The sequence below is a fragment of the Pyrgilauda ruficollis genome, unplaced genomic scaffold (assembly GCF_017590135.1).
Source record: "Pyrgilauda ruficollis isolate IOZ18807 unplaced genomic scaffold, ASM1759013v1 scaffold14, whole genome shotgun sequence".
Classification (NCBI taxonomy): domain Eukaryota; kingdom Metazoa; phylum Chordata; class Aves; order Passeriformes; family Passeridae; genus Pyrgilauda; species Pyrgilauda ruficollis.
Genome location: NW_024512543.1, coordinates 9,648,161 through 9,791,082, shown reverse-complemented (window position 1 = coordinate 9,791,082; position 142,922 = coordinate 9,648,161). Strand labels below are relative to the sequence as shown.

Genomic DNA, 142,922 nt, shown 5'->3' with positions numbered 1-142,922 from the left:
GTTCCTCTCCCATTTTCCAGATGGAAGTTACAAAGGTGACATCCCCTCAGCACTGCCTTGTCCATTACTGGTGTAGTCTGAGCTGCGGTGCCACATCCCTAAGGGTGACTGATTTGGTTTTTTTCCCTCTTTCTCAGCATGACACCACACTTGTGGCACTGCAGATGGCTCTAGATGTCTACAACAAGATCCAAGCACCATACGCCTCATGTCATTTATTTGAACTGTACCAAGAGGATGATGGGTGAGGGCTGCAGTAAAGACATCTGCTGTGATTTCACCTCGAGGGTTAGATACCTAGGCTAGGCTCCACTCCTGGGGCATGCAATCCTGGCTCCTAGTGGAAGACTCATGAGGAAAACTTATCACTATAATAAAGGAAAGGGTGTGCACACTTAGTTTTTGGGAAGGGATGACTTCAACTAGAGGAAAAAAAAAAACACCTTGCTCTGTTTCGTTTTCAGTAACTTCTCTGTGGAGATGTTTTACCGGAATGAGAGTGGGAAGGAACCCTTCCCACTGACAATCCCTGGCTGTCAGCCTAAATGCCCATTGCAGAGATTCTTAGAACTCACAGATCCTGTTGTTCCCCAGGACTGGGAGCAAGAATGCAAGGTGTCAAGCAGCATGCATGACACAGGTGAGCCCAGATTTGACCAGAGTGTGGCAGAAGGGGAAAGTCTGAATGATACCATGCTGACCATTTATTTTCTCCCTTACAGAACTCTTTGTGGGTTTGGCTGTGTGTGGATCCATTCTCCTTCTCCTTATTATTCTCCTCTTGACTGTACTCTTTCGCATACAGTCTCAGCCCCCTGGGTACCGGCACGTTTCCAATGAAGGAGAAGAGCAAGCCTGACAGTTGCTTCAACTCCTTCCCAGGCAGTAGGAAGGAGCTGTGTTGCCCCTAAGGATGATTGGGCACCTTCAGTTACTCAGCATTCTTCAATTTTGGCCTTTACTTCCCAGAACAGAACTGCACTTGATTTCTGGATACTTTCTAAAGGTGACGTCCTTTAGAAATAACCGAGAAAAAGAACTGAGCTACTCTAAGGAAATGCCACCTTAATTTTGAAGCCAATATACTGTGTGGTGCCCTGGTCCTCATACAGCTTACTCAGTCTGCGATTCCCAACATGGCCAGTTTCAATTTTCCTCCTTTAAAGTGACTGTAAACGTTACCACTCACCATGACTGTGGCAGAGAAGCTTGGGCCTGCAGCAGCTGCCACATCCAGCTGCATTTCTCTTCAGGGTCAACCTGCTTTGAGTGCTTTTCCCTCACACCATAGGGCTGCTGATGGTAGAAAGGCTGGACTTGAGCTGGGGGTGCACCTCACCAACAATGCACCAAGAGTCATCTACTGTCCATGCAGAGGGAACTGCTGCAGATGATGGGAGACATGTAAAGTGTTTCTTGAGGTTGCTGTCAAGTAGTTGCTGCTGGCAACTGGCTTTTTTTCCTCTCTTCACACTGTGGGTCAAGAGAGGACTGTACTGAAATCAGGACAAGCCTGAAAACTTAGTTTTCAGTCAATCCTAGGATTTCGCTCAGAGTAGAATCAGAGTAAACCCAAAAAAAACTCTCTCATGAGAGAGAGCAATTCCTGTGACCGAAGAAACTCACACTCCATTTCTTATGCAATGTTGGCTCTAGAAAGGAAAGTCCCTCTAGATAAGAAACTTGGTTTCTGTCTAAAGATCCCAAGTTTAAATTTTACTTCCCACATCTGAACTTCAAGGACCTGTTAAAGGGAGTATCCAGTACTCTAGGTAATCCAGATTTCAACCCAAGGAATATGCTTTACTAGCAGAATGTTCTTATGCTGTAATTAGGAGATGTAGCAGAGCTATTCACCTAAGACTAGATTAAATGCAAAGTTCTATAGTTTTTCTTCCTATCTTCCCTACTGGATGGACAACAAACATTAAGGATCAGAGTTGGCAGGTGAGTGTGGATTCCTTTATTTGACACACTTGGGCATTTTGCCCAAAGTGTGATTCTTTCTCCGGCCTGGCCTCTCTGCATATTGCAGCTGCTGCACAGGCCTTCACACCAAGTGCTCACTACCTGCCTTGTAGTTTTTGGCAGAAAATGAGAGACTGCAGCAGGCACCAGAAGCACAGGCTCTTCACGTGGTGATACTGCACATTCACTTCCTACTTTTACTTCCCTTTCTGGGGCAGTTCCCTTCCCCTCTTGGATGCAGAAGCCAGTTCTTAGGTTACAAACATTTCCTTTTGTTCCCCCTAAGGAGTACCATGGGGACTTTTCTCCACACGGTAATCAGCATCTGCCAGCATGGGAACCCTAAATTAGCAGAAGCAGCTTGCTGTTCTCAGCATCTTCCTCACCTTTTTGTCCTCTGAAGATACAGATTAGGTCTCCTACACAGCAGAACAGTCATAAAGAAAAAGCTACTGCCTGTGAGAACAGGCACAAGAAAGAGGTAATAGAAAGTGCATTTAAGAGGACCTGTTATTTTTAAAGGCACCAAATTTTGCACATACACAGAAAAGTTTTTATGATGATTTAGTCATTTTGACTGTGAATGACTTTCTGTACTTGTTCCAATACATTTCATTATTAAAATCAATTTCGCACTGAACTATACTCTTCTTCTCTAGGAGTTCACAGGGTTAGCACCAGTGTGCTCAGTGTTGGAAAGCAGCATACCCCCCTAAAGGAATTCCCTGTTTCACAATCCCACACATCACACGGGGAGATTTGACATAAACTGGATTTGACTGCAGCAGCTATTCAGGGATACAGCTGATGATGAATGCTGTCCAACTTGGAGGGGTCTGCTGCAGACCCAGTACTACATCTCAGCCCTCCTGTAGAAAACTTCTCCCCTACAAAAGCAGTTCAGTAGTATCCTCAAAGCAGCCACTCTATCAAAGAATTTTAGTTTAGTACAAAATTTTATTGATATTAATATTGCAAAACTACAAACGTGAATGTGGAGAATCTGCACAGGCCTGGAGCCCATCCCATCCCATCAACCTCTGGGACAGCAGCAGCCTTGTAAACAAAGTAGAAAAAGCAAAACTTAACCCTTTAACAACAATCTTGAGATTTGGCTCTGAGCAGGGGTATTTGGAAGAAATCCCTCATTTCTGTTTTATAACACTGTTATCAAACATTCTGAAGCACATAGGTATAGGTGAAAAAAAATGCCTAATCATTGACAAGAAACAGCCTAGAACTCTGAAAATAGAAACTACAGAATCAGTAGGTGCCCAGCGCCATACTGTCCTTGCAATCAATGATAGAGACCTCTGGCATCCTGTTCTTTGTGGTTCAGTTAAACAGCTGCAAGCAAAGAACAGGCTAAGCCTGATGTCTTGACCAACACATTTTCCAAGCTTGCATATGGGAGAGCTTGGTATTTCCTAAGATACCCAAGCTATCCATGAATTCACCCCTGTGAACATTTTATCTTTTCAGGATGTCAGTCCTGTTAGCAAATGGTTTCTCAGCTTGGCTGGGCTAGAACAGGCTGGGGACCCTGTCATGAGCTGCTCCACTGCAGACTACAGGAAATGGGAGCCTCTGACAAGTGATGACAAACAGATATGGTAGGCTGAAAGCAGTAACTTCAGCAAGATCTGGGAACATCTTTGAAGTTTTCCTAGTGCCTCAGAAAACGAGTAGTAACTCCACCTGGAGGAACCAAGTACTGACACAACTTTCTAGAAAGGGAGGCCAAGAGGATCAGGGAAGCAACATCAGATCTGGGGAGGAAGGACGAAGTCTAATTCCCCGTATGGCTTATACTGCCCGTTGCCAACAACTGAGTTTGTATGCTGGGATTCAGAAAGGAACAAAATACTAAAGCAGTTCTCTAGATCCTTCTCTTTTTACTTCCTTCCCTGCAGTTTAGAATCACTGCTTTTTGTTTTCATCTCTTACAGCTCCCCAGACATTAACTTAGCTTTTTAGTTTGCTTGTGCCAGGGTTTGCCTGCCTCTGCCCTCCATGTCTGGATGAACTCCAGCTTCCAATCCCGTGTTCTCTCATGGTTCAATCTCGTTTGTCATGGCTTTCAAGAGATGTTCATGCTTCTTGGCTGCCATCTCCTCCTGGTTCCAGATCAGAATATTAAAGCCTGAAAAGAAAAATTAAATACTGTATATCAGAAACTCTACATCAGTCGTAATACCTTAGGCTGTGCCACTTAAATGCCAGAAATTCAAAAGACTTTTTCTAAGGTATTTCCAAAGTATAAAGGACGCAAAAATAGTTATTGCAGATGCTGTGTCCACATAGCCATGGAAATCTGATCTAACTAAGAAATATACATAATTCCTAGTGTCATCTGTCACAGGTCTAAGACCTAAATCTATAGCCAGCTAACTTAATCCCACACAGCCTGTGAAAAGCTGATTAAACTTGGCTCTGCAGCCTAGGAAATGAGATAAACTAAACAAAGGGAAACAGCACAGCCTACCAGGAAAAGGCTTTCCCCCCTCCATTGTTTTCTTCTACTGCTTCATGGATGGCACGGAGTAACAAGCCAGCCCTTTTCTGGGACTAGAACCCACACATTTAGTGCCCCAGGTTCTCTTTACTTACCCATGCCAGAAGCCAGTGTGTCTCCCATAGGGTTAAATTTATTGAGCTGAAAATGAAAACACAGAGTCTGTAACAGCATCACTGCTTACGTAAGTCATAAGAGCACCACAGCTTATATGACAGCAACAAACCATCTGGAAAAACAAGTGTTCCCTAAGAGTATCACAAAAACCCCACAAAGGCCCATGGACTAGCCCACTTGAGTCAGCAGTTTATGCTGGCAGCCGTATCCCATGACAGCATGAGTCTGTCACAAGTAAACTGGATGTGGATCTGGTCCCTAAGCCGTGCCTCTTTCCCAGAGACAGAGCAGTGTTATTGACAGCCCTTTCAGCTGCAGCACTCGGCTCACCGAGATGATCCCAGAAGCATTTGGATCGTAGAGCTGACAAACCATCTCGCCGGTGTTTCCATCAAACACATCCACAGTGCGCAGCTCGTTCAGCGTGTACCCGGGGAACTTGGGGTCTGGGTAGCGACCTACGACAATGAGGTCATAGCGAGGATGCCACGTTGCCTGATCAGGAAACAGAGTCATGGAGAGCTTAGAGAAAGGGACACAGCTCAGCACTGACACAATCCAGACAACTGACACTGGGAACAACTCTTATTATATCCCACCACAGCCTGAGAACACTGCTCCACTGGGAGTTGCAGCAGTGTAAATATCCACCCACCAGTGTAATATCTTGACCAGAAATCAGACCATTTTTGATTTGCAGATGGCTGCTAGCACCAAGCATGATGCTTCTCTTAGACTTAACTCACCTTAATAGGTGTGAGGTGCTGAAATTGTCTGTGTGGATGTGGAATCAGATGCTGTGGTTTGGTCCAGTCTGAAGATGAGTAAACCCTGATTTCATTGTGCTGATCTGTGCTCAGAAGCTTGGCACCATGTGTTGGGCTGAAGTAAGCTAGGAAAGCGGGACAATAAGGCAAAGTTAAGATCACAATTCTGTGACTGACAAGAAATGTAAGTGTCTCATTTTGCTGACTGAAAATCCATCAATAGTTCTTTAATTAAGATGTTAATATGGCTGTATGTCCCAATAGGTAAGACTTGGACAAGACAGACTACCTGTCTCAAACAAACTCAAAACTCTTACAAAAAGAAAGCTGAAACTTACCGTGCTGGGTTACCTAAGAAGAAAATTTATTCTCATTTCAGAATCACAGGAGGAAACATTGCAAAGAAAAAGACTTGCTCATTCAAGTGGAAAGACAGTGGAATAATGAGATGAACACCTGCAGTTTGGACTTCCATCAACTGGTAAAGTTGCACCCAAGAAACAGAGGTTTGAGTTCCATTTTCTGCTCTTATTAAAGGGATTGCCCCAATAAATTCTGTTTTCTAATCTCAGCCACTGCTGCTTTCAAACTCACTTTTAAGGTACAGTGTCACAGTTTGTATGGCAAGTCTTAAGAAGGTGCTGCAGCTGCCCTAGCCACCTCCCTGCCTCTGGCCACACATTCCCAACAGCTTCCTTGCTTTAATTACCATGCAACTTTGAATCTGAGCAAAACCTAACGCTGCCACCACAATAAAAGCTGAGCCGCGTGGACTCTCTGTAGAAATCCAGTGCAATGGAATATGAAATGAAATCCTTAACTCACCTGCATTGACAGGTTTCTCATGTGGAAGCAGATGAAGAAAGTTTGTTTTGTTTTTGATGTTTCTGAGGTCCCAGATTTTGACCGTCTGATCCACAGATGCTGTGGCAAACATCCACTCACATCGGGAGTTAAACTCTACATGAGTCACTTTCTTCTTGTGCAATTTCAGCTTCCAGACCTGCAGCAAACAGAAAATCATGTAGAAAAAAAAAATCAAGATCTGGAATCAAGAAATGAAATTATAATCTACTAGTGCCAAGTAAAGAGGTCTCCCATTTACAGAGTAACAAATCTTCTACAATACACCAAGAGTGTATTCACTCGAAACAAGAAAGGAAAAGAATGACCTTAGGAAATAATTATTTCATTCTAGAAAAACTCTGATCTGACAGTTTATTACAGCTATAAGAAAAGAAAACACAAGCCCAGGCCTTCAGGGAGGGAAGTACTAGTGACACTGTACTAAGCAAGATCATATCTGAAGACCTTAAGCAGTGCCAGCCTTTCACTAGGAGAACGATTTAAACAAACTGGAACGGGTAGAGAAAATCTGCTGCCCTGATAACAAGATGGAAGGAACTGCTTTGTGTGGAAAATCAAAAAACTTTCCTTTAAGTAAAAAAAGTGAGAGAAGATAATAATTGGCTTCTAGAAACATGTCACCAAAGAAACATGAGGGTAGAACAAATATTTCAATAAACAACAACAACAACTAAACACAAGGCAGCCATGAATAAATTTCTATACAAAGTCAGAAGGTTATCTCTAATCTAAAGGCTGAAGCTGGCCTATCCTCTCTAGAATGGATATCTCCCTACTGCAGAAAAGACTGTCACATTCTTTCAGGGGGAAAAAACCTAAGTCAGCAACTAACACTGAATAAGGACAAGTCACTTGGAGCACTTCTGACTCTGCCCACTACTTTCCACAGCTGCCTCTGGCCACAGATCACTGGGTGGCAAATTTTTACAGATATTACCCTTACATGCAGGAGAGAGGACAGTGCCAGTGTGACAGTACAGCAGGCTCCTGAAGCAGGGCCCACTCCAACTATTCTCTCCTCTTTCGCTCCAGACTCAGAGTCTGCCTCTGCCTGCCCTCTCGTGTCCAACAGCAGGAGTGCAATTTCCATCCCAATATTCACTGCACTACTGCTCCGTGCCTACTCTCAGGTCATGGAAGGGTGCACAGCAAAGCAGTACCTCCTAAATGACTCCCATCAGGGCACTAAGTTTATGGAAGTGTGAAGGTTGTTGGCAGAGGGTGCACACATCTTTAGGTTACCCTATAATTACTCTGGCTAGTAGCAAATACTCTGAAGGAAGGGGCAGCATGTGACAGGTAATAATTTCTTTTTTAGAAATTATTACCATTATACTCAACAAAGTAAAATGTCTACTGGGTAGCAGAGGTGGAAGATTTCTCACCACCTAGACAATAAGTGAACTCATCTCCTGAGCTGCAAGTCACTTGCTCCTGTTTGCAGAATCCCTGTAGAGTAGGAAAGCTCATAAGCCATGAAAATTCCTGTAGAGGAGATGCTGCATGGAGCCATACAAACCTCTTCACCAGAAGTGCTGAGCAGGACCACGTTGCCCACATTATCACCTGTCACCACTGCACGGCAGCTTGCAGAAACGTCCACACTGCAGTACCAGCAACTAGAGTGAAAGACAAAAATCAGTGCTGTCCCTACAAGAAAGTGAAGACAGTGGAGTTCTAGTTCACATCTCCTCCCTGACAAGGGAGACTGCAACAGATTGTAACTGCAATCTCCTGCCTGGCGGTATGGGCCTGAGTATCAGGAAGAAGGACAGCTTATCAGTAATGCTTTGTCTGTGACTGAATGTGAAACACCTTCAAAGTCATTTTGAAGTGCTTATTAGGTGGAGTGTAACACATTGCAACAGTGGAACATAATCAAGGCTGAAGAACCACTTGGTGCCTGAACATGAAAATACCTTGGGAAAGATCAGAACATCCTTGGGACTTCGACAAATGTGGAGAAACAGCTTTCAAATTATATTTTCCACAAAACACTGAAGCAGCAGTAAAGACAGAAGCTTTGGACTGAGAAGTTGCACATTAAACCGTCTCAACTTCATGCTTCAGGAAACAAAACTGAATAGAAACTTAACTTATCAAGACATATGTCTTAATGCCAGCTCTCCCAGAAGAAGGGTGGTGAGAATAAAGCTGGGGTCCTTTGGGAACTTGTTGCAAAAGCTTCACTTGCAAGATACATTATTCTAACAATTCAAGGCCATGGAAATTAACATGGTGAGCCTGAAGTCTGCAAAAGGGCCACGGGGTAAACTCAATAAACTGAAACTCAGATTGTGCAGGAATGTTGCATGGCTTTCCTTATGCTCCCTGAGCTGCCAATGACAACAGACTACTGACAACAATAAAGAGAAGGAAGTTACCCTGCTCTTCTCACCTCACACTTCATAAAGTGAAAAGCTGTCAGTATCTGCAAGATAGGAGATGGCATCACCAGAAAGTAACATGGGAAGATGTGGGCAGCATGCTCAGCTAATGTAAAAGCCTATGTTAAGTGCCCTGTGGCTGCCTAGCAACCAGGACTCTAGCTCCAAGCTCCCCCAGGGGACCAGTTCATACCAAGAGTCTCCTAACACTGGCAGAGATGAAGAAGCAACATAGCATTAACCCCAAGGAACAGAGAATTAACCTTGCAGTGCCCTCTTCTCACCAAACATTATGATGCTCATGGCCACAGTCCAGGGCACGAGAGATCACCTGCACCGCTCTGCCCTCAAGATCCTGCAGACTTAGGGTGCCATCACCTGATGCCACATAAAGCTTCTCTGCCTCATAAGGACTGAACTTGATGTCTCCGAGAGAATCTCCTGGCCCTTTCTGAAATACACACAAAGCCAAGAGACATCAAGGTTAGAGTGAAAGTGAAAATCTTCATTCAACAGTCACCTCCTGGTACACACTGTCAGTTTCTCTAGGTACAAGCACTGCTTTCTGGCAGAGCACATACACAAGAACTCTTTTTTTCTAACCTGTTTCAAATCCAAGCACACACATTCTGAGCCTTCAAAGTTTGGGCTGCAAACCTCATTAGCAGCAAGGACTGCTGCTTCTATTATGGACGTAGGACTAATCTGCAGTGAACTACCTGGCTCAGACCATGCTTAGGAGATCACAAGCAACACCAGCACCATTCTCTGCATGAACCATGTAAAGTCTCATAGCCCAGCACCAAGCTTTTCTTACAGAGGCTACATTGACTAGCTCCCTACAGGCTGCTTCCAGTGCTGTATCTGGTCTTTCTCAAGGTACCAACAAGCAGGAAAAGCCAAGTGCAAATCTTACTTATGCAAACCCTATGGCAGGAATGTTATGTTCTGTGTTATGTTGTATTGTCATTGTTGTTATGTTGTTTTCCTCTAGCTCATCTACTCAGCAAAAGTGGAAACCCTACACAAAGAAGAAAAGAGTGCTACCTGGGAGTCCCCAAACTCTCTGGTACTCATGTGCACTCCATCTGCTGCTCACAGAACAACTACTTAGGTCTCAGGATGCAGTTTATCTCTCCTCTTACCCCACCAGTCATCCCAGCATGACTTGGGTTCACCTTCTGCCCTATTATAAGCTTGCAGGTGAAAGTAATCATGAAAGCTGCACTCAGAAAGAATTAGGTGGGGGAAAGTAAAGTGAAAGCTAACTCAAATTCTCTCACTTACCTTCAAGCACACAACTCAAGTAACTAATTGAAGATCTCAGGCTTCCTCATGAGTCCACAGACAAAAAAACAGTCTTGAGAAGATAATTCTGAGAGCTGCTTCTAGCAATTCATCTCCTCTTTTCACTCACTACTGAAGGAACCCAGACTCTTAATTTTGGTATTTTAGACAAGCACCAGAAGCTTGGTGGGACGAACTGGCATGACCCTAATGGCAGGCACTGCTTGAAGTCAGTGGTCTTTGTGGAGAAGCATGGAGAGAACTATGAACTGTCCTGTAAAAACCACCTGACAACAAGCAGCACTGCTAGCAGATGAAGAGGTTAGACAGTCCCCAGGGCACAGAGCTTTCTGATGTGTTAAGAACAGACAAGTAAGGAAATCCACTGGATCCCCACTCACTCACATAAAACAGGAAGTAAGCAGCATCAAAGAGTCCCTCCCCATTAGTGAAAAGCTCTTTCCTACCCACTACCCCATATTGGGAAGAGGAAGCCCAGCTCTCACATATTAGAGACAAACATATCTCTTTTCTGTTTCTCTTGCTCTCTGTAGTGCTTTCTGCCAGCAGGACACAGAGGCCCAAAGCATTACTGTATTCTTACTCCCAGTCCTCGGTGCTGGTGAAGACCCGGACAGTATGGCCATTAAAATCCTGCAGGGTGGTAGTGCCGGCAACTGACGCAGTGTACAGCTGACTAGGGTTAAAAGGGTTAAACTTCATTGCTGTGATGGCCCCTCCAGCTCCCATCTACAAGGAAGGGGATGAACAAAAGAAAAATCCACTGAGTGATGGGGAAGGAGAAAAGTGTGTTCTCTAAGTCTGCAGGCACTGCTATGTCTTTAACAGTAACAGTGAAACACACCACAGTCCTCTAAGCAGGAAAGACAACCATGTCTCTGACATGACAGTTGTCTAAACCAGGAGCTGCCCTCCTGGAGGACAAATCTGAATTCCTTCAGTCCCCAGGCAAGGTACTCCCTTGCTGTCTGGCACCACACTACTTACAAAAAGAGAAAAGTGACTCTGGAATTTCTGGAGGATAGACCTCTCAATGTGTATCTGTCTTAACTTAGAAGGGTGATAAAAGGTACAGTCTTTGATCCTCAGCTGGAATGGAAATGGCTGAATACAGCAATGAGTGGGTATGCCATACATACACACCATTCATTCTATCTTAGTTTCTCACTTGACATAAAGGTACCTTGTTTCTCCCCAAAGATGTTTCTTCATCTGCCACAATAAAAGATGAGCAGAGAAAGATCGAAACCTAAACCAGACAAACTCTCTCTGCCTACTTGTTTCTGGCATGCCTTGGTTTTGCCAGTTGCTGTATTATTTTTCCACTCAGCACAGACCAAGTGCTGCTTCATTATGAACTTAATCACCATGCCTCAGCTCTCCCCAGTGCTAAAACAGTCTGGGACTTGGGAACAGACATGCTGCTGCATCTCAGTCCCACCCATAACTAGCTACTCTGAAACCCAAGACCCTTATGTGCTTCTCACAACAAACCTCAGTTTCTATCTGTAGTATTTCATAGTACTCCAGTTTTCCCTCCCACCCATTCCTCACATACAGAGGCTTACCCCCTTTATGAAGCAGGTTTTATCAAGTACTTCACAGTCCCAAAGGATGATGTCTCCACCTTTGGAACCGACAGCTAGCGTACTGGGGTGGGTTGGGTGCCATTCCAGACATGTCACTCTCCTGTCAAAGGGACTTGCTCTTCGAAAGAGGCAGTATGAGGAAAGAGAATGCAGAAAAGCCAGCTCCAGTCTCTGTTAAGAAGGTAAAGAAAATCATGACTTTTGCAGGCATCCCTGAGATTCTCTGAATGAGGAATGCCGACAATTTCTAATTGTCATTAATGTTAATATGTTGACACAAAATCTTAACAACAAAGCTTGCCCAGGTGCTTCCCACCTATGGATGTTACAGGAAGAATTAATTTTCAAATGAAAGGCACTTGGCTCTATGAAACAATAAACGTTATGGACTTGAAGACTATGTCTGTGAAGAGGAAAAAAATCAACACTTAACCTGACAAGACTGACAAAGTAGAGTGGATACAAGAACAGTATCACAAAACAGTCAGATCGGCAGGTGAAAGTATCACTGTGCAATAACTCAGCTGGGAGAGTGGACAAGTTTAAATATGATTCAAGGAAATACGGAATTAACAAAGGATAAAAATTGGCAGGGCTGGGTCAACCAAAAGGAAAAGCCATCTCAGCTCTTGCATTTTACAGAATTAAGAAACGTAAGGGTGCACCAGACTTGGAGCCACAAACTGTGTATGTGGGGAACTTTTTAGGCTCCTTAAAGTTCCTCTGCTTGTGTTGAAGTTCTTTTGATGTAGGGAGCTGAGATGTCCAACAGGTCCTGAAGGATACACTCCTCACCTGCCTGAGCTGTGCCTGAATGGAGCCTCCCAGCATTTTCTGGTAGACATAATGAACAATGCTGCATCGCCGCTCCAGCTGAGAGGAGAGGACTCTCTTGTTTCTCATCACAAATCCAGCTCCACTGCAACCTGCCAGTGAGGAAAAGAGTAAAACTTACTGATTAGCAACACCTGTCTTGCTCATTCAGTATAAAAAATATAAGAAAATATCTGCATTTTCTGCTACATCCATGAAAAGCTTCAGCCACAAGATAAAAGCTTCTAAATAATTCTTACACATCTAAGGTGCAGCAGCTTCTGCAATTATGGAGTCCCGTGCATCCCATAGGCCGCCAGAGATTTGTGTATGCTTTCTCTTGTTAAACCTTCCTTCTCTTTCCCACAGATTTATCAAAGATAACAGAAAAGGACTAAAGCAATGCCACAGGCGGGTGGTGCACCTCTTGAACAACATAACATTTCAATGTTTCATACCCAAAACACAATGCTGCTATCCAAAGCACCAGCAACTTGGAAATATGCCATGGGAGGTGGTAAGCCCCTGAATACAGCAAAAGAAGAGTCACATGTGTGATCAGCAGGAACACCTGAAAATTTCCCAAGTATGGCAACATGAGCTCCCACACAGTTCCTGAAAAGCCTGCTGTGAATCAGAACTTTCTGTCTGCTCATGCTGTAGCCCATACAGTCTGCTTACAGCACTGTGAGTTTTATTTTTGATAACAGACCTGCTGACGCCTCACCGCCTGAAAACCTTTCTGTTTGGAGTGATTTTTGCTGAGAGCACAGCTTGTTTCTAAATTTTGTTGACGTTCCAAATTTTTGTCTTCAGGGACCTTTATGTAAAATTAGATCTGTTCAGTCCCATGTCTATGATCTAATCATTCCCACAACAATGGTCTGTAACACCCCAGGCAATCTAAATGTCAAACACATTTCTTAAGAAACACAAATGCTATTTTCATTTAAGGACACTTATTAAAAAAAAACAAACACAGAAGACTGAAAACACGTGTATCATCCTATATGATTAGAACCTAAATTAAATCTTTCTTTAAGGCAATGATGGAAAAAAGCACACTTATTTGTTCACATAGTGAGAACACTTGTCACACTTGTTGAAATATGTACATAAATATTTCTATTCTAGCTCCTTTTTTTCACTGAAGAATTGGTATTCACAGTTCCTTCTTTAGAGGTGACAGAAATTGAGGGGTTTTTTCAGATTCCATTTTACAATGAAGGATCATTTATTAAGAAACAAAGCTTCAGGCCTTTTTAGAATCAGCTGAAAGAAACCCTCTAAAAAGGTGGTTTAATTGTAAGAAACGAAAACTGCCCTATATGGATCAGGAGAAAAAAAAATTCCAAACACATTCAAACTGGAACACAGAATGGGAAAGCTCAAATACAAAGGTCTTCATCTTCTTAAGAAAGGGTTAAGGGAAAAAATATGATTAGCCTCACTTCTCTGAAGTATCTTACAGGAACGGCAGATGCTTACCAAATACAAAAATCAGGTCATGAAGTTACAATAAAATCATGTAGCTACGTTAACTACAGAAGATGTTTTAACTGTCTGCAATTATAGACAGAACTCCTTTCAAACAGAGCATTTTGCCTCCACAGTCACTGTTCACCCTGCTAACCCCCAAGTTTGGACTTACAGACCACACAATGGAAATGTGCAAAATCATACAACCCCTGTATCTCTGACTTTTGAAAAACACTTCAGTAATTTCTGGATCCTTAAGCCAAAATTGTATGGAAAACACAGAGTATCTCCACACAAGGCAGTAACCCTAGTGTTCTCCTAAACCACTGGAATTAAAGGATGGAATTAAAGGTTTTATCTGAGAAAAGAAGGCGGAGGGGAGACCATATTGCTCTCTACAACCACCTGAAAGGAGGCTGTAGCAAGAGGGGAGTTGGTCGCTTCTCCAAAGTAACAAGTGATAGGAAGGAGAAAAGGGTCTCTATTTACACCAGGAGAGGTTTAGACTGGCTATCATGAAAAATTTCTTGACTGAAATAGTTGTCAACCATTGGAACAGGCTGCCCAGGGAAGTGGATGAGTCCCCATTCCTAAAGATATTTTTAAAAATGCGTAAATGTGGCATTTAAGGACATGGTTTAGTAGTGGATTTGGCAGTGCTGTGTTAACAGTTGAATTCTATGATCTTAAAGGTCTTTTTGAACCTAAATGATTCTATGAAGTTACTGTATATAAAGTCTAGAAAACTTCCTCAATAAATGCAAAGCATTAAACTTTCCAGTATATTAGAAATTAATCACAACTCCACATTACATCACAAATCTTTAAGATTTGGTCTTTTTCGTAAGTTAGTCACTACAGGAAAAAAATTCACATGAGGAGAAGTAATTAAAGGAATTCTGTCCTTTATGATCTGAACAGAGGTAGAAAGTATTCCTACTAACTGTAGCAAAAGTTAGAACAGGGGAAGAATGGGGCTCAAATACCAGTTCAAACTGGATGCTGTGGGATACCAGTCTTAAAACTAACAACTGCATTCATAATTGCATGAGAGTAAGAATGTATTACCAAGACTGGTCTGTCTGACACCAAAGCAGAGGTAATACAGGAACTCCATAAAACTTGGCCACCCTCAAATGAGCTGTAACAGCATCTTCAATGCTCCAGGCTTTTATCAAGGGGTACAGAGTCTCATGCACACACACTCACTCGACAAAAACTTGGAGGATGTAATACCCCAACACAAGTCTGCCTATTACTTCAACATCTAACCCCATCTGAACACTCATGTCTGAACATGCTTCTTGGCATTCTTCCTTTTCAACTAGTCAATGCCTGTCATTTGCAGTAATTCTGGTAAGAAAGAATAAGATTCTGAGGAAATGTTACCGATTTTCCCTGAGGGTTTAGATGTTTTCCTCACAAACAACTTCTTCTCTTGTTTCTCATTCCCTCGTTCTCCATAGTCCCGTTTCCTCTTCCCAGCTGATTTTGCCTCTTCTGGCCAATGCTGACATGTCCTCTCACGCTTCTTGTCCTTTGGCTGGTTCACTGGAGCCATTCTGTCTGACCACTGAAAGCAAACAAAGCATGGAAGGTAAGACTGTCATACACTTCTAACCAGAGGACAGAGAGGAAAAGTGGAATGGAACATATCCCAGTTAGTCTGAAGGTAGTGATTAGACCTGTATCCTCTTTCATTGGGATGACACTAGCTTTTTGTTGTTCTCTACTGAAGAATAAAATCACTTACTATTCAATAAAATCTTCTTTGTTCACATATGAAAATTAGCGTATCCTAAAGCACTAGAATATGTTTTGACAGAAGTGCCTCTACCAGACTTTCAAGCCTGAAACCCAAAGATCTGCATAAAGTACATCTGTGAAACCACATAATACCCTAACTGTTTTTCTGGTAGCTCACACTGAGCTCTTTAGATTCAGCTAAGCAAAAGGTCATAATTTTTATGACGATGGCCAGGGCTGACTGGCCTTGCAACAAATGGGCTCAGAAGGTACTTCCTGCATAATGGCCACTTTTCCTCACAACCGCCACCTGGTATTTGGATCGGGCTCCTACACTACCTGGCAACCAGACGGGAACTGCTCTTCTGACGGCGGTGGGATTCAGCCACTCGTGTCCCATGTTATGCCGGCCACAACGCCACCAGGCCCCTGAGGAAAAGCATGGGCCTCCCACGGCCTTCTCTGCCGCCAGCGGGCCGTGCGCCAAACGCGCTCCGCAGCCGCAGCGCCTTCCCGCACAGCATCCCTAGGCTGAGCCTGTGCCCTCGGTGAGCTTGTTTAGAATTCCTGAATGGCCGTCACGGATATCTGCCCACGTTAAATACAGCTCGGCGGGCACGGCGCAGGCTCTTGGCCAGGCTGCGCCCCTCTTCCGGCACGTCCGGGCCCGGCGCGGGGCCGCCCCGCAGCCCCTGGCGCGGCCCGCTGCCCCCGCGGCCTGGGCGGGAAGCCCACCCCGCTCTCACCTGCGCTCCCGCGGCCTCGGCTCTCCCGGCGCCGCCGCGGCCGGCGGCCGGCACTGGCCCCTCCCCCGCGGTTTCATAACCAGGGCGGGAACGGGGGGGCAGCGGCTTCGGTCCTGCCCCTGGAGCGGCACCGAGTTCGCTGGCCTTGGCGGCCCCCGCCAGCCTTCGCCGCAGAGGGGCAGGGGCAGCGCCATCGACAGGGGAAGGCCGGGGGCGGCTCGGCGTGCTTGTCTAGCCCTTGCCCGCCTGCACCGCTCCTACCCCTGCCGGCCTTCCCGGCCATCAGCACGTGCAGCACCTCCGGCTCCCCGGGAGCGAGAGACGGCTGCGAGGGCCAAGCCGGCCTGAAATGCGCGGTCCGTCTTTGCCTCTTGTTTATTTGATGCAGCACGTAAAATCATATGCCCCTCATTTGTTTGCAGAGCATCAAATTGTCCTATTAAAGCTGTTTGGTAAGGTCCCCAAACACGGCAATCAAAAAAACAACCACCCACCATTTCCACAAGAAAATTCACCGGGTGTTAGAACACAACAAGAACAATAGCATCAACGCCATCAACAACAAAAGGCGCTTCAAAAGCTGATAACAAAGTCCTGTCGAGAGCAGCTCAGAGAGTACCAGATCCTACATGACGAAGCTGACAAGAATGGGGAAGGAAGAGCTTTACCATGACAGAGGGAGGTACCAGCACTTCCCTCCGCACCTGCAGAGGCTGCTGTCTGCCGACCACATACCGTGGAGAACCTTATTCCTCATCTTTGGAGCAGTAAGGTCCCTGGCTTCAGGCCTACCAGTAACTATGCTGAGTAATTAAGGTACAGTCATCCACACAGGAGGCTATGAACACTGGTTCTAAAGTAGCTGTACACAGCCATGATTTCTGTAGGGTTTGGTTTCAAGTGCTACTATTTTTTGCGCTGTAAATATAGTTACCTATGGATTTTCTCACATACTAGAAAATGCACGTAAGAACTCCCCAGAAAAAACAACAAATACTCAGTCTCTATGCTCTTTCTCTGAACAGTTGTATTAGTTGCTGTATCAGAATGCCATACACAAAAATGATAATCACTAATACAATCTGGTTTTGGACATACACATCAAACGAATTAGCAGATCTTAAAGTCTCATCAGGCACTTTTGTAATACACAGCATTTGTCTTAGAACTGTACCCATTAGCAAAAAAAACAGTGTAAACAACACATTTCCATCTTGGAGCTATCACTGTTAGCATTTTTTAGAAATTGAATGGAATAGAAAAGAGTAGAAAAGGCTATTACCTATGGAAGGGACCTACAGTGAACATCTAGTCCAACTGCCTGACCACTTCAGGGCTGACCTAGTCAAAGCGTGGTATTAAGGGCATTGTCCAAATGCCTCTTAAAAACTGACAGCCTAGGGCATTCGCCGCCTCTTCAGGAAGATTGTTCCAGTGTTTGACTACCCTCTCTGTAAAGAAATGCTTCCTAATGTCCAGTTTAAGCCTCCCCTGGTGCAGCTTCAAACCACTCCTATGCATCCTATCACTGGATCCCAGGAGAAGAGATCAGCATCTCCCACTCCACTTACCCTTCTCAGGAAGCTGTAAGGAGTCATGAGGTCACGCCTCAGCCTGCTTTTCTCCAACCTAGACAAGCCAAACTCTGGACACAGGTGAGGACTTCAACACCATTCTTAAATTTTGAGTCCCAGAACTGCACACAGTACTCAAGATGACATCACATGCTAAATGGAGTGTTTGTGTCAATGACTAACACCAAGTTTGATTTCTCTCTAGAGAATCATGAGATATTTTTGTAATTGTTATTCACTAAGGGCAAGAACAGCAGACAGTACACAATTAATGCACAGAAAGAATGCCACTGGCTTGATGTCCCATAGCTCAATGTCTGGATGGTACTTTGAGCAAGCAAGAGAAAGACTAATTTGAAAAAATATTTTTTCATGTATTTACAGTCTCTTAAAACTGCAGTATGCAACAAAGTCAGAGGAGTAGAATTCTGCATGGGCAGGATATTAAGCTTTTTTTCATTATGCCTTTTCTCAGATTTACAATTATGTTGAGGCTCTGCCTCAGTTATAGGACATGGTTCCCTCTCACAGAATCAAGTTGTCGCATCACTAGGTCTGGAAAGCTATATTGTAACTAAGATCAGCTTCATCAGTAATACCATTAGGTGTTCTGCCTCCTTGTTTCCAGGATCTTTGTCCAAAGCATGAATAACTTTGGCTGCTTTACCTAAATATACAATTATATACAAATTTATAAATCATATACAAATATATAAATTATATATACTGATGCATATATCATTAGAGTTCCTAGAGTTTGCCATGCAAATGAAAACATGCCTATATTCCATGAAAAAGTAAAACAAAATATAAAACCCTAGAGATGAAGGAGCAAGTGTCATGCTGTTTGACCTCCTTCTCTTCCATGACCATTGCTAAGCTGCCCATACCAGGAAAATGAACAAAAATATCACTATCATTATGACCTCATTTACCTGAGCACCCTATCTTCCCCAAGCCTTGGGGGACAGGATTGCAACAGCCATGCATTTAATACTCTCACCTTGCAACCAGCATTGGTTGTGGCCAAGTCCCACATGGGCAGATCTGTCTTAGACATGCTATCTTAGATGCACATGGGATATTGATACAGAAATCAGCATGCAAACATAACACAGGGCAAACACTGGATATAGACTATTAATGGATGACAGGAGTTTACCTTTTTTGACCTTCATTAATGTACATTAATTTGATAATGGAAATCAAACCCTCAGAACTTAATTGAATTAGGGAATATCTATGCCAAAGAATAGGGTTCGGTTTTGTTTTAGTAAAAGACAAAGTTGTTGCTTATACTCTCAACTGTGATTAACTCTGAGGACAAGATAAGTATCTTTCTTCACTTTTTTAAAGGATACTCATGGTGACACCATAGGCAATGACCTGTCATGGGTGTCTACCTTCCAGGGACCCTATGCTGGTAAAAGTGAACAGAGGATTGGTCGCAGAAGAAATTAAGAGGAATGGTTTCTAATGTCCACTTTCTAACACAGAATTTCACTGTATGTGAAGGGCATCAGCACAGTTATTTTCTGGCTCTTATGAAATTTAGGGCACTTGTAAAAATGCCCAAGTACTGCTCCAGAAAAGTGGAAGATTTATGGCATACTCTTTCCTCTCTTCCTTCTGCAAGGCTCTCAGTCTTTCATTTTTCCACCAATTGAATAAACATCACTACAAACCTACAGCTGGTCCTTGGAATTGTGTCCCAAGTCACTTGGAAGCAGTCAAGAGCAGGCAGCCCAGTAAGGTCTCATAGTGCTCCTTGTACAAGCCCTGCCCCAGGGGAAACTGCACTCGGAGACTTAAAGATGAGGTCCGGATTATTCAGATAGCAGTTTTCAGAGGAATGGAAGAGTGACTGAAAACAGTTAGCAATATCGGGCTGAAAGAGAAATACGGATGTCATGGCAAACTGAGGTGATGCCACCCTCTAGGCCCAGGGAGAGTGACCATGCCATTCTCACAAGCGAGACCACAGTACTTCACTTGGGTGGAAGCCGGCCTTGGGGAACCTCCTGCTCCAACACCAGGGCGGCTCCGGGCCCTGCAGGTCAGCTGGCTAGTACAGCACAAAGATGAACGAACTCACGTACAGGAGCCAAACCCAGGGCTGGGCAGAGTGGGCAGCTCCTCCCAGAGCTGCCTCCCTCCCGCCCCCGCCACGAGGGGGATCCCCGCCAGGCAGACTTCCCCCAGTCCCCTCCTCACGCCACGGCTGCAGGCCCTTCCCAATATGGAGGTAGGGGGGAACGACGACGGCGCTGGCCTCCCGGCACCCTCCTCCAACCCCACCTGCCTGGGCAGAGCCCGCTCCCGTTAATTGGATCAAGGGCCGGGCGGCGGGGGCGGGGAGGCGGGAGCTGTGCCGAAGCTGCCCCGCCGCTGCCATCGGAGCACCCCGAGCCTGGGCCCGCCCCGCGGGAGCTGCTGGAGGCGGGGCGGGACCCCCGAGTCCCGCGGTTGAAATAGGGGGAGGGCTCAACCGGTCCCTCCCCCAGGTGGCCGCTGCCCGCCGAGTGTCCTGTCCTGTCCTGCTGCGCCGCGCCGCCTGCGAGGTAAGCGGCGGGGTCACTGCTGTGGGCTCCGCTCCCCCGGGCCCGGCGCCTTTCGGACCTGGGCCTCGTGGGGTGCCGGGGGTCCTGGCGGCGGAGCCCGTCCTGGTCCCGGCGCCGCCTTCCCGCGGCGGGCAGCGTGTCTCGGGACGCGCTGGCAACTGTGAGGGAAAAGTTTCCTCATGGAAAGGGGGCGGGTGGGGGAGGCGGTACCCGGCTGGGCGCTGGCTGTGGGCAGGAGGGGACTGGGAGGCGACTCGGTGCGGTTTGTCCGGAGGCGCAGCGGAGACCCCCGGTAGGTGCGGGAGCGGCGGCGAGCGGGGCTGGGAAGGGCAGCAGGGCTGCGGTCCCGGCGGGTTGTTCGCGAGGGGCTGGAGAAGCCCTTGCCAAAGTTTCGCTCCCTTTGCGTCCCTAAGCTTCGCCGGGTGCCCCGCCGCCGGCCTCCCGGGGCCGGCCCGCTGCCGCCGCCCCGTCACTGGGGGCTGCTGAGGCTCCCCCTTCCTCCCTCTGGAGCCCGCGCCTCCGCTCCGCCGCGGGGACAGGGGCCTCTTTGTGCCGGATCCGCGCAGAGCAGCTTCCCACTCTGAAACCGGAGCCGCGGGCGCTGGCAGCGCTGTGGAGAGTGGGGATAAAGCGGCTTCCCAGGACCCCCTGGGAAAGGGGCCGCGCCGGGGCCCGTGCTCGCGGGGCTGCAGTCCCTTGCCTCCGGCGTCCTTGTTGCTGGTCTGTGAGCCGGACCCCGGGCAGCTGAATAGAGAAGTTGGGCAGGATGGGACAGTTTTGTCCTTGTTCGTCCTCTTTCTCCCTTCTGGCTGCCGACAGTAGGGAGGGGAGGGCGAGGGATAGGCACCAGGGGTGCTGCCTGTGGCCGTGTCACCGGGCCCCTGCCAGGCTGCTGGGGTTACCGTGTCCTCTCCAGCCTAGGGCAGGAGAAAGCTGATAAACAGGGAGGGTATTAGTGGGCCTGAATATCCAGTGCTTGAGAAGACAGTCTGATTTGTCACTGGGCACGGGAGGAGGGTTCCATGGTCTCTCTGCAAAGCTATCGATAAGTGAAGCTAGCGTGGCCCAAACGCATTAACCTGTTCCACCACTTTCTGTGCCAACTATGTGTTCTTTCCTTGCTTCAGTTCTTCAGGTATGCAAGAAGGCTCAGGGCTTGGTGGGGCAGGCGAGGCTAGCTGACCACCACCAGACACTTGTTCCTGGCCCTAGGAAGTAGTCTGGCCTTTTTGTTCCCTCTTTGACAGTCCTTATAGAACTGGTGCTCCCTATTTCCTGAAACTAGAAATTAATTTCCCTCCCCTTCAAATCAGCTGCTGGTCTAATTTGCACGAAGAAATTTCTGATATGATGGTAATTGATTGCAGTACAGAACCCAAGCAGAGCCTCCCACTCCACCGTGGAACTGAAGTGTCACTAAGCCTTGCAGTGGGTGACTCAAGTCATTCCCGGGAAGGAATGAGAGCAGAATGCACAACTGCAGTGTGTGGGCTAAAATGACAGGGTCCAGATACTCCGTGCTCCAGGTGTGAGCTGGTCTTTGGGTGGAGTCAAAGTGGAGCTTCTCCCCATGAGTTGCGTAACTGAGCACATTCTTTCATGTAAGGATTCACCTTTCCCTGAAGTCCACAATGTGCTTTGTGTGAGATGGAGTCTGCTTTGATAGTGTTTTGTGTAATTAATGGTATTTCTCTAGAAGTTCCCCAAAATATTTACTAGATTGTCCTTTGACTTGCAGCTTGGAACAGAATGAATGTGTGAGCTTGATCAGCTGCCTGCTGCCTTCCCTATTTTGTGCCTGGTCCATTGTATTGCTTTACTGGCTTTTTAAATTTTTTTTGTTTTTTCTGATCTGTGTGTTTGAGCGTCTCTGGCTTGCCTGCACTTGTTCAGGTGAAGACTGTCTTCTTCTCAGGCTGCAAAAAGCAGTAACTTCAGTGTGTCACCTATGTATAGGGCTGAGAACAACTGCCCACCTGGAACTCTATTTTCAAATGTCAACAAGTCAATAGGCTTGTGTGTGGCTGGACTATGCCAAAATGCTGCAGGTCACTGGCAGACTGTAATCAAGTCATAAAAGCGTGAAAATTTTATGGACCCAAATTAATTTCTTCACAGGATAATGACTGGTGCTTTTAGTCATTTTAGGTTTTTGTGAATTTTACAAGACCTAGCCTGAATCTTCTGGGCTTTCCCTGGATGATCATGAATTTCCAACAAAAAGAAAATAAATATGTATCAGAGGATCAATGTATATTTACACACATGCATGCATATATATATATATATATAAAATACAATAATATATATACATATATAATGTGTCTATATATACATACATACTACGATAATGTGATACAATACATATATACAGTAATACAATAATGGGACTTCTTAGGAGATGCAAAGCTGTCAGAATGCCTTTATCACCACAACGGGGTGATGTGAGCTTCTGTCAGAACTCATGCTATCAGCAAGCATGGCAAACACTGTATATTCTTTATTCTGGCCATCTCAAGGGCTGGAGATTATTCAGTTGTTGTTTGAACCATTTGGTCTGTGTCATGGCTAGCATCCAGGGATTGAACTGGGGACCTCAAAAGCTAAAAGTATCTGCTTGTAGCCTTAGTGGAAAAAGCTATACTCTTGATCAGTGAGCATTAATAAACTGCCTCTATTTTTGCCATCAGCTGATCAGTGATCTGTGACTTTGGGCTGCTCTTGAAAGTTCATGGGGAAATGCCTGAACAATATGAGAGCTGTTTAAGCCCTTTAAGGAGCTCTTATCTTTTTAAAACAGACTTTGTGATCAGGCAAGCTGTTTTATCGCTAGTTAGTGTGATGGGTGTAGAGGGTACTCTGTGAGAGGCAACGGTGACAGATAGATTTTAAAAAAGCCTTAATATTCCAGTCTAAGACTTCAGTGGATGGGTCAGAAAACAGTGACTACTGTATCTGGAAGTTTTCATGAAGAATTTAGGATTTTGCTCTTTGAAGAATTACAAAATAACTTGGCATCCTTGAAGCAGTTAAGAAGCTGTTCAAGTGGTAGCTTTTTGCCACTACCCTGTAGCACAGTCATCACTGTAATTTAGCATCAAAATGTACTCTTGACTGTTTGGGCACAAGTTTTTCCAGCAGCACAAAGGAAAATGTTGTGCAAAGAACCTGGTGCATCCTCTGCTGTAATCATCCAGCTTTGTTTTAATGACCAGTACATCAGTCTCCTGTTCCTTCATGCTGAAATGTGGGCTGAAGCTGGGCACTGCTATAAGGCAGTAAATGTGACTGGCATCCAAATCACATTTGAGCCTTCACTGGTTTCTCCTTGCTGTGAATGGGACGATGGGAATGAGCCTTTCAGACTTGGGATAGTTGGAATTTGTAGTGATTGTCACTGGGCACGGTAGTTTGTTGAAAAGGCATGTGAGGGATCTCCATGGTACCGGGGGCCTGGATCCAGAGGCATTAGGTTTGTATGGGATTTTCTGCTCTCTTAATAGGTGACTGTGGTAGGACTCTGCTTATTGCAACTATGTTTTTCCAGGCTAGAGGAGTTAGAATTGCTGCAGGCAACCCATAACTAACAGTGCTGGCAAGCCTTCAGCCTCCTCAGTCCTGTCCCTACTGTGAGCTTGCCCAAGCTGTGTCTCTCCTGTCTGCAGGAAGATACAGTACTTGCCTCCTGCTCTCAGGGACCTAGTTCTTTCAGTCACCTAGAGGTGATTTGTTGTTGGTAGTAACTTCCTGGCATCCCTTAGTACAGTACCCCTGCTGCTGAGCCAAACCTCTCCCACTCCTGAGGGTGTTGAGCCACACCAGCTGCAGTACTGCTGTGCAGAGCTCTGAAGTGGCCTTGCTGCGTTTCCTGACAAGGGCAAGAAGCCTTCATGGAGGATTGAGAGAAGATGTAGCATATTTCACTTCTTGAATGATTACAGGTATTTACTTCTGCTTCTTGAGGTTTTCAGTCAGCTCTGCCTTGGATGAGGACTGGTGAGCTGTGTAACCCATGGGAAACCTTGCTGTTGACTCCAGCAGGCTTCTACTCCAGTGCAAGCAAACAAATAGGGTTTTGAGCTGCTTTAGGAAGCATCGCAGGAAATAAAGCTCACTGGATTGCTTTGTTGTGCTTGTGGTTTTATTTTTTTTAAAGCCTTCCAGTGTTCTTTCCTCACATGTTAGGTTGAATCCTGAGTAGCAGAAACTGAAATCATTCCTTTGGGCAGTGGACTGAGAAAGCAAATGACATTCCAGTGATGCTCAACATTAAAATCTATCCTGTCACGTGTGCACTTTGGGCTGACTGCCCTGTTTGCCTGTGTTCTCCTAAAGTATTTTGAATAAAATTTAGGCTATGAAGTGTTAATAGTTCTGTTTTTCAGCCTGAGATCCAAAAACTTATTTTAAGAGGCACTACTGATACTAAGGAGCAGATTCTGTGCAGATACTATGAAAGCAGATAAAAGTTGCTCCATGACATGCAGGGCAATGAACTTTAAGAAGAATGTGTGAAGTATCTGTGGCCTTTCAGTAGAATTTCAGCCTTTCAGTACTTAAAAGGAGCTTATATAGAGAGAGAGAGCAACTTCTTGCATGGGCAGATGGTGATCAGACAACGGGGAATGCTTTTAAATTAGAGGAGAGATTTAGATTAGATGTTATGAAGAAATTCTTTAAGTAAAGGGTTGCTAGAACAGGTTGCCCAGAGAAGTTGTGGATGTCCCATCCCTGGTAGTGTTCAAGGCCAGTTTGGATGGAGTTTTGAACAACCTGGTCTAATGGGTGGCTTCCAAGCCCATGGAGATGGCCATGGAACTAGATGATCTTTGTGGTCCCTTCCAACCCAAACCCTTCTATGATTCAATGAAGTATGAATCAGGCCAGTTCCTAATGGCTTTCCTATTTCAACCTTGTTACCTGTGTGTATCTCTGGGAAATCTATCAGAAAGGTGTATGAATATGTTTAGAAGTGGAATACCTCCAAAGTGGCTGATCTGCCGAACTGTTCTTGAACCAGGAGATGCTACAAAGGGAATATAAGTTCTCTCCAGTCCACAGAGCAAATTATGCTTTCTTTTCACACCTGGTCCCATAAAAAAAGTTGCAAAATGATTCTGTGTAAAAGCTAATCTACAGTCCTTCCATTTCACATGGTATTGAAATCTGCCTTAAAGTTGCAGTTGTTTTTATGCTGTTTAGATATTCCTGCAGAATAAACCTAGTTCTGGTAACAAAAGGTGAAAAAAGAGCCTTGCTGTCAAAGTGGAGGAACTGGTCACACCTGGAACAGAAGCAATGGGTGTGATGCTTTAACCTCATTCTTCTTTACCATGAGAGATGCCCTAGCATCAGTTTTATCTTATTCAGCTCTCAAGTCAAGGAGTTGGTTGCACTCCCTTCTACTGACTGTTTGGGACTTGAAACTCTACAGGGAACTGGATGAACTTCAGAAATGCCTTGAGGATGATCTTTAATGTTTTTGTCTCCATTATATGAATATTTGGAAGGAAAGTATTCACATAATAAGCAGCTTTAGTAAATCACCTTTTACCATGTAAAACCAGAAACCTATTTGATGCAACCATAGATAAAGAAATGCAGTACTTTAAAATAATTTGCCGTATGATTGTCATACACTGGATCTGAAGGATAAATTTCTTCCAACTCTTATCTCCCATTCCCCTTTCTCAAAAAGCAGCCAGTGGAAAAGATAATTGTTGTAAAGGAAACCTAGAAGCTGCAGAACTGCAGATGAGTTAAAAAGTCACTGTGGCTTCCAAGTGGGAGAAGGGAGCAGAGAAGGCTGGAGACTTCTGACTGCTGTGAAGTCTAATGAAGCAAGAAAGCACCAGAAGCACAGTGTCAGAATGGAGCTAACTGGCTTGTGGCTCCCACAAAGTTTGATTACAGTGAGTGCAGTCTGCTTCCTTAAGACTTCCTAATGCATTCATGTAAACTTGATCCCTGCTCTTGGCATTGCAAGGTGATTCAATCACAGGAGAATATTCCAGTGGCAGGAACTTACTGGAGTTTGCTCCCCTACCCACAACCACAGGAAACGCTCCTGATCACCACTTCCCATTATTTGTGTCTTCTTGATTCAGGGTTAGATGAGTCCAGGGCATTTTATTCTGTTTGGATCAGTGTTGTTCATGTAAAGATCCAAACAAATCAAACTCCTTACTCCAAACCTAGCTGGAGAGGACAGACTCGTCCAACCTGCTGCTACAATAACTTACCTTTACAATGTGCCAGGCAACTGTGTTACAGAATGGACTATTGATCTTACCAGTTAATAAGTGCAGAAAAGAACATTACCAGGTAAGATGTAGATTAAATCCTAGAAAATGTTTGCATTTAATGTGAATTGATACTGTTGAGGAGGGATATACTAGCTTTGACTAGAGCTTTAAACACCTGTTTATCAGTGATTTAGGAAGAAAGAACTTTCAGTCATTTGGGGTCCCATCTGATGAAAAGAGAAGTGCATGGGTTTGGTGTTTGCTTGCAGAGGCTGATGCAGCTGGGCAGGAAGTACCCTGGAAAATATCCAGCATAGAAGCAACCAAGTGAAGAGGCTAGGGAGTGGGAGAGTAGCAATTTCAGGTTCTCCATATCTGCCTGGGTTAAAACCTTGCCCTGAGACAGTGGTAAGACAGGGAGTGTGAGAGCTGGAAAGTGGGCATGCTGTGACTAAGGAGTGAAACAGGAATTATGCTGTTAACAGGTCTAAGAAAGCAGCTAGAGTAGTGCTGTTTCTGGTAACTTGTATGTGTGGCTTCTTACTAAGCTCTCAGCTGCAGCTGCTAAACACATAGACACAACATACATGTTTAAATTATTCCAACAACCATTTGGAATAAAAATGAACATAGCCTATCATGCTGTTTGAGTATGGTACGCAATGGTTTGGTGCTGGCTTTTTCCTTCAGCTCTGTATTTGAGATGATAATTTTTTTTTTAATTAAAAAAACAACTGGGAAAAAAAACTTAACACATCTTGATGGCTCACTACATTCCTTCATTAACATTGTCTCATACTGTCATGTTAACCAAAATAGATCTGTGTTCCTGTAATATTAAAGATCCACTATGTCATATTGGAAATACAAGCAGATATTTTTCCTTTTCTTGGTAAAACAGTTTCTGTCTGGTAAAGCTATGTCAGCCAGGAATCTTAACCCCTAGATCAGCAGCAGTGTATTAGTAGAAGCCTGTCCTGTAGCTTTGGCTGCTGACAGGGAATAGCTAATAGTAGAAAGGATTGAGTTCTGCATGAACCCTTTGAAAACAGCTTGGGGTGGCACATGGAGAATGCCATCAGTACATTAACTTGATCTGAATATGAAGACTAAGCTAAAGAAGCTGTGGTCTGGACTCAGGGGGTCAGCCCTTCAATCTTGTCTGTGTTTTAGTACTTTGGTATAATCATTGAGAATTTTGCTAGTGGACAGCCACATGATCTCTAGAGAATCATGGGCTGGGAGATGGGCTTCTGTTACAGGCTTGTGCAGAGCTGAAGTGACCTCTGTGTGTAGTTACTGTTCTGCCTGGTGTCTCTCTGACCTTTCCCTGGCTGGAGAAATGAGCTGAAATCTTGCTTGAAACTGTATTAGACAGCTCTGGCAGGCTTCAGTCCTTAGGGAGAAGCTGGGAAACACTGCCTTAGTCCCTTTCCCAGTCAGGTGACTGCTGAGGGCGTGACACTGCAATAAGATAAATACCTCTAAGGGAAGTTTTGGGGGATCTTTGTGTTACTTGGCATTCTTTCTAGCAGTAGACAAGAACTGTCTCCTCTTCAGAAAGGTGAGTATGCCTATAAATACCAGAATTCCTTCATAAAGGCAGTGGAGAGGACATTACTGGACATCATCCCAGTTACTGCTGCAGAGCTACTGGATGTGCAGTTCCAGAGCTGAGGAGTCTGGAAAGGACACCCTGTCCCATGCCCCATTTCATTCTCTCTGTTGGGGACCTTCCTAGCTCTGCTGTACCAACAGCAATTGAGTTTGTTACACTGCTGGAGTGATGTGGAACTTCCTGGCTTGAGCTCTCTAGTTTCATTCTGACAAGTTAAAAAGAAAAAAAAAGGGGGGATTTCATGCTTGTCATTCTGTAAGGGAAGGGAGGCTGCCATCTTTTTGTGTAATTGGATTGTTCAGATTGAAACGTTTATCTGCAACCTATACTAGAGTGCCAGTGTTTTTGGAGGGAAAAGAATGCCTTGATCACTGAGTGCTCTACAGAAAAATGACCAGGGAATCAAACAAATTGGTTGCAGAAAGAATCAAAGTCCTGCTTTCTGGTGGTAGTTGTCTTGAGGTGGAAATTAGTTAGTATCAACCTATTACTGATTACAAGTTTTGCTTATCTTGGCTTTAGCACCTATATAGAAACTGATCCACAATAAAAATGTGTCTTCACCAAAGCCTCACTTACTAGATAAATGTAACTCAATTTGTTCCTACATGTGTCTGTATCCAGCATTTGCTGCTGTAGTTGGGAAAGGGAAGAGGAGTTGGGCAGAAACCCTTGTCTGGTGCAATTTACAAGTTTTTTTGTGTGTGGATGAATTCCTGCAGGGCTGCAGCCCTGTGAGCCTTTGTAGAGTTCAGAGGTTTGATTTTGGGTAACTTAGGAAAACAGTTGCTCATAAGCATTCTCAGGAGGCAGTCAAGCAATGCATAGAAGAGGTGCCTTGGGCATTTGGAGGCTGGAAGTACTGGAATGTGGTATAGATGGAAGAGAATTTCTGTGGTTTACCTGCCTGAGGGAAAGCTTTCAATGGACAAGAGCTATTATTACTTTTGGATCTAGAAGTTTTCTTTGTGGATGAGGACCCTGTTGCACAGATGCTGTGAAAGCATGAAGCAACAAGGCACACCCTACAATGCGTAGTGGGTTTCACATGTTTTTGAAAGGGAATGTTTTAGCCTAACACCTTGGTCTGAGGGCAGGGCTCTGTGGTCTCAGACACATCCCTGACTGGATCACAAGTGAGCATAACAACATAGCTTAAAGGTAGAAACAGCTCTATCACAATGAGCCCTCAGGTATTTTCCTGAGTGGATCAGTGAGACAGTCATGAGCCATTCCATCTTTCTGCAGCTAAAGAGCAAGAAGCATTTTTTGATAACTTAATAGGGAGCTGATAGCAGGTGTGGCCTAATAATTATGTTGGCTCCTAAGTGAGAGCAGGTATGTGGGAGAAGAAGGGAGGTATCTTTTCTAACACAGCAAGCAGAAATAGTTGTAGCTGTCATTTGCATGGTTCAGTTTGCCTGATGTTGCTGGTTGTAGTGGTGTCTGTGATGCCTTTATCCCTAATCCTCTGCAGGTGTGAAATGAACAGCAGTGTAATCACTCTTTCCCTCTTCTTCAGAGACCTCCTCTTGCAGGAGCTGCTGTGAGGTCTTAAGTAACTCTTAACTGTGAGAGCTGATAAATAAAGGTGGGAAGGTACACATGAACATTCCTTTGCCTTGCAAATATGATGTGCTAGATAGCCTCCTCTTAGCAGAGGTGGCAGTGGCATCAGGAGTCTTGTATGTGGTACTGGCCCACATAAAACTCTAGTTGATCCAATATAACTCCAGCTACGTTGCTCATACTGTACAGGCTCTGCCAGCCCTCCTGAATCATTTGGTGGCTTTTGCTAAATCAGGCTGTCCATGAGGTATCCCTGTCATCTTTACTTTGCTGTAAAACAACGTCCAGGCTTTGGCACATATATTTACTTTTCCCGTCAAACTTGTGTTTTCCCTGGTCTCAAACACTGAGTGGCTCACACCATGTGGTATTTCAGGAATAGACTGGCATGAAGGGGTGGACTGGCAATCTACTTGCTCATTCAGGGCTCACTCAGGGTGACAGCAGCAGCTGTTCTTTTCAGCCCCTCTGTGCAGTACTAAGTACCTTCCCTATGTCTGCATGCAGATCCAGTTTGATCTGCTGACTGACATGGGCTCATGAAGTATGTAAAGTCCAGAAAAAACCCAGCAGGAAAGGGTCATTCTTGTTCTTTGACTTTTTGCTTCTACCAAGCTGGATTTTTCTAGATTTTTATAAAGGCTGTACAACTGCTATGGAAATACCTACTCAACTGACTGCCTACTCAGGTCAGGGAAATTAGCCTGCAGAAATACTATACCACTTCATTGTATTTTCCCCCCAGCTGTTGTGCTGATGACTACAGTAAAGCCTTAAGCTGTGGCATACATGAAATCACAGGTGCTGAAAAATCATATGAATTCAAAAGCAGGTTGAAGAAATTAATGGAAGAGAAATCTGTTGAGTGCTCTTTCATAGGTGGCACATCCAGCTCAGGGAAGTTCCTGTCAGCAAGTGGTTAGAGGCTTGGAGAGCATGCAGGGAGGCATCATGTATTCTTGCTCTGTAGTCAAAGTGAGGGAAGGTATCTCCTTTTGGCTGCTGACTAGAAAGGCTATGAGGCCATAATAAACCTTAGTCTGATCCAGCACAGCTACTATTATATTTAGAGCCTGTTAGTGATAGTAAATCTGGTTATTTGAGTTGATGACTCCTGAGAAAGCAAGCAGATGTGACTCAAAATCTAACATGGAAACTGCAGAAAGAATGGATTCAGGGTTTGGGATGTTTGCTTAGCCTGACTGTCCCTCAAATGAACAAGCATATACTGCCATACAACAGCTTTCCACATTTACCCCTCAAATTCTAGTACCGTGTAGTCAGCCTAAATTGGACACTAGAGATGGAAGACATGTTTGTGATTCATTGCTTCCTGATAAAGTGGGGATGGGGGAGTAGCGTGGAAAAAGTGACACAGCATTCATGTGCCATGTATCATTGATCTATGTCTTCATCAGGAGAAAGAAAGAAAGGATGGGTTTGAAATACATTTTTACATACCTTCACAAAGTTTTTTTTAATCATAGCAATTTCAGGAATGTTTAGTCTGGTTTTATCGGGGACTACTCAGAAGCCTTAACCTTTTATCCAGTGACCTGGACAATTCAGAGTCACAACTCTTCCCCCTCAACCTCTTGCCTTCCCCTTCTTCACCAAAAGTCATTGGTTTGCAATAACCTAGTCTGCTTTTCTTTCCTTCCGTTTCCCTACCTTCTTTCATTTCTTCTCAAAAATGGTCTTACCATCTGGCTAAAAATCCCACTTCCATATTTTGCAGTTTCTACTCTCAGCTGCCCCAATCTTCCAGCCTCAGCTGAGTGCATATTGGTGGGATTTTTTTTGCTTGTCTGTAGTTGAGGGGGTTTTGTTATTTTTGTATGGGTTTGTTTTTTTATTTTTTAAATACAAGAACTTTTTAGATTGAGGTAAATCCCCAGGGATATAAATGTGAGATAAACAAAAATGTCTTGTTCTGCCCTGGCTTTTCTTAGCCTTTGCAGACCTTTTACTTCTCTTTGCTCTGTGGAAAGCTGATCACCATTACCTGTACCATATAGCAAAATAAAGTATTTCTGAGAATGTGATAGGAACAACTTACTGGAAGCAAGGAACAAAAAAGCTCCCCTGCTAGATGGCCACATCCTACCAGTGCAGTGCTAGGTGCTCTTGTACTAAAGGGACTGTAGACCAGAATATGCATTCTGGTGAGTTTTGGTGGCTTTTTCTTTTTTTCTTTATGTAGAGTTATCAAGTTCTTTGACTTGTGTACAAATCTTCATCTTTAGTTAAAAGAGACTGGAGAAGGTATGTGTGTGTCCTTCTCTCTTTCTCCCAAAGGCCACTATGTGTAAAAGTATATGCAGCAAGAGCATGAAGGCGCTGGGGTTTGCTAAACTGGACACTGTCCAGTGAGGGGGACCAGGCCCCATGTGGGGTGCCTGGGTGCTTATTTTAGGCCTTTCTGGCCCAAGCCATTCCCTGTGCTCAGCTGTTGTGATGCTACCTTTCCTGCACAGTGCTGTCAGCCACCCCAGTGTTTCTATTTTAACTCTCTCTGGGGTTAGATCTTGTGACACAAGGATTTGGCATCTCTCCTACGTGCTGGAACATGGCATCTCGGGAGGCACAGTGGGTGCAGCTGCTATATCAGAGGGTGCCCCTCCTAAGTAGCTGGTAGAAAAGGGACAGCCCTTTGTGTGCATCAGAACAGGCATCATCCCTGCAAAGGAGTGTCTGACCGTGTCCATCTCTGTCTCCTCCAGTCTTTTTTCAGAGTCTGAAGAGCTTGAGATTCACTTGCCAGCTTCCCAGTGCTCTCCCTGCGGCATCTCACTTTCAGCTTTCAGGTATGTAGTTACTGGGGCCAGGAGTAGAGTTGCATGCCCTGGAGGCTGTAAGATGGTTTGCAGTCAGATGACAAATGGTGAGGAGGGAGGACAGGGACAGCTGGTGGCATGGTGGAGAAATTAATTTTTCAAGGTTTGTGTACCTGAATGTCATACCCATTTAACAACTCGCTTCAGTGACTGGAATTCAGCATTTCCAGCCTTCTGAAGAAGGCCAGAGGAACAGCACTAATGTACTTCTGACACTCCATGGGATGACACTGGGCAAACATAGCCAAATGTCAGAAATTCCTGAAGTCTGGGTTGGGGCGCTTCACTGTACAGCTCATGCCACCAAGAAGGATTTGCATGAGGTGGGAGATGTGGACTCTTGACCTGATCTTCTTCTCTGCTGTGTGCTCTGTGGGCTGGCAGAATGAGCAGATACCTCTCTGGGGTGTGAGGAAAGCTTTTTATAACCAGGAATGTGCAAGAGGAGAAGTGGCAGCAAAGGCCATGCATGCTGCATTAACCTGGGCTTGTCTGAAAAGAACTGGGTTTGTCAGCAAGTGACTGGGCTTGGGTCCTGTTACTCCTTCTCTCATTCTTGCACAAGAACAACCCTGAACCTCTCCCCAGGGAATTCATGGCTTAGTACCACATCAGGAGCAAACTGGCAGTGCTGGCTAGCACAAGGGAATGGGCAAAACTTCTGGACAGCAGAGAATGAGAGGAGCCTTTTACCTTCCAGCCTAGATTTGGAGCCTAATGCAGTGAGTGTAGTGAAAAGAGTAGCAGTGCAGGAATGTTTCTAGGGAAGCAGTGCTGCTGGGTAACAGGCATATGTGCTGCACTGCCGTTTGGCTGGGTATGTCCCAGCACATTTCTGTACTTCTGCTCAAGTCCAGTTCAGCTGGTGGGCAGCTTATAGGGCTCCTCCCCATTCAAGACATGCCTGCCTGCTGACTGCTCAGCCTTGTTTTCCCCAGTCAGTTGTTGTAATCCTGTAATCCTGAGTCATACTGGGAAGCTGGAGTCATCGCCATTGACACAAGACTTTATTTAAAGTCTTTCAAGGCAGATTTTAAATAGCTTTAGCTACCTCTGTTTCTCTTACCCTCTCGAGGGCTTTGGTTAAGAACAGAATCTCTGCAGAAGTATTTGGTGCTGCTGAAGAGTGTTGGATTCATAGCATGTCTGATATCTGCACAGCCAAGGTTTGGCAAGATTGTCTTCTACAACATTTTTTCCTAATGTGTTACTGGCCTGCCAAGGAGGCCTCTTGTCTGCAGGGAGGGAGAAGGCCAGTTCAGCCCTGGGCATCTCTGCTGGACCTTGCCATCTGCAGCTAGAGGGGCACTGATGACAGTACTTGACTGCAGAGCAGCAAGTTGGGCTCCTCCAGCTCCAAGAGTAATGGAGAATTATGCTGTCTGCAAAGGCTCAGCCAGTGCTATGATGGAAATCACTTTTCTCTCTTCTCAGGTTAACTGAAATCTGCAAACATTCTCTGCTGCAAGAAAAAGAGGGTGATGTCATCAGAAGATGATGCTGGTGGGGAGGCTCCTGGGGGCAGTTTCTGGGAGGTAAGAAAGGATAATTGGAGTGTGAGGGAGGTAGGAGTGTCATCTTACCACCCACTGGTGGAATTGGGTTGAGTTCCAGGTCTGTGGTGACATGTTGCCCTTGAGGAGTGGAAGGGAGGAGCTGTGGGAAGGTTCAGTGTCATGCTGTGTGTTACTGCAGGGAGTAGTGAGTCTTCCGTAGATACTGTGGAATGAGAGTTCCTTGTTCAGCTGACATTGATCTGAGCTGTGAGAGAAGCAAGCAAAGCATCTCAGCTTCTTCCCTCCAGTACTGTGTCTGCCCGAGACTGCCAGAGGAGGGTGTGAACCCAGATGCTGCCTTCAGAAGGGCCCATGTTCCCTCCCTGTGCAATGATGGACCTGCTCTTGTGTGTACTGTAGGAATGTGAAAGTCAGTACGGTATAAGCAATGCTGTGTGACATTTCAGGCTGGAAACTACAAGCGGACAGTGAAACGTGTGGATGATGGCTACCGGCTCTGCAATGACCTTATCTCCTGCTTCCAGGAGCGAGCCAAGATAGAGAAGAACTATGCCCAGCAGCTAACAGAATGGTCCCGTAAGTGGAGGACCAATGTGGAGAGAGGTAAAGTTGGCATATCAGACTGGGAACAGGAAGCAATCATTGCACTCCCCTCTTTGTGTGCTATCTCTTCCTGAGGTGACACTGTTTCCTTGAGGAACAGGCTTCCCCTCCCCAGGATGGGGGTAACTTTCTTGTGTGTCTATTTTGTGTATTTGCCTGTTTTTGTAGTGAGTCTTCTGATTCACTTGGAGATGTGTTCTCTTCGCATGTGCATGGTTATTTAAAAAAAAAATCTTTGTGCTTAGTTTGGCAAGTCCTTGGGCAGTCCATGTCTTATCTCAAGCTGGAGATACCCCCCCTTTAAGAACGGCTTAGTGTCTTCTCCTCCAGTCTGAGAATAACTACTAATGCTGTGATTTAGTGGCAGTGTGCTCAAACTGATAGTGTCTCACAAAGTGACTGGAAACAATGGGACAGATGTCCCAAAGGACCTGCTGGTCTCTGGAACAGAAGCCTAGCCTTAGTCACGAATTAATGTTGCTCTCTGCTGTGAAGCCTAAGCCAGATTTGGGAAGAGAATTTCCTATAGAAACCTTCTCCTAGCAGGCACCGTCTGGGACAGTTGAAGCTGCCCAAAGAAATGCCCATCTCACCCAGCTCTAGCAGCCAGTCAAGATGCTGCCTGGTGGAGCTGTGGAGACCAGTCAGTGCTGACTTGTTTGATGGGGTAGAGTTAGGGAAGTGACTCCATACTGGTAGATGTATGTAAGAGGAAAAGAATCTGTATTCCCTTCAGTGGGCAGTAGGTAAAAGAGCCTCTCCGGTGCTTGTTCCTGTAGGTCCACAGTATGGTACTCTGGAAAAGGCCTGGCATGCCTTCCTGACAGCTGCAGACAAACTGAGTGAAATTCACTTGGCTGTCCGGAACCACCTGGCTGGTGAAGATTCTGATAAAATCAAGGCCTGGCAGAAGGAGGCCTACCACAAGCAGATGATTGGAGGCTTCAAGGAAACAAAGGACGCAGAGGATGGTTTCCGAAAGGCCCAGAAACCCTGGGTGAAGAAGATGAAAGATGTAAGCAAAGTGTGAATGGGGAAAGAGAGATAAGGGTAGTTGAGCTGGCTGCATGATTTCAAGAGCCACTGGCAAACAAACTAGGTTAACCAGAGTAGCAGAGAATTCCCAGAGAGGCATGGATCTCTTGAGGATCTCATGTTCTTGTGGTTTTATCCCATATCTTGTGTTTTTTCCCATATGGGAAGACTTTGGTAACAGGTTTTGTATTCCTGCACAGCAGGTGAGCACTGAAAAAGAGATCATTTGAAGCTTCCCACTGAAGCATTGTTTACTAAATGCTGAACTGGCATTCCTGTTACATTGCTGCAGACTCTAAGAAATGCTAACATGCCTCCTCTGAGTATCGGAGGATTGTTGTGGGCAGGATCACAGCTTTTTCTGCATCCCTTCTCCTGCAGGTGGAGACTTCTAAGAAAAACTATCATGCAGCCCGTAAGGAGGAGAAAACAGCCCATACAAGGGAGAACCATGCCAAGGCAGACTCGTCTGTCTCACAGGAGCAGATGCGCAAGTTGCAGGAGCGCGTAGAGAAGTGCACTCAAGAGGCTGAGAAGGTGTGTGTGTGTGTGTGTTGTATGGATGGGGGTCACAAGGATACTCCTTTCAAGGAAAAAGCATTGGTGGTAATGTTCCTCAGTGAAATGACTCAGCTGAAGCCTGTAAGAAGATGTGAATTCCCATCATCTGAAGTTTTAGTGAGCTAGACTTCAGTAACTAAGATCTTGGTGCTTGGAGTTAGGCAAGATCCTAATTTATAAATAAATTTAAAATAAGAAAGGAAAAAAGTGTAGGGTGCAGGGAGTGGAACCTGTAGAGCTGAAGACTTGGCTACCAAAAATAGGTAATTTGTCTGTCCACAACAGGGAAAGTGTGGAAGGTCCTGTATGAAAGAGAGTAGTAAGGAAGAACAGGAAACTTGCAAGAATATTAGGAGAGCAGTGGACTGAGACATCAGCTGTGGGATTTCTTTGGTGTATTTGTTCAACAGTGCAGGGGGGAAAAAACTTACCAGTCCCAAGCCAGAGTAGGGAGGGTTGTTAATTGTTTGCCATCAGGGCAACACATCTCACCATTGCTGTGTTCCTACTACAGTGCAAGGATCAGTATGAGAAGATGTTGGAAGAATTGAATCGCTACAATCCCCGCTACATGGAGGACATGGAGCAAGTGTTTGAGGGCTGTCAGGAGGCAGAGCGCAAGCGATTGTGCTTCTTTAAAGAGATGCTTCTGAATCTGCACCAGCATCTCAACCTCTCCACCAGTGAAAGGTACTGGCCCTGATGCAGAGGGCAATTCTGCCAGCCTGGAGCGCATAGGCTCTGGTGAGGGGTGCCAATTCTGGTGTCTCTGGAAGCTGCTTGCATCAGCCAGATCTCACTTATTCCCCTTTCAGGTGTATATGAGAACTGGCATTTGGTCTCTTCAGAGTGACCAGTGTTGGGGGTCTATGATTGTAGGCAGTGCCAGGCTCCCCAGAGGGGATTTTCTGCCTTTGAATCCTTCCTTTTTCACTACTCTCCAGTATGGTCCTGTATGTGCACTTCTATCCTATGAAAAGCCTCATATTGCTATATGAAATCCCAGGCTAAGGAATGTAGTAGCTCTGTTGCTTTCTAGTATTGATGGTTATTCCACCTATTTTGCCCTTAGTAGAGAGACCTTTTGTGAAGTAATGCCTGTAAGCCCACGAGTTGACCTAAGCAGGGGTTACACAGGGGTAATAGGCGCAGCCAAAAATCTTCTGTGCCCCTTTTATGGTAGAGACAACAAATCTGAGCCACCTCCCTGTCCACGTGCAAGAATGTGCCGAGTTATTTCAGTGCTCACTTAATGAGCTGTGCTGGCACTTGTTAGGCACTGCCACACCAAACAAGCCTGTCCCGTTTGCCAGGCTACTCTCCAGTAAGGGAGGCTGTGTTTTCCTGGGGCTGAATAGGTGCTGCTCTAGCATTCTTAATCCTGTGGGATTGAGGATGCTATGTAATTGTGCATGAGGTTAAGCTCTTCCTTCCTACTTGGCTTTTGGGAGACTGCTGAGGGATTTGATTACTGCTGGTTCTGTCTGTTCTGGTTGTAGCTTTCATGCATTGTATCGGGATCTCCACCAAGTCATCATGGCTGCAGACAACCAGGAGGACCTGAAGTGGTGGCGCAACACTCATGGACCGGGCATGGCGATGAATTGGCCTCAGTTTGAGGTGGGGTAGCATTCTAGGGTGTGTTAATGCTATTTCCAAACTATTAACTGCTCAGCTGAAACTGGCCATTACTAGTCTGGTCCTGGAAAGACCATGTCTTTGCTCAGCAGGCTCGGGATGTTGGCATCTTCTGAAATTGTTGTGTTGCAAGCTGTCTGCTGCACAAAGGGGCACACATAGGCTGCCAAGCTATACTCCAGCCAGCCAGCTGCAAGGTCAGAGAAGAGGAGGTGGTGCTCAGGGCTGTGGGACAGCTTTCTGTGATTATTTTCTCACAGCCTCTCTTGTTGCACCTTGGGATTCTACAGAAATGAGCCTGCTATACCAGCAAGGCTATTGAGCTGACCACTTCAGCTGCTACTGAAGTACAACCTGGTCTTCTGTTGTTCTGTGTTGGGCAGAAAAGATGGACAGAGCGTTTCTGAGTGGCTTTGATGGTATTACTGGTTTTCCCTGGACAGGAATGGTCCCTTGAAACACAGAGGCAAATCACCAAGAAGGAGAAGAGTGGCAAGATGGCTGATGATGTCACACTGACCAGCATTTTGCCTACACGAGATGGTGTTGTCTCACAGACCCCTCTGCAGACAAGGTAAAGGCTGAAGTCTGGGATACATCATGTTAGGAAAAGTACAGTCCTGCCTAGGGTCATGAATGAGTTGGATTAATAAGAGTAATCTCTTCCTTAATTTCCTGTCTCTTGCCCATGGCCTTACCTGTGGCACTCTGGAAAAGGCCATGCAGAAAATTCTGTTTAGGATAGCTGTTTGGTTTTGAGTTTGTTTTGTTGGTTTTTTTGGGGTTTTTTTGTCTAGCACATTCTGCTTCACAAAGTGCTTTCCTGGTAAAGAGCCTTCTAGTGACAAGATTTAGCCCAGTCTGACTATTGCTGTCTAATTCTGGCATGCATTTCCCCAGTTCTTCTCCCAGACAGGGTGAGAAAAGTTGGGGGTTGTGTGGTTTCTTAAATGAAGGTAACAAATTCTTACTGCTTTTCCCTGGTATGGTGCTGAGCAGCACCTGACAAGTTTGCTTCCCTTGCCAGGAGGCAAGCCTGGAGAATAGGGAGAAGCAGAACAGACTCATTCTACTGTTACAGTAGCTGTCCTGCTTTAAAAGGTAGATGCTGGCCAAAGTGAACTGAGCAGAGAAAAATGGGGATCTAGAGATTTTTCAAGGCCACTACTGTATTTCACAGTCAATTGGATTCAAGGGCCCTATTTACCAATCTACAGGTTTTCCTATCAAGAGGAGCAGAACAGCCTCTTCTATGACACCCTGAAGGCACCAACCCATGTGAAGTTAGTATGGAACATAGCCTTTGCAGGGCTTTTTGGGTTCCAGGTGTCTGTCCTCTGCTGCTCTTCCCCTCTGCTCTTGTCCCTGACTTGGAAAACATAATTCCAGACATCTCTTCAGGATGCAAAACACAGCTTTTCCTCTCTGTCTTATTCTTGGCTGGAATAACTCTGGATGCAGATGGGCTCTGCAGTTAGGACTGGCCTTCCTTGTATGAGAAGGTCTGTTGGAGTAGGAGGAGGTCATGAAGTGTGTGTGTATAAAAATACTTAAGACAGTGAGTTATCCTCCTGGCCCTCAGGGTTCCAATGCTAGGGTGCTTTCAACAAAATCTAGTATCCCCTGGGATCTCTCTTCCGTGTTCACCCTTGCTTGACTTCTGGGGCCTCTTGCACCCTGTCCTATAGCAGAGCAGTCTCAGGGGGAGTCAGGGTGGTGCATGATTCAGGAGGAGGTTGGTGAAAGATCAGTCTATTAACAACCATCTTGTCCCCTCTCACCTTCCACGCACACAGCGGAGGGAAGGAAGACATTTCGGAGTGGTCAGATGAGGACACTCCCAAGAAGTGCCTGGATGCCAACGGGCATGAGGAAGACCTAAAGGTACCAGGTGTACGGGTACGAGCACTCTATGATTACACAGGACAGGAGGCTGACGAGCTGAGCTTTAAAGCAGGTACAGAAGCACTAATCTCTTACTAACCTTCCACTGTCCTCACTTGGGCTCACTGAATGATTGAAACACTCTGTAAGAATTGGATGTCCACTTGAAAACTGACCTTTATTCTTCCCTTGATCTGACCACTGCCAGCTCCTTCGAGGTGGATGACACAGTGGGAAATTCAGTTTTTTCTAGACCAAAAGGTAGTGATGCTGCATGGCAAGAGACTGTCTAGGCCTTGGTCAGAGTGCAGGGAGAGCAGACCCCTGCCTCTTCTTAGGGCTTTTATTCTGAATTGTGTCTTGAACCTTTAGGTGTTTCTCCCTTGCACTATTGATATAAAAATTACATGGGTGTTCTGGATTGTCCTTTCAAATAATGTGAAGATAGATATTTTGGGAGAAGCTCACCTGACTGACATGTACTACCGAAGGCAGAGGTCAGCTGGCAAAAAGCAGCTATGCAAACTGTTGCTCAAAAGGGGTATCTCAAGAGTGGAGATCCTGGCTTGTGGCAGAGGACTGAGCACTGGAGCAAACAGACGTGTCCCCTTTTCTTCCTTTAGTTAAATTTAAGTTTGCATGTGCCCTCCTCTCATCTTCAAGTGGACATTGTGATCTTGGGAGTGTCTCTATCTTGCTTGTTTTGAGTTTTACATGGTATCTCTGTGCTATAGCTCTCCAAAACACACCCACTGGAAGTCACTGAAGTCCTTCAGTAGCAGGGCCTTGTGCCTGAGGCCAATATCTGTGCTGCAGTGTTACCATACAAGTAAACTTCCTAACACTAACTTGCTTTAAAATATCCTGCAATGTGGGTGCTCTAGACTTGACTTTGTTCTTTCTTTCCACTCAGCAGATGAAATGCGGTATGACTTGTTAGCTGTAGTCATCTCCTTTTTGAATCTGCTCTGAGCAACACATACCATTAAGGCTTCAGCTTAACAGCAGTGACTTTCTGAGCCTCTGCCAATGTGGGATGTGCCTATTGATACAGTCAGACCTCCCTCTCTGGCAGAAGTATGACCTTCTACTGGTCGAGGAGGGGATCTTTCTGCCCCTTCCCAAAGTAGATGTGGGAATGTTAAAAGTCTTTACTGGACATAGTATGAGAAATCAGTTGATCTCATGCCTTACTGGCCAAACCAGACACTCCATCATGGAATAGGCATTTTGGATCCTAACAGCCAGAGCTTAGCAGCTTCTTGTATTTCCTTCCCACTTGCCTATCAGAGGAGCCACTAAGAAAAAAGTGTCACAGATCTGTCTGATCACCTTGGTTTGTAAGAATGTTCCTTAGGGAGAGAAAAGCAGGCAGAACTACAGGGCACAAAAGATTTCTGATACTGAATAGAAGAAGCAACGGTCTGTTTAAGTTCCTTGGCTGAGGTGATAGTACTGAGTATAAATACTGAAGAGATCAGTGATTCTGGCTTTGATTAAACTGCATTATGATAAGGGTGTTGATAAGAGGAGAAGAGTGTCATGATTGAGACTAATAGTCTTGTTTTTTATCAAGTCATCCTAGGTGGGTAAAATGCCACGCTACCTTTCTCAAGGCTGCCTCCTAATGACTGTTCTTACTTTTAGGTGAAGAACTAATGAAGATTAGTGAGGAAGATGAGCAGGGCTGGTGCAAGGGCCGACTTCTCACTGGTCAAGTTGGACTGTATCCTGCTAATTACGTTGAGAAGGTTGGATCATGATTGCTGCTGCCCCACCAGTGCCTCACAGCCATACCAGCATCTCCTGCAGAGGTCATTGGGTCACTCCTGGCCCCAACCCACCTTTGCAGTATATCCAGCAGCTTCTGGACTTTAAAGGCACATATTCCATGTAACTAATGCTTCATTTTAAACATCTAGATCTGTAGGGATTTTCTAAAAAATAAACAAGGATGAATAAAGACTTTTCTGGGCACTACAGTAGTGTAGGAGTGCGGAAAGAAACAGATCCTTTTGACTTGTACTCAGTGAAAGGAGGTAAGTGTTTTCAGGGAGCTCTATAAAAAAGAGAAAGCATACTTCCTTGACTTCAGTGCACATGCATCCATAGTACATTGGGTGTTGAGGTCTGCCCTGCCTCCAGGCTTCCAGTTCAATGAATTTTTCATATGCAGGGTAATAGGGAACTTCTACTATTGTTTCCCCTTTTTAGCTCCATCAAACTGACTGGCAGAAAGCTCTTTATTCTCCCGTGTATTTTATAAGTTTTCAGTATCCCTCACTGGCAAGCTTGTTGGCTTCCCTGATACGGCAGCTGGTAAAAGTTACACAGCTACAACCTGAACACCCCTTTTCACTGCCCTCATTTTTATTGGGATAACCCCAGGAATGCAAGTATAGCTGAGGCACAGGAGAAAGAAGCTTCTGTCTTGCATGGTGTGGCTGTTCAGGCTAATGAGTTCTGAACAGACCTGTTGTGCAGCAAGTTGGAGTTGATTGAATGCTCCCTGAGCTAAAATGGACTTTCACACATGCTGAAGGCTGGTTTTAACAAAATGACAGCCATGTTCCAGTGCTGTTTTGCTTAGGATTCCTAAATTCACTTGTGTATGTTGGGGATTTTAATGCATCTAGATTATTTTGGCTACACCTCTGTCCAAGAGTACTTAGTGCACAGCAGAGATCCTCTTTTTTTCCTTTTCAGTATCTTCTTGACTTACACAGGGCAATAAGTGCACTCCCTGCTTTGCCAAAGACCCCTGCACTGTGATGAGGGTTGCACTGTGGAAGTTGCCTGCTGGCTAGCACAAATTACTTATAGAGGGGTAACCCCCCTTTTTGTCCTGAATTGCTGCAAGTGCACTTATGCCCAGTTGTTAAGTGCCATTCAGCAGGGAGGATGTATCCAACATCTTTATCACCTGTCCTCATGCCTTTGAAAGCCTGTGAGGCTGCTGGGAAGACCTGGCATCCTGATCCTAGTGCTCTGCGTATTCCAACATAGGGACTGATTAGCCCAAGAGCTTGAGGGAACAAAAAACTGGAAAAGCTCCCATTGCCAGAGGAAAAAAGGCAAACAAGCAGTTGCTTAAAAACAGCTTACTTAGTACATCTGCTTGAAACTGCTGTTGAAATCATTCTGAGTTTGTAGTAACCTTCTGTAGTGACATTCTTACTCTGGCCTAGCAAGTGTGAGTGACCTGGCTCAGTCAGACTCACAAAACTCAGTCAAGCCTCCACCAACCACTTGGGGTGAACTGCTTCAGAGCTGCTTGGAAAAAGGGTGCTACACACATAGGAAAGGCTGAAGTCATGGGGGAAGATTGGGATTAAATGGCCAGTATTGTGTTAACAGCAGCTAGTAAACCAAAATGTAGACTGAAACAGAGGAGGGAGTAGACATACTCAAACACTGTTAATTTATGAAGATCAAAGTATCACAAATATCTCACTGCAACAGAAATTAACCTTTTACAGCATACTGGATGCCTTGAAAGGTAGTCTGCCATGGACAAAGAGATGGGAGACTAATGTTATTTAGTGCTTTTGTGAGACCACAGAAACAGTTGGAAGGTTTTGCTTTAAATACCCCTATCAATGTACTTCATGAATGGGGAAGAGGGGTGCAAACCAAAAGAAAAAGGCTAAAGCATTTTGCTCAGAGTCTATTATGTCATTTCTCAATAAAAGAGAAAGTATTTCCAAAAGGCAATTAAATATCTAAGCAACAGACATTAAAAATGCCTGGATTTAGCTAGGAATTTAATTAGCATTCTAGGTTCAGTATCTGAAAATGCCCCTAAGATTATGCCGTGTAATTAGAGGTGTTGGTGTATAAGCACTTGGACTTATTTAAAGATCAGTCTGCTTTCAGTTCTGTGTCCCAGGTAAAAATATAATTAGTGTTGTACAGTAATTGCAAGTGTTCCCTTGCTGACCCACAATGGAATGATTTGTTGCTCCTTTGTCCTAGCACACATGAATGTGAAGAGAGCCGTGCCTGTCAGGCTTCTGAGAGAACTGAGATTAAAACAGCGCAAAAATTACCTGAGATGTCCTATAAACAATATTGAAGTTTCCCTGATTAACCTGCATATTTCAAACCCTAATGATAGACTTTCATGTAAGGTCAAAAAATGGAAGAATGGAGCTACAGAGGATGACATGGAAAATTGACTTTCAACTCCTATTTGAGTTCTAGTCTGGCTGTAATTAGGGATGGAGGTAGGTGTGGCCATAACATGCTAAAGGACAGAAATGTCCAGTGAACAGAACCTCTGGTTACAGTACAAACAACCTGAAATTCCACAGGACAAAGTCTGAACAGACTTGTTTGTCCTAGGAAAACATGACCACCTGATTATAGTGGGCTGCTTGAAGGTTTCCAGAATTTGTGACATACTGTGCCTTATGTGAACAAGTTCTCTAAGGACTGTTTGCACATCAGAAATTCCTGCCAAGAGTTGAAGTAATGGACAGCAGACAATACATTGAGAATGAAAAATTGTTTGGCTGGGCTATACCTCAGAAACACGCATGGCACTTAGTCCTGGCTACCCAAAACCATTTGGATTAGTAAAAGAGCCTGTGTAGTAAAGATCTAGCTGGAAGGAAGGAAGAAAAAACAACCCCACACCAACCCACATCTAATGATCTTGTATTAAAGTAATAGCTCTGCCTGGATACTTGGTTTTCCACAGAAGCAAATGAGGTTTTGTTAACCACAAAGGTTCTAGTTGAAACTTCCATGCCATGCCAAAAGTTTTGCGTGTGAACAGAGACATGTACACAGAAACTAATTGCTGTGCCTGAATTCCAGAAGGCCAGTGAAGCCTGTTCTTCTCCCATGGTTTTTGTAAAAAAAATACAAATGCACCTCTGTGCCTGATGGGCAACACAGTGAATAATTATCTAGTCATATTTTATTTTTTAATAAAGCCATTCCTTGTGGAAAGCCCATACACCTGTGGTTAGCAGATAATTCATTTGGTTTTGCTATCTTCCTGGAAAAGAATTTTGGAACTATCATGCAAAGCTTGGATTTCCTGTTGATGAATTTTGTAGGAAGAGGAAGTTAAAGATTATCTATGACAGATCACACCCATTTCCCCAAAGTAGCAGCTGAGCTTGCCTAACTTCAATAATGGTTTTGCCCTGTAGGCAAAATCTGGGTCACAGAGCCCACGGGCCAGCCGTGCTGTGGGATGGCAGCTGAGTTGTGGTTAGCCTCTAGCTCTGGGTGACACTCCCACAGCCCTGCCTGGAGCTTGGGGCCATTGCTGCTTCAGTTTACTTTCCATCCCACTTCCCATCCCCTGTGTCCTTGTGGCTGTTTTGCTTGGCACTAAGCACTGAGGCAGGTGCAAGTGTGTGGCAATCCTGCAAAGAGACCCGTCGGTGCTGTTAAAAACTGTCCTACTGCTCCTTCTCTGTTTGCAGGTCCAGCCCAAGGCCACAGCTGTGAGGCTGTGCAGCTCAGCTCTGTCATCCCCCGCCTGCAGGCTCTGTGTGAACTGGAGCTGCCTTGGTTGCATTTGTGAGCTGCTGGCATTATGCTTAGGGACACAGGCTGCTGAAATCCCTTCTGCTTGTGAAGAAAGCTGATGTTGCAGTCAAAATGGGCTTGAACGCTCCACTTAGACCCCTAGGTGATAATTTCTAGGGTAACTGCACTGAGACCAGCTGCTGACAGATCATGGGGCTGAACGTTAGACAAAGCCAATGCCACAAACCCCATCTTGACCCATGGAAATGTGTTTGGGAAATACCCACTGCAGGCTGGCAGCAAAGGCTGTGCAAAATAAACAATAGTAAGGTAGCATGATACAAGGCAAAGTGTCTTCAAAGGCACCTTGCACCAAAACCAAAAAAGGAGAACAAAAAACTTGTAACCATGTGATGAAGCACTGCCCAGGGCCACGCTACAAGGAGCTGACAAACTCAGGGCTGCGAGGGAGTGAGACTTTACGAAGCTATCTAGGTTCTTAGCAGATCAAAGAGGATTAATATGAGATGATGAACAAATCCTTGCTGAAAGGGAGGGGAAGGGGGTGGTGGGTGAAGTAGATTCTGTAACTGGAAGAAACTGGTTAGTTATCTTTAGAACATCTCGACTAAGCAACATGGCTCCAGTGAACTTCTACAAACGAAATTTCAGGCCAAATCACCTCAGCTGCTTTCACCACATCAATTTTTTGGCCATGTCCTCCTGTTTTTCATCATTCAGTAACCCTGTTTTCTGGTTTGTTAGTCTCTCAGCTTAAGACAATTACAGCTGCAGCTTGAGACACCTCAACAGGCAGTGTAGTGCTACTCAACACTTCTTCCCCTTTAGTGAGGGAGTCCATAAGCTCTCCTCTTCAGTTTCAGCACTTTCACTGGGTCCTAATTACACATCCTGTGGTCCCTTCCTCCCTGCATTTCCTTTCTGTCCAAGCAGTTGGAAGTCTTCTTCCAGGTCCTCCACTCTCCCCCTTGGACTTCACTACCTCCTTCCTGAGTCTATTGCTCCTGCTTCCAGCAGGAGGCTGACACCCAAACACAGTCACAGACCCCAGCTGTAACCACAGTAGCCCTTTTTCTCAAATTCTCTTCAGGGCTTCATCACAGCTGCCAGGCAGTTCCTAAGGAATGCTGTGTCCACAATTCTATGGATGTTTGTTTCACCAGTGGCTCTGCATTCCCTCTACACATTGCAGCCCCCTATGGAGTTGAAGTACTGCTACCTACTCCTCCTGCACCCAAATCCTTCAGTCCTAGTGACCTGTTAGACAGTGGTGATTCTGCTCTGAGAATCCTTTGTTTTCAAAAGAGCTTTCTCATTTTGCCTTGCTTATTACCTTGTCTTCTGGTCAGCTTTGCCTGCCTTTCTTTCATGGGTCACTATCTTGTGCTTAAGGCACACTCCCAATGCTCGTAGGGGCTGCAGACAACTAATTCCTGTACTAGAGGGATTCAGTTTATTTAGAAAACTCCTGAGTGGGTGATCTGCAGGGAAGAGAGATTACACACCTACTGGAAAATTTGGAAGAGTCATGTCTGATGGGTGGACAGCCCTGCTGGTTCTGACCTCAGGCAAGTGCCCCTGAAAGAAGGGAGTTCAGGATCTACTCATTTCTCACTTTTTCACCTTGCTTCTATGTGGTGTGATGTGTATGTCTTCCCTCACTTGAGTGATTGTCCCCTGCCAAACAGCCTGCTTCCAGCAGGGACACCTCTAACATCTCCAAACAGACCATCACAGCAAGATCTAAAATTAGTCCTCAGATCCAGGAAACACCAGACCACATCAGTTGGCATACCCCTACTTTGGGGTATATCTAAAGCTTCCCAGGTCCAAACCACCTGCCAGGCCAGAGGTAATATTACCAGACATTTGCAAATCAACATTTAATTGTAATATTGGAAATGGAGTAACAAAACCCTGAAGATACACATGTATATACATACAGACATTCACTTAACAACTACTCAGAAGCAGCACACTCCTGCCCTGGCTCTATACTCCCATCAGCCTTTCCATCAAACTGCAGCAGTTTTGTCTGGCAGCCCAGCAAGGCTGTCTGGCACAGCTGAAAGGGACAGTCCTCTCTTCTCCTAGCCTAGACTTCCTAGCCCTTGCCTTACTTATTCAGCGCTTGCACAAGCCCAAGATGAGCTCAGCAATGCAATGAGAAGTGCTGTTTGAGCACGGCTCGGGACACAACTCAGCCCACAGCTGCCACTTCCCAGAGTGGGTGCAAGTGACAGCACGTGCTGCAACACAACCCCAAATCAGAACAAGCCATCCATGACTACACTTCTCAGTGTTACCCATCTGTTGTGTTCCTTAAGTTGTGTTCCTTCAACCTTTGCTGGCTTTTCTCCAAACCTCAACATTTGCAAGACTGCAGTAAAATTGTGTAAATTGTAAACTTTATTCACTGTACACATACTGTATTAGCTCCTTATCTTAGATCTTGCTGGAAGCACTGCATGGAGCCAGTGAGTGACATGACTGCCTGTCTTGGTGCTATACTTTTTCCTAGGAAGGCAGCTACTAATTACACCCAGTCCAGCACACTGGCAGCCTGGTCAGCCACAACCCTCAGCCAGCTGCTTCCCTTGCATCAATCCAAGTGAATACATGGCAGGGCACTTTGCTGACTTGACAGAAACCTAACCTAATCCAAGGATAAGTTTTCCATATGATCCCTGAAATCACAGATAATTAGGAGCATCCTCTTACTGTCCCTTTTAGCTGGGAAGGAGCACACCTGCTGAGAACCTGTCCCTTGTTGTAGTGAGAAGGAGAATGCTTTCTACTCAATTTTCCTCTCCTCCATTCATGGCTATGTTTGCTCCTTCCACTACTGAAAATAGCCAGGCTGCCCTGAAATACTGAGCAGAGATTTCTCCCAGAGTTACTGGCTATCCACAAGGGAAATCATGTAGATTGGTTAGTGTCTGTGAACTGCTTAGTAAGAGAGGAGGAAAAAAAATTTTAAAAAACCATTTTTGTTAGGAATTGCTGCTTTGCCCAAGGCATCATTGTAGATTTCTGGTACCCCACCACTCAACACTGAGCCATGAGAAACTACATCTCCCTGTTACTTATTGGGTAGTTTACTGAATTTGCCAGCTCCTTTCCCAAAACTTCTCATTCAGCAAGTGTGAGAGGCCAATGGGTCTGAATAGGAGAGGAAGACTCAGCCACCTCATGTCTCTCCTGCACAGTCCTATCACCCATGTTCTTTGCTGGGCAGTGAGAAAAGAGCAAGGTCCCCTTTTCCCTCTACCACCCTGCTTTTGGACAGACTCACAGAGAAGCACTTTTACCTTTGGCTCAGATCTGAAAGTGCAGGGCATGTTTTATCCCCATCACAGCACTTTCCTCCTGAATCTCTCCAGCTCTTTCACAGTAACCTCATGCCCTCAGATAACCAGACTTCTGCATTGAAAATGTGTCCCTGGTGGTATGGCAGACTCCCAAGATCATGCCTGGCCATCATCATTTGCTTTCCTTTGCTGTCTTGGATAATGCTGGGAACTATCTTTTATTGGCAAATGTAGATAACAGAGGGTGATCTCTGATTAGAAGGCTACATCAGGGTCTGGTGTCACAGCAGTCAGGAGGAAAGAGGTAGATGTCAGTTGGGATGTAGATGGATAGGGAAGCTGAGAGCCAAAGAGCAGGCTGCCAGCTTGGCGCTCAGAAATTCAGCACTAAAGCACATGAGATGCAAAAGAAACAGATGCAGGAAATAGCAAGAACAGTGCAGTGACAGCACTCATTCACAGGGAACAGTCAGCAGCAGGAGGTCTTTCCTGTACTAACAAAGGCAACAAAAAACTGATTATTTCTCAGAGCAGCAGCATGCTCTCCCTGCTGTTTTTATGCAAAACTGATGGACAGGATCAGCAGCCTTGCCAGGATCTGGAGCAACCAGCATGGGTTTGAAGACCTGCAAGGGACCATGCTGAGGTAGAGAAGCTGAAGCAACCCTGCTTTAGCAAGCATTCCGAGGACACAATGCAGTGAACAGAAACCCTGCTTCCTCCATGGAGGAGAGGAGCTGGCACTGTAGCTCCCCATGTCTCCTAGCACAGACCACCAGAGACAAAGTGTGACACTGACCTACTGGCCTCTGAGGCTGCCTTGGCCCCTCCTGAGCATGTGCCATTTCTCCCTGTCATGATTTAACCCTTCATCCAAGCATTACACAGCTCACTCCACCCACCCCACACCACCCACTGGGATGTGGAAGGGAATTGGAAAAAGATAAAATTGGTGGGTGGAGATAAGAACAGTTTAATAAATGAAATAAAGTAACATATAATAATAATAGGAAAAAAGGAATTAAACCCAAGAAGAACAAGTGATGCACAATACAATTGCTCACTGCCTGCTGACTGATGCCCATCCCATTCTCAAACACAAGAAAGAAACAAGCAGAAAAGGGGAGCAGCACCACATAACTGATGATGACAGGGCAGGAGCAAACAGCTCAGGCTGAGGCAACTCCAGCCAACATGAACACAAACACTCCCAATGCACTCTCATCATCTGAACTTCCTCCTCTACACAAGATGCAGCTTACACAAGCTGGTACCAGAGACTCCCTCTCCTGCCCTTCTGTAGCTTCACCTGTCAGGGCCCTGAATGCACTAACAGACCTTCACTGTCCAAAGCAGCCTCACCTGTAGCTCTGCCCAAAGCCCCCTGCCCATGGGGCTTGGGGAGGGTGTGTTTGCATTTAAGCTCAGCCCAGGGTTCCCAGGCCCTGTCTGAGCTATGTTAGAGGAGTGCTCTCTGGCTGTGCTTTGTTGATCTTTACCTGTAGGCTGGTTCATCAGCCTGACCTCAGGTTTGCCTTGCCTTATCACCACAAACACACCTGGCAACCACTGGGCCTGATCCTGACCCAGTCTGACTGCAAGCAACCTCATCACCATGAGCTTGTCCAGCTATCTCAGTTCTGGGTCAAATCCAGATGCTATGCCAGGCCTGCCCGGCTCTCTGTGGTCAGGTACTGTGGGAATGCGCCATGCCCCATGAGGGCCCTGGCTGCTGGCCTCAGGAACAGCCCCTCACAGCTCTCCTTGTCCTAGTGTGCAGCCAGCCCTTACTGCACCCTGACATCAGCTCTCCTGGTATGACTGCCAGGACAGCTGCACCATGAATGGCATCAGGGAACTCAACCTGTTTAAAAATAGCTGTGAGGAAAATGCCATCAGTTACTTTTACCTGCATTGCTTCCCCAGCACATGTGTGTGTGTAATCCCAGAAATTTCATATAGGCACAATTAAGGTAATCGAATAAAAGCAACAGAAACCAGGGAGTACTGAAGACTGCTGCCAAGAAGTCTGTCAGGCTAGATCAGGCTTCACTATCCAGCTCAGAAACTCATCTCACAGCAGCTTCAATCAGATGTGTCAGCCAGAAGCCTCTCATCTTACTGCATGTGCCTACCATATCAGGTCTCACTGTGATCATACAGTTGGAGCTTTGCTGATTCCCAGAACACCAGACCCTGCAGGGTTTTTCTGCAGGGCTTTTTTTTTCCCCCTTGAAAACTCTGTTGCTCCTGATTGCATCTCTATGACCCAATACTTTATGAATCTTCCTAAGACCATGGCTCCTAGGTTCCCATTGCAAGGGATTCTATTGTCTACCTTAACATCTGTGGAAATGAGTGAAGAAAGTTTAAACTGAAAATTGTCTTGTCCAGATATTAGTACATTTAAGAGTTTCTTTTAGTGACAAGATGGTGCTGCAGAACAACCTCTTTTCAGAGGTAAGGAAATCCCAATGCATTCCATCTCTGTAGTACCATGCTACTGATTGCCTTTTGTTGTTGTTCTCATCCTCCTTAAGTGTTTTTTTGTTTTGTTTTGTTTTTGGTTTTGGTGGGTTTTTTTGTTTTTGTTTTGTTTGTTTGGTTTGTTTTAATTTGGCTAAAGCATGAAGTGGACTATATGCCATTGACTTCTAGTTCACAGCACAACCATATTTTTCTATTTTTCTTGCATTGTAACTGAATGACTTTCTAGCCAATACCCCACTGTTTCTAGGTAGGTAACAAAGCAGTATTAAGGGTCCTGACATAATTTTTGCTCTGAAATAACAACTTCCCTACCTTGATTACTGCCTCATGATGCCATGATGGCTTGATTACTGCACAGTCAAGTAATAGCTTCTTGAGAGGTCTCCCCTGATTAAATCGGGGCTATGAAGATGGAGAAGAGTCTGAAGGGGAAGCCATACCAGGTGTGGATGAAGTCACTTGGTCTTCCAGCCTGGAGGAAACTGAAGAGACCTCATCCCTGATCATGGTCTTCAATACCCTCACGAGGGAAAGCATAGGGGCAGGTACTGATCTCTTCTCTTTAATGACCAATCAGCCTAGGGTTGTCAGTGGAGATTTAGGTTTGATATTAGAGAAGAGTTCATCACCCAGAGGGTGTTTGGGCACTGGAACAGGCTGCCCAGGGAAGCGGTCACAGCACAAGCTTGGCAGAGCTCAAGAAATGTTATGACAGTGTTCTCAGGCACATGGCGTGACTCTTAGAGATATCCTGTGCAGGGCCAAGAGCTGGACTCGATGATCTATGTGGGTGCCTTCCAACTCAGGGCATTCTGTGGTTCTGTAAATCATTTCCAAACCACCGATCGTTTGTGCCGGTGTACCAGGCCGGGCGCCCTGAGGCCGGCTGCTGGAGCCTGTAAACGCTGCTCTGAGCTTTTTCCCCGGTAGCAGATGGCCCAGGGCAGGCACTGTCCCGTTGCTATTCTAAAGCTCCCTTCTGTCGGTCCGGCCCGCAGCGGCCCCAAAAGCACAGCCCTGCGGCACAGCCAGCAGGGCTCCCCAGCAGCGCTGGCTCTGAGGGAAGCGCTCCGAGCTCACGGGGGTCCCGGGCGTGCAACGTCCGATGTGCGCAGGGCGATGCCGTGACCCCCACGAGGCGTCCGGCCGACAGCCGGCGCAGCGGCCGCGGTGACCCGGATCTAACGCTGCCCCACATCCCGGCACCGGAGGGAAAGAGGGACCTGGCTCGCTTCTCGCCCTCCACACCCACGGACGCGGCGGGGGGGCCGGCCCAGCGCGACTCTACAGCGGCCGCGGCGCCGATTGGGCCCGGCCGGCTGCCGTCCCCGCGGGGGTGTCTGGGAAGGAGAGATCATGGCGGCGGAGCCGAGCAAGACGGAGATTCAGACCCTCTTCAAGCGGCTTCGGGCAGCGCCGGCCAACAAGGTAGCGGGGAGCGGCCGGGGTCCGCCGGACTGTCCGTGCCGGGCTGTCGCTCCGCGGCCGCGGCCTGCGCTCCGACTGGGCCCCGGTGGGCCCCGGGCCGCGCAGCGGCGGCTGTTGGGGCGGCCGGGCAGGGGCCCTTGGGGAGCGCCTGGGCAGAGCGGCGGGGCCGCCGAGCTGTGGCAGGGCGTGACGGAGCGGCAGAGCCGTCGCTTCAACCTGGCTGTCCCTCTGCCTTCGCTTTAGTCGTGCTTCGACTGCGGCGCCAAGAACCCGAGCTGGGCCAGTATCACCTACGGGGTCTTCCTGTGCATCGACTGCTCCGGCGTGCACCGGTCCCTGGGCGTACACCTCAGCTTCATCAGGTGCGTGGGGAGCGCGGTGCCGCCGGCAGGCCTGGGGCAGCCAGCCCGCCTTGGGTGCGAGCGCGCAGGGACTGGGAGGGAAGGCTCACCGCCGAGCCATCACCTCGGGGTTGATGAGGCTTGCTCGCAGGAGGGTCCGGGCCACTCAGCACTTCCAGAATGGAGTTTCCAAAGCACCTCAGGTGGAATGTCGACATGTTACTTTCGCTAACCTTGCAGAAACGCTATCTAGACTTGGCATTGTAGGAAGAGACGAGAGTGTGGTGTGTGAATCTTGCCAGTAAGGCAGCAGTGTGGTGTACGTAATTTTTTGTAATGCTGAGCAAGGCAAAAAGAGGAATATTGTTCAGTCTTTTTGGTATCAGCCTAATGGGGAAGATGGTGTTGGCTTTTCAGCCTACTTCTTGTTTTCAGTACTTGTGAAAATTAGCATTTTAAGTTAAGAGAACTGTGACCTTTACTTGCTACGAGAGAAATTGAGTAACTGGTATGAGACACTCTGTGTCCCTTAGCTTTACTTGGATGTATTCTCAGTTGCTTTGTCACGTGTTTTGGCCTAACCTGTGGGACGGGCTGAATATGAGTCTCTCATGTTGTGGCGAGATCACATGTAGAACGAAAGTTCTTGGCTGTGCTGTCCTAGCTCAAGCTCCGCCCTCCAAACAAGCAGTACAAGGGAGAGATCCTCAAAATTTGGATAAAAGCTGGTATTTTTCCTCACTTTAAAAGTTGAAATTAATTTTTTAGAGGGGCAAAGAAATTCCCAACATATTCTTTCCACCTTTGCCTCCTACACTGTGGAACAGTAGTGAGATATCTCAGCATTTTAGGCCAGAGCTTGGTTTTGCATTTGGTTTGCCTGGTCTTTATTAATAGAAATTATTGGTTCTCATACAGGTCCACAGAGTTGGATTCTAACTGGAACTGGTTCCAGCTGAGATGTATGCAAGTGGGCAGTAATGCCAACGCGGTGAGGAGCCTCTGTAGGCATTTTGCTTGCTTTCCCTCTTGCTAATCCACATCCTCTCTTTCTTGGTTTTTTTTTTTTTTTTCCTTTGTGTGGCTTTCTTGGTACCAGTCTGACCTGAATGTGTAATAAATGGGGGAATTTGTCAAGTGTGCTTGGAAGTCAGACTGTGACCTTTGCATGTATTGTTTTCTGATGTTCAGGTCTCTCTTTTTTTGCACCTCATTTAAATGAGAGGCATAGCCTTCTTAAATGATAGAAGTTAATAACACTGATCAGTTTGAAAGCTCATGCTCAGCTTTGTGACTCAGAATCATCTCTCTGTAGAGAAGGCGGATGATTTTCATAGGCCCCTGGAGTGAGACTTCTCTAGAAAGCTGATCAGTGAATGGTTGGCTTATGCTGTGTTCTCAGCTTTTCATCCTCTGTCTCTGGGAAGTTTTCTTTTTCTGTTTAGTTTGTCTAGTGCTTGCTTGAGTATGATCTAGCAGTCAGGAGACTGAATATTCCTCTCTTTTCAGACTGCTTTCTTCCGCCAGCATGGCTGCACCACCACAGATGCCAATGCTAAATATAACAGTCGAGCTGCCCAGATGTACAGGGAGAAGATCCGGCAGCTGGCAAGTGCTGCCATGGCCAAGTATGGCACTGAGGTAAGTCTGAGAGCTCTGCAGTGCTAGATGGATAGTGCTGGATGCTGAGTCTTGTAGGGTGCCTTCTTTTTTCCTTCTCCTCTCTTTAGTTGCTTATAGATGGACTGAGTGGAGCCCCTGGGCACTCCCCTGAGAAGAGTGATGCTGATTTCTTCATGGAGCACACACAGGTGAGAAGAGCTGCCTAAACCAGGCAGCCTTAATAGCTCTCCAATAGCCAGATGTTCAGCCAGGAGCAGTCCCACTTGGCTTAGAAGGACTCTGAATTGTATAATTAATTGGTAGGAATGTGGAGGAAGTCACATTCAGTCATCTGCCTGGGACACAGTCACAGGTCTGAACAGTCCCTGTAATATCCATGTCCTTTGTTTTTGAAACCATCTTTAGCTTCAAGAACTCAAAGCTAAAACCTGTGCCCTGGAAGATGCTTTGTGTGCTGTGTTAATGCTTAGTTTCTTTGTACAGTTAAAGCAAGGACTAGCTATTACTTTGAACTTCTGGTTTAGAAGAAACTTTTCAGTGCATAGACCCTGCTAAACTGGATTTGGGCAACTGCACCATGCCAGGCAGACTTTCTCAGGTAATGCAAGAATTGGCTGTATGGCAAATAGAGACAGTGGAAGTGGAGATTAATTTTTTCCAGGAAAACTCATTCACACTTTCTCCCAGATTTAAACTAATTTTCTTTCACCTGGGAAGTCCTCACATTAGCGAGCTTGTCAAATGATTCTGTCATTCCTCCTGGCCTTACATTCAGCTTAGCTTCCTTTTTATTTTTTTCATTTTTGTCCCTGCTAAGGGAATGTGGATTTGTCCATGTGTTATGTTCAAGGAAGGCATAGTCTGAAGTTTGGAATAAGTTTCCTTTGGCCTAAAATTGAATACAGATCACTACCTGTAGTAAATTCAGGATTGTTTGGTTCATTCATCTTCTGGAAATAACTGGAATTAGTATCTCCTTGCAGTCTTCCAGTACCTGGGATGTAGCAGATGCCAGCCAGAATCCTGCACAGTCTTCTCCAGAGATGGAAAAAGCAGCAAAGTCATCAGAAGGTAGTGAAGTTTCGAGTTCTTACTGAATAATTTTTCCAAGAACCTGCCTTCATTTCCAGGAGAATACAGTTCTGTACCACTGTTGGAAGGGCTGAACTTATCCTTTGGTTCAGGCCTGAAGGAGTGGAAGTTCTGCACACTCTTATGATGTTTAGTTAAATTAGTGGAGACTTCTAAAAACACTGTTCAGTTTGGCTCAGTTCTTCACTTTTCCTGAAATGTACACAAAACTGTTTTGGGGATTAGCTGCCCCATTTTCCTGCTTTCAGACATTATTTGTCTAAACAGTCTTCTCTACCCCTTGAATTTGGTGGGTCTGAAAATGACATAGGACAGAAAAATTTCTAGGGTGAAGGACAAGGAAACCAAGAACCTGGGGGCACAACTGTAATTTGAAACAGCTTTGTATATTTCCCTGCAGAGTGTTTACTTTCTTGTACTGTGTTAAGAGAATAACACAGAAGGAATAATTTGCAGAAGGAATAATTTGCTCTGTGGAGACATAAAGTTGTTTGCTTGGGAAATTGCATATTTCAAGCTGTAACTGGATTTATTTGTGGGGGCAGAGGAGCTAGGAGAGATGTAGTGGAAGTGTGAACATGCTGAAAAGAAGAGGGTTGAGAATCAATCTGCTGAGTGTTCTTTTCTGGTTTTCTGCCCGCAGATCCCAGCCAAGGTCCATCTATTGACTTGTTGAGCACATCTCCTAAGGCTCCTCTAGGTAAGACTCTTCAATCTCAGATCAGTCTTGCTCTTATACCTACTGCTTAGGAGTAAGCTCAGTGAGGCTGGAAGCAATGAGCCAGTTTCAAGAATGTCTAAACAAGCTTATCTCCCTGTTGAGCCAGTACTTAGGATGTTCCTGAAACCCAAAACCAAGTCACAGTTTTCTGGAGGTTTCCTCCTCGTTTGGATAATTGAGTTCAAAGCTGTTGCTCTCCCAAAAGCATGTTTTCCTGGTTTTGAGATTTGGACAAAACTTGGCACTTGCATATCTAGAACTTGGGTGATCAGGGCCACGTGTCTGGTTTTTTTTGTTTGTTTGTTTGTTTCCCCACAACCTTTGGAGGCAAATGAATTTTTAGCTTTCAGAATAATAGGGATTTCTGTCTGATTCTCCCGTGCCATTACTGTCCCGGCTGCACACAGAACATCTAGCTGGAGCTTCTTCCCTTACTGAGAGCATGCTCCTAGCCCACAGTGGGTTCATTCTGGGTGGAAAGCCTGTGTCCTCAAGTGTCTGTTCATTCCCCATGTTTTACGTCTCTTCCTCAGACATGTCCATGTATCTGTCAACACAAGGGGCCGCTCCTGCTGGAGGTAACTGGCTAACAGCTGGCCTGCGCTGGCTGCTTGTGACAGCTCTGCTTGCCCCTCCTGAGATTCTGCCTTCAGTTCTAACTTTAGCTTCCTGTGCTTAGAGGGAGAGAACAAGACAAAGCTTATATTGTTGTATTAAGATCTAAACCAGATATGTTGTATCTGTAAAGAGACCATATTAACGTTTCTGTTAAATGTTTCCTGAAATATAAAAATCTCCAAACATAAACCCAAACAACCTCGAATCAAGTGTTAGGAACAGCGAGCGGAAAACAGTTTCAGATAGTGTGAATATTTTGAATCCCCTTTTTTAAAAAGACTTGTCATAAGATTAGAAAAAAGAAAATGTCTCAAGAATAATTTATGGGCTAACAAAAGTCATGTGGCTGTAGAAAGTCAGGAGACACACACACATGCAAAAGAAAAGCCCAAAAAGGGCAGTAAAAGATTTTGGATTTAGCTATAGGAAGCTGAAAAATGTTTTGGGTAGTCCCTCTCTGCTTTGTTCTTAGACTTTTCCCCAGACATCTGCTGCTTGGCTGGCCCTTGTCTGGTTTTACAAGTGTGGCATGCCCTCAAGAGGGACAAGTGCAAGGTGTTGGGGGACCTGTTGCTTTTATAGCTTGCTGCACTTTAGGTCCATTTGTTTTTGTATGTTCACGTAAACACAACTTCAGAGTTCTTGCTGCTTTGTCCTTAAGGCATTGATGAGGCTCGGACCTTCACATGCCTCTGAAGCTGCATTTTCTTGAATTTGTGTATGGGATAAACCTAGTCTTTCTCTAACTACCCTGATACCTGCTGCATAACACTCAGAGGAGTTATTCACAGTTCTTAAATCAATTATAAGTTGCTCCAGAAATGGACATGCTTCTTTAGGCTACCATTCTTCAGCTGTGGAGCTTCTACGTGCATCTTTCTTGCCTGGGTGAAATTACCCACCCAGGCTTTTGATGTGAGGATGCATGGTGTGCCCTGGACGCTACTGCAGCTGGACTGTGGTGGATGTTCATGTGGGTTGCTGTCTAATTTTTGCCTCTTAAATTGATTCCCTTCTGCTTATTTGCTGCTTCCCTCCTTTTGCAGAACTTAAATCCTCCCTCATTGGAAAGAAGAAGCCAGGAGCGGCCAAGAAAGGGGTATGTCTTAGCTCTATTATGGAGGGAAGGTGTTGCATTTCTGCTGTCCTTTCCCAGATTCTTGCTTTCTGCTTAACAAAGCTGTAGAGATCTGCTTTGGGGAAAGGAGACCTTAAGCAGCCTGTATATTATTGCAAAAAAAACCTATCATTACTGGTTGTGGTCTGAAGCATATGTGGTTGATCTCTTAAGTGTTGGCCACTGATGGATTAACTCTTGGATGTTCTTCCATACTGTGTTGCATACTCTTTTGGGTCTGTAGGCTGTGACTACACAGGGAAACTGAAGGCCTCATTGGTGAAGCAAGAAGTAGGATTCAGGTTTTCTTCTACCATGAACAATCTAGGATGAAGAATTCACAGGATTTTGTTCTTGTTTTTAAGCTGGGTGCAAAAAAAGGTCTTGGAGCCCAGAAGGTCAGCAGCCAGAGCTTCAGTGAGATTGAGCGGCAAGCCCAGGTGGCAGAACAGCTGAGGGAGCAGCAGGCAGTGGAGTCCAGGAAACAAGCTGAGGAGTCCATGTAAGTGCCCTGTTTGGATGAGTACCTTGCACACCTAATGCAGAAGTAGTGTGAGGTTAATGCTGTTCACCCTGGGACCACCAAATGTGACTACAGAACATACTGCATGAGAGGAAGAGCAGTAGCTATATGCCACTATGGCCCTTGCAGCAGGGCACAAGTTATACTGCTGTATTTTATGCAAATTAGCATTCCTGGAAGAGTGTAGGGAGCAGATACTTCTGTATTGTGTTTTTCTATTCACCTTTGGACATGACTAGAAAAGCCAAAAGCTGAACTGGATGAATCATTCTGGGTGCAGAGGTGGCAAGAAGATAGACACTGTGATGCTTACAGTAAGGAAATAATGGTTAGCCAAAGAAGAATTGAATCCCAGTGGAGGAGATGGCAAAACAAGCAATAGCTTTTGTGCAAGGATTTTTGGCAGAGCTGTTGTGAAAGTGGCTGTTTTGAAGGCTGGTTGGGGTTACTTAATCACTTGTTCTTCTACCACATGGGCAGCGAGGGAGGGTAATGTGCTGGCACTCACCATGGCTCTTTCCCTCAGAGTCACCTCAATGCGACTGGCTTATCAGGAACTGCAGCTTGATCGGAAGAAGGAAGAGAAGAAACTCCAGAACCTTGAAGGGAAGAAACGAGAACAAGCAGAGAGGCTGGGCATGGGATTGGTGTCCAGAAGGTACTTGGCTGTAGTTGGCATAGTATATACAGGTGTCTTGGAAGTACCCTGCTCTGGAGAAGTTTCTTGAAGTCAGTAGTTTGCTCTTGTATTAGATAAGGAGATGAGTTAAAGTGCTCATATGCTGTTCTCTGACTGAAAATGCTTCAGGCCCCGGAAAGAATAGGGACTCAGTTCAAAGGTTCTAGTTCTCATTTGAGCTGTTCCACAGATATGTGTGGCCTGTCAGTGTCTAGCACTAGAGCCCAGCTGCTTGATAGGTGTCCCCCTGCAGAATCCTTCCTTTACAAAGGTAGCTCAAGACTTCTGAAGGAGCATAGATAAGTGATGAAGAGGGCTGACTTCCCCCAACTCTCCCTCAAAACTTGTGTCACCTGCCCTGCCCGTGAAAGCCAGATTCAGTTTTGAGGCAGACTGGTTGTAGGGACTGGATGCTGTCAGACCCATCAGCGCTGACTCTGCCTGTTTGTTGTGCTAGTTCTGTTTCACACTCGGTGATGTCTGAGATGCAAGTAATTGAGCAAGAGACACCGCTGGTAGCAAAATCTTCCCGCTCCCAATTGGACTTGTTGGAAGATGGTGGAAGCTTCACATCTGGACCCCCCAAGTAAGACTTAGCTTTAGTGTAGTTTTTGCTTATTCCTGAATTTTATGTCTGGTGTAAATTACCTACTTTTGGTACCTAGGTACAAATACAGTCCCTTCTCATTCGAAGACGCATTTGGCTCACGATGGGAAACGGACTCTTCATGGGGCGTGGACAGAGAGGAGGAACCGGAGGTGACTGTTTCCAGCATTCGGCCGGTTTCAGAGAGGTAAAGTGCTTGCCACTGCTAGTGTACCTTGTGCCCTTGCGTAGGGGACAGAGGATAAGTGTGGGAGCTGTGGCATAGATGCTGCTGTAGCAGGAGCCTTGTGCTGCAGAAAATTACTTGCACAGGCACAGACAAGCCCAAGAAAAAGGGCCTCGAGTGAAAGGGCCTTGGATACTTCTTTGCCTTTCATGTCTCTAAGTTTATACAGCCTTTGTGGTCACTGAGTGCTGACTGTCCTGAGATGGGGAGAGGAGAGCTGCAATTCAACTAACACTTAAGGATGACCTACTTGCCTTTGATTAGATGGGGTCTGAGACAGAAGTCTTGATTCTTTACTGTGTTGGGGAGCTTAATCTGAGATGTCTCCTTGTTTCCTCAGACCCACCAGTAGGCGGGAGATGGAGAACAGGCCATCCATGGTGGAATCCAATGAAGCTCGGCAGAAGTTTGCTGGGGCTAAAGCCATCTCTTCAGATATGTTTTTTGGGCGAGAGGCAGATGCTGAGGTAGATGCATTCTGCAGTGCTTACACTGGTACAGCTCTGGCTTTACCTCCTCCTGTTTGCTCAGGGCCTGCTTTGTTCCCTTCCTATATAACCTTTTTGTTTTGTTTTCTGCTGCAGTATGAAGCCAGATCCCGACTGCAGCAGCTCTCAGGCAGCAGCGCCATCAGCTCTGCAGACCTGTTTGGAGAGGCTGACAATGTGCACTCAGGTTTGTTAGCACTCACTGGGTTGAGGAAGGGGGCAGCTTTGGAAGACCTAAACTGGAGGGGATGAGGGTGCTTTCTGGAGCTTAGGGACTCTGGGCTAACTCATCCTGGTTCTTGTAGGTGGTGTGTCTATTGGAAATGTCCTGCCTGCAGCTGACATTGCACAATTCAAGCAAGGAGTGAAATCAGTTGCTGGCAAGATGGCTGTCCTGGCCAATGGGGTGATGAACTCCCTTCAGGTGAGTTACATTATGGCAACTTGAGAAAGACTGTTGTTATGTTCAGGGACTTTCACCATAACCTGGCTTTCATTGGAATTATCACTATCTACCCAAATTATGTGGCAAGTCCCTGTCTTTTGTAGCTGTTGACTGCAGTACAATAGCTGAGCAATTGCAGGGGGCCAGTGAACTCTACGTGGCCAGCCTTACCCTCCTGCTGCACAGGACACTTTGTCATGTCAGATACACCTTCTCCCACAAATTCCAGGCAGAATTTTAGAAGTCAAGGTCATTTTACCTTCTGCCTTTGTACAGTGTCCTGTCTAGATAAATTCACACTGCATTAAAATACCAGACCTCCCAGTTTCTTGTTATCTGTCTCTGGATTTTGCAAAAAGGTGTTGTAGCAAGGTGTCTCTGTCTGTTTCCTCCTTAGGATCGTTATGGTTCATATTGATGACCCAGGGACTGCAAGGGGAAGCCAGCAAGAGGCACTGATGCCACCTTTGCCTGGAGTAAACTCCACAGGATTGTCTTATTTGTCTGGGTTGGGTGGGGAGGGGAGAAGGTAAGCGGAGGGGGTCAGGACATGGCTGTGCCCAGGATGCTTTCTGAATATCTCTGGATTCCACTCTATTAAAATTCAGTGTGCCCTCATACCCACTGCTATCTACTAGCCAGTGGAGACAGGCCTTCTTACAGGGTTAACCTCATTGATGTAAAAGATATGACAGGAACTCCTGGGCTGCCCTCATCAGTGCTCCTGTCCTTCTTTGGCCCATACCTTAGCTCACCAAGTAACAGAGAAAAGGGGAATGCTATTTTTCTGAACATCATGTGACATGACTGTTTTTTGTTCTGATCACTGCTCCCAATCCATGGTGCTGTGGAGTCCTCTGTATTTGCAGGGTTTGCCTTTTACCGTGATCTAGTCCTTTTTACTGTCTTCTAAACCAACATATATGAATGCGGGAGAAAAAAAAATCAAATCAAAGATTATTTTTTTAGCTTCTAACTACATCATCAGCAAAAATGGCCCAGGTAAAGAAGTAAAGAAATTCACTGGATCCCTGGTTTATTTTGTTGCCCAGGTTTGGATCAGATCAAAGTACTGAGCCTCTGACTTAACCATGAGGTGCAGCTGTGAGGACTTCTAGTCCTGTTCAGCTTAGTCTCTGGTTTTAACAAGAGTGCTTTTCTCTTCCTTGGACTGTGGTGGTGAGGACTAGGTAGTAAGAAGAAGGGTGGGAAAGGGCTATTTGCACACTGTTAGCAAAGGAGAGGCTGGGGCTGTTTGTTCTGGAGCCTTCTGCCTGCAACTGGGAAGAGGCTTGCATGGGTTTCACCTCTCTTGACCAGTTGAGGGGCTGCGGCAGCTACTCAGCTGCTCTGTGCTGATGTTTCACTTTGGTGGGGCACGAGGGGGGAAAAGTCGGGTCTTGTTCTTCTTTGTCTCTGTGCTCTGACGCAGTTGTGTCAATGTCACAATATCCACAGCAGGCTGGGGCTGCAGGGAGCAGTGGTGTGGCTGCCTCGGCTGCAGGGTGGTGGCGGTCCAGGCACTCAGGGGTGGGGCCGGCACCTTCCCCTGCTGAGGGGAGGGGTTCCTGGGGCCCTGGAAGATGCCGGGGCCCTGCACTGGTCCTGCCCACCAGATACCGCCCCCTGAGGAGTGGCTGGGGCAGCGGCAGCCCAGAAGACCCGAGAACCCAGATGCAGCAGAGGCCTGACACAGCATGCTTTATTGCCAGGCTGTCACAGCCACTCACCAAGCTGGGAGAGAATGCACAGATAATAAATAATTTAACTTACAATAAATAAATAACCCTGCTGGCACCCTACTACAAGCTTTGGGTTACCAGCTCCTGGTGGCCCGTGCTGTAGCACTTTATGACCAGGAGGAGCGAGGAGGCTCCAAAAAAGCATGAGAAACTGAAGGTTCCCCTGAAATAACTAGTCCATGCAAGCTGGGGCACAGGAGCTGGGCTAGACAAAGCCTTTGGGTCTGTGGAGACTTAAACTGCTGAGTTGGTTGCCATTAATGCAGTGTGATGCTACTTATTTTTGTAGTTTTAAGGGCTACACTGCTGCTCCAACAATACCAATATTTACAAAAAACCCCAGCTTGATCTCATTTGATGACTGCTTCCGTTTCCCCCTAGCCCCAGTAGGTGCTCTATATTCTTGCAAGCCATATGACCTGTAGCCAAGGAATTTAACAACCCTATCCCTCTTTTCCAAATCTTCTGACATTCACTTTTCTAAATTACCATAATATGCTGTTGGAGGGATGGGGAGACCTCACAGAAGGGCACTTAGTACAGCAGCGAAGCCAGACAGCACCATGCAGTACTTACTGCAATCTAGCTTATTTGCTGCATTTGCTTTGGCAAGTCTTGGACACATGGAGGAGAAAGCACAAAGCAGAGACTGGTTGCATGGCAATATCTAAGCTTCCCTTTTTTAGGAACTTTAGGAATTTCCTTACCTTTGATCATATGCAGATGCAGCTTTACTGGGAATAATAATGGAACACAAGTGCAGAGCTGCTGCTGGCGATTTAACCACTCAGTTATCTGGGCCAAATCTGAGCAGAGCTACACAACAAATCACTGGCAAGCAGCCTGTACTAGCGCTCCTGCCGCTTCAGCACCTGCTGAACTGGAACTGGGAGGGAGCCCCGGTGAGAGCGTACCCGGCTGGTTCCAAGCGGTGGCAGAGCTGGTGGCCGCTGGCTTGTCTTGCCTGCCAGCAGAGGGAAGCATAACTGTAGCTGTAAATAGCTTCTGCAGAGGCGCTATTCCTGCACGGATTTGTTAGCTAAGAGCTAAGAAAAAGGCAAGTTGTTGCTGGGAAAAGATGGGTGAACCCAGCACTGGGGATTAGCACAGCCACACACACACTGCTGATGTAGACAGAACCCACTGTTAGAGCAGATGCTCTGGGAGGAGGTGCTGTTCCTCCAGTGGGTTCTGGAGAAGCCCAAGATGGGAATGGTCCCCACCCTCACAACCTTCAGTTTTCAGAGGAGTCTGTCTCTTCATTGGAGCCTTCACTCTCAGCATCCATTTTTCGACGATGATGTAGAGGTTTCCAAGGTGAGTTAATCCTGGGTGAGTTACGAACGGGCATATTTGCTGTGTCTGCACTGGAGCTGGCAGGACCAGAGACAGAAAGCCCCGAAACCTGCGCTACCCTGAAAGAGAAAAGAAATATGCTAGGCAGCATGTTGCAGAAACTTCTACTGCAGCACTCTTGGAGTGCTGTGGGAGAAAGACTTGAAACTAGCATAGGGATGGAAAGATGTTCATGGCCTAGAGGGGGAACACATTGTATCTCCCAGACTCACTTTTTGAGTTGAATTGAATCTTCTATTTAAACATATCTTCTGGGCTGATCTCGTTCCTTCCAACACTCCTACTTTTCACCATCCAAACAAAATTTCCCTGTTCGTTAGAGATTGCTGCTTCCTCTAGATCCCTATTTGAGTCACACTCTTCCCCTCTGCTTCTGAAGACTTTTGTAAGGATTTTGTTAACTGCACTGAGGCACCACAAAGAAAGAAGCTCTTCCTTTTCAGGTTGCTCCTTTAGCTCCTCTATTGTTTTGTAGTAGAGCAGAGGAATAGGACAGTACTTTATTCCACTCTTCTTTAGCATGCTACCTTTAATGTGTTGATTTACCTCCTAGTTTAGGCAATTCCACTTACAATTTCTCAATTTCCTCATCCATGGCAGGGTCCAGAAACAAGTCTCCTTTATCTGGAAGAGCCCCTGGGAAACAAAAAAAACAACCAATGAAAGCATTAGAGTTAGGCTATTCATTCTTCAAGAGAAGTGTTCAAGCTATAGCAGCATCCAAAATCTGGCCTGCAAGACAGAAAACACTTTTCCCTATACCTCTTAGAGAGATGGACACAATGTTGAGGATCATAGACACATAAAGAATGATGATCTATTTTCTGTGTCTTTCATACATGCTATAGCTGAGCTCAGACTAAATTGGAGGCAGCTTCAGTAGCCCCACTACAGCCCTGAGGATTGGCAGTTTTCATTCACTGTACAAAATTAGAGAACTGACTGTCAGGGAGATGGAAGTCTGTCAACTTTGGGCCTCTGTTCATTGCCCAGTATAGTCACCAGTACCAGATGTAATATATGTGGTGTTGTCAGTGCCACAGCCTGAAACATGCACTATACCACCTAGGGTTATTTATGTTTTTGTGCCACCTGCCTTTCTTGTGGTGTATTGATCTTGGGGATCAAAACATTCCACAGATTTAAGGCTTTTGCTTTCCTTGCAACTCGGGAAAGTCAGGCCTGACTCTTGCACATTGCCTACAGGAGTTAAATGTGGATGAACTGTGCTCCAGCATTGCTTGCTGTCTGGGTGTGAGCATGAAAGTCTGGGCCAGTGCTTGGGTACCCTCTCAGTGTAAGATCAACATGCTCCTTTTCACTTTAGAAACCCTACTCCAGATGAAGGACATGATGTAGTTCAGGACTGGAACAGCTGATTGATAATCCTTGCTCTTCTCAGAAAACACTGTCCTTAGCAGAGCCAGAAAGGAAGATGGGGCTCTTAGGAAAGCCCTCTTTCCTAATTCTTTAATAAACTCCTGGTATAGGGGTCATGGGAGAGTGTGATCACCCAGCACAGAAATAACAGAGAACAGCACAAAGATTGTCTACCAGAGCCTGATAGAGAGTACCACTGCACACCAGGACAAAAAACCTATTTGATAATCTATACCAACAGTACAGTGAGGAATGCTCTTTCTAAGGTTTTTCAGGAGACCTGGATGCTACACTCAATACCTTTGGGAAGGGGCTTTGAATTCCTTGTGGGAACACAAGTATGTTTGCTGGCTCTGTAACCTTGCTCTTGCAGGAGAGGCTGGAGAGCCCTGTCCCACAGAGGCAGGCTGGCAGCAGTCATCAAAAATGTAGCAATGAGTTCCTGAAAACTAGAGTAAGTTTAGACCAGAACCAATTCCCCCATTTATTTGGGTTCTGGTCTACTCCTCCTGTAAATGAGGAGGAAAGTCTGGCACTGCAAAACAGTGTCAGTAGATTCACAGAAGTGTCCCAGTCTGCTTCTTTTTGTGTACTCAATTAAAAGAATAAACAACTAAAGCTTAACTTATTTCTGTAGTTGCAGAGTCTACAGGAAAATCTTTAGGGCACCAGATTTACTTGGAAGAGTTGATAAATGGCACTTGAAGAATTCACAAATCAACATTGACATTGGAGATACACTGCAAATTCCAGTCTGCCTGGCACACTCAATGGCACTGTCCCAGCCTGAACAAGCTGCTTTAATTCTATCCCCATCCCTCAAGAGGAGCTGCTGGCTTTGTGAGACCAAAACCTCCTTTGCCTGAAACTGCTCTCGCTGAAGGGTTTGGGGGAGCTTGTGATCCCCTACAGACCAAAGACTATTGAAATCACCCTTCAGGAGAGATTAAAAGACACCAGGAAAAGAATCCTCCTTTCCTTGCCAAAAATGCTAGCACCTGTCAGACTTGTGGTTGCTGCCCCTCCTCTGAGAGAGGCCTCAGCAGGAGGCTGGAAGAGGGCCAGAGGACAGGCCTACATTAATGGAAACAAAAACCCACTCACTTTGTAGATGGCACAATGGAAGCTGTGGGCAGGATTTTTTTTTTTCTTTTCATCTGTTTGCTTTATGCTTGACTAGAAGTAGATTTCATAGGGCAAAGGAAAAAAAAGATTTTGCTTGCTGCCATCCAGGCATCACCTTCCTCCCAGTGAATACACTGCTTTCTAAGCCTGTTTTCAGAGGGGATTGCAGGGGTGTATTCATGCACCTTTGATACATAATCTGCCCTGCCCCAGAGGAACATTTGCAGCTTAAATGGTTTGCTGTAAGAAGGGGCTCAGCCAGGGAAGACACACTTTTACTGTACTATGACACACACCTGTGCAAAAGAAGGAGCCCTCAGGCAAGGTACACCTTTTCACTGAGTTTTGTCTTTGCAATTAGGGACTGGCAGATACTCAGACCCAGAAGAGGAAGAGGACGCTTACCCAAAGACAGAGACAGTGATCTACTCTTAATGGCCAAGTGATTTGCTGAATGGAGATGAGTGTTTGGGAACACCCCCACACACAGCCCTCCCTCCCTGCTCCTGCCATTTAAATTTATCTCCTGGATACCATCTTGTCAAACAAAAAAGCCATTTCTGTTCATCTTTGTAGGAGGAGGAAGAGCACAAGCAAGGCATATGGGGGAAATACGAAACTGTGGGTGAATTATGGATGGATTACATACTGTCCTTAGCCAATGTAACACTGCTTCCCTGCTCCAAACCAGCACAACATAGACACAAGCAGTGAGATACTGGGTGCTAAGCCCTGTGGTTCCCACAGCAGCGTGGTACAGATTTTTGTAGCAGTTTATGTTTTATGATCAGATTTTCAGCAGGCCACAGATAGCTACTAGCAAGATCACACCACCTTGAGGGAAGTTGGGGAAGAGCTGGGAAGCACTGGGCTTTCAGCCTTTCAGCCAAGGAGACAGCAGAGGTTTTCCATTAGGTGTACCTTCTTTCCTTACAGATAAGAGCAGCCATTTAAAATCTGCATGAGCACAAAGGGCTAAAACATAGGATGACACCTCAACTCAGTAAGCCTTGAGGAAGCTCCACAGCTTCAGGCAGACAGTAAGGCACAGTGTTATTTTTAAAGTTAATCCATCAACAAAAAAAAAAAAACTTCACCTCACTCTCTTCCTGACAGTGTAAAATGTGCATTATAAATACAAATGAAATTCCACAGAAATACAGAATGACTGAAAATCAAGAGCTGTGTCATTTAGAGAAGTCTTACCTAGGGCTCGATTGATGCCCTGATCCTTTGCAAGAGCCATAAGGAATCCATAGAAGGTCATTCTCTGCACACTGCTCAGCATTTCCTTCACAAGAGCAGAAGGTGGACAGCTAGGAAAAGAGAAACAGAGATCATCTTGTCTTCTAAATTATAACCTTTTTTTCTAAGACTCAGCTTAAGATTGAGAAATAAACCCTTTCACCTGTTCTAACACTGTAAGGTTGCCCTGACTCAGTTTAAAATGAAGAGCCACACACTTGCTTATTGAGCACTGGATCTGCTCCCCATTTGCTAAGCAAGATCTTTGAGTTGGGGGACATTCCTAGGAGCAGTCTTACTTGTCTCCATTCCAAGGACAGTAAGAAAAGCCTAGATTCACTCAGAGGCATACACATTCCAACTCTTAGCATGTTTTTTCCTCTGGGAAAAATCCTCTGGGAAATGCTTGCTTTAAAAAGTCAATAAAATTTCATAGAAGTGTTAAGTTTGGAAAACTAAGACCACTGAGTCCATTGGTTAATGAAGCACTGCTGTGTTCACCACTAAACCATGTTCCTAACTGCCACATCTACACATTTTTGAACACTTTCAGTAATGCTGTTATCACATTATTATCAGTGATGGTCATCCAAGGAGCAAGAAAACCTCTCCAATGATAGCCTAAATGTGTCAGAGAACACTATTTAGGTGAGGACTAAATTAGCATATCCCCTTCTTCTACACTCATCTTAACCCCTGGTCCTGAGTTCTAAGCAGTATCTTCATGGTGATGCTTGCTCTTGACCAATACTCCTTGAAGGATTTAATGCAAAATCAAACTGCCTCATCAAGAGGAAGTGTTGAACGGTCAGTGGTGTAGTGGTACCCCTGGGAGATGTGGGGGTGGGCTAGTAATCTCTCAGGCAGCAGTGGTTACCAAAGCCTGAGTATTGACCTACTGCATGAAAGGTTGGGAATGGCTCCCCTCATAGTGCTGTGCAAAGCCTGGCCTACCAGATGGTCCCACAGTACTCTTCCCATCTGAAGTTCTCAGGACATACAGGGACTGTAGAGCTTTTGTTGTTTAAAAGAACAAAAAAAACCCATCAACTCCATGCTTAGATATCTATAGCACTGGACAGCAGTTCAGCAGTAATTTTGTGGATCACAAATCTGGATTTTGAAACCCAAAGTAGAAATCAGGTGGAATTTGTTATGAGTTATTGTCCTGAGTTATTTTGTGTTTCTAGACCATGACCTTCTAGGAGGGCGAAGTTTCTTGCAGATAGTGAAAATATGATCAAAGTGTCTGTCAAAGCTATACAGTAAAGTCTGGAGTTGCTCCATCCTCTGCTGAACTAGCTAGTTTTGTGCCTGGATCTGTAGCTGGAAACCAGCTCCAACATAGGCTTGGGTACAGATGACTGTGTGAACTCACCTAGGTACTAAGGCTTCATACTCCATCCACCCAGAGGGCTCTTTCAACTCCCAAGTATGCAACTGCACTTGTTTATCCCCTCTAGCAAACTCATGATGGATCTCTCCTTGATGAAAGTGTCAATGCAGAAATGAGATGGAGAGCAGAGACCCAAATCCATCTATTACTTGAATCAGTTCAAACCCTACATTTCTTTGGCCCATGAAATTGTTTCTCTCATTCAGTTAAAGCTGTTCAGCTATGATGTTTCCCTTTGTGCTTCTTCAGTGAGAGCCATGTGGGAATATCAGCTTGTTCAAAGGCCTCTCTTTCTTCACAGCTCCAACCTTACCAAGGGTCTCCAGAGACAGAGACCTTAAATTTGTATTTTAGACTCCATTCATACCTGTATTTTGATCTGTCACACAAGGACTCCAGGCACTGGTAGAAGAGAGATGCCTCTACTCCTTCGAGTGGGTTGCAGTCATTTGGGGGCTGGCGCTGCCGATGTTGCCCAGAGGATGATGTTGGCACAATCACAGTATTTGGATTCTTACCAGCCAGCAGATCTTGATAAATGGCAGCCACACTTTCCAGGAACTCTAAAAGAACAGAAAGCTGTTTAAAACTCAGCGCTGTAACCAGCAAAGCATCCTCCTCACCTACCAGACTGTGGCTTAAAGCGTTGTTCTGTGTTGTACATAGCACTAACTGAAAATAAACACAACTCTACAGCATCCTGCATGTTCAGAACAGATATTATGTATGCCCATACAGTCATTTCCATAGAAGTTGCTATCTTCTTCTTATTAGGATGATTATGAGATGTCACTCACTCTGTTGAGAAGATTCATCTCAAGGGAGCAAAGGCTAGCTAGCACACTATAAAACAGTGAAGCATGAAAGCTAATGTAAAACATAAAAATAGTTTGTGAAGTCTAAAATGTTTTCTTTCTCCACCTCTTGCCACTGATTTAGAACTCATCCAAGTTGGGAGCAAACTACATTGAACTGCAATAGGAGAAAAGGGAGCATGTTAATTAGGGCTCCAGGCTGTATATCAGCTTGCCTCCATACTGCTCCAAAGTAAATATAACACAGGATCTAGAAGAAGGGCCAGGGCAGGTCAGGGCTAGAGTTGGCAGAAAGCCTCTCCCCAGGCTCCTCATACTACCCACTGTTTACTGCAGGAGTCTAATTTTAAACAAGTTTGTTTATGGATGTGGTCAGCAGTTTACAAATCTAGATTCCATTTGGAGTGGTTTGCATGTGTGTGGGTTGGTGGGAGAGTGTATGACAGGCTGCGTGTGTGCACTGTGCCTGGGTGAACAGGACAGGGATGGGATCTCTCAGAGTGTGTACACAAGAATGAGCCTGCCAGGACTCCAGTGGCATTTAGGTTCCAAGTGAATGGAAGTGCAATGCTGTGCATGTGGTGGGTGGAGAGGAAAGTCAGGATGTCAGCAGGCCCTGAGGCTGTGCTGAGGTTCTGCAGCTCCATGGAAATATTTGTTATATCAGAGAAAACTTTCCAAACACATTTTCTGTCCCTGAATAAAGGCATTACAAGCCTGGTTCTGCCCAATTCAAAATCACCATTTTGAACTGTTTTTTTAGAATAACGCGTAATGGAAAAAGTTGTGATATGTACAGCAGAGTTACAAGGGAGGTATATACAGAGAAGTATTGAGAAAAAGAGATTTCTGTATTAGGGATAGCAGCAGACTCGTAACTGCTAGAAAGATGGGAACTCACAGGTTGGATCAGATCAGAAGGCCACCCAAGTTTACTCTGACCACAGACTATGCTCGCAACAGCTTCTAGCCAGTGTTTCTGTGTATCCAAACATGGCCCGTTTTGCCTGGTCGAGGCCAATTGTGAGCTACGTCCATCAGAGGGAGCCATTTCAGTGTGAGCGACAGAAATCCATGAGCTTTATGTTAGAAGGTGCTGTGTGCCAGGAGATGAGAAAGTGGCACGCTAGCCAGTGCTTGGGAGCATATCTAATATCTATTCAACCTCTTTCTGTCCTGAATGAGATTCTCATTCCTCAATCACAATTTAGAGGGGCTAGGGTGACAGGACAATGTATTTTAAAGCAGTCTCCCCATAGAGGACAAGCACCTGAATGCTCATCCAAGTTTCTCCACCTTGTCTCCTGAAGTTTAAAAATACCTGGGGATTTTACAGATGTATATGTGTGGGTGAGCATGAGGAAATACACACACACAAACCAATATTATTTGATTTGTACTTTTCCTGCCAAGAATTTCAGGAGTATCCTATCTAGTTAAAACTCAGACTGAGAAAGTGGGATAGAATACAATAAATGACCAACAATATGAAGACTGTTCATATGAATTATCTGTTCCTTTTGCTTTCCAACTAGGGGGTCTCAAATCAAACAAAAGAGGTGGTTCTTCACAGGACAGGTGCCAAACCTGTGCAATTCTTCGCCAAAAGTTATGGAGGTTACACGTATGTGATTTCAAGGGGAGGCTAGAGAAGTTCTTGGGAGTGGAGTCCACTGAGGGTTCCTAAACCCATGGGAATCATACCCAGTTCAGAAACTCTCTGAGCTGGAACCAGCTCATAGTTGAGCAAATATTAAGGGGAAGAATTATATCAATTTGTCCAGCTGCTTTTCCTTTAAAGGCACCAGCTGGTGGACTTTTCCTATGCTGTATCCAGCAGGATTGAATAATTTCCTTAAAGAAAGGGAAAAAATATTCCTAGTAAAAGCTAATTGTTAGCTGTTAACATAGTCTAGATAAAGCTGGAAATTCATGTCTCAAGGCCAAGACAAATAAATTCATCAGACAGCAGTTGCGGGTGTGTCGTTATTCACAACAATTTGGAATCTCCTCATTAAATCTCCTAATATCTTGACATCTGTGATACTTTTCATCAGTAGAGTCCATTAGCTATATATTTTCTGTGAAAAAAACATATCCTTTCAAGTTTCAAAAAGTGCAAAGATTGGGAAGCTGTAAAGTTGTAATGCTACAAGTGGGAGAAGTCAACAGCTTCCCGGAATTTACCTGAGTAGTAGAACTGGATCTGGAAAGCAAAGAGGAAATCAGAAAAAGACATCAGGCAGTCCATTGCATCATCCATCAGCACAATCCTATGATAAGATGAGAGAAACAGTTTAGCATTTACAAAAAAACTAAAGTCTGTAACCAGGAACCCCAGACCTTGAGAAAGGGCAGCTAAGGAACTATGGGCAACTGAGGATTGCTAGTGGCCCAGTATAAGAAGTTGGAGAGAGAAATGGGAACACCCATTGCTGCATGGATGCGGATGCCCTAATATCAACTGAAGGCAGCTTAAGAACCTGAAGCAAGGCGAAGATCCTGAATGTCAGTCACACACTTCAGCTACAGTGTGAACAGGGCAGTGTGACATTCACAGCCTGGTTGACATGATGGAACAAACACTGGTACAAAAACTGCGAGGCTGGTTCACATGGTTATACAGAATTGTAGAATATTCTGAGTTAGAAGAGATCAACAAGGATCATCAAAGTCCAGCTTCTGACAAAATATGACTACAGACAGGACAATTACACAAGTAGTAACTGGTGTAAGCAGAATGAGACTCATGCTATTCCTCTGCATATCAGACTTCATCAAACTGGCACATATTTCAGATTCATAAAGGTCACAACAATTGCAACTCACTATCTATACTCAAACTCTACTTGATTACAGAGGAAATAACATTGCACCAACATTCAGCTTCCTAACTGCACTTTGTGAACATCCTATCCTCCTTTCCCAATGAAAGAATCTGTCTCTTTTCATATTAGGTCTGTTATTTGACTATCAAGTCAAATTTCATGGCAATTGAAGACTTCTTGGGCCAGGGTCAGTCTTCTTTGTCCCTGCTAAGTTGTAGGTGCATGTAGGGAGCTACATGCATCCCTATTTTGAAGCATATTTCTTAAATATGGAAAATACCAGCCACAGGCCATAAACATGAAATATAAGTGATAGCGAAGTCCAGCTCTTCCTTTCAGGGAAAACATGTGCGGATTTCAGGGCAAAAATGAAAACAAAAACAATACTCTGGTCACTGCCACCACTACTTAAGGATAAAAAGGTCAGTCTCTGAAGTGGGAAAATCAAACTCATCTAATCAATGACAGCTTAGACTGTAAAACAGAAGAAAATACTCTAATTTGATGGGAAAAAACCCAGAGTATTAAGGTAATGCTAAAGAAAGGCAATTGGTATTTCTTTTCAACTGCATCTAGGTCTACTTAACCTGTATAGTCAGCATCTGGCATGCTGTGCCATATGGGGATTGTCAGCTCATTACAGCCAAAGTATGGGTCATCCAATAGCACCCTTTTCAACACAGGGCCAGATACAATCTGCACACCAACTCATGCAACATCAATTGTCTCAACACATTGCTGGAGAAATACTGTTCTGTCTCATGCAAAAGACTTCAGGGAGCTGTGTGGGAGGCTGACCTAGAAGAACATAGGATCTTGCAAGACTTCCCTGCCACTCAGACCAGTTCTGTTCACTGTGGCAAAATCAAACATGTAGAGCAGCTTGAATTAATTATCTCAAAGAAGAAAGACTGGGGCTAAGAGGGTCCCCAGGAGAAAAGCCAGTATTTAAAACAAAACCCTTTGAAGATGTCAAAGTGCTTCTGATTTATTTATTACATTCCAGAAGCCTCCTCTCCTCCTGTCTAAAGAAGCAGTAGCTTCAGTTCTTAATTCTCACTAATAAGCATGTTACTGAGATTGTCAGTGGCCACATCAAGGAAATGGCTTTGAAGCTGGCAGGCAGAGCATCTTCATCTCAGGCAAAACTGCTCAGCCACTGGCATTTCCAACCACTATTTAAGCACTGGAAATGCAATTGGCCACATCACTGATGAGCTGCACTCCCTCCTTTGAAATGATGGTCTGTCTCCCTGATACCTTCAAAGCACCAAAGCTTTCGTCTCAAAGACACAGGAAAACAACAGTGGGGAGTGGTTTTACATATTTGTTATGCAGAGAGACAATATTACATCACCTTCCTAACAAGAAACCCATTTCACTTGTTAAATCTAAAACTCTGGTCAACGGCAGTACTCTGCAGCAACAAGTTCCAGCCTCTTACTTAGAGGAGAGCATGAGAAAGTATGCAGAAGTATGAGAATTTGCTGGACAGTTTTTTGCTGTTAAAGACAGCAAGGAGCCTCTGAGGAAGCCTGAACAGCACATATGTGATGGAGGAGCATCTAAATAGAAGCAGGTGCACTCTGGTGCTGGGTTACTGACTCTACTTGGCCCAGGGGTTTGCCCGCCAGAAATGTTGAGAAGTCTTTAAATCCAATACAATCATTTATGAGGAGACTGACTGCAGCTGGCAATTTCCGCACATAGCCAGCTGACTAAGCACTCAAAGAAGCTGAGAGAGCATCATATGCAACATATCTGCACCTCTTTCTTGAAATATCTGGCAAGAAGGAAAACTAGCTATGGACTGTAACCTAGACAGCAGGACCAAAATTGAGGACAAAATCTGAAAGTATGAACTGAAACTCAAAAGAATTCATCAGGTATCTCATAAGGTATCTCATATTTCAAGGGATATTTTTTTGTTGTCCAAATTAGACTTTAAATCCTGAGGCCACAGATGTATTTAAGAAGTTAGTAGATGGCACTCAGTGAATAATGAAAATCAAGGAGGAACTTTGGAAAGGACTGAAAAAAAATGCCTACACTTGAGGCATTCTGGTAGACAGTATGGTGGTTTTTCAGGGTTCAAGTGGATTTGGTTGGCAGGAAAGCCTTACTATTGTGCCAGTGGGGACACTTTATGGTCTCCTGATTGTGGTTAAAATCTCAGAAATCCAGACTAGACAGGATGTTCCCAGGACAAACTCTAGACCAGGCAAGTTGCAAAGACTTTTACCATTTTCTGCTACCATTGAAGACACAATCTGTCTTAAAGCCAGGCTGGCTCAAACGAGTTTTCAGAGACTTGGTTTATTTACTGAGACATGGAGGCAAAAATAAGCGAAACATACAAAACAATCTGCACTCTTAGGCAATCTTTTAACACAAGTACTGAATTGCAAGCCCTAGTTCCATTAGTACTGATCAGTGCAACATGAGCTCACATACAAAATAAAACACATAGCATAGGAGCTGTGAACTACTGGTCTGTCACTACTCAAATGTGGGCAGCGAGTTCCTTGTGTTTCTTTTAAAATAGAAAAATCAGTGCTCAGGTACAGATCTTAAAATCATGGCATCAAACCAGAAAATAATTCCTTAATTTTCTGTCCTGCAATTTCAAGACTCAGAAAGCCAAAAGGTGTCTCTGAAGATCAAAGGTATCTCTGTAGATTAAAGTCTTTAATCTGCTAATGGCCATAACCATTTGAAAAAAAAAAATCCAAGAAATCTCACAGACACAGATATCCTAGTTCATTTTTTGGGTATGACTTCTGCAGCAGGAACAGGAAAATAGAGCTCTCTGATGTCACGTGAATAAAACCTATATTGTTGTAGCCTCCATTCTAATGTTCTGACATATCCTGATCTTAGTCCCACTGTTTGTTATCAGAGCATAGCAACAGCTCCTGCATGAATGGACTGCACTGTGCTGTGAGATCATCTCAGTCATGCAGCACTGAGGCTATAGCTCTGACTGCCCTGTTCCCTACAGTACCAATGCAGGTCCTGGTTGTAACACTGAATGTAATGGCTACTCCTGCTGCTACTTCATTTAATTATTTTCTGAAAAAAATTAGCAGCAAAACCGTTGGGGGCCTGCAGACTGAAGAAGGAACAATGTTTCTAGGTTTGCATGTGACACCCATGTTTTGCAAACACTAGGTCAACTGGTGCTGTAAGAAAGTCTGCAGAGCTCACCCTTCTAAGAGGCAGAGAGCAAGGAGGACAATGGGAAGTGTAGACCAGAAAAAGGACAAGAGTGTGAGCAACAGTCGTAAGCAAAGAGAAAAATGGTTTAGAAATATGACAAGTTTTATTAAAATTGTTCAATTAGATTAGCTTGTTACAGAGCTAGCAATGCGCAAGTAAATCTCTAGCCAGCCAAAAGTAGGAGTGAGGTCACCCCCACCTGAGCCTCTGACAGAGATCTCATATCTCTCCAACACCTGCTCCCAAAGCCAGCTTGTCTGTCTCTACAACACATGCACAACAGTGCAGCAGGCCCCTGAATGGGGCCTCTAGTTTACAGCAGCCTTGTGGACTAAATTCCTTGACACAAACATCACAACATGTGTAGATATGCTGAAGTCTCCTTCATTGCATGCACCATCACAAATTCCTGCTCAGTTCAGCTGGAGCCCCATGAAATACACACCAGCACATGGGACTGGTGCTTGTGTACCTCCATGAAAGGAAGTGGCAGATAGATCTCTGCTACAGGGCTAGTGTTCTTTCTTAGTCTGGCACTGGGGGACAAGCAACTGAACAGATGTGTGTACCTTATTACATTTTCCATATCAGATGGTTAATAATCAGCTGCCTGGGCTGGACTGGAATCAGCAAGCACAATCAGTAAAATACTCCATATCACATTATCAATGCCCTGAGCCAATTATCTGCTTTTTGCCTTGTCTAGATTAAAATAAAATTTCAAACACATTAGCTGCCATGTTCTTACCAAACATACTTTAAAACACTGGCAATCTTTCAGAGGTTAGTGTGTTTTAAATGTGATCAGCCATAGAAGCTGGGTCAAGGGGGAACACATTTTAGAATGGTAAACAGTATTTGGAATTGAGTTTAAAAAACATGTCAGTTAAAAACATATTGGCTAACATTCTTTTATCTGCAACTCATCTAAACATAGAGCCAACAGCAGCATTCTGCATTGATATTTCAGTCTTTGTATATCTTAAATATATACTCTTTCCCACTGCTAGAGAAACGCCCTGTTCTTAACCTCAGAAGATGGAGACTCTTTTCCCCAAAACCTTAAAATCCCTGTTCCTACCTTTACCCACAGGTCTAGTTCCTAAGTCCAAGCATGTAGGACTAATCTTGCCTTTAAAGAGAGAATAAGGACCCACCTTGCTGCTTTCTGAGTGAGTTCCATTGGGAAGTCAGGGCAGAGCAACTGCAGCAGGCAGTGGTATTCCTGTGCTGTCAGCAAATCTGCAGGAAAAGAGAGGTGAGAACATTGTAATTCTTTTATAGACTGTTCCCTCCCCTTGCTTCCTCTCTAGGAAAAAAGTCTCATATTCCCTTTACTCCCAGTTCATTAGTCTGAGTATTAAAGACAATATAACTGTTCCCTAGACTTTCAGAGCTGGGCTCTTTAGATGGAGTTTCCAGCACCATCTGAAAGAGGCCTGATGAAGGGGAAATCCTATTATACAGGCTCCTGCAGAGAAACTGGTAACAGGTAGTGAGTGATCCAGTGTGAAAAAGGGGTAACCAAAACAGGGCAGTTTCAAGTGAGAACACAGTTTGGTTTGACTTGAATATAACCATGTGGAAAAAGGAATAATTTCAAAGTTGCTTAAATTTGCTGAAATTCACTGGCATAGTGACATTCCCCACAATACACTTGAAAATCATCCACAGAACATCTGGCAGCAGTAACAAAGGCAAACAAGGTTTTTGGGTTGTGTATGGAAGGCTGCAGAGTATAAACCACAGACGTTATTACTTTGGCATTCAGTAAGGCAGCTGGATGGTCTCTTTTGGAATAATGTGTACAAATCTGGTCACTGTATTATAGGAAGCATAGAACAAAGATCCAAAAAACACAAGAAAACCAATCAAATGATTCATGTTTTAGAGAGCAGCTTTGTGAAAGACTGGTCAAGAAAGAACTCTGTGGCTCAGCAGAAGGAGTCTAAAAGAGGTGACTCTTAGGGAAGCTTAGGGATCCCAAGGGAATGGAAACATCCTGATGTCAAAAAGCCCTACATGATTGCATGTTCACAGTCCAAAAGGCTGTGGACTGGAGTTAAGAAGAAGACTAGCTGAACAGCAGCAATTTTGCAGTACTTCTATATAGAGAAGAATGCAAAGTATGGAAGAAAGAGCCAGAGGTGGAAATAGAGCCAAGCAGTAGTCAGGGAGGGGATCTCAAGGGCACTGGCAGCGGGACTGAGGTACAGAGCATAAGTTCTTTTGCCACAAACACATTAGCCTTTATTAGGCTCTTATCCAAATAATTAACCTTGTTTCAGATGACAGCCACAACTTAGAATCACAGAATCAGCAAGGTCCAACCATTAGCCAACACTGCCAAGGCCACCATTGAACCACACCCCTAAGCATCACATCTACATGTTTTTTGAACACTTCCAAGGATGGTGATTCCATCACTTCCCTCGGGGGGAAGCGGGGTGGGGGGAGGCATTGCAATGCTTGAACACACTTTCAGGGAAGAAATTTTTCCTAATATCCAATCTAAACTTTTCCTGGTGCAACTGGAGGCTGTTTTCTCTAACTGCGTAACTTGGAAGGAGAGACTGACCCCCATCTCCCTACAACCTCTTTTCAGGTAAATGTAGAGAGCAGTAATGTTTCCCCTGAGCCTCCTTTTCTCCAGGCTAAACAACCCCAGCTCCCTCAGCTATTTCTCCTAAGACTCGTGCTCCAGAGCCTTCACCAGCTCCATTGCCCTTCTCTGGACTCCAGCACCTCAATGTCTTTCTTGTAGTGAGGGACCCAAAACTGGATGCAGAGTTCAAGGTGTGGCCTCACCACTGCTGAGCACAGGGGGACAATCGCTGCCCAGGTCCTGCTGGCCACACTACTGCTGATACAGGCCAGGATGCCATTGGCCTTCTTGGCCACCTGGGCTGCCATTCAGAAAGACTTCCACAGGTTGAAGAGATGGGCAGAGAGGAACCAACTGAAATTTAACAAAGGCAAGTGGAGGGTCCTGCACCTGGGAAAGAACAACCCTGTGCACCAGCACAAGCTGAGGGCTGATCTGCTGGAAAGCAACTCTGTGGAGAAGGACCTGGGGGTCCTGATGGACAACAAGCTGTCCCTGAGCCAGCAGTGCCCTTGTGGCCAAGAAGGCCAATGGTATCCTGGGGAAGAGCATTGCCAGCAGGTCCAGGGAGGTGGTCCTGCCCCTCTACTCAGCCCTGGTGAGGCCACATGAGAAGCACTGTGTCCAGTTCTGAGATCCTCAGGACAAGAGAGACATGGAGCTCCTGAAGCAGGTCCAGTGGAGTGTTACAAATGTTATTAAGGGTCTGCAGAATATCTCTTACAAGCACAGGCTGAGTGACTTGGGCCTGCTCACCTTGAGAAGAGACAACTGAGAGGGAACCTCATCAATGTCTATCAGTATCTGAACGGAGGGTGTCAAGAGGATGGAGCCAGGCTCTTTTTGATGGTGCCAAGCAATAGGACCAGAAGCAATAGGCGGAAACAGATGCATAGGAATTTCCACATGGATATGAGGAAGAACTTCTTTACTGTGGGAGTGACCATACACTAGGTTGTCTAACAAGGTTGAGGAGTCTCTCTCACTGGAGATACTCAAGAACCATCTGGATGTAATTCTGTGTCATGTGCTCTAGGATGAACTTGATAGAGCAGGAAGGAAGGTTGGACCAAATGACCCACTGTGGTCAGTTACCCATTCTGTGATTCTGTGATTTTCCACAGGCCCAGCACAGGAAGCAGGTTACAAGAAAACAGAGAACTTGGGCATATCATTGAAACAGATACTTTCTCACAAGTGAACAGATAGTATGGACCTCTTACTCTTCAAGGATTTCTAAATCTAGCTTTGAATAATGCTGGGCAATAAATTTCTGATCTTTGCTAAAAAGTCTAGATGTTGGTCTGAAGGAATCACACCAATTGGAAACTTTATGCAATACTCAATTTCCATTTTTTATTTGCTTAAATTAAAATTCCTATTTATGCATCCTTACACCTTTTGCTTGTTATTATTTTTTCTTTCATTTGTCAACAGACCATCATAATAACCATTTCTTCATACTGTATCTTATTCAATCTACTTAACAGATAACTACATTTATCTAAAGTTAAATCTGTTCACCTTACCCTCTACTTCTTTCCCTACTTAGCCCAGTTACATCTGTTCCTCTGCCTTGATCCCTTTTAGATTTCCACAGTGTGGTGTCCAGCAATATACAAAGCATCCTTCCTGCATTCAGAACAGACAGGCTCTAGGAGGATAATCTGCCTGCTTTAATCAGCTATAACCTTTTTCAATAATTTAGGTTTTTAGTCTCTTTTCTCCTGAAGGTAAAGGAGTTTGAGGTTGGTTTTTTTTTGTTGTTTGTTTTTTTTTGTTTTGGTTTGGGTTTTTTTGTTTGTTTGTTTTTGGTTTTTTTTTTTTTTTAAGAATGAGGTTTCCAAAGAAAGTTGCACTTTTTTCTCAGTCCCTGTCTGATTGATAGACAAAAGCAGCTTGAGAAGGTAACTGGGTCCTAAGAGAGCATTAGTTTTGAGGCATAAATAGAGATCTCTCACTTGGCAGAAATAACATAGTCCAAAAACTTATAATAATTCATGCTGTCTTTTTCTTCTCTGTCTTCTTACCAAACCACAGCATCATCCTTTCACCTCTACCATAAAACAACAAAACAATGTAGAATAAAAGCAGAAGTCTGATCAGAAAGAATTTGGGAAAGGGTGGCAGAGATCCACTCCAAACCAGCACATTAGAGAATTAAGTTTGTTGTCAGTAAAAGTGGAATTAATTACAGTTTCAATCTTTGGGCAAATGGTCCATTTAGACTAGAAACTGCCCATAAAGTTGAAGTGGTGCAGAGAAGTTCCTGCTCTAAAGAAACACTTTGTTTCTAATGCCTGGGGAAATAGCACCAAATTATTCAGTGAAGCACACAGGGAGACTTTTTTAGGCTGTAACACAACTCAGCCTGTAGACACCCCAGGCGCCTGACCAACAAATCATACCAATTTTTCAGACTATAGTTGGGTACCTTTTATACAGGAAGTGGGATCACCACAGACCTTAGGAGGTATCTTCAGTTTGCTGTGATCACTGTTTTGCTACGCCCTACAGCAAGGTCAGTGAAGACCATGCAGAAAATTACATTTGCCCATGTACCACATTGTCTGCCAAGAGCTGCTGGGAATAAACAAGGGCAGTTTTGGTGCATGACCACGTTGCTCCTTCCTGTCTCCAGGCCACAGCTGAGTAAATAGAGTTCAATGTTGCATGATGAAGAAAGAAAGAAAAGAATGAAGGTACCAGTCAGAATGAGTGAAAACTGGAATCCACAACTGCCACTTTGGTTGCTACCACAAATTACTGCATCTCAAGTTCCAGTAACAAATGAAGCAAATCATGGAGTGTTTAAATCTGACCCCACAGCACAGGGCAGTGAGATATACACACTCTACCATGCCCTTGCAGTGGAACAAACTTGCTCATAACCATACGCGTAAGGATGGAGGTTGCAGTCTCCATGTTAATCACGTTCATTTACAGCTGAACTAACACTTCACTCTTCTACTAAAAAAGAGCCAATAACAAATTCCAAAGTCATTTTAAAACAACAGGTCACTAAGAAGGAGCTTAACAGGAAGTATTTGACCATTCAGCATAATTCTTGCCTAGCTTGTACTGCTACTGAGACCATGCCACTAGCAAAATCCCCTTTTCTACAGATTGGATTGTACTGTGAGCAGTTTATTGTCTTGTAATGCCTGAGGCAGACTGTTTTTCATGTTGCAGAGATATAGAGGAGAAAGAATTTTGTCCATGTGGTACAGTCTAAGGAGGTACCATTTTCTGGATAAAAATGGTCTACCTTGAGAAACATGGAGGCAGCTGCTTTGTACTGCCCTGGCTTTTAAAGCACATATTAAAGCTGTTTCTGGTTTGTATGTGGCTTACAGATGGCACACAACCTGGAGTGATGCAAACTCCAGGAATACTAAATGATATGTTAATGCTGCTGTCAGTGTTGTGTGTGAAGTGTAGACACACCTGAATTATCTTAAAATCGGTTATCTTCCATAGTGACAGCAGCCTAGACATAGATGCCTGTGGCTCAGTGAAGGCTGTAAAATCTACCCAGGAAGCCAATAAATATTTAGGACTTAGCCTGAATTGCAGTCATTGCTGCTGTATCTAGGCTGCTTTCAACACAAGAAGTAGCTATCTACAACGTTGTCACAACATTGTGACAGCTATAAAAATGCCCAAAGCAGTAGGAGAATACTTACTGCAGCTGGTGTATGAAATCTGTCCCAAAAAGTCACATTATTAGCTTCCCAGAAACACAAGGATTGCCTTGATGAATATACATTAAAGTTCCCTATTCCCACAATTTTTTATGTACAACCAGTACCCAAGCAGACTGGAGCCGTGAGCAATGTAGCTGTCCCCTTTGAATTATGGTAGGACACACAATTTCCACAGGTTGTTTTTCTACCACAGTCATGAAGTCATTCTAGAGTCATAAAGGCATAGAGCAGTAAATCAGTCTCCTGCAAATACAACAGAGAACAGCCTAATTTATTTTTTTTTTCCAAAGAGTTGGAAGACTCTTTGCTGGCCTTTAGTTTTTTAGTGTTTCTGGTGTAAGTACCACATATTTAGGATTCTCTCTATATCCATGAAGGATTGCAACCTTGTAGAAAACAACGAAAAACCCAAAAGCCCCCCAAAATAAAAGTCTACGTGTTCTCATGCTGCCTACAAGAACTACAATTTTACAAAAAAGTGAACATAAACATGAGCATTGATAATACTGCAACTTCACAAGTATCATCTGGCTAGTAGGCTAAACCTGCACATGCCTTGTTCACAGGATACCTATGGCCTTATTTCCTCCATGCTAATAACAATCAAAAAGCCAAGAATTCTAAGGAAATTAATCCTTGGATAGGACTGAGCATATTCTTGTAAGACATGCACAGCAGGATTCATTTTGCTCTTGAAGTGTATGGACAGTTTCTACAATCATTAAATCATAGTCCAAAGAGTGTAGGAAAATCAGAAGAAAACTGAGAGAGACCCACTTGTTACTTCTAAGCAATAGGAAAATGCTCTAAAAGCCAAAGATTGATGCCAGGTTAGATAAAAAACAATTTATTTTTTTAAAGGAAGATTTTCTAGTGAATAGTTTAAAGAGGAAAATGGTAAAATTTGTACCATGGATCAACATAAAAACCTGTTCCTTACATGGAGTCTTGGGCATAAGTAGCTTTTAATACTGTGGCTTTAGGCCAAGGTCTGGCTCAATCTCATTATATACTAGCATATATTATTTCTATATTCTCTACATTTTATAAATTACTAGCATGTATTTTCTTATTTTAACAACTGGATGCATTAACTCTGTCTTCCTGATGATGAAGTTCAACACGCACCTAAGCCAACTAAACTTTTACTCCTGCTGAAAGGGACAGGCATCACTTGCTGGTGGCCACATGGCTCTGAACCACCCCTCATACCAGCTCTGCCACTCAGCAGGACTCTTGCTGAGAAAATTCAACTTTTCTCCTGGGCTAGTGAATTGCATTGGCTCTCAGAAATATGTGATGAAAGCTCATGCACAGCAAGCTGTGGAACAGCACAGCCAGGTGCAGGGAAGAGGGAAGGAGGTGCATAAGGGCAGCAGATTCACTCCTCCTCAGCAGAGAAAAACTGCTAGATAGGCTTAAGTAGTTCCCTGCTTAAGACGTGTTAATCCTTAAAGTTCAAGATGTATGCAAGGCAATGTCCTAAGATTAGTGATGCTCCTAATCAAAAGCAGATTCAGCTTTACCTGCTGTACTTGCACCCTGCCTGCTGTGATGGTTTCTGAACACTCTGGTATCAGACACATTTAAGACAGAACTTTTTGCATCCTTACTAAACAAGCAGGCAGATGAATTCAGCTTACTCAGACCTACTCTTTCCACTGATACTGTTTAGGTCCTCCCATATGGGATCCCATATGGGTGCTCAGGAAAACATCCCAGAAGCCTTTGTGTCTGACATGACATGACAGCAGAAGCAGGCAGGGTAACTGAAGAATGCACAGAATAACTACAGTTTGGCTCAGATAGAAAGGTACCTTCAGCAACTGGCTGCACCCTGGATTGCCTCTCCTAATCTGTGAGAATATGAGCAAAATCCTGCCAGACATGAGGGAAGAGAGCTGCTGCATGTGAGCAATCTTCACAAACAAGATGTTTTGCACTCTACAAAAGGCACATGACTGCAAACAGCAGACTTAGGTGACTCCTGTTGACAACAGATAAAAACAGCCAGTTTATGATGTGAAAAAACAAAGAATGAAAGAGATTTAGTGAGATTTGCCTGGAACAACCTATGTCTGACTCAGGACGAGTATAGTGGAGAGCTAAGCAGACTGACCTAAAAAGATTTGTTGGGGGAGTGCTGCAAGAGAGAACAAGGAAGAGGATTAGCATTGTGATTGAGCAGAAAGCCAGTTTTGAAGTACTTGGGTAAGAAGGAAAAGACTCAGCTGCAGCTGATATGAAGAATGAAGTCACTTGTACTGGAGGTAGCCCAGACAGTTCATATGAACAGAGAAATGGGTCCATTATGGGCAGAGCTTGTAGCGCCCTACTTTGAGCAAGCTAAAGGTTTTTAAAAGAGTTAAATCTTCTAGATGGTGTGATTGATTTCCTGAACTTTGATCTTGAGCCCTTTTATCAATAAACCACTCACCAGATTAACAAAAACAGAAAATGAATTTATACAGAACTGCTCCAATTCTATCCCCAGAATCCAGATTCTTTCTGTTTTTACAAATGTTAATCATCCTCTAGTCTCTTTCAAATGCCCCATAATTACCCTTTAGTATGAAGTGTTTCATGTGGCAGCATTACTTCAGCTTTGAGTGACTGCTACTCAGGGCACCATGAGCTGTGCCAAAGGTACAGTCCAAGGCTATCATTTGGCGTGCTTATGTGGCTAACATGGCACATCCACAAACTGAAAAATTCAAACTTTCATTAGAAACATAGAGAAAGTTTTCAGCCCTCATGGTTGTAGAAAAAACATTCCAATACTCAAAGAGTTTAACTGGTACAGTGTGATGTTCCTGAACCCACAAAAGATCTGAAACTTGACTGAAGTTTGATCTTTTCCCTTTAGGAACCTAAACACTATACCTAATCCAACACTAAAGACAATGTTAACTCTTTAATTTCTTGTTCTAAGTCTAGAGTGGGACTTTGAATGTAGTTTGGGCTTAAAGAATTCAGAGTTCCTAAAGTGCAAGAACAGCAAACAATAAGAAAGGAGAAGCAGCCACAACTTCTGGCAATATTTCCAGAAGCAGAAAAAGAAGATAGAAGATGACAAACAAAAGAGTCTGGTTTAAATTTTCCAGTACATAGTTGCATACAGGAACCAGATGGTGACTTAAATGGACACCCAATTTTCTCCATGCAATGTTCTTTAACATTTACAAAGATAAATCTATGCATATTCCAAAGCACATATAATCCTAAAGATATGTTCAGCTCATTGAGTATGATCTCTGATGACATTTAGCTTTCTCTAAAGGATACAGGCCTAGTTTTGTGGACTACAATATGAGAATGTATCATGTTGCAAAGGCATAGCAAACCCAGACCAAAACAACACAAGACAGATAAATGGCTTTTAAGACAGCTAAACTAGAAAACTAGAAGTAAGGTACCATTTAGAGTGAAAGTAACTTATAACTGAAATGCCATAACATTTGACATTTTTTGTATGTGTCCACTAAGAAATTATTTTTTCCTTCCACTTTAATGTTACTAAAGACATAACTAGCAGATCTCCCCAGCTATAGGCGATTTAGCCTGCTTTTATCTTGTTCAACAGCTGACTTTTCCTCACTTTGAGCAGTTTTCAGTCACTTGTGTAGAAAATAATCAATCCAATGCCAGAGCTAATTGGTCTTGTAAACAATAAGGAGAAAACACTCCTGTTGAAGTTCTGGCCATCTGGGGGGCAGACTGCTCAACCACTTGAAACAGGACCCACAGCACTCTTAATAGTGAAGTACAGGAATGCCAGCAACACTTCACTGAAAGGGACCATCAACATTTCCCCAAGCTCTTAAACAACAGCAGTAATCTTTAGACAAGATGTGGATCAGCCTCTACTCAAGAAAACAAGTTGTCATTAAGCTTAAGATCTTCAAAACAACTGAAGAATTCATGGCTACACATCACGAGATGGGCAGAGTAAATGGGCAGGTGGTATGCAGCTGTATTTCATTCAATGCAGGACCTTACATATCCTCCCTCGGATGTGTACTAGGACTAGTGACAATATGGCCAGTCTTCAATTAGTGTTTGGTATTTCCTTTCTGCTTTAGAAATACAGTTAGCTGGCAGACAGCTCATCTGTGTCATGCACACAGGGTCAGGGAGCCGAAGAAAGCTATGACATTGACCTAAAAGAAAGAGGAGGCAGAGTTTGTGTGTCCAAGGAGGACACACAATGAACTGTGGAAATGCTGAAGATTGCTGTAGCAATGTAAGATCAAAGATTTCCTTGATTTCCAGCTTCTTTCTAGACAACTTTTCCAGGAAACATCAGTGAAAGGTTCCAATGAACCAGTTCTGGTAGAATCAGGTATTTTCAAATATGTGTTCATATGGTACAAGGTGGCAGGTAAAAGCACGAGGTGCAACAGTCAACAATTTTCTCAGAACAATGAATAAAATAGAAATGTTTTGGACTTTCCTCTTTTAGTGACTTCTTTGGAAGAAGCATTCAAAGAACAGCACAGCTGCTACAAGCACCCAATGGAAGAGAGACAAATAATTTGTATCATGACTAGGGATAGCCTTGTGTGTCTTCCTGACCCTGCTCCACATCAACTCTTAGCTAATCCACTGCAAAGTTTTGAACAGTTAACTGCACCTGCACCAAGAGTTGTCATCACAGGAGGCACTCTGACACTGCTTCTCTGATACACATCCATCATGAGCCCAGCCATGAAGGAGACAAGTTCAGGCATGAGAAGAATGGAGCACTCCACATACCACCAAGGGTGACACTAGTGTGCAACTACACAAAGCAGTCACCTCACTGTGGTTGAAACTCAAGAACCTGGTTGTGATCCACTAAGCACTGAGGGATCTAGAACATCTTTCTCTGTGCACTTGTGTTCACCTGGAACCATATGACTACCTGAGATAAACATGCTTCTTCCAAGAATTGAAAGCCACCAGCAGGTCTGGCCATTCTTTGACTTTACTGCCCAGTATATTTACTAGAGGTTTACACACAGGCTATGCAGTATAATCCCAAGTACCCAGACTGTGGGCTAGTTTTCTCCAATTTACTTTCACAAATTACAGTGCCTAAAACAACAGTCTGAAAGGAAAGGGCATTGTTTTTAGGAGCCTCCAAGTCAATAGCTGAAGTCTCTATTCATAAAAATAAGTACGGTATCTGGACCTATGCTTAGGCAGTGTTGTTCAGTCATGTAAAATGCTCTTAAACACACCAATGTTGAGTCTCTTTTATGAGTGTGAAAACTTAAAAAGAAAATGAACCTCAAACAAAGCACATCTATAAGACAACGGGCTGGAGAAAGGTAATCTGGTTAATGACAAGACTGAAGAAGTCATCATTAGTTATTTAGAAGGAAATGCAGTGGAGCATGTAAACTTCACAGAGAATACTTGGAGCCCATTACAATATCAATGAGCTAGATTAATGATTGTAAATGACCACCACTACAGAACTGGTCTGAATACAGAACAGAATGAATGCACTAAGAGAAACCTGAAACAAGGCATCCAACTGCCCCTTTTAAGGGTATGCTTTTGGCTAAGATTCTGTAATGTCCCTTGATTTTAACTCTTACAATACTCTAGTGAGCTATGTGTCAAAAAAAAGTTGGTATTTTTAAGATTGAAAAGAGAGAGAATGTTAGTTTTCTCTGTATTTCACATGGAGAAATATTTTTAGTTAATAAAAATTTAACATAAATATTAATTTCTAAAAAAATCAAACCAATAATTTTCTTTTTTTAATGTTTCTTTAAGAAAGTTCTAAACTTTTCCATTAATCCTGAAAGTTTGTTATGGACATAATGCATCTTTGTCAAAGTTTAACTTAAATGCCACCTATTTTACAGCTAAATAAACTTCCTTGGACCATGTACCATGAACCACAAGTTAAGAATATTTTGCTGGAAGAAAGTTCAGGAAAATGTCCTAAATATTCAAGCATTATGCCCTAACACTGATGCTATGCATATATTATGGTAATCAGAGAAGTGTAAGAAACTAGACAAAAGAGCAAGTTGTTGCAGAAAGAGAAAAGGACACTTTCTTCTTGTTGTACAGTGCTTTCTAGAGGGGAATAAAAGGCCATCTACTGGAAGACAAGTGTAGAGAGGAATCCATACTGTAATCCTGGCTTGTTAAAACTGAAAACAGAATTCGGTTGTGTAATCTTTTTCAGCCTCATAACGAGGTCAGACTCTTCAAGATCTTTGTAAGGATCTTTCTAGCAGGAGCAATAAAAAGGAATATCACTTAACTGATTAGTTGTGGGATGATAACTTAGCATAGTGAGCAAATGATTTTTACTAGATATGATATGCAAGTGATTTCTCCTAAAGGAAGCATGATCAATTTTCTGTAGAATCTTGGATGGATTGCTGGTGTGATGCAGGCTACTAAGAAGACAGCAACAAAAAAAAAAAAAAAAAGAGAAACAAAACACCATCTCTAAAAGATGTAGGACTGACCTTATTTGGAACAGAAGATGGCAGGAGTACTAAAACCCCACAGTTACTGCTGACTAACCCATTAATAGCAACAGTCAGTGAGATGGGCCATCCACAGTGAGTAACACAGTATTAACCTCTACTAGCAGCTGGGACCTCAGCTACATTGCTCTAACACAACTGTACTCTTTGTGGTTTCACTTACATTTTTTTCATCTGCCATGCAACAATATCCTGACTGTTCAGCAAAAAAACCATCATGGAAATGCAAGTATGGTAAACCCTCAGAGGAGGAGTGAGATGAAAGCTGCTCTTTAAGCATCTCCAGCCACTGAAGACTTAGAACACACATGTTCCTTTTATTTCCTGCAATATCTGCCCTTTTTTTCCCATTCGATCTTAAGACTTATGGAGCAAGTCTGAAAATCAGATGGCACAAATTGTACAGCAATATAGCTGTAAGAAGCACTTAAATAGAATGTATTTCAGCATGTGTTCTTGACTCAAAGGAAATGTGCTGCATCTTTCAAAGCAAAGCTTGAAAGCTGAGGTCCTATTCGCTCCCTGCAATTAGAAATATTTCTTAATACTGCCCTGATGGGAAAAAAATTGCTTCCTGGTGTTTCTGGCAAAAGAACTCTATCTCAATTCACTGCATCAGATGTAGCTGTATTTTAGTAGTACTTCATGTGAAGTGGATGGTAAAAAGGGGGATTCTATACTAATGTATTAAATCATACTCGTCTCACTTTCATGCCACTTTTAAAGGTAACATCCATCCTTTCAGTTGTCTTTCACGTGAGTTATCTTCTGTCTGGATCTGTTTCAGCCTTTGCTGTGCCAAGTCTCTGCCTACATGCAGTACTAAGGACTCAAAAACTAGTAGTGCTGGCTCTTAAGAGATTCAAGATTAAATGAAATTATTAACACATAGTGGATCCAAAAGGAAAGCAAAAAATACCCCATCTCTAAGAATCCTTAGAGATGTTCAGCAGACAAATACAAGAGACAGTTCCTCAGTTATTAGAAAAATAAAGTGACTATTTGGATTGGAGAACATGGGTCCATGTGCCAAAACAAGACTTAACTGATCCTGGAATTGGAAACAGGAAGAATAGAGGCCTTTAGGATTCCTGCTTGTAGGCAACAAACAATGATGAAGTTCAAGATTTCTAAATTATCTCTACTAAATGGGATATGTTTGGAAAGTCACTTTGCATGACATGTTTATCAAGGGAAAAAACAAATCTTCTCACTATTTACTTTTGTGCTTTCCTTTTAGGAGGATGTTTTCTGGGGTTTGGTAAAGAACAAACAGATGAGTGCCACAGAGGGAAATAGACTGAGAGCCTTTATGTGTACATCTCATTTTCACTTGCAGCTTTGTATACACAGCTGTGACCAGAACAGACTTTTGCTGAATGAGGGACACACAGTTCTGCAGCCACTGCCACAGCAAAAGGAAAATGATCATTACTTGCTTTGCAGTTAAGGTTTGAAATAACAAATCCATTAATTATTTGGAAATTTAACTAGCTTTTCTTTGAGTTCCTTTTCTTTTTGAACTGCTGTATCACTCTAAAGTCTTTCCATTAATACAATGTGGAGTTGAAAGCTTCTAGAGTTAGACAGATTAGATTCTAATTTCAATGTCTGAGTAAAAAATGTTAACTATTCTAGATATTAAAAAGGAAGCACTGAAAATACTTTCTATTATACCATTTAGGAAACAAAAAGAAAACCATCCAACTGCTAGAAGTGTCTTTATATGTCCTGCTATAGCAGGAATATGTGGAGATGCAGGAGCAAATTTGTTGCTGCAGTAATGTGCCTTCAGACACAAAATAGGAATAGGAACAGAAGAGTTTTGACTAGATGAAGTAAGTATAACATATTCTTCTTCTTTTCAGTATTTTAGTATTTCTAAGTGTGAATACTACTGGTCACCAACACAAGATTAATGATAATGATATACCACCAAACAGTGATGTCTGATTAGAAAATGTTCAAAAGCTGTAAGGAAAAAAAAAAAGAATTAAGGAGTAAATTTAAGCAGTCAAAATAGTATCTAGAATATTTAAGCAGAAAGAGAAAAAGTATTTATGATATTTGTCACAGATGAAACACATAGCTGCACATAGGATATTTGGGATCTAGTCACATTTTCTCCCCTACGTAGGAACACAGGAGAAGAACGTAGTGGTCTAATTATTCATGTTTAGGCATTTTATAACAGGTTAAAAGTTAATATGTAACATTATAAATAGGGATCTGCAATTCTTTTACAAACTTGGCTATCATGGCCTACCAGCATTGAAGGGAATAGAAAACATGGCATGAATGAGCAATGTAGAGAATTGAAAAGTTATAAAAGGACCAAAACTGATACTATTCCCAGTGTCTATAGCAGTTACAAGACACTAGTACATTCACATGTTTTAGCTAGAAAAGCCACATCACTTTTCTATGCAGAGGTAGAAAACAAACAAACCAATCCCAAAAAAAACCAAAGTACTGGCACTCTCAACTCCTCAAAAAGCTAGAAATCCCTTGGAGTAAGAAAATGGCTACCTGACAGGGAAAACCCAGTGATCTGCGATACAAATATTAACTAACACAGCAAAGTGAAATAAGAAAGTGGTGGAGAAATTCTACATGATCCTCAGGTGGAAGATGACAGTGTACCTTATAAACAAGTCTACATAATGTTCGATTTCAACACTGTTCTCTAGGGAGACTTGGAGAACCTAGCACTGGTATCTCAAAGAGAACGTACATTTCAGTCACACCAGCTAGAGGATTCTGATTTAGGAAAAGGGACTGCAGAATCAGGAATGCAGCAGACAACACGAAAAATCATAATTGCTTCATCCTGCATCAGGTCTGACACTGAAGAAGAATACCTGGTATTACACAAGGAAAGGTCAGAGGTCCAGCCAGTCTGGTAACTGTGACACTGCTCATTTCCCACTGTGCACCCGGCCATACCTGTGTGTTGCACACAGTAGAAGCCTTGCCATTTCATAAGACGATGGATGCAGTGCTGTCTTGCTCTGAACATTAGCTAGAGCTGAAGTAGAGCAATAAGGCAAAGAAACTTGTTTTCTCCTATTTACTTAAGAGAGGCACAATTGCCTTCTCTACTCTTAAACTATGTCCCCCAGACTTTTGACTTTGAAAACAGGAGGCCTTGGGTCAGGAGAGATTCTGCTGTCACAGAATGAAAAAGGAATTAGAGTACCTAATGTGTTCAGAAACCCAGAGATACACTGCTGCCTGTTCAGTATAGAACATCCACAGGACAGAGTCATACATTTAAGTCAGCTACCCAACATTAGCTAGATCCTTCCATTATGGGTCTGGACTCAAAATGCTGAAAATTTTCTTCATTAATGTGGCTGGGTAGATTATTGCTGAAAGCCTAAATTAAGCATTATTGCTAACAGAACGGATGAGAAACAAATTAACTGAATAATCAATGAAGAGATTTAAAAGCACAGCAAAGCAGACAGTCACTAGTGTTCTGAAAAAAAAAAAAAAACAACTCTGTTATTAAACTGGTTAGTATTTAAATTTTTAAAATTTAAGGACATACATGTTTCTATTTCTAGGGTTTTCCTTGTCTGTTCCAAGATCATCCTGTGAAATTGGAAATTGGAACCCAACATTAGCTGTACAGAAGGAAGGTCTTTAAGTGATAGTACATGATACCACATTTAACAGTGTTCCTGTGCCAATCTGCATAATGAGTGGGGGATGAAAAGCAATAGTTTTTCTTCATGTACAGCTCAGTGAGGACAGTTCCAAGCCTGCCACACAAAACTGCTTTAATAATGCAATCCAGTGCCTTTGATTTGAGGAACATGCAAAAGAATAAACAACCTATTAATCTAAATTTTCTCATTTGCCTGAAAGTACAAAGCAGCAATGAACAAACCTCTTGGCTACATTAAGTGTACTGAAATGCAAAACTGCTTCTTTTCTCACCCTACAGTTACTCAGGAAAAAGAAGGGTAGAGAAGAGGGGAAGAAGAGAATAGGCAAGGGAAGCAGAAATGGTTTTAATATAAACTGCTCAGTTAAAACACAGGGCACAACAAATTCTGAAGGAGGGCTTTCAAGTATTGCCACACAAAGACACTTTAATACAAGTGGACATGTTCAGAAGATGAGTGCTAGAGATAGCACTACTTAGTAAAGAGAAAGAATCCTCAGGCTAACCAGCTCTGAATTGAGCTGGTACTGTTAAGACTAAGGAACCACTGGTAATAGCCTGAACAATGTTTTCAGCGGTTTTGTTTGTTTTGGGAAGCTTCAATACAAAATACAGGTGAACACCTTGATTAATGTTAGTCTCCTGACTGTCTGCAATGGTGTGTTTTGCTCTGTTATTCTAATGCACTTCCAGTCAGCAGAGGTGCTTTCATTATCCATCCACTAATTTTAACATCTGAAACAGAATTATTCTAGAAACACTGTCAGTGACTCAGTCTGAGTCTGCTGTGCTCAAGCACTCTGAGTGTGGTTGGAGGATATGTTTAGGCACTTGGCTAAGCAGTTTTGGCAAACATTCTTGGTTCCCCTAGAGCCTTTTTCACAGTTTGAGAAGGGCAGAGATATATTAAAGTTGCTTGTCAAAGCAACTTCATTACATCTATGGTCTGAATAAAACATGCACAGTTTTGTTCAAACTCTTTTCTGTATGTATAGCAAATTATAATATACATCAGAAAGTTAAGAAAAAGAATAAAGCTACTTCATTGGCTGTAGTACCAGTGAGCTTTTGGAAAAAATAGAAAAAATATTCTGACAACTTTGGGATGAACAGAAGAACAATAAACTGAAAAAATGCCAGGACCTATACCATAGAGGAGTTAATATCTGTATATCTGTCAGGTAGGCATCCATAATACTTTTTACATGGAAAATTCAGGAAAACACTAGAAATACCTGCAACCAGGATGTTTTCAGGAAAATGTTATATGAGCCAATAAATGAGTCATCTTTGTGCTTTGACTCCCACTCTTCCACATGCAGTTAAAGCCAGACAAGACAAATTCAACAAGCTGTTGATAGCTTATGCTACAATTGTAAACAAGAGCTCTGAAGTTATATATAAATTGTTTTCTGAGGAAGAGAAGTTCAATGGTGTTAAGAGCAGGTCTGGCCTAGCAGGCCCTTTATAACACCATCAGACAAAGCTGTAATATAAACATAGATTTTATACAGGGTCTTCTACTGCAAAGGGAAGTCTTATTCTCCTTTACATTTCATTCCCATCCTCTCCATTATTCCAGCACAGCTGCCTATACATCCTCATTACAATCAGGACAAATACTAATTAAACTGAAATTTCTTTTTTACAGGTTATTTTTTGTTTTGATCAGCTCTGTGCTGTCCTCACCACACAGCCAACTGCACCCCCACAAAGAAAGGTAAGAAAATCAGTAGAGAGGAAGGCAAGGACTACTCCTTCTCTCACCAGTGCCAAACTAACAGTCTTTATCTGGCCACTGACTCAGTTGTCTTCCTTGGGCAGAAGCAGTTTCCTTGCAAGTCACCTGGCAGCACAGCTGGCCACAGGACTGCCAGGTAAACTCTTTTCTCCACTGTCTGAAAGCAATGCATCACCTTCCTCAGAATGCAATCCACAAAATGCCCCTGTCACCAAAGCACATAAGAGAGTGACAGACAATGCTTTATAAATTATAGTATATTGACTGAAATCCATAAACATGACTGAAATCCATAATATTCCTGCTAAAAAAAAAAAAAAAAGTCAGTGCCAGTGCAAAAGCAGGAAATTAATCTCCTGGAGAGTAAGCTTAACTATCTCCTACATCACACAATTCTAAATCATTAAGGAAATAGCTTATGGTTATTAAAGCTAGAGCATTAAAGGGATAAATCATTCTGAATTTATCTACTGAAACATCTCTTACAAGAGTAAAATCTCAAACTAAAGTTAGTGAATAAGTGTCAGGTGCCTCCAATTATATCCTCCAGTAGCCACCATGCAAAGAAATGTAAGGTCATTTAATTAAGGACAAATAAATCTTTAACCAGTCACTTTAGCACTCAGCAGTGGTGTATGAGCCTCTATTTTGTAGCATCAGAGACTGCATTTATTTAAGAACACTGGAACATCCCTTGCTCTGGGCAATAAAGTCATTAGTGCAGCTAGTTCCACCCCCTCTTATGCGTTTATGTATTTGACTTGGAAAGGTGCATCTTCTTCAAAAGTGCTATGTTTGCCTTAAGGTATTCCAGACAAGTTAATTTTCTTTACTAGTAATGGGAGTACATATCCTTTTGAAGTTTTGGAGTTTGTTGGTTTGGGTGGATTTTTCTTCAAGAGTTACTCATGACTATCAAGTGGTTGAAAGTGTGATAATTAATTTTGAAATTACCAGATTAGATTTCTCTGCAAAGAGTGGGTTATTAATAGCTAAAGAGTTCAAAATTCTGAAAATCCACCCACAGTTGAATTGACATGCCAACATAAGGCTTATTTTGCCTTTGTTGTCAGCTTCTATCATTTAGAAGACTTACTATTCAGCTTTTTAAATGGCAAACATCACTACAGCAAACCACTCTGACTTGAGTAAACTGAAAAACCTGCTTTAGGATCTTCACAGTTTAAAAAAAATCTATCTTTCCACTCAATAGAATAAAATAAGGATGAGCAGAGATAAATCCATTTACAGAAACTAACCCTTTTAGAAACTTTATGGCATTGCCTAAGCACTGAATTTTTCATCTTATGTTACAAATTCCTGTATCTGAAACTGAAATTTTCCCCTGTTTACTCCTTCAGGTGTTTTGGAAGTCATGCAAATAATAGAACAAGGTTTTGTCCAAGCTGTTACCTGATTTTATGCACAAGTTATAAAATGAACGAAGAAGAAACACCTGCTATGGAATTTGTTCAGCACATGGAATACATGCCAGTACATGGAGTAAGAAGGCTGTTAGTATTCATCAATTATTTCAGTAATATAACTATCTGTTTATCTAAAAAAAAAAAAAAATAAAAGAAAAAAAAAAGAAAAAAACTCAAGGAAAAGCCCTTTGAAGACATGACAGTAATACAACATTGTAAATGTCAAAAAATGCTAAAATCAGGAATGTGCAGAAAACTACCTCAAGTCTGTATAAATTATATCAACACTTCCTCTATTATGCAAACACTATTTTGAAGCCTTATTCTATTACAGATTTTCTCCTAGTTTCTTTGTAATATTTATTATTCTTACATACTTCATACCAATTGCATTGTCACAGTGCTGCCAAACATCTTCATTGACACATTTTTGTATTATACTTTACTTGGACGAAATATCACACATTTCCTTGTGAGGGGAAGAGGAGAGACAGGCACTGATCTCTGTGCTGACCAGAGACAGGATCCATGAGAATGGCCTAAAGTTTTGTTAGGGGAGGTTTAAGTTGGATATTAGGAAAAGGTTCTTCACCCAGAGGGTGGTTGGGCAGTGGCACAGGCTCTCAGGGAAGTGGTCACAGCACCAGCCTGACAGAGTTCTAGAGTTGTTTGGGCACATGGCGTGACTCTGGGGCTGATCCTGCGCAGGGCCAGGATTTGGGCTCAATGATCCTTATGTGTCCCTTGCAACTCCACATATTCTGTGATATATTCCTTTTCAAAAGGTGCACAACCTACTCAAGATGAAATTCAGATAGTGGGAGAGATAAGTTCTCTGCCAAACATTGACAATATTTTAACTACCTTTCTGATATATTACAAGTCAAAGATTCAAGTAAAATTCTTCTAATATTAGCATAAATATCTTTCATAGATTCCTAAGCAGTATAAAAATAAATAAACCCATGTAAAAAAAAAAATATAAAGCATCTGACAGCAGAAAATAATATTGAGAAGCCAGAAATTTATAGAAAACTGGGAAGAGAAACAAAATGAAACTGGTAAAAAAAAGTCAGGGGAAAAAAGAGAGAGATAATGATATGCATATCAGGAGAAAACTGTAGTAATGATAGTCCTCTTGACATTTTGCTATATGGGGGGAAAAAAAGTAGTGTTCAAAAAAGCATGTGCTGTATTTAATCTGATACATATCATCCTTCTTTTTCTGCAGAATCCAAAACATTTTCCATTCCAGTGATAATTTGCGAGGATGTCAGTAGTGGAGTGGTACTTAACATATTAAAAAATTAAAAGCAGATGTTCATAATTTCAGTGAGAATTTTCAAGAGGGCTGGCTGACAAGCTCTCAGCACTACTGAGAAGTGATTTTCAAAGCCTGAAACACCTGGGAAAATTTACAGGACTAGAAAAAAGCTAAAGTTACTTCAGCACTTAAAAATTCTAAGACTGGGGTTTACTCTGAGTGAAGGGCTTACCCAACAAGAGCACACAGTACACTGATGAGAGCAAGGATGGGGTCAAAATAACACTTGAAGTACTGCCACCAGTTGAGATAACTTGGGCATCTGTACCACGGCCACCCTGATAGCACTTCCAAACAAAATAGTCAAACAGGAAATACTGCATTTTATCAGTAAATAACTGATAGCTATCAAATATGAAGAAGGGTTTCTTGGTGAATTAAGCAATCTTTTCAAAGGGAACACAAGTCTAAGTGTAAAAAAGCATCAAAAACCAGTTAGGTTTCCTGAGATATTACCCTTCATACAAACAGCGCTGTGATTAAAAATTTTGAATTACTCAAAACAACAGCTAACTACATTAACTGTTACATCTCTAAATAAGGAATCACTACTTAGAAGATGTACTTCTCTTGGGATCCCCAAGAATACCTCCTCAGTTCTATATTTTAAAGCAGTTTTTCAATTAATGGCCTAGAAGAGAAAAATAATTAAGTGTAACATTTGTGAGCCATATACAAACTGAGGAAACTAAACATTTTAAAGGAGTGAGTAGTAACATGGTGAAACCTCATGGGCATAGTCAGCTCACATGAAGCTTAGAGCCTCATACATGAAACACTCTATACAGAAGCAAAGCATGCGGAGGGCTCCACCTGCATACATAGTTAACAACAAAGACAGGTGAAAATGGTGGTCACCAGAAATGCTCAGAAAAATGCAATTAGGAGAATAATATGGTCCTGAGATGAGTAAACACAGCAATGTCAAGTAGAGAGACTCAGTTACCAGGACTTGACCAATCTGTAATATCTACAACTTTGGAATGATGGTTGAATTGAAAAGGAGTCAGAAGTGCTACGGGAATGATCACGTGCTTACAAAACATGCCTCACAGAGAGAGGCTCAAGATGATAATTTACTTAGCTTGTCAAAAGCAAGAATAAGGAATTGACTTTAACATATGATTAAAACACTTAAAACCCCTTAATTTTCATAAAGTAAAAAAAAAAAAAAAAAAAAAAGAATCAGGTAAAGATAATCACACTATTAAAAGACTGCCACAAGTTGAGATTGCAGTAGTGTACTCAGGAATCTGCTTTTACAGGCACCCAAAGAGATGTTTCAGTTCAAAATCAAGTAAGTCAGTAAATTCTGACCTCCAACAAAACACACAAGTTACCAATAAACCTTCCTCCCCTATCAGGACAGTTTCTCACTTGGCCCTCCTATCTTCACAAGCAACTGTCCTCTCAGCAGCAGCAGTGTGGGGTGAGCACAAGGCCACCCTACTGCATGTCTGCAGAACAACTACACATGGCTCAGCCTGCCTGAGGAAGGTGTCTGAGAGCAGGCAGTTTGCAGGAGCCCTCCTTCCCATGAAAACCCAGTACTTCATGGGCACCGGGCTGCAGGCCAGCCTAATTGCTCTGGCAGCACCGGCAGCTGACTGCTTCCTCCTGCTATTTTTCCCAGGGGCCCTTCGGCCCCTTCAGGCTCACATGACTTAATCAAACCTGAATGCCCTTCTGGAAGATATGCAAATTATTTTTCAGTCAGACAAAAGTGTTTTGGCTCAATACTGGTGTTACTAAGTGAAGTTTAATGATGTGCTATACAGGTCAAACTTCATGGCCTAATGGCACTTTCTGGCTATAAACGCAACTAGTGTATTACTCTCTAAAGGAGGTTTTAGAGCAAAATATTAATACATTCAGTACATTAGCTAATTAGACTAGGCTAACGATCAATACAAAGCAATGTAATCTGTATTCTAAGGTCAGGTTTTCAATGATGGGATTTTTGCACTCAGGAACTGTTGGCAGTTTGAGTTCAGCCATGGGTGCAGAGTACCACACTCTGCACTCCACCTCCCTGTGACCTCGCACTGGCGCATTTCAATGTGCTGTGCTGGGAGAAAACTAACTCAAGCAGCAGAAGTACTGAATAGTTTGCTGCCAGTTTAGCATGCTGAGACAGATCAGCACAAGATGGAACAAGTGCTGGAGCTGCCATGAGAAGGATGCAAGGAGGCAGTACCTCACTAGCCAGCAATTAGACCAGGTTATGCTGACATGGTACTGCAGATTTAATTAAGGCATTAGTAAAGTCTCAGATGCATTCAATTCTGAGAAGACAACATCTTCAGTTTCCAATTTATCTTAGGCATATGACCAGAATAGGTCACTTTTTCCTGTCTAGCTCTTACCACAAGAAACTGAATCACTAGGCTATCTTAAATGCTGAGCCTTTTCCCAGTGCAAAGTAGAATAAACCAACTATAAATGTTTCATAGCCACATGAAGCATGGTGGTTTGGTTTGAAAGCCATTTTTAAAAATGACTGTGAAGAAAGAATCATTACCTTGGAAGCAATGTAATTTAAGTACAATTTCTAAAAGAACAGGTTAACTTGCAAGTATTCCTGGGCAACCTATTTGCACTGTGGGGTGGAACATACAGTCCTGTGTATTTCCTTTATTTATATTAAAGATACAGCGTGGGATCATAACATGCATTACTGACAACACTTAACTGAATATTGGACAACTCCACAGGACACACACATGTACTTTCTTGGTTCTCTTTCACTTGGTAACATCAACTGAATAAAACCAAGGTTGCTAGAGGTAATGCTAAGATAAGGATAGCGTCAGTGTTCTTCTTACAATAAGGCAGCTGGGATAAAGTGCCAAGCATTTAACTGGGTACAGGAATAAGTTCTTTATAAACAATAATGGTATCTCTACCTTATCCAGTCAGCAGCATGTCCTTGTACACATTACTAGAATTAATACTACACAGAACTCAAAATAATTTGTTGTTTATTTACAATCACCCTTCTCACATGCTAATGAGTGACACCAGCTCTTCAGAGGGAGAATTTGCTTTTCTTGCTAATCCATCTTTGGCAGACTCTGCCCTCAAAATAGAAGATTTCAGGGAGGGACTGAAGCAAATGAGAGGGAATGCACAGGAGGATAGTATGATATGAAAAGAATGCTTGCAATTTTATGTGGAGAAAACCCAGCTGCCAGTTTTTCAGATGTTTGAACTCAGACACAGATACTCTGCTGTTTCATCAACAAAAGGCATACACTTTGATACTCAGTGGCCAGGGAACAGGTGCTCCTCTGTGCCCTAACCTTCTTATGCACTTCTAATCAAAATGGCTACATTAACAAATAATGCAATACATCATGCTTCATCCCGCTCCCTAAACACATCTCTATTACAACACCATCGCCTCCATATTAGACAAAGCCTATACAGACAACATACTTACTGGGCAGCTTCTTCAAACTCACCTGTGACTCAGGTAAAACACTGTGAAATTGGGACTTTTCAACAAGCAAAAATTTAAAATCCTTTGGAACTTTGAAACTCCTTCAAATCCAGTGAATTAATTTGCATTTCTTTTATTGTCTTGCAAGCTCCTGTCATGGTGTTTGTGGCCCTTTCCAAATCACTTGATGCTACTTGGAAGGAAGGGAATTGCATGCAGTAGTTTCATCAAAATTTGTCTATTCAGTGAATCTAAAGCCTGCAACAATGTGCATGTACAAAGCAATTGAACTATCACAATGTTTATTGGTTCCTAGATATCTTCTGACTCTCAGGCATAGAAGTCACATGCTAAAATGTAGAAAATAACCAAGGGATATTTTGTAGAGGTACCATCCAGACCAGGCTAAAACTACAGAATACAGTATCCCTCCAGGTTCTCACTTGTACCTTAATTTAACTAGAAAAAAATTATATAGTTACACATGCAGAAATGGGAGAACAAATTCTGCAACAATTTTCAAATATATTACCTCTAGCAGAATTTGAAGTAGTTCGCTTAAAGCTGAAATTGAATTCTATGAAAAGTCATCAAATTGATTCCCAGATCATCCCACTGAGATAAACCAGTATCAAGATTTCAGAGAAATCCAGTTATGAAAGTGATCTGAGTTAAAAATAAGCTTTAAAAAATGCAGTGTAAGTAGGGAAATGATAGAAGAACACTGTACTGAGTGTATCTGGAGAATTCCCCTGTTAGCAAAGGGAAAATACATTCTTGTGCAGAAAAATTAGCAGCCTACATGCTGCTCTGCCTGCATTCAAGTCCCAAGAAGTTCTGCATTGCACTTCCAATTACATCAGATGGGAATCAGTCTCAGAGGCTTAATTGAAGGTATGTTCTGTGGGATGTTTTCATTAACAATTCTTTCTCAGTGTGGTTACTTTTGCTTATTTACCTTTGTTTCTCCTCAAAATCATCACAGAAGACAAATAAAATGCTATTTTTTCTTTAAGGCTCAAGGATAATTGTGGCAGTCATATTTTCGGAAAAATCCCTGCGGCCAGGATTTCTCTCCTGGGAAGCTGAGAAGCCTCAGAGAAAAAGGAAAACAATATTATCTCATTTGCTTCTCCTGTGTTTTGGTGCTTTGGAATGTGATTGGAGATTGTTTATGCAACAGGTGATTGTTTCATTGGTTTCATGTGAATTATTTTGACTTATTGGCCAATCAGGGTCAAGCTGTGTTGGACTCTGGAAAGAGAGTCACAAGTTTTTTTACTATCTTTTAGCTTTCTGTATCCTTTTTATATTCTTTGGTATAGTATTCTTTAATGTAATATAGATCATAAAATAATAAATTAGCCTTCTAAGAACATGGAGGCAGGTTCATCATTCCTTCATCTGGGAACCCTGAAAATACAATAGATAATAATATCTGTCAAATCTGCATTTACCTTGAAACCATTTTAAGTTCAAAGTGATCTGAACAAGGTTCTTGAAGAACAGAAAAGTCACTTCTGGATACCTCAATAACTGAAAACTGCAGTATTTTGAAGAAAACTTTCTTCAAATCATCTCTTCTGCAGAGGTACAATCTATTTTATTTTTTTTTCCTGTATTTATTTATTTTTGCTTGTATTTCCTCAAAAAGCTACTATAGTCTGAAAACAAGATTTTAGAATAACTTCTGGCTATAACTTGAACAATCATGTTCTAGGTTGTGATAAATATGTTTGATGACACAGTTAACTCCTTAAGGATTCAGGCTCCTCTACAATGACCACCACACTCCAGTTTCAAAATGAACACTACTGTGTAACTTTAGGAATTACATAAATTCCTTTCGCTATGGTGCATGTAAAAGATCTTAAAAGACAAATAATTTTTTAAGGTGAGTTAACTTAGTAGCAAGCAAATATCCATTGTTTTGAGGCTGTTTAAAATATTAGATTAACTTAACACTTAAGTTTCTTCTAAAAATACCTTAGAGCCATTGTTTACAACTGACATAACAGTGAGGTCTCTGCCCTACAGAGTAGTCATAAGTGAGTGAAAAGTAAAATTCTTCTCTACCTGTATCTCCATTACATAAAAAATGCTCACAAAAAGAAAAGGTTATTAAGACACATTTGCTTGTATGATGACTCTTTCCTAATCTGAATTTTTACTTTTTTTATATGTTCAGTTTGTACCAATTAGAAACAAACAAGTATCCACAAATTAAGTATGGGATGTATTTGACCACACTTAATTTTTTATTCAACATTTACTGAATGCTCAAACACAGAGCAAGAAAAGGCAAAGGAGCAAATGTTAACAATTGGGCTAAGAAGAATGGTACACCTCAAACTCTTCTGAAACTGTTCCAGGTCTTAAAGATTTCAAGATGATTCTGTACATTGTGTGTGACAATCCTGTGCAACCAAACCACAACAAACAGAGCCGCCGCTTTCATATTTACTCTCTGCAGGTTTGGTTAGTTTTCAAATGACTAGATATAACTCTTGAAATCCAGTTCTATCTATCACAAAGCCTTTCCTGCCTTCCTCCAGAACTGATTTTAATATCATCCTAAGAATGGTTAAAAGGCAGGAAAATTCCCATAGGAAAAAACTTTGAGTCTGAACTGGGGGAGGGGGTGCAGAAAGAAGAGAAGAAAGACTGATACTAAAGGCTTTTTTATGTTAAAGTTTTTACATTTCAAATGCTTAGAATGTTTTACTCACTCTTTTTTCTGTATTCAAAAAAGAATTACATTATTTTAATGGAAAGAAGCTGCAAGTTTGCATGCATTTGTCTAACATTAGCTAATTATCACTAACAAGAAAGTAAAAGTTTTAAAGGCCTTGATTCTGTCCAATTTAATCTATACAGATAGCTAAATACTCTCAGTTTTACCAATTCAGCCAACACTTGTATGTCCAAAGATTAATTAATCCAACAGGTGTAACTCCAGGCTATAAATAGAAAAATGAAGGTACAGTAAGATTAAGGGATTTACCAAAGATACAGATTAACAGGATTAGGATGCAGGAGTTGCCAGTTTGAATTTCCTTGCTTATCCCATATTTGCTCCAGCAATCTAAGTACAACAAGGACAGCAGAGAGCAGAGGAAAATGCTGATGTCTTCTACTTGGCACCAAGAAAAAAAAGTTAAAACCCCTATTCAGTATCAGCTGTCTAACTAGGAATTGCCTTTACATACATCCAAAGCATGCCTATTATCAGAAATAATGTTTTGAGTACACAAGAACTAACTAAATTCATTTTAAATCAGCATAAGACCTTGCAAAACAAAGCTCCAGGCTCTATGTGTGTATAGGGATGTTCCAGATACATCCCTGTGGATGTTCCATTTTTCTAACAGAGAAAGACAAAAGAAATAACAAACAAAGTTTTCAGTAGCTGTATTATTTCTTTAAAAACCGCTTCCCTTAGTAACCCTGCATCTGTGTATTGGATTAGTGTGGCAAGGTTTTGGTAGTGCATGAAGATGCAGGGAGGGTTTGTGTGAGAAGTTTTAAGAAGCTTCACCCCCAGGTGTGACAGAGCCAATGCCAGCTCGAACCAAGATCAACATGGCCAAGGCTGTGACTTGTGGTAGTGCCTCTGGGATAACATATTTAAGAAGGGGTAAAAAACACCAAACTGCAGAGCTGCAGCTGGAGAGAGAAGTGAGACTGTGTGAGAGAAACAGCTCTCACACAAAGGTCAGTGCACAAGGAGGGGCAGGAAGTGCTCCAGACACTGGAGCAGAAATACCCCTGTAGCTCTGGTGGGCATGGAGGTACGGAAATCCAAAGTGAGGTTGAGCCTAGGAAGAAAGGAGGGTTTGCTAGAAGGTGTTTTTAAGATCTGGTTTTCTCTTTATCCTCCTCTTGATTTCATTGGTAATAAATTCAATTAATTTTCACAAATTGTGTCAGTTTTGCCCGTGACAGTAACTGGTGAATGATCTCTCCCCATGGTCATCTTGACCTGAAAGCCTTTAGTTATATGTTTCTCTTGATTCTTCAGCCAAGGAGGGGAAGTGAGAAAGCAGTCTTGGTGGGTACATAGCATCCAGTTAAGGTCAACCCAACACAATCTGCTAAAGCTAGCAATATTTACTTACCAAGAAACAGATAAAAAGCACTTTACTAGACTTTTTTTCTTTAATATTAGTTCTGCAAGATATCTTATCTGGTGTTCAAAGGAAATACTTAGAGATTACAAATTCAATTTCAGCAACCGTTGATTTGTTTCTTAACTCTACTAGTCTAGTAGGATTTAATACAGTATTCACTTCCCTTTGCTTTGCTTAGGGGATACTTTAGATACAAAAGCTGGGGAAGATTTATAAGGGACAAAAACCAGAATGGAATAAAAACTTTTCTAAAATGTATTCATGAACTTTATTCATGATTCTTTATTTAAGAATATAGAGTGCCAGAATAAATGAACACAGCATCATTAGAAAGGCACATTTTGTCAAGGGTTTAATGTACTGATCTAGAAAACAGAAAATGTTTGAAATGCAGAGTGAAATGCAATTTTTATGTTGCCTCTCCTCAAACTTCAAACTTAGAGCCTCAATGAAAAGGCTGTTCTACTAAACTCCTAGTGTAAACAACAGGAGAAGGATAGTGACCAGAAGCCCATCTGAACTATTCAAAATTACCCTATGGATCAGACTGACTGCCAAAGAAATGTATTAGATTTCAAGTTTGGGCATCAAACTTATATACTCACAGGACAAGACGTGATGGACACAGCCTGCAACAAGAGACAAGCTCCAGCAGGTATCCTTTAGTTTTGGCTTTAGCTACAACATGCACATACTCAACTTTCCCATGGAGCAGCCTCTTCAGAGCAAATGCCAAAATCCCACTTTGCTGGGTTTGAGACCCAGAGTTCAGCTTTTAAGCCTGTTTTTCCAGATAATAGCAAGATATGACATAGGCAGATCAGGTTCTAAGCTTTGTTGTTTTACTCTTTAAATGAAAGAACTCAGAAGATGGCCTTTCACAGAACAGATGTGTTTAAGAAATCTTTCACTAGACACTGTGCGCGACTTGCCTAGTAGACTGGACCTAAGGGGAAAGAACTGTCTGCTATTTTATAAGGTGGTCGGTCCCTTGAAGGACAACATGCTTGAACAAGACTCTACTAGCTAGTACTTTGAAGCTAAGCAAAAACAACAAAAGACTGCAACCTCTGTATAAAAGGGAAATAGTTTGAATTTACAATAAGGGAAGATGAATAAAGAATATACTTCAGCATATAAAGTAGTTTCTATTTTGAGCTTCTTCAAAAAGGATAATCTCTTGCCAATTTTACTTTAGAAGCCAGCAACTTCTGTACACCAGGATTGGTTTTCTAAGTGATATAGTTACCAGCTAAGCACCAGACTGCTTATGAGCCAAGCCACTTTCAGACAGGTATTGCACACACATGAAATAACCCTCCCCTCCTGAAGAGCAAAGAATTGTCAGGAAAATAATACTGAGCATGTGGTTCTACAACAGAGATGATGAACTCAATGGCCTGTGTTAATTAAATAGATTTCTATCTTGCTCTAAAGACTTTGTTGAAAAAAGCATGTAGCAAAGGGGGCTGTAACATCAAACTTGAAAACAACTACAAATACATCCTCCATCATCCCACACGGCTCATGTACAGTGATCTACTATTCTGAGTAAGACGAGTACTCTCAAAACATTTGGAAAACAAAAAAAGATGAAAGATTCTTACAATTTATGCAATGTTGCTTCATACTAACATATGTGTGTTTTCCTACTTGTTTCACAGTAAAGCAGTCATGTATCTGTAAAAAATACAACTTTAGTATATAAAATTGAAGTAATATATCAAAAGGCCAAACATCTTGAACTCTGACTATGCAAACTTCAGCTAATTACTTCATTTCCCTGTCTCACTTTCTGGAAGTGTTAAGTGAAAATAGTATTGTGAAGAATTTTGGGAAGCTTCAGTCCTTAATGTCTGAAAAATACCTGGAGATCCTTAGAGAGTAGGTACAGAAATGTGTTATGGATAATCATCATTCTGAAATTAAGACATCACATTTGAGGTCCTGTCCATCACAGAAGAAAGCCATTATGCACTTCTCAGCACCTTAAGGACAATTACACTTGCTCAGTCATTTAAAGGGTTTGATAAGAGAAGTTTCCAATCAAAGTAGACAGAAAAAATTAAATTATTTCAGGAATAAGCTGCAGTATTAACTGCTGTTTATCCTAATCATGTTAACTAGCATTTGCTTTGCATGGTAACTTTTCACAGCACACCTATCCTTCTGCCTCTGCCCGCAGAATGAAGAAATACCTAATAGCAGCATGGGGAATGGGGATGAGAAAGAGGAAATAAAGAAAAAGCTTTGTTTCTGATATCAGATAGCGATGAAGAGACAACTCCACACAAAAAGAACTGACAGCTTCACTTCTCTTCAGAAAATGTTGAAGTTATTCTGGTAATTATATAAGGGGAATTTGACCAAAGAGTAGATGAGCACTTTGCAATACCTTAACTCCAGCAGAAAGAGTAGGAACAAAAGCAGTAACAGATAAGCAGATACCATAGCTGGAAGGAAACAAATATTTGACAAATAGATTATCAAAACAGAGATAAATAATAAAAAAAAAAAAAAAAAAAAAGAGCAGGTAAAGAGCTGACTAGAGAAGGGGATGAAGATAGTTCTCAATGAGTTTGTCCTACAACACAAAGGAATTAAAGAGGAAGAGTTAAAATTCTATTCAGGACAATATTGCCTTTCCTGACATCTCTCCCTACCCTCTATGAAAATGGACACTAGTAATGCTTTGAAACCTCACATATTTGCATTTCCAACAGAAAAAAAATTCTTTTCAAATGTTCAGTTTCCTTTAGGTTTATTGTGCACTCCATGTACGCTCCAGCCCCCCTTGATGCTATGGTTTCTTCTACTGAGAAACACCAGGTTACTGCATTACAAATGTTACCCAAGTTCTACTGGAGAATCTGTACAAATTAATTAAATTAGCTGATGTAAATTTTGACTATTTCTGGGTCTGAACCTTAATGCAGGAAAACCTCAGAGAAGACAGGATTTGACAAGTATCTATGTGAGCACTAGAATTAGCAATGCTTTTATCCTATGGATTTTTGGGTTTTGGCTAACTGACATTGCAGTCTAGGAAAGTGTGAACTTCTGTGTAAGCTTTTCCTGTGCCTGAAGCATTTCTAAGGTGTTTTTCTTTATACCTGAAAAACCATTTTATAAAAGTTTCAGAAATGTATCTGCCTGGCAATTAGAAGGACCAGAGCCCTGGATTTCAGGAGAACAGACTTCAATGACTTCAGAGATCTCTTTGGAAGAATCCTATGGGATATGGCTCTAAGAGAAAAAGGGGTCAAGAAGTGATGGATATTTAAGTATGTCTTCATCAAAGATAAAGAAAGCTCCACTTTTCCAACAGAAGTTATGAGATTCATGCTTAGTAGGATCACAGAATGCAAATCACTCTCAGATCAGCTTATGAAGGAAGGTATCACAGACTGCACATTACCACAGACATGTCCTCTGACAAATTCAAAATGGATCAAGCTTAACTTATAAATATTACTGACTACATTTCATAACTCATTTGCAGATTACAGGTTTTCCATAGTAATACTTATCCCCATTCCACAGAGTAGTAGTAGCATATCAAAGTACTAATCATGCATGCAGATCACTTCCACTGATACTCATCTAGGATCCTTGAAAGAGGCATAACAAAGTGTAAGCCAACAATCCTTTTCATCATATACAACAACTTTATACCTGATCATACTCATTTAAACCAGACTTCAAGATGTTTACTGAGGTAAGGCAACTTTAAAAGGATGCAAGAATTTCTGTACTTAATTCAACATCACACTTTAGTCAAACATGGACATACTGAATGGAACCACGGCCTGCAAACAAAGTGCAAAGTAGAGACTTCCCTGAAAGGTTTAAAGTTTCTAGGGTCGAATTATCTTGCCTAACAAGAAAAGGCTTACTGGAAGAGTTCAGTAATATCGTTACAGAAACAGAAATTCAGTCAGTCCTTTTAACAACACAAGGGAAAATCAGTTCCTCAAAAGAAATAAATGGCATTCTCAAGCTTATTTTATCAAAATAACTGAATATAAAGCTTTTGAGAGTATAACAGATTAAGCAGAAGAACAGGGGGCCAGAAACTGTAGTTGTGCAAATTCCCAAAGAACAAACAGAAAAAAAACTTCTAGATATAGGTCAGATCTGCTCAATCCAGTGAGAGATACATATTGTAGAGTCAGGAGCACACTGTAAAAATCAGCTGAGTTAATTTAGGAAAGCTAGGAAGTGAATATGTGGTGATGGAAACTATAAATAATAAGATCATGAAAGAGAAAAGCTGAAGAAGAACCCAGGATGATAGAGACACAAAATTATTTGTTCAGAGATTTTTTGTGCAGCTAGACAAAAAGGTAGCTATCTCTTCATTTAAAATGATAACTCCTAGTACCAAGGCTAAGTCAAAGACTTAATTACATGTGTGAAGGAGAGTCCTTACTCTTCTGTTCATGCTGAACACACATTCCTCCTTCACAGTCTTCTTCCTCAGATTGCATCTACACTGCTCACAGCAGCTCAACACAGAGATGCTAGAGCTTATTCCACAGAAATGAGCACAGACATACCATAACAACACTCCCCTTATGTCCGCTGATCTGCTGAGACAGATTAACTAGGCTCAGGCTGCTGTCAGAGCAAAACAGCTCTGCAACTTCCAGGTCCTAAGCTAGTATCTTGAGATAGTGTGGAATTGTACCATATGCAAATACAAACCCCAAGCTTAGTTTTCTATGTAAAGGTTGCATTACACAGCACAGACACACACCTGAAGCCAATAGCATGGGCAGAAGTATGCTTTAGAGTTCACAGAGAAGGGATGAAGATAATGCGTTCCTCAGTTTAGGCACTTTCACCTCTCAGGGCAGACTAAGAGCCAACAGTGGGCTGAAAGCAGATGTGGAGACTTCACAGAGACCCTTCTCATAAAACCTTTTTGCAGAAAGTCACAGTATAAGGAATGGAGATGAAACAAGATTTTCATCTACTTTCTCTACCTCTTGCTGAAGAACACATCAGCAATAGTATGAAACATACTAATTAATGAAACTAAGGCTTCATAGACATTCTACTAGATGATCGCCTAGGCATATGAAGTGTGCAGATCATCTTTCAAGAGATGTCACAAGTGAGAGAAGAGAAAGACCAAGTTTATTTAATATAAGAAACATGGAGCATTCAGAATCCCAGGTCAGATCAAACAATCTAGAACCAGTTTTGTTCCAGGGAACTTCCCCACAATTTGTAATACTAACTCTTCAAGACTACATTGGAATCTAAAAAAGTCTTAATTAAAAAAATCCATTTCAGTTAGTTTGAATAGGAATGCTGTCATAGGGGTGGGAAACTTGCCAGAAGACTGCAAAGCAAATAGTAATAATAATTACCAGTTGAATTTTGGATAATTGCTTAGCAGAATGCAACAATCACTGCTTATTTAAATGTTTTTCTCAACTGGGACAAAAAGTAAAGAACACATTAATTTAATTTGCCAATGACACAACCAGTGAAGAAGTGTCAAAAGACACAAAATTGCCAGAAAACATTAGAAAACAAACAGAAACATTTACTAGTTAAAAAAAAAAATCTAGAGAGATATACATGTGGTATACAAAATTGAAAAAAACATTTGAACATTAAGAAGAGCTGATGTCTGCTCAGAGACAGTTGAAAAGGAAATATAATACTGGGGTGAAAAATAAACCCCAAACCAGATTAGACAAGAAGGATTTTCAGTGTACTACATTTCATTTCACAAACTGCCTTGACAGAATGGCATGAACTGAATTCAGGGAGAGAGTAGCTGAAGACTCCATCACTGACCCACTTCTACAAATGATTACTGCAAAGCATTTTAGATCTATGCAATGCAGACGTTTTAACGTACAATGGCTTGTAGACATATCTCACCATCTCTAAAATGTAATCCTCTACTTATTTTCCCCCAGCGTCAGAAATCCTTTGTCCTGATACTCCAGAGTCATGAGTGCTTCCAGGCAGAGCTACATTGATAAATCATAAATAGCAACAGCTGTAACCATAGCGCAAAGGAACTATGATGTGAGTAAGGTTAGAGATCAATCATTTCAGCCAAGGCTATTTCCCTGCAGAATGAATTTCCAGAAAACACAGCTAACTTATCTTTAGGATGTGCTGTGAGACCTCACTGATTCATAAAAGATTTCCTACAATAACATGGTATAAAAATCTGATTTGGTTGTAGTAACAAAAAGGAAAGGAAAAAAGATTCTGATATTTACTGTGATCATCACTGTATTGTTCTAAACATCTCACTTAGGAGAGATTGGCTAAGCAAAAAATGGAGATAGTCTAAAAGCTTACAAAGATGGGAGTAAAAAAGGCAGGGTAATTTAATATAAAGAATAACATACGGAAGCATTAGAATGACACTAGTGAAGGAAGGGATTTTGTAACCTCAGGAAAGTAATCTTGTCAGCAAAAATGCATTAAAATAGCATCTTCCAAAACTGAGCTAGGAGAACAGTGGTCCATTTAGCTCTTCTCCATCTCCAAGTTACAGGAATTATATAGATAAGACATTTATTTAATTTTTGCAAGGAATCTAGCCTTCCTGGCAAACTCAAGTAGAATTAGTCATAGAGGCTTACCACCCTTCTCATTTCATGACATAGCTTGTGTGCTTGGTTGTGGTCAACCTCCCTTTCCACAAGCTCCAGAGACAGCTAGGCTTCCAATTTCCTAACTCAAGTGTGCAGAAGCAAAGAGGTAGCCATCACACCATGTGATGAATGCGAAAGAAACCTGATCTTTTTATAAGATTTTATTTCAATATCAATAGTAACAGTACCTTTTGTCAGAAGGGGAGGCAAGTGTCTGCAAAAAGGATTCTCAAGCAATATAGCCTAACATACTTTCTGCAGGAGTTTTACATTTCAGTGCTAAATCTAAGGTATCAAACAACAGCTATTTTTGCTGGAAGCAGTTCTAAACTGCGAGTGGGGGGAGGTGCAGAGAAAGAAAAAGGAGAAAAGCTGTTGAAAAGCACCAAAGAAAGCTGGGGCTCTAGAAAAGAAGTGCCAATGGTTCTGACTGAGCTTTCTGTTCACTTCTCAGTACATCAGGCCTGGAACAAGTTTCTCAGTGCAAAATTTCTCTAATTGGCTGGAAAGCATTTAAGGAAAAATCTTTTTAATTAAAAACAGAGAACCAACAAGACATGAAAGCAATGGGGGTTGGGAGAGGCATATGTTGACCTTATGAGGCTTCACAGCAGAACTCTGCAGGGGCCGTTTAAACTGAGAAAGCACAGTTTTAATTAAAGAGTCCTGAGGAACAGACAATTCAAAAGAGCAGGTCAGATAGATTCCAAGAGGTCAATTTAAGCACAAGCAGAGGGAAAACAAGACTTCTGGCCATTCTGCCTTCCTCTGGGAGAAATCTGTTGCTAACTGATCATTATGCTTCAACAAACAGAAGCTGTCCTGTAACCACCTCTGTGAGTGTTGCATATCATTGGTACAAGTTAAAAACAGGGCACAAAGGGATATAGTGAATGGGGTAACAGACTCACTGGTGACCTCTCACTAGTGGGGTTCCACAGGCCTCCATCTTATGCCCAGTTCTCAACATCTTCATAAATGACCTAGATGTGGGACTCAAAGGAATACTAAGTAAGTTTGTCAACGACAGTAAACTGGGTGGAGTCGTTTTCTCAAGGGCAGAAAGGCCCTGCAGAGAGACTCCAACAAATCAGAGGGCTGGGCATTCACCAACCATATGAAGTTTAACAAGGACAGGTGCCTGATTCTGCACCTGGGATGGGGCAACCCTGGATATGTGGACAGAATGGGGAACAAGAGGCTGGAGGGCAGTGCCACAGGAAAGGGACATGGGGGTCCTGGTTTATGAGTCCAGCAGATTATGAGTCAGCAGTGCCCTGGCAGCCAGGAAGGCCAAGCGTGTCCTGGGGTGCTGGACAGACTGGGGAACAAGAGGCTGGAGGGCACTGCCACAGGAAAGGGACATGGGGGTCCTGGTTGACAGCGGATTATGAGTCAGCAGTGCCCTGGCAGCCAGGAAGGCCAAGTATCAGCAGCACCAGCTGGGCAAGGAAAGGGATTGTCCTGCTCTGCTCTGCACTGGGGCAGCCTTACTTCGAGTTCTGGGGAGAGTTTTGGGTGCCACAATATAAGAAAGACATGAAATTATTATAGATTGTTCAAAGGAGGGCTACAACAATGGTGAAGGGTCTGGAGGGAAAGTCAGTTGAGGAGTTGCTGAGGTCACTTGCTCTGTTCAGCCTGGAGAAGACACTGAGGGGAAACCTCATTGTGGTCTTCAGCATCCTCACAAGGGGAAGGAGAGGGGTAAGCACTGATCTCTTCTCTCTCATGACCAGAGACAAGAGTCGAGGAAGACATGAGGAAGACATGAAGCTGAGTCAGGGGAAGCTTAGGCTGGATATCAGGAAAAGGGTTCTTCAGCCAGAGGGTGGTTGGGCACTGGAACAGGCTCCCCAGGGAAGCAGTAACAGCAGCAGCCTGACAGAGTTTAAGAAGCATCTGAAAAACGCTCTGAGGCACATGGTGTGATTCTTGGGGTTGTCTTGTGCAGGGCTAGGAACATGGATTCAGCGATCATGATGGGTCCCTTCCAACTCAGCATATACTATGATGCTATCACAAGAAATTCTGTGAAGTTTTTTTCACCAAGAAACCTCAGTTTCTTGACATTGGATCACATTCATCTGTTTCCTTCTAGTCCTGGTATCATATTCCCAATGCGTGGAATCCCAGATATGCTTATGCATACTTGAAAATAGAACTCTGCAACTTACTAAGCTTCTAAAACTGCTGGAAAATCCTGTAAAATGGATCCAGCATATCACCAAAAAGAAATCCTCTTAAGAAAAAATAAACAAACAAACAGCCCCCCCCCCCAACAAACTTTTCTTTACTTTTCGAAGTGTCACTATCACATTTATTGAATCTAGTAAATTTCCCTTATTATTCAGAGACAAAAGAAAAAATAAATCTAGTCTCCAAACAAAAGGATTTTAAAAAGTCAAGGTAACCGGAACACATCAAGTAACAGAGCTAACATAGTAGAAAAATAACATAAAATCTGCTATATTTCTCCATGAAGAGCTATTTCTCAGTAATTCAAAAGGATAAGGAATTATGCAGAAAAGTAACATCTACAGCAATTTCCCAAGAGAAACAGTAATGTTAGTGCATTTCAGTTATTGTATACATGGTACTGCACACACACAGATTGTTACATTTAAGCACTGGTTGTGTCAGACGGATTTCTCTGTTATTGGCCATTGGAGAACTCATGGCTCGATGCATCTGCTTGGGTGTATGACATGCACATTCCAAGGCATGGACAAGACTGACAGAGAAAGCAGTAAATTTCCCTGCATCAAGGAGGAACAGCTACCAGCCAGATTAAGCAATCACTTACTTATTTGTGAGATTTTGTCTACTTTTCTAAAATCCCAATTACACACTCAGAAGTGAAAAGATGGGGGGTTTTGTGAGTTTGTATAAGCTTGGAAATCACATCATCTTACATCTTTAATATTCTCCCTTGCTTCCCTCCAGCCAGGGTACAAGCTTTGATGTAAGTTATTTATTAGGTGGACTTATGAGGATACTCGTAGGGTTGGTATTTATGTAGTTTATCAGGGATACCCTTCACAGATGGAGAAAATTAAGAAAAAGCCACCACCCACTCCTAAAACATGAAATTCAAATCTGGAATGAAATGTAAAGTAATTGAGAGAGGGGAAAACAACAGTAAACACTTTTATGATAAAGGAATAAATAAAACCAAGAACAACCTAGAAGACATGGAAGTTAGTGAATGTACTACTTCTGACAAAGGAAGACAAAAAATGCTTTCATAGTTCTTCACAGACATAAATCAACAACAAAGAATGGAGCAATCCCTGCACAGAAGTAAACCCAGAGAGAAAACTGGGGCAGATAAGAATCATGCTGTAGAAAACAAAGGGTATATTTTCATCCTCTTCTGCACACAGAAATTCTATTGACATAAAGTGGCCATTTGATGAATAACACTTCATACACCTCAGACAGGGCATCAAATGCATAAATTCCAGTTCAGGTCTCAAAAGCAGTATTCCTATGTTAGCCCAAGCTATATTGCTGCTTATTTCAGAAACAGCAGGTTGTTTGTCCCATGCTCTGTTGCATAGCATATAACCATAAGCAGAATTTCTTACCAGCACTCCATAACTCACTTACCTCCTTGTGGTGGTTTGACCCTAACCAGGTGCCCACCAAAACTGCTCTGTCACTCTCCCCCCTCAACTGGACAATCAAAAGAAAATATAATGAAATGCTCACGGGGCAAGAGTAGGACAGGGAGACATCACTGACCAGTTACTATCGCAGGCAAAATAGACTCAACTTGGGGAAATGAAATTGTATTTATTACCAATTAAATCAGAGTAGGATAGTAAGAAATAAAATCAAATCTTAAACCTTCCACTCAGCTCTCCCTTTTTTCTGGCTCACCTCACCTTCCCTCCACCAAGTGACACAGGGAGACCAGGAAGTTTGTCACACATTGTCTCTGCCATTCCTATCTCCTTGCTCTCTTTTCCAGCTCCAATAAGGCATTCCACAGACACTCCTCCACAACTTCTGCAGCATAATACCCTCCCAAGGGCTGCAGCTCATCACAAACTGCTCAAAGTAGGTCCCTTCCATGGGGTACAGTCCTGCAGGAATGCACTGCACCAGCTTGAGTCCCCCATGGAGTCACAAGTCCTGCCAGCAAAGCTGCTCCAGCATGGGTTCCTCTCTCCGTGGGTCCACAGGAGTGGACCTTCCAGGAGTCTGCTTCAGCATAGGTTTCCCATGAAAACACAGCTAAGAAAAAACATCTAGGTCTACTCTATGCCTGAGTGTGGTAATGACCATATTTCACACACCACATTGCACAGGTTCAGCTTCTCAGTAAATGAGTTTAATTCTTAAGTGGCCATGAATGTTATAAGTTCCTCTACACACAGGTATAGCAAAAAAAAATTCCATAGCAAGCAAAACTGAAATCAAAAATATCAAGATTCTAGTCTATAATTATGACTAGAGAACCACAGAAATTGGACTACATGGGTCAAAATATTGACAGTAATTTATCCAAAGTGATGCATTTCTGTCTCTGATTAGTGTAAAAAGAAAATGTATGTAGATGTATAAATATACAGTTAAACGTAATATTTACTCAGACTAAAAAGTGAAGCTAGTGGACTTCAAAGTTAGAAAAATACACACTGAACTCCTTTGAGGCCACAACCAGAGCTTAGCAACATTCATCTGAGCTTTTGTTCCTGTGCTTGTTACCCTTTCTCTTCAAAGTACCTTGGTGATTACACTTTCTTTTATGGCCTTTTCCATACTCACATAAAACTACTAAAAGTTAAAGAGAAAGGAGATATTACAAAGTTAAAACTTGTCCATTCTTTTCAACAAATCCAGGTGCCCTTCATCTGGCTGAGGTTGGTGCTGGGTAAATGAAGCCTGATGAAAACTTGCACTGGAAGTATCACAGTAGACACTTTGCATCAGAGAGCTTCTTCTCAATTTTTCAATATGGTTTACCACTAACAGCTGCAGTTCTGGTGGATGACTTCTTCACTATTATCTCTAACTCCTCTATAGAAATATGTTTGAGGAGTCTACATTTTACTTTTCCTGACTATGACCTGATCTCAAAACAGGTGTGTCCTTACTGCATACTCTTAAATTAGTATCATATAATTTGCCTCAAATCTTTAAAATATCGTCCCTGAACTAAAGTAAATTATTTATAACATAACAAAGTAACTCTCACTGGGAAGAAGGTGTTCCAGATAGCATAGTCAGTTACTTCAGCAGCTTACTACAAATTTTGTCATGTTTAACTATGATTGCTTAATTGCCAAAGATCTAGATGGCATACGTCAAAAAAGTCTTTATTCACGGTCTGGCAAACTCTGTTCATCAAAAGCAGAAGTGTTGCAAAGCTTAGCCAGAAGGCAAGGTTTTATCTATATATTTAAGAGCTGGTTCTAGTCTTTCCTGCAAGAAGAAATGAGTCTGAACAGCTTTAAAAAAATGAGGCTTATAGTAAAAAAAAAACACCCACCAACATTCATATTTGTACAGCAACTTTCAGTGTATTTGCTTAAAATACTAAATTAAAAAGTAAAACAAAACATAATTTTAGTTGCATGTAGTTACAGGAGTTTATTTTGAACTCTGGCCAGTTCTGTAATACCTAATATACCAAGTGCAATATAAGAATAGCTAGACATGATAGCACAGTGCTGAGCATTTATTTTGGCCCTGGAGCTTTTTCCTTGTGGGTAGGGCTGGGGAAGAGGTCACACAGCTGTCAGTGGTCCCTCTTCCACAGCCATCAGGATTCTGCAGCATCACCTAGCTACAGCAGGACTATTCAGGCACCGCTCAGGTGGCAGTGTTAACTGCCCCACACCACTATGAACCAGCCTCCTGCAGGCTCCTAGTGAAAGCACTCAGGAGCCCAGCTGGCTGAGAATCTCAGCATCCCCTTCCCTTATGCTCCACACCCAATATTCTAACCTTCTAGAATTATGGTCCCAGCCACCAACATCCAGCACATATTTTTTCCTATCCATCTCAATGTGCAGGCCCACAGGGTGCTCCCTCTGATCTATTGTTGCTTAACATGCTGTTCTGTAACAGAATGGCAACAAGGTGCTTCTACACTGCTATATTCTGGGAGCCATTTTTAACTGTTCCACAGGGAAATTTGACGTTGTATCCCCATTATTAATGTTAGGATATTAGAACGCAATGTGAAGGGTCAGTATTTGTAGTGCATTAATAGCCCTGCTAACGATTTTCACGTCAAGGTAACAGGACAGCAGCAGATGCTGGAATACTTGCCTCCATTTTTCCCCACGGTTCGGAAACACCTCCAGAAGGTCCGAAGAAAAGACGCCCTGTTATGAGGGGTCGCTTGGACAAAGCTGAACTCACGGAACAAGATGTGTGTTCCTTGCCGCACGCTGTTAAAACTGTGGACAGGAAGTCAAAACAAGAATGTTAGAAAGCTCAACCAACATGAATATTCTGGGAACAACTAGTACAGCAGCAAGAAAACCACTGGCCATTACATTTTGTGAAACCAAATCTCCAAGTTTATACCCATCTTCTCTCTAGAGAGAAGACTATTTGCAAAAACCACACATTGAAATTTAATTATAGGAATTAGAGGTTTGTGAAAGTAAAATTCATTCTAAAGAATCCCAGCAAGGAGTGTCCAAGACCCACTTATTTGAAAACAATCCATTGGAAAATGGCTTGCCAAGAGCAACTGTTGTTTATTTGACCAGAAGATGCCCTTTCTTTTAGTACCTTTGAACTTTACTGCTGTTTTCATTACAGTTTTCTTTAAAGCCACAAAAAAAAAAAAATCCTCTTTAAGAGAAGCCTCAAGGTATCATTCATAGGTTACTGAAAATTGACTATTGGATGTATAAAATGTACTGCAGTTGTGATGAAAAGCTGATTGACACTCACTAAAGAACAATTTGCACTAATGCATTTTGAAAAGAGTAGTTGGTCATTATGATAAATCTTCAATTCCACATTCATGTTTTTGTATTTTAGTATAAATTTCTAAAATATGAGTTGTAAGCACTTTAGGCTAACTTATTACAGCAAACATTTGTCTTACAAAGGTTTCTCTGAAGTGCAAGAGGTTCTCCTTTGGGCATGGTAAAGCTCAACATACAAGAACAAAAGAAATGCAAATACAAACATTATATACCAAAAGGTATAATGACAGGGTTGCCTCAAAGATAGATTTTGTGCATTTCACTTGGCATCATGCAAGTGGGACAAAGCTTTGAAACACTCCAGAGAGATCATTAAAACATTCACTTGGGACAGCAGCTTAACTCTCCCTCATAGATGAGAATTAATGAAAAGATACAAGTTTACTTTCATCACAGCAGATCCTCTCCATAGGTAGCATCTCCGAAACAGACAAAATCCAATGGTCATTGTGAACCCTCTCAGTTCGCAATTTTAAATCACCTCTTTTAATATAAAGTCTTTAATTCACCTTATCCTTCATAACACAGAAAAGGGTCTCACATTTGAAAGAGAATTATACCACACAGATTTGAGCAAAATTTAAAAAGTCATGTAACAACTGGGTGTGGGTGTGTGTGGGTACATGTGTGGAGAGAAGCCATTAAATTTTTACAAAAGGAATCATCATTTCTCATTTTTAATATCCTGGTTCTCAAACATATGTGAGCAAACATAATATGTTGTCATGTGTTGAAAGGTAGTACAGAACACAGTTTCTAGCCCCCCTACCCAAAAGGAAATGTAACTGAAATAAGTACAATCACCTTATGATTAAGAATCCTGGAATCAGGAATATTCTTCCTGTAACTATCGTGGACAAATACAGTATTTCATATTTATGAAACCTTATTCATGCAAAGTAAAGTACAACCATTGTCCCAAGAGATTAAAGTAAATAAATAAATCATGTGCTGGATCAAAATATGCCAAAATTACATGACTATCATTGCAAGTAAAGAGTATTCATTACAAAGTGCTGTCGCTCACTGCCTTACAATGAAGAAGTTCAGAGTAAGGTAAAGTAACTTGCATAAAGTCCCACAAGATGCCTGTGACAAAGCTGGAAATGGTATTTCAGATCTTCTCATCCCAAACCACAGCCTGTACAACTTCTTTCATTTCTGATCTGCATTGTTTCACGAATGATTTGACAGACTGATGGAGAAAAGAAGGATACAGATGAAAAAGAAGAGACTTGGTGTAATAGAGAAAGGCAGCTTTCAGAAAGATAACACACATAAGGGAGACATTTTGGAAGAGAAAGAAAATGAAGGCACAATGATACAATTAAATGCACCAAATTATGCTGCTCAGAACATCTACAGAACATGCAAATTTTGGAAGCAGATCCTGGCACAATTGTAACGGAAAGGTCCAGACATGAAGCTAACATACTATTAATTCACAGCAGACAGCCCTACTATATTACTCCTTATTTCTAATAAGCAAAAACTCTAGTCACTTGCATTTTCAGCATCGGATGGCTTTAAACCTACCAGGTAGAAGGGTATGATATCATTTGTTGCTTACTCAGTTAAAAGAGTGGGTGGATATGCTGGAACATCAGCACACCTGGATGTGCTGACAGCCAAGTGCCGCCAGCTAGTTGAGTAAAGGAGGATTTTGTTTAACTATACAATGCAAGGATTTTCCCCCAAAAGTTCAAGATTGCAAGCCTGGGAGTCAGAATTTTATCCCAGTTAAGATGCTACATTTCAGACACCCTACTTTATACATTCCTTTGTATAAGTTGTAAAAGTTCATCTCAAAGGAGCCAGCCCATGATGGAGATATCCAGCAAGCAGCCCAATATCAGATCTATTATGACAGGGTCAAGATCACTACAAGGGACAGGAACACTATATATTTTGAATAAACTATATATATTGAAATTTCTATATCACAGGTAGATGGGCAGTACCAAAATAATTTGGCCAACTTTTTTTTTTAACAGCTTCCCAGAGATGAAGTTACCATTAATGTGGCAATCTTACAGGTAAACATTTCTAGAAGAAAAAAAAATTATGGCAATCCAAAGTTGTTACAGGTATTCCAACAGTAGGTAGGGCATATGATCAACACCTTTCCTTGATTTTTATACATGCCAACAGATATTTTTTCCAATTCCCTTTGAATACGAAAATTAAATAAGCTGCACTCAGAGGAATGGCTTAAGCAAGATATCAACAATAAAGGAACAAACTTAATCATTAAGCTAAATCATTCTCAGCAAGTTGAACAGCTGCTGAGATTCTTCCCTTAGGATTGCTCAGTCTTCCCTCTATCTGTCCTCCTCTCACTGAACAGCTCATACTGTTAGCAAAATTAAATGGCCAGAGCTTTTCAGCACATTTGAAGAAGAAAGACTTAGGAAAAAAACAGGGTACCTCAATAAGTTATTACTTTGTCCTCAATCATTTAGAAATGGGTTTGAGAACCCAGAAGCAGGGAAAATAATTTTTCACTTCGCTGGTTAACTTCTTTTTTTTCCCCCTTTTAGGCATTTAAAGTACAGCCATCTGCAAGCGATTCCTTCCAGAAGAAAGCTTTCAACAACTGTGCTAGTCTCCAAGCCTCCTATTGCAAACCTAATGATTGCTTTAGTCCTCCACATTACCAGTAAACAGAGTAGGCAAATTAGAAGAGTAACAACAGTTACTAATGATGTGATTTTATTTGTCTTGCTGAAACCAAGACTACAAGTTGAATTGAACGTTCATCATTTAACACCAGTTTACTGTGAGCACTCATATTTCACACAAGAATTGTTAGGCAACTGGATACTCTGTTAACAAAACAGCTTTTTCCATTCACTTGTGAGAAAATCCTGAAGAAAGACGAGAGAAGAATAGAGCAAGGTTCTCAGCTGATGGGGATATCTAAAGAAATTCTTACAGTAGGGGCTTCAGGATGCTTTCTCACTCCTTTCCTTCCCGTGCCCCAGAGCAGCCAAACCCCAGAACAGTCTCCTCCAACACCACTGCTGAGAGGGCTGCATCTTGCAGCACACCCAGGCTATTCTTGGGATGGCACATACACGTGAGGGGAAGAAAAAAGATTTGGGAGGAGACTGTGATAAAAGAGAGCCCCAGCTCTCAAAAATGGCTGTGCTGGGAATGCTAGCACTCAGGTGCTGCTTCTCTGAACAGAGCAGCTTTCATAAGGCTTTGTCTTTTGTGTATTTACATTTCGGCAACCTGCCAGAGTCCAGAAACTTTCAAGCACTCTTTTCAAACCTTTGGACTTCTAAATAGATTGTAAAAGTCCCAGGATGCTATGGTAACATCTCAATTGAAACCCATTACAGCAGTTAGCCTCTGCCTGCTGAACTCGGGCAAAGCCAAATACGCACAATGCAGAGTCCCAAGTCCTCGAGAAGGATGAAAGAGCTTGCCAGGACTCTGCTGTCCCCCTAGCAGGTGCCACCTTTGGTTACCATGCAAAGAACTGAACAAGCTCACAGGACCCCTCTTCTACCAAATAGAAATAAAGGAACAATGACCATTTTTCCTTAATTGACAGCATTATTGCTTGAATTTTCTATCAAGAGCATGATGAAGAAAAAATTTTGAAGGCTTCTTGAGCATGAACCACTTACACACACATCCCCCCCACACCCTTCTCTTGCCAGCTACACAAGTGTCTAAGTCATTAAAACACAGTTGAGTGTCTCAAGCAAAAATAAGGTCGTCTCAAATGCAAAGTTGCTGTCAGCGGCTATGTTTAGACTGACCGAAAGGTCTGTAGAGAAAAACAGTGAGGAGGATTTGATGTCAACATCATGGGCATCCCAGGATTTGTTTTTTCTTGACACATGCCCTGGACTACTTCTAATCTAACCCCATTGACTGAATGCTCATTTGCAGAAGGAACACATCTTCCAGTTGAGCTCCATCTGAAAGGAACCCAGAGCTCCAAGACTGCTTCATTGTGTGAACTAAAGCACAGTAAGTAGGGATAACCAGGGGTATTAGGATTAGAGACTATGCTACAATGGGTAACAAAGAACTAGCTCTAGCAATAGAAAATACTGAAATACAAAAGGCTTTACAAAACAGGCAATTTCTATTGTTAAATAACTCATCCACAACAATAAAGCATCCCCAAATGACCAACTGCACTTAGCCCAAGACTATGCTCTGAGATAGTAAAGTGAGGTTTACCTTGCCTAGAAGGAACCCTGAGAGGGAACACTTAAAACTGGAGGCATAACTGGTTAAAAAAAAAATTAAAAATCACTGTTGTAGTGATTAAATTACTGCTGTACGAATTTAGTTTAAGATAATTTTATTCTTCACCTCTTGGTTTAAGTATACTACAGTATTTGCAACATTCAGATGAATTGTTGGACTGCTTTTTTAGCTATCCCTCTTGGAAAGCAGTGTAGGACTACGAGCATTCCTCAATTCGAAGCCATTGTTTCAAGTGCTTTTTTAAATTCCACAGATCTTAGAACTTGGGACACTGAGGTCAGCCTCAAGGAAACCACCATCCTCCTCTAACGAAATTAGCATGCTTTTTAGGCATTTCCTTGTGAATGTGTTAAGACAAAACAGATGCTAAAAGTTATTCCTGATGACTGGCTTTAAGGGAAAATAATTGGTTTTTTTAACAACTAGGCAGATAGGAAATCATTAACATTAAAAAATTTTGGCAAGATTGGGTGATATAACACTGCCAGTAGAGAGACTGGATCTTTTGAGATCCTTTCTGTCTCATGCACTCAAGTTTACTTCAGCTGAAGGATGTAGAAAGGGGGAAAGGAGTGACAAATTTTAACGATGTGTGTTCAGACTTCTTGATATAGGCTAGGAATCGCTGTATTCATGGCAGACAATACAGGTGGTAGAGAGATTATCCCATGTACTGGGATGAAGGAAATTAACCACAGCACCTGTGACACAGCTCAGAGTAGGCAGCGAACAAGCTTTCTTATATAAGCTTTCTTTGTAGCAAATCAAACCCTCTGAGACCAGTTTAGAGATTCTGGAGAAGGAAAGGATTAAAGGAGTTGTTGTGCTTGCTTGTTATTACCCAGAAAGCCTTTATCTTTTTTAGAGTCCCTCTCCCTTAATTTTTCATATGCTAGGTCAGTAATTTAACACCTCAAGGCTTGCAAATCCCAAGCTAAAATGACCGTACTGTGTTGAATTAGTAGCCCAGGATTAAAAAAAAAAAATAAAAAAAAAAATTAAAAGGCAAATGGGGAGGGGTGGGGACGTGGGAATCTTTACAAACAGAGGTCTTTTGATCAGAGCAGCATCCTGCAGTTTGCTGTAACTCAAGCTGACCATTCTTACATAGCAGGAATTAAGGACTCCCCCTGCCAGGCAGGGCCCTATTAAAACACAATAGCTGTTTGAAAAGGGTAAGCAAGCTGATATGGATATAATAGGCCACATATTGGGGCCCCTTTCTACTGTGAAATAAAGCTTCTTCTTAGAATTATGAGCTGGGAAGCCTAGTATTCAGGAAGACGGGAAAGGGCATACAATGAAAGACCATAAATAGCCCTGCAGAAGCCCTCCAAGGTGCTTAAGGGAAAAGTAAAGAAGCCTTCACAGATAAGCATCAATCACCCATGACCAGCTCTTTCAGTCTGATCAGGTGCAATTTCAGACTACTCGGTGTTTCAGTGAGTCTGGAGAGGTCTTGCTGGTATAAACAGAGATTTATTTTTTACAGTAGGAAACTGTGTAAGTTGCACACCACAGGAACGGCTGCATGAACACCATTATAACTAGCTTTTATGGAGATGACTGCAAGTTGCTACCCAGCTTCCCTCAAAAAAACCTGCTTTTTTTTCTCCCAAAACCTAAACTAAATACATAAATAATAAATCAATCCAGAATTATAACTACATAAGGAAAACTGATAACTCTCCAACTAATCTATTCAGTATTTGTTCAAACTAGTCCAACTTGACATTTTGGGGCAAGAAGAAAATTCCTTCCAAACTGCTCTATAACTCTCTATATTCTGAGGGTATGGGAGATGCAAGTCCTCTGTTAGCTTCATTATCATACAGCCATGATCTCTATTCTTTGGCTTCCTTTATTAACCAATGAGTATTTCTGTCCTCCCTGTCGTGTTGTGGAATTCATTCACTAGCTTCAAGATGCCATAGAAACCATACCATGAACCTGTGGCAAGGGTGAGAAGGTGGCACAAAGATGAAAAACACTGTTAAAAACACAAGCCATGCAAGGTAGCACTCTGATTTCCTCTTGTCTAACAGTTCAGAAAGTAGCTATGGAATTGACATCAGATGAAGATGGATTTTGATACCAAAGCATCAATATCCACCAAAGGAGGAGTATGGATTTGAAAATTATTGAGGAACTGCATCCATCTTGAACTCCTGAGATCAAAGTAAAATGCCATGTAAAGGCAAATTGACTTCTCAGAAAGTTGAGGCCCAAGCATAAGTACAAGCAAGGGCCTGCTTGCCTCATTCTGCATGAATTCTCCTGTTGTAAGACAGTTCCACATTTATAAACTAGACTTTTAGTTATTTTAAAAGGTAGCAGCCCAATCATGTTATGACTGTGATGACACAGGAAACACTGAAATATAACTGAATTCCTGTTCCAAAGAGATTCAATACTGGTGCCATGCAAACAGATTCTGTATTTGTTCATTTCAGCCTTCGTTTGACTGGAGAATTTCAGAAGAAGAAATTTACAACTGGTACTCTGTCATCCAATTCAGTTGCCTTGGCAAGAACCATAGCACATCAAGGACTTAGCAGCTTCCAATATTTTCATCATGGCAACAAATGAACCTTGCCAAACTTCCCTAATATAGATGAAGTTACATCATTTGACATTAATGCTAACTCTGCATTTGGAGATTGCTTAGCTAAACCACTTTGTGCTCACTACAACTGCTTGGCTACAGTGTTGACCAGCTACAGTCTGTTTAATTCACTTGAAGATACGCAATAACATTAAATTTGCAGGATGTGGTTATTGCAACTCACTAAAGCTAATATATTCTGGGATCTGTATGGTTTCAACACAGCACTACACAGAAAATCTCAGGTTCTCTGAAGACATGCAGATTTCTGGAAACTAGACTTTTTGCTTTTTTTGCTATTGTTTAGTTTTGTTTTTAAAGAAAAGGAAGATAAACCACATTTTAAAAATGCATTTTCCAGGCTTGCAAGACTTTTGGTGTTTGATATTCATGGAGATGCAGACATAGTTAAGGGATTTTATCCTGTAAAGGATAAGGAATCCTATTATGGGATCTTATCAGATCCCATTGCTGCAAACATCTGCTGATTTTTAGAGTTTGGCACATCTAATTTAGGAAAAATTTTCCATTTGTTCGTCTTGTCCACAAGAGAACACATATATTCTTAGCACAGCAATTAGAAATGTTCCTCAAGGTTTTCTGTGATGCCTCAACATTTTGCAGCCTAAGAATAAACACAAAAGTCCTTCTAGCAACACAAAACTGAGAAAAAACCCCAAATCAACAACAAAAAACCCGAACCGCAACTTCAATTCTGACCCATCTTTTCTTAAAGATATTTCTGGGAAAAAATAAAGTGTTCCTTAAACTTACAGTACCTGATTCCAATTTAATAAGAAGCCTTATAGGTTTAGACAGATGTAAGCCAAGAACTCTAAAACTGATCTCCTATATACATGAAGTAGCTAGACCCATGCCAAAGTGCTTCATTAAAACAAGAACTAAACCATGTGAGTTAGTAACACAGAGAGAGGTATTGCTATTCATGAAGCTGCCATGTATCCAACAGTGGTGCTCTTACTGCTTGAGATATCAAAAGCTTTATTGGAGGAAATAGTATGTTAAAAAGAAAATATTACTAACAGAAAATTATAAAACTATGCCTTTCCCGCTTAAGAATAATTTTTATACCCCCACACATAATATGGGAACGAATACTGCATACCAATACCAACATGTCTATGCTATGTTTTCCAATTCTTGTGTGCATTTCAGTTCCCAATTTCCCATAACTAAAACAGTTCCCAATTTCAGTTCCCAATTTCCCATAACTAAAACAGTTTCCTTCAAAACACTTAGAGAAACTGCAGGAAATCCAATCTTTCAAGCATTTGACCAAGCATGAGGTGAGATTACTGCTTTATATACACATTGCAGATCGTATGCAAAAGACTGTAAGTAGTCCCACTACATCTGTGGTGGATATATCACTATTTATGTTTCTCATCTTTTCCTACATATTCCAACGGTGACTCAGCAAGCACAACAGAGCAATTTTCCAGAATGATGGAGAAAGTTGTTTGTCAAACAGTTATATCAGCATTGAATATCTAATTTGCATCATGGCCAACTCTACTACAGACCTTTTCTCAGTGAAAGATGGACAACATAAGATTTCCAGAGCTCCCCAGTTCTGACTTGAGGGCCCTTTCACTTCTGTAAGGATAGAAACAAAATCACAACAGAGATGCATGATAAGAAATGCAAGAACAGGGCAGGAACCAGCCAATATCACAGATTTTAAAAAAATTTCCAGACTGATGGAGAAAGTAAAACTAAACAGAAGGCTCTGTGGCATCCCAGGAAGGGTGTCATGCACATTGCCAGCTCAAGTCCAGCCTCTCATGCACCAGTATTCCCAAGGCCTTCTTGGCAGGTCTGCTCTCAGTCTGTTCATCCCCCAGCCTGTATAAGTTCATACATTTGAAGTTACCAAAGTCTGATCTTAACTCCCAGCTGGGATCATATACTTCTCCAAATCTGTACTAGTAATATCATCAACTATGATGAAAAGCAATAAAAAAATTGGAAGCATAAATGAGAGTTTTACTAGAGTTAAAAACTAAAGCTAGAGAGAGGATAGTACATTCAACTCTAGCACAGAGAAAAGGCACAAAGTTAACTTAGATGTATATTGTCTTGATGCTTGTACCATTTGCCACATTCCTGGACTCTGGCTTTTGGGAAATTTCTTTCCAGTTTTATTAGCTATCCACACCGCCTGTATGCAGTTGGCTTTAACCTAAAGGAAGCTCAATTTCATGGCAGATGTGTTGGATTTCAACCTTCAAGGCTGTAAGAAAAAATAAAATAGACCCAATTACATAAGGTCTCCATAGTCAGCCAACTCCTGCTGCAGCTATTCTGAAAAAGACCACAAGTAAATATGTAATTTCCATGATGTGAAGGAATAGGAAAGAAGTGGGCCAAGACTGCACTGCTACTCCTGTGAATCTATACCAGCAGCATCATAATCTGATCACACTGCACACGGAAATTGTCATTACCTCTCTTCAAAGAGCAAGAGCGCAGTGCAGGTCAAGTCAGTATATAAATGCAGAGTTATCATGGATAAGTACCATGTGCTGACAAGATGCTGATATCAAGTATTAACATTCATATGCTTTGGCAAATCCTGCAGATTCTTTTGTTGCCAAAACAGAATGAGAAGTTTCTTACGTGGAGTATATTACCACATAGAGCATCACAGGTAAATGTTTTCTTTTAAGTTCAATCCTGTTACTGCTTTGCTACAATTCTTCCAAGACAGTCCTGTTTACCAAAAGGATTTTTTACCTTTTTATCCCCCTTGTATTTCTTTGCAAAGGACACATCTGGATATCCACTCATCTGTAAGATTCTCAAGAATAAGGTAAGAAAATACTACATTTTCTAATATATTGGCAACATGTACAAACTACAGTGGGAATTAAGTGTGTTATTGAGATTAATATATGCATTTTTCCCAGCTGTTTACTCAACAGCAGTTATCCCAATCAGCATATTTGTCAGGTTGGGACTTGTTGCAATGTTTGTTACAGAGAAACGACTCTGGGAAAATCAGGAGTTCATAGATCCTGGCTGTCATATCAAAATCCCAGCGCTGTTTCTACCATAAAGCAATTCAATAATGAAATCATAGGGTGACAGATATACAGGTTCCAGACAAAATTCACATAATTTAAATCTCATATAGAGTTATCCACAACCCCAGATCTTCCACAGCTCTCACACAAAACACATACCCCATGCGCAGTGGGCAGGAGGTACTGAAATCCCATTTCTAAGGTGGGCTGGGGAAATTCAATTACAAGAAAGAGAGTTTGCCCTTCTGACAATGCTTCTCTGTAGAGGTGAGACTGGAAGGCAACAAAGGGACTAACAAAAAGGCTTTGTGTCCATTAGCAACACTCTTAGTGGAGAAATATGCTATTACTGTAGATTCCCCAGAAAGATTTATCAACAAATTCAGTCCTGCAAATCCATGTAGTCTGTGGAGAGACACTTTCAAAATGTTTCTTTCACAGCAACTTATTCACATTAGCTGCAAAACCTCCTCAGAGCTTCTGGCACAAGTGCTGTGTCTGAGTTCATGTATTCACTCTCTTTCCACTGATAACTGCAGAGCAAAGGAGAGGCAGACAGCAGTCTTACGCAGTGCCCTAGGGGTCAAGGAATCCCAAGTAAAAGCCTGTCAGGAACCATCAAGCACATTATGCCAGCTGAGATTTTCAGCCCAAAGGGCTGCTGCACAGCTAGGTCACTGACAGCAGCAGCTTGATACCGATCACATGGCTCAGTGCAGTCTTGCATTGAGTGGCATCATTTTATCTTTTTCTCTCCATAGAGGAAACATGTAGGAATCAGGAGTATTTAAAGAATACATGAAATGTTGTGGGTTTTTTTGCAATTGCTCAGAAGATTATATCAGAGAGACTATCAATATTGTAGATAATATCCTAAAAGTATTAATACCTCACAAATACTACTGATTTGCCCAAAACACAAAGAACTAACACTAAAAAACCCCAACAACCAATGCCCCTCCCCCAAACAGTTGTACAGAGAAATTCTAATGAATGGCTTCATCTCTCAGAAAGGGAATCTGGCACAACTTGTCAAAGCCCTAAGGACCTTCTCACTACTGTTTTTGCTGTTTGTACTGTAATTGTACAAAGTATAGAGTCGACATTCTACAATGCTAGGTGCTGTAAAGTACATGCAGTACAATATCATTTCTGTCTTGAAGAGCTTACACTATCCTTGCAAACAAGACAAAACAAGTTACTCTGAAAAGGGGAAAGATGCAGAGCAGATGACAGCAAGATGATGACGGTGATAAGGCCTACATACACAGATGCAAAGAAAAAAGAAAATTGATGGCTCTAAGCTAGCTCTAATAATCTCTCCTTTTCATAATCAGATAATTCAGCTTATTTCCAGTTGCCAATTAAGGTTGCCTTCAGTGAGTGGCTTAGTTCTCATGGGCATCCCATCTGTCCTGTTCCTGGCCCTTCCCCCCTGCCCTCCTCCCCCAAGGGTATTGAGACATTTTTAAAGAGGAGGACATTGTTTAGTTTACAGATTTATTTCTGTAATGTTGTACAGCAATAAAGGACTGAACAAGCCAAAAGTTTGTCTGATACCAAAGCCTGTGTCTATTGCCAGAGAAAGCCAAAGGAGCAGTATCATATTTGTCCCTAAGGAAAGAGTTGAACAAATCATTCCAGCCAATCCAGAGAGCAAGAGAAAATGAGGTACTTTCATTGCTAGAAGTTGATACTTCTCACCGTGATAACATCTTCCTTCCCAAGGATCCCAAACTATATAGCACTGTCAGTCTTGTTACTAGGAACAAAGCAAATGTTCCTTCCTGTAAAACAGGGCTCTACACAGTGCTGAGCTGGTATTTTGAATTGCCAGGCACACAACAGATCTAAAAGCAGTATCTGACCCTCAACCCTGTCACACACATCACGGATACCTTCTCAGATAAATACTGTTAAACTGTCACATAAGATCCAGCAGGGGCGTTCAAGTTAGAGCCAGCAGAAACATTCTTTACAGGGAAAGGGGATCGCAGACAGAAACACTCTTTACAGAAAAAGATCTCAGACATCAGCTTGCAGAGTCCAGTGGAAGCAGTGCTACATCTGCAAGCTAAAAGCAAGAGTTTTTTCTCAGTCATGCTCCAGCTAGCAGGTGGTCAGGAGACATTTCACCAGAAACAAAAGAAAATAAGTGTTTTGTGACAATAATATAGACACAAAAAAAAAAAAAAAAAAAAAAAAAAAAAAAAAAAAAAGTCCATTCCCTTGTCTCCAGTTCACTTGCGTTTGATTTATCAAACAAACAATTAAAGTTATGGAAAAAACAGTTTCCTAACCAAGGTAAGTTACAACTGGTTCTTATTTCTGAGCTTTCCAAAGAGTCTTGAACAGAGCAGCACATCTACCTGCATGCTGTAAGAGAAAGTTTCAGGCAAAGGGTTAGCCTACAAGAAAAGTAAAACGCACTAGTAGGAAGTCTCTTCATCTTCTTTTTTCTTTTGCCGGTTCTTTAAGCTGAAATGAAAAAAAAAAAAAAAAAAAAAAGACACACAGACTCCTTTTAAGAGCCCAGAAAATATAAAGTGGGATGCTATGCACATTTCCTCTGCGTGATCAAATGCATTAGCATGAGGGCCCTGTTTTTCTTCAGTATAGGAAAGATCAAGAAAACAGGATGATAAATAATGTATAGGGGGAACATGTTCCTTTAAGATATGTTGGCACAGACATCAGGCTGGAAGAAGCAAAGCAGCATTAGTGTGTAATTACACAGAGGGTTTTCAAGAGTCTGCATTTCATGAAGATTCAAGAGCAGAGCTGAGATTTCTCAGGCTTGTAATGAACAAATACCAGTAGCATTTCAGTATATCTATAAAATTAAGATTAGTCCTAAGAGAGGCATAATTTTACTTGTTTAACTAAAAGATGTGGATTAATTGGCAGTGGGGTGATTGATCCCTGTTCCTGTAAGGGTCAGGAGTGAGCCAGATGAGGGAAGCCTCAAGGTACTCCCAGGATTGAAAGCAGATGTCCACATGACTGGGACAAATGAACACTGAAATAAAGTGGGAGAAAAAACTATCCTTGAAGATTAAAACTATTCTGGAAGGAAAACTGTAGCGATCAAGGTCAGTCCTCTGCAATCAGCAATCAAAGTGCTAGATGGTGGATAGCAGTGAAATACATTTCTTAGAAACAACTGAAATACTAATTGCCAGCAAAACACTGCTTGATCCATACAGAACTAAATGACTGCATAATTTTCAATTCTGAAATTTCACTGAGGTATGCTAAGTCTCAACAAAATTCTTAGACTTAAGATTTAGTTCTTAGACAAAGACTTAGTCTTAAGACTTTCTTAATTACAAAAAAAAAAAAAGTTATTGTAACTGGCTCAAAGACTTGAATTGACTTATGGTAAAATGGGGCATTGCAATGCATGACAGAAATGCCATCAGGTTGCTATTCAGCAGTGAATCCAGCAGAGAGGTCCCTGGAACACCACTGCATTGAGAAGTATGCCCTCTGAGAGGAGTTTGGAAAATATCTAACACCTGTCCTTGACAGACTAATTTCAATTTCTGAAAAGTTACAGAAGTCATTCTTTTACCCCATAAACATTAAAAAAAAAAAAAAAGTTACTTGTTTGGGCCTGCCTGCTAGCTTTCTAAACCCTGGGCTTGGTGTCTAATTTTAAGTTGGCATAAATAGGGAAAGGACAATTTTAAAAACTGGATGTCCTAAAACCAAGTCCCTTCAACTCAAATCACTTCAAAACATGCACATTCCAATACTCTCCTTCAGAAAAACATGGATTATGGAAAACACTGGGCCCACAAACCTTCTGGAATCTCATAAGTTATCTTTGAGTTTGAAGATGCTGAGACTGAGGATCAAGTTTATTTGCTTGGGAAAGAAGTGTAGCCTTCAAAGCACAGCTGGAACAAATGTTGATAGTTGAGTGGATGAATCTCTTGGACAGTGAGGGCACACCACCAAGCCCTGGGAGCCAGAACATATGACATTTTCATAATGTGAAACTTTGCATTCTACACCCATATTGGCTATCATTCATTCTCCACTTTAAATGGAGAATCTCACATTTCAAATCTTCACATCTCTCAAAATTACTAAGCTTGTTTGTGCTTTGGTATGGGGACACAGTTTCATCTGCTAAACTCCAGATATTTTATAAAAGAAAAAACAAAAAAAAAGATAACTACTATTCTATATTACAGAATGAATGAAAATGAATCCTTTTCCTATCTTTCATTAAATCAGAAACTCCAAAGGACACTCACTGTGAACAAGAAAACATTGTAAAAATCATATCTCTGAGAATAAATGGGAAAAACAAGATCTCCAGCACCTAAGTCAGTCTGAGGGTTTTGCTCTATGGTGATGGTTTTGTTCTTTATAATGGTCTTGGATCACTACTTATTCTTTTAAAGGTAGAAGAGGAATAGGAAGTGCAAAGAAAATGGTTATCACATCGAGATCAAGAAATACTACAGAGCACTTTCAACAGTTTCATTGTGTGAACAACCTCTTGCTCACCATTCAATTTTTGAAGTATATATTATCAGAAGTTTAGAAAAGGCACAGAAGAGTCAGTTTGAAATTAGATGCAATAATCTGCAGAGATGCCTCAATGACGATTTCAGCAGCCACCTTGCCTTCAATTCCAGTAAAGAAATCCTGTTGCTGGGTGGAGGTCATTGTAATCCTGCTCTTTATCTTAAGCTCTTGTTTTCCAACTATGTGCTCAGCTGACTAATGTCAGTATTATTTTCTGTGGACAGAAAGTACACAGTTTTTCGCTCAAGAATTTTCTTGCAAATTAGTAAGAAGAGATAGTGCTTACATCCAGTATTTAAGGACTTATGCAAGTTTTAAGGGAAGAAGAGGCATCCTATTAAAGCATTGAACAGGACAGCAATCACACAAGGAGACAAACAATTCAAATTAATACTCAGGAAAAGGAAGAATGAGTGCTGCTGAAACCAGCAGCAGTCTGTGAAACAGTTTGCTTCAGTATTTCTCAAGCAGTTTGATACTAACAGTCCTGACCAAGAGAAGCAGAATTTGGTTTTCCATGGTTTTAAAATCACTGTTCCCCAGAGTGACTGCTTCACACGAATGTTTGTAATAGAAGAGGTACTGAACTGTTCAAAACCCACGTACATTTCCAAAACAAGCTCAGGCAGCCCTTGACTAACCCAGTATAATCCAGCATTCCCAACATAACCAGCACATGTCCAGCTCCATTCTCCACATATTCTGTCTGTTTCCAAAAGCTCCCCTCAGGCTGGCCCTATTGGCAGCATCCTGATGTACTTACTATTCAGTGAAGAACCTGGCAATGCCATACTGACTAATATCTTCTCTGTTCTCCAGCAGCTGGCTCACTGCATCTTCCATGTATGTGAGGACATGTCGCTGAGCTGCAAATAAAAAAGAGTAAGAGACAGAAGTTAGACTATAAGGGACCTTCCAGAGCCAGACAAGTCCAGCTGTGTGCCCTACACAAGACATCAAGCACCTGCTTCCTCATTTAGTGAGTGGAAGTTTCTTTCTCCCAGAAATGGATAGCAAAATTCATCACCTAAATCCTGCTTTCCTTCCTGGCTACACAGAGTTAGTCATTAACAGCACTGACTTTTTTAGAATCCCCTGAGATTTTGGTATTGAAGAAAGATAAGGAGTTGTGAGGCAGTTTCACTGGAAAATGCTTACTCAAGAGGAGTTCTTGATCTCTGTTCTGAGCCATCGTTCCTATAGAGATTGTCAATGCTGTTTTGATGGGACTGTTGCAGAGCTTTAAGTGTTCTTTACTCTTCCCTCTATACCAAAGCCAAGTAGCTTTAAGGTTGTTTTGAAAAGGTTTCCTCCTGAAGGTGCAAATAAAAGTACATCTGTTTCCAAACAAGCATCAGTGAATGTGGCAGGTGGGGAACAGGTCTGAATGCCAAGAGAGATTTATATTGCTCAGCAGCTGGTCTCAAATAACTGCCTAGGCCAAACACAGGAGAATTTCAGAAATGGTGGATCTGCCAATACCTCGCCACAGAATGACACTCACTTACAAGACTCCTGAGTAAAGACAGTTTGGTGCAACACAAACTGTTTTGCTGCTTCTACAGGGGGCAGACTGTACAAAACAAGCATTTGCCAGGGAGGAAGCAGCACAGATTTACCACTGAGTCCTTTTGATGTTTTTGGCTAGAAACCAAGTTGGAGCAACAAAGAGCTGAGTCTGAAGTGATGTGCCAGCTAGCAAGCAGTAGACTTTCCAAATCTACAAGTTCAACAATCAGAAGACAAGTTACAACGAACCCAGGAAAATCATTCCTAACCTGGAAAGCACACAAACCCTGTTCCCAAACCACACACCTCCATCCTAAACATGTATCCTACTGTAACTTTGCAAGTAGTGTCGTGTCCTAAAAGAGCAGGAGAAAAGCCTTAGGGAATATAGGAAAGGCAAGGGTTGTTCTTGCTCCTTGCCAATCTGCTCCAGACTTGGCAGAATCACCCCCTACCAGCAACTGGCCAACCTCAGACCCACATCAATATTCTCCAAACCATTTTAATTTGTGTTTAATATCCTGGTAAGCATCAAGCCTGTGCCACTTGATACACAGCATGGAAGGCCCTTTCATCTTAGTGTGGGGCAGGTGGACTTCAAGAGAGGCCCGGAAATGATTATTCCCAGTGGATACAGTGATTAAAAGTATGCATGAATATTGATTGCTATCAGGGGATTTCTCTGCCTAGAACACTTTTCAGGACAATAGTAAAATTGGTTAAGCACACCCTGGAAAATACCTTGCAGCTGATAGCAAAATGGTGAGCCAAAGGTTTAAAGATATTATCTGGCACTAAAAGATATAGGGCGTAGCTTTATTTAATTATTTTAATGCAAAGGAATAAATTTAATTTATGTGAGTGATTAAAGAAAAATAGCTCTGCGCACCTGTGTCCCCCGAGGGAAGAATGAGTCCGTGCAGCTCAGTCATAGGCTCAAGATAGCAACAACTGGGTAACTTTACTTCAGCCCATCCTTCCTCCCTCCTCATGAAGCAGTCCATGTCACACTCAGCAATTGTCTCCCAAGGCACCTCTTGAGGTGTCACATGAACCAGATTATGCCAGGAAATGGTACTAGCAGACAAACTTCCATTCATCTCAGCCTGCAATAAACTTCAGCTCAACTGCAAAACCATTCTCAACACTTTGTGGGGAAGTATACACTCCTTTCATAGAACAGTCCTTATCAATGAACCATATTTCTCCTTGGAGTCATAAACCTCCCCTAAAAGCCTTTGGGAATAGACAGGCATGGTCCCACAGTGCTACACAGCACAATGTAGCTGACCTCTGTAATAAATACCTTTGAATCTGCTCCTGGAGAATAAATTAACTTTCAACACAGAATTTTAGATCTTTCAAAATGTACACAAAAATATATAGGTCACTATTGAATACAATTGCTTGTAAAAGGGTATTTCTCTTAAATTTTTTGTTGCATAGCCTAAGGATCCTGGCAAAGAGCCTCTATACCTACTTCCCAGAAGAGTGGGTAGAGGTGTGGGGAAGGGAAGAAAACTATGAGCAGAGAAATGAAAAGAAAATAGCACTCGAAATCTCCTTGAGAAGTCTCCCTCTTTGTCCCTTTGGCTGCTGTGCTCTTTCCAGGTAGCACAGTTCACACTGCCAAACCAAATTCCAGCTCTGGCTTCCTGTTCTCTGACTGCCCAGTTCCATGGAACGATGCAAGTAATATATTTTATAACCCAACTAATGCTACGCTATACAGGAAAGTCATAGAACAAAATGTAATTTGCAGACAGGTTTTAGCAGGTCAGAGAGGCAAAATAAAGTGCCAGGAGTCTGGTTATAGCAAAAGAGTAGTTCCTTAATTTATACAAATGGTACTTTCCATAACAAACTCTGGAACCATACTGGAACATTAACTGTTTATGCAAGCATAGTCAAAAATCTGTGGAGTTCTAGGCAAAATAAATGAGATGATTCATACATTTTAATAGTTTTTGAAAATTCAGGGATAATGATGTACTGGTTGCTCATATTTTGAGGCCCTCTTTGCAATAACAAGGCAGCAAGTCCCAGTCAGAAAGTAAAGCCTAAATACTCACTGTGCTATTACAGCTTTCTATCTCTACTACTTTTCTTCCTGACAGAGCTCCAGTATACTGCAGTTTCCACACAGGAGGTGTTACATCAGGACATCATCCTCAGCATTTGTTTGTTTCAGGTTTATTGCAATGGAAGTTCCCTACTCACACAGAACTTTCTGATGCAACCCACATTCTGTAAATATAACAAAAATTCTCAACTCTGAAATCCCAGGCAACTACCCTAGACAGGAAGCCAGCATGCCTGCCACACTCATTTGGTAGGTGCCACACTCTTTGCTGTCAGATTTAAAAACTAACAGTTGACTTTCACAAAGGAATCTGACAAAGTTCACTGAGGACTTTTCAGGCAGCACATAACCTGATGTAAGTAAATACCTTTGCACAGAAGATCTCAATTCTTATCACTAAGTCACTAGCAGTGATGTTATACGTGGAGCCTCAGTCCAATCAGTAGCAGCATGTACAGCTCCTCCAAAGCTGCCCCCTGCAGCACTTAAGAGAACAGCCTGTGATACTCATGTGCTCACACCCCACCATCACACACAAGCCCAATGTTTAAAATGAATTTTGGAATGAATGCACTTTTGGCTCAGAACCCAATTCAGGGCCGAGCAGTGGCTGTTCAATTCAAGCATGGTCAGACCAAGTCATACAAGTACAAGGCATAATGAGGATTACACCCACAATCTATATGGATTTCTCCAAAGCAGATTAGACAATCACAACTAATTCCATTTGGCCATAACCACACCAAATAATTTTGCATATGTATTTAAAATAGTAAAAATAGTCTTTTTATAAGTTACCAAATTACTTGTTTCAATCTTCTGATGAGAATAAACAATCCACTACTTTGTAGGTTTGATTACACATATTGTAAGAACAAGCATTGATACTTGAAAAGTCTTGAAGGAAAATTTAATGCAAATAATATCACAGCACAAAACCGAATATATGCACTGAAATTCTCAGAGCCAGAAATTCAGGAGGAAGGAAGGAAACAGATGTCACCTTTAAGTCATGATACCGTGTATATGTAATGGTTATATGTATATCCAAGTGGTTATATGATTGCTTAAGTCTTCAGGAGACATGACTTCTGAAACAGGAGCTGCCTATCAAAGCAATTTGTTCTGCATGCACACAAGGGGGCTTTAAGCTGGGGTCATTCCTGGCATAACTGAATATGCTGAAAAATCAGGAGTGGGAATTCCTGGATAAGACCAGCTTTTCTTACTTATTTGCCTCCTCCTCAGCTGAAGTGCTGAAAATACACACTACTTGATGCAATTAACGTTCTGATTCATTTCAGTTATCAGAAGCTCGAGAGCATAACAAGTTTTAATGGACCTGGAGTATTTCTGGCATTTTTAGTCTCTGAGAATATATACTCTGAGAGCATAAGGTAATAGCTAAATACCCTTTTGGTATTTGTTCTAAACTGGAGCTTAACTAAGGACTACCTTCTTACACACATTGGAAAGATACATCCATAGTAACATAAAATCAATTTCATGCAAAAAATGATGCAAGAGAGAAATAGTAAGGATATAAACTGCATCAACAAAATCACATCAACTCTGGAAATGTTTCCAGCATTAACGGTTTTTCAGGATGCTCATTATAATCTTTTCAGATATCATTAAGGACATAATCTCTTCAGATGTTGCTAAGAAATGGCCTGAGAAAGAGAAGTAAGTGAACAAAACAATTAACCTAAATGCTACATTTCTGTACTGTCATAGTTCCTTCCAGCTTTGCATAGCTTCACAGTGTAATTTCCTATTAACCCTCAAAAGCAAAATGTTTTCTGAAGGACAGAACATATAAGTACAAGTAGACCTTGTCATACCAGAGGTATCACACAACATGAGATGTGCTGTTACTCAGCAGCACATGCCAAGGGGTCACACACCGCAACTACAGCACATTTCATATGATCAAATTTTCAAAACCATTTTCAACAACAAATTTAACAAACATTTCCATTTATAATTTAGTCTTGACTATAGCTGAGAATTTGGTTCAAACAATGAGCATAATACTGCACACAGACTGACTTAATTGTGCAAGTCCTTGCAGCAGACTGCTTCCTGCAAGTTGTCATGAAGCTGCTAGAAACCACCCCCTCACCAAAGCAAATCATTGAGCTATCTTTTCTTTTTTTTGTTTTGTTGGGGTTTTTGGAGGTTTTTGTTTAAATCTAAAATGATTAATTGTGGAAGAAATTGTCATTGCAGTTTGTTATAAGGCATTAAGTAGCCTAATGGTTCCCTACCTATTCATGCTCAGAGGGAAACATGCAAAGGACTATACTCTCCAGTTCTGGAACTCTACCTAATTCCGGATCAGATTTCACCTGTACCTTTCAAGTTAAGGTGAAAATCCTGTGGTGCAACAGCAGTATGGTGGTGAAATCTCCATCTTTTGGACAAAGTACTAGACTGAGTCTAGGAAGATTCAAATTTAACTAACATTTCTATACACAAAATCTTACACACGATATTCAATCTACATTACAGTTCTCCTACCTGTACAACAGAGCAAGAAATAAAATTTTTAAAAAGGCATTCTCTTCTCTTTTTCTAGACCACGAGATCTTTCAGCCACAGTGATTCACAGAAGTTCACCAAATGTCTATACTAAGAGGAGAACCAGTGTCAGCTGATGTGTCTGGATAACAATGTAGCCTATGTGTTGATTATGCTGTTAAAGGAAATGATTGTACTTGCACTTTCAGATCAATATTTCTCATAACTGTTCAGAAGTGTAAGCCTTAGGTTTCAGCAAAGTCTTCACACAACTGAGCTTCTCTGTTGGGAGCTACTCAGTTTTGTAAAAGAATGTATACTCTTTCTAATCATTAAATGTATACTCATTAAACCCGAGACCTTTTGAGAGAGATGAGGAAACACAACTGTGCTTCTGGCACTTGATAGGCCTATGCTTTACTGATAAGGCACTTTCCTAGCAGAGTATTTGCATTCTTACATACCTTATATTGGCAAAGAAGGACAAGAAACAACAACCTGGAGCTGGGTAGCAGAAGGCAGGAGAACACACAGAAAACAGAAGTTTGGAAATTTGCAGTACTCTACTGCTTTTTCTGCATAACAGAACTGGGAACTGGGAGCAGGGAAGTAATACAACATGAAACTTCAGAGACAGCTGCATGAGCAGAACAATACCCTAAGTGCTCCACTGCCTGCTATAAATAACTGAGCAATCACCAGTTATTAAACCATAATGAGAAAGCCATGAAAAATATGCCTCAAATACGTCTCAAATATGCCTCATTTTGCCTACTGTAGGTCCAGTCTCATCCATCAAATGAGAAACACATTATCATCACTATACCCAAACAATAGATGCTGTTTATTCTGTGAAACTACTGTTTATAATGTCCTGTTTGTAACAACATCATCTTCACTGTAGCCTTCCTGCCAGTTCTGCAAACCTCATCTCCATTCCTATTCCCTAAGTAATGGTTATCTCTTTTCTTCTACTTACTGTCTCATTGTGGCATGAGACATGTTGCCCTGATTTTCAAATTCCAGGAATTTTGGCATAACAAACCTTTGCAATTATTTTTCATATTAAGTGACTACTTAATCCTCTCCCTGTTCATTTCTATTTTAACTCAAAACTGCTTTTATTTCCCTCTTAGCATTCTAACTGGTTGTGAAAGAATTATCTCAAATAGAGCAGGGAATAACACAGGAAGTAGCACATTATGTTATTCTGGCTGCTCAATTTACATATTGGCAGGGTTTTAATAATGAGAAAGAGAAGAGGGGAAGAAGGGCCTGGGTGAGTTACCCATTCCAGCTCAGAAATGGCAGGGTCATCTGGTTTGTGAGAGTCAGAGAATACCTTAAGTGGCAAGCTAGGGCAACACAACTCCAGAACGAAATTATAGAAAGTGAAATTTATCACAGCTCCTTAAAACCCCACTTCAGACAACTGTATTAACAAGACCTTGAGGTCTTGCCAATGTAGAAAACAGAAATGCAACTTAGAAAAACATGTAGGGAGGTGTGTTTGTTTGGGGTGGAAGGAGGGGTAGTGGGGGGTTGTTTTGTTTTGGTTTTTAACCACGATCCTACTGCTAATACACACTAAATTCCTTAGGATCTGTGAGCAGTTTGGCAAGTTACAAAGTCTCAGAAGGCAGAAACACTGGTTTTGGAAACATTTATAGCTAATAAGAATATGCTTCCCCCTCTAATAGACAACAGAAACTGCAATCTAAACCCAAGGGATACTAAGTAATGAACAGAACAGACTTATACAAGTTATTGCTCACCCTAATATGGTCACATGTCTTTTTCTGGCCCCAATGTCAGAATAATTTAGAAAGTTGTACAAAATGAAAAGGGAATTCAAAATCACCATGTGGAACAGAGATAAAAGCAGGCTCACTTAAGTGACTAGTAAAGCTGCTTGCACCTCACAATCTTGTACATGTAAGAAATCTCTCTTGTACATTTCATGTCTTACCTTCAGATGTGCAACAGAAAACTGGATTATTTTCACACTTTAAGTATTTTTAGTCTGCTTCCTATATTGAGTGATTCAATCCTTACTGACAAGTTTCACACAATTAAAAGTGCCTACTTCATTAAAAACAATTACAAGAACCTGAAATCAAGTTGGCTCATTAAGAAAAATAAATTTTACATGTTTCAACCTAGAGCCACTCTGGAAAGTTATGAACTACTCTATTAGCATGTAGGTTAAAAATGCTGAAGTAGTGTGACAGAACAGCACAAACCCAAAGGGTGTGTGTCTAGTGTGTCTGTGTGGCACTGTGATGTTGTTCTCAAACACCCAAAGCTCCACAACTGAAATCAGCAATAACAGCTTCAGCAAGGTGAGTCCCATGAGAGTCACCCTGAATAGAGCAGTAAATAAACCTATTTCTGCCTTGAGTTTCCTTGACACAGAACAGCATTGCAGTTATGCAGGTATGCACAAAGCACCCTAACAGCAGCCTAGCAGCAACAGCACAGTGAGATTCTACTCTAAGATGACTTAGATCACTCCTTTGCTTAAATGGTTAAACAAAAGTCTTTCAGTCTAGTACCCCCTGCTAGACAGGTTTTCCATTTACAGCAGTGTTTCTGTACTCTTGTTCCATTTTGACTTACAGAAATGGCAAAATCATGATGGAACAAGCAGCACAAAGCAGTCCAATCCATTTCCGACCTTCCTTTGTACAAGAAAACCATAGAAAATTATGTATACCTTTATAAGAGTTATTACCAAACAGTCTCCTGGGCCTAGGAAGTAATGGCTGAAGAGTTTCACTTCACAAACACTCTCTTGAATACAATCCAAACGCTTACTACTCGTAATTCACCTCCTCTCCAGCAATTAAATGAAGTCATATTGACTTTATTCCATCCTAATTATTTTTACTTGACACATTAACATCAAATCACTTTGCTCCTTAGCCTCCTGGAACATCAAGCCATTACAGGCAGCTTTAAAAGGATGTAGTCTTCAAAGGAGTAGCTGCTCCACAGGTTAAAAGATTCTCATTTTATGTAGGGAAACATTATCGATGCTACCTTATTTCAGAACAAAAGCTAACATTCGAACCAGCTCTCCTTCCCATTGTTGGGAAACGAGAATAAAATAAGGATGCTCACATAGATCTGTGAGCAAAACAGGTTGGTAATGGGTGAAGTCTATCACGGAAAGGCTGGACGCCGCTCTCTGGTACTCACATCGCCACAGCGGACAGCGGAGGAAGGAAGGAGACGGCAGCTCAGCCCCGCCGGCCGCTCGCGGACACAGCACCTCTGGGCACCGGCGGGACGCTCCCCGTGCCCGAGAGGGCTCTGCAGCCCGCCCACCTCAGCGCCCACAGCCCCGCTCTGTCACGGCCCGCTGCTGCCCGCTCCCCAGCCACGGCGGACACGGAGCCACTGCGAGCCCCCTCAGCCCGGCCCAGCCTGGGGCCGCTCACCGCGGTCCCCGGGAAGGACGGGCCGGGCCGCAGCCACTCCGGCCCCGCCGAGCCCTCCCCATGCCGGGCCGCAGCACACCAGCGGGAGAGAACCCGCCCCGCCCCGCCCCGCCGCTCCTCACCCAGGTACTCGGGCCCGGGCAGCGAGAGCCGCTCGGGGCTCAGCATCCTCCTCCTGCCGCTCCTTCCCGGCTTCCGCCCGTTTCCAAGGCGCCCGACGCTCCCGGCGCTGCTCGGCCGCCCGCCCCGGCTGGGAACACGCCCCTCGCCGCCACAGTTCCGCGCCCACAGCCGCCCGGCCGCCCCACCGCCCGTGCCCTCAGGGGCTGGGGCAAGGCTGCGAGAGAGCCCGGGGCAGGGACTGCGCCTGGAGCCTGCTGGCAGCGCCGTGGGCAGGGCGCTGCGCGGAGGCCGCGGAGGGCATGCCCCGGGCAGCTGCTCCAGGGCCGAGGGACACCTCGGAGAGGAGAGAGCGATCAGGCTCTGCCGAAGAGCCGAAATAGCAAAAGAGGCGCGTGTAAAGTCATTCTGAT

At 42.5% G+C, this 142,922-nt stretch overlaps 5 protein-coding genes across 10 annotated transcripts in view; 3 read left to right on the top strand and 2 right to left on the bottom strand.

Annotated features, from left to right (window-relative positions):
• The window catches only part of ACP2 (acid phosphatase 2, lysosomal), a 9,405-nt gene extending 6,801 nt beyond the window's left edge, over positions 1-2,604 (top strand). Inside the window, exons 9-11 of the mRNA XM_041459711.1 lie at positions 138-244; positions 465-640; positions 723-2,604. Of these exons, the coding sequence (XP_041315645.1) occupies positions 138-244; positions 465-640; positions 723-859 (420 nt within the window). The 3' untranslated portion in view covers positions 860-2,604. The remainder of the gene's footprint in view (positions 1-137; positions 245-464; positions 641-722) is intronic.
• A 144-nt stretch (positions 2,605-2,748) lies between these two features.
• DDB2 (damage specific DNA binding protein 2) lies at positions 2,749-19,732 on the bottom strand. 2 transcript variants are annotated; one of them, XM_041459706.1, is made up of 11 exons: positions 19,562-19,732; positions 15,200-15,383; positions 12,314-12,444; positions 11,498-11,689; positions 10,513-10,658; positions 7,754-7,853; positions 6,193-6,370; positions 5,347-5,492; positions 4,931-5,095; positions 4,579-4,624; positions 2,749-4,111 (listed from the first exon to the last, which is right to left on the bottom strand). In XM_041459706.1, the coding sequence occupies exons 2-11, from the start codon at positions 15,369-15,371 to the stop codon at positions 4,020-4,022; spliced, it is 1,368 nt and encodes a 455-aa protein (XP_041315640.1). In that variant the 5' UTR covers positions 15,372-15,383; positions 19,562-19,732; the 3' UTR covers positions 2,749-4,019. The 2 variants fall into 2 exon arrangements, with proteins under 2 accessions (XP_041315640.1, XP_041315639.1); XM_041459705.1 differs by lacking the exons at positions 10,513-10,658; positions 19,562-19,732 and adding exons at positions 8,906-9,072; positions 16,303-16,353.
• A 501-nt stretch (positions 19,733-20,233) lies between these two features.
• Positions 20,234-44,905, top strand: PACSIN3 (protein kinase C and casein kinase substrate in neurons 3). 4 transcript variants are annotated; one of them, XM_041459707.1, is made up of 11 exons: positions 20,234-20,437; positions 32,593-32,676; positions 34,141-34,241; positions 34,670-34,826; positions 35,606-35,841; positions 36,243-36,398; positions 36,937-37,112; positions 37,922-38,042; positions 38,504-38,634; positions 39,857-40,017; positions 41,592-44,905. In XM_041459707.1, exons 3-11 carry the CDS (start codon positions 34,188-34,190, stop codon positions 41,705-41,707), a joined length of 1,308 nt encoding a protein of 435 aa, XP_041315641.1. In that variant the 5' UTR covers positions 20,234-20,437; positions 32,593-32,676; positions 34,141-34,187; the 3' UTR covers positions 41,708-44,905. The 4 variants fall into 4 exon arrangements, with proteins under 4 accessions (XP_041315641.1, XP_041315643.1, XP_041315642.1 ...); XM_041459709.1 differs by lacking the exon at positions 20,234-20,437 and adding an exon at positions 20,464-20,597; XM_041459708.1 differs by lacking the exon at positions 20,234-20,437 and adding an exon at positions 20,631-20,729.
• Positions 44,906-52,196: 7,291 nt separating this feature from the next.
• ARFGAP2 (ADP ribosylation factor GTPase activating protein 2) lies at positions 52,197-62,189 on the top strand. Of its 2 annotated transcripts, XM_041459932.1 has the most exons (17): positions 52,197-52,681; positions 52,925-53,043; positions 53,941-54,013; positions 54,532-54,663; positions 54,753-54,833; positions 55,629-55,716; positions 56,381-56,437; positions 56,992-57,036; positions 58,123-58,175; positions 58,559-58,695; positions 59,243-59,374; positions 59,853-59,981; positions 60,061-60,189; positions 60,569-60,695; positions 60,813-60,903; positions 61,022-61,140; positions 61,559-62,189. In XM_041459932.1, exons 1-17 carry the CDS (start codon positions 52,610-52,612, stop codon positions 61,577-61,579), a joined length of 1,605 nt encoding a protein of 534 aa, XP_041315866.1. In that variant the 5' UTR covers positions 52,197-52,609; the 3' UTR covers positions 61,580-62,189. The 2 variants fall into 2 exon arrangements, with proteins under 2 accessions (XP_041315866.1, XP_041315867.1); XM_041459933.1 differs by lacking the exon at positions 56,992-57,036 and having other exon boundaries at positions 52,200-52,681.
• A 658-nt stretch (positions 62,190-62,847) lies between these two features.
• On the bottom strand, positions 62,848-142,612 carry CUNH11orf49 (chromosome unknown C11orf49 homolog). Its single transcript, XM_041459934.1, has 9 exons — positions 142,512-142,612; positions 133,595-133,697; positions 117,731-117,861; positions 77,425-77,509; positions 72,408-72,493; positions 69,773-69,968; positions 67,971-68,080; positions 64,832-64,895; positions 62,848-64,318 (listed from the first exon to the last, which is right to left on the bottom strand). Exons 1-9 carry the CDS (start codon positions 142,555-142,557, stop codon positions 64,138-64,140), a joined length of 1,002 nt encoding a protein of 333 aa, XP_041315868.1. The 5' UTR covers positions 142,558-142,612; the 3' UTR covers positions 62,848-64,137.
• Positions 142,613-142,922: the final 310 nt, after the last annotated feature.

Coding starts and splice junctions, on each gene's coding strand:
- DDB2 (XM_041459705.1), bottom strand. CDS start 15,371: ATGGCTCCAGTGAACCAGCCAAAGGACAAGAAGCGTGAGAGGACATGT. Junction 11,690..12,313: donor TTCAGGCACAGCTCAGGCAG/GTGAGGAGTGTA, acceptor CCTTCTTAACAG/AGACTGGAGCTGGCTTTTCT. Junction 6,371..7,753: donor TCAGCACTTCTGGTGAAGAG/GTTTGTATGGCT, acceptor TGTTTGCTGCAG/GTCTGGAAGCTGAAATTGCA.
- PACSIN3 (XM_041459707.1), top strand. CDS start 34,188: ATGTCATCAGAAGATGATGCTGGTGGGGAGGCTCCTGGGGGCAGTTTC. Junction 36,399..36,936: donor GCACTCAAGAGGCTGAGAAG/GTGTGTGTGTGT, acceptor TTCCTACTACAG/TGCAAGGATCAGTATGAGAA. Junction 38,043..38,503: donor TGAATTGGCCTCAGTTTGAG/GTGGGGTAGCAT, acceptor TTCCCTGGACAG/GAATGGTCCCTTGAAACACA.
- ARFGAP2 (XM_041459932.1), top strand. CDS start 52,610: ATGGCGGCGGAGCCGAGCAAGACGGAGATTCAGACCCTCTTCAAGCGG. Junction 59,982..60,060: donor TTCACATCTGGACCCCCCAA/GTAAGACTTAGC, acceptor TTTGGTACCTAG/GTACAAATACAGTCCCTTCT. Junction 60,904..61,021: donor GGCTGACAATGTGCACTCAG/GTTTGTTAGCAC, acceptor TGGTTCTTGTAG/GTGGTGTGTCTATTGGAAAT.
- CUNH11orf49 (XM_041459934.1), bottom strand. CDS start 142,557: ATGCTGAGCCCCGAGCGGCTCTCGCTGCCCGGGCCCGAGTACCTGG. Junction 77,510..117,730: donor AACCGTGGGGAAAAATGGAG/GCAAGTATTCCA, acceptor CTTTTCCTGCAG/ATTTGCTGACAGCACAGGAA. Junction 69,969..72,407: donor GATCCAGTTCTACTACTCAG/GTAAATTCCGGG, acceptor CTGTTCTTTTAG/AGTTCCTGGAAAGTGTGGCT.